This window comes from Ictalurus furcatus, chromosome 16, assembly GCF_023375685.1.
Source record: "Ictalurus furcatus strain D&B chromosome 16, Billie_1.0, whole genome shotgun sequence".
Lineage (NCBI taxonomy): Eukaryota > Metazoa > Chordata > Actinopteri > Siluriformes > Ictaluridae > Ictalurus > Ictalurus furcatus.
Genome location: NC_071270.1, coordinates 13,782,408 through 13,904,303, shown reverse-complemented (window position 1 = coordinate 13,904,303; position 121,896 = coordinate 13,782,408). Strand labels below are relative to the sequence as shown.

At 39.9% G+C, this 121,896-nt stretch overlaps 1 protein-coding gene across 1 annotated transcript; it reads right to left on the bottom strand.

Annotated features, from left to right (window-relative positions):
- Positions 1-367: 367 nt before the first annotated feature.
- On the bottom strand, positions 368-106,125 carry robo3 (roundabout, axon guidance receptor, homolog 3 (Drosophila)). Its single transcript, XM_053646179.1, has 28 exons — positions 105,273-106,125; positions 93,286-93,612; positions 62,992-63,149; positions 62,269-62,389; positions 62,031-62,169; positions 58,831-58,958; positions 58,116-58,127; positions 45,747-45,871; positions 40,949-41,120; positions 32,627-32,832; positions 27,973-28,054; positions 25,959-26,127; positions 21,607-21,773; positions 21,244-21,365; positions 20,486-20,702; positions 20,197-20,321; positions 18,818-18,995; positions 18,357-18,581; positions 18,218-18,257; positions 17,996-18,135; positions 17,081-17,356; positions 16,798-16,942; positions 10,984-11,211; positions 8,653-8,831; positions 8,301-8,414; positions 6,796-6,963; positions 6,431-6,570; positions 368-2,211 (listed from the first exon to the last, which is right to left on the bottom strand). Exons 1-28 carry the CDS (start codon positions 105,334-105,336, stop codon positions 2,200-2,202), a joined length of 4,179 nt encoding a protein of 1,392 aa, XP_053502154.1. The 5' UTR covers positions 105,337-106,125; the 3' UTR covers positions 368-2,199.
- Between the last annotated feature and the right edge of the window lie 15,771 nt (positions 106,126-121,896).

The window sequence follows — 121,896 nt, the reverse complement described above, 5'->3', positions numbered from 1 at the left end:
ATGATTTATTATAGAGCTTGAGTGAGGTTATGTAAATGAAGTGTGGTAATTGTAGATCCTCTGCTGGATGAGTATATTTTATTCAGCCTGGCGCTTGAAAGGCCTTAGGTGGCTCTCTCATTTTCTCCAAAACGCACCACTCACAGTCCTGCAGCTGGCCATCATTACAGCCCAGTGTCTCATCTTTTCAGCATGCTCGCCAGTTTACAGCAGTGTTTATGGCAAAATAAGCCAAATGTCAAAGCGTGTTTTGCTCCCAGAACAATCACCTCTTAGTTTTCATACTGCAATCATACACACTTTGCATACATTAAACGAACAATAAAGTGAAAAGCATCCATCTCTCGGCTGGGTAATTAACATGGAAATTGCCGAACGGTATTTTAACTGCTCTCTGCTCCCCTCCAGCCCTGATAGGCGTGTCGCAACGACACTTAACTAATGAATGAGCTAGTGATTTATGGGTAAGGAAAGCTCTATTGTGTGTGTGTGTGTGTGTGTGAGAGAGAGAGAGATTGTGTGTGTGTGTTTCTAAAGGTCACAATTTGGCCATCACTGTCCAATCTTGCACTGAGGGTTGGTCAGCAACACACCACCATATTAGCACTCTTACTTAAAAGACACTGAGAGTTAAGAAGACTGTCTCATTTAATAGACATACAGTAAGAGCAGGAAATCTATCCAAATGTAGTCCAGTGGAAAAGCTTCCAATAATTTAAAGCTCTGTAACAAGATTTGACTCCATATGAAACTCCTCACACTCGAGCCTCCTGAGTTGGACTGATGCTTCATTTTTTTATTTTGCTTTTGTCTCTCTGTATATCACCTCAGGCTAGCATGTCTCATGTGGAAGCAAAAGAATCTTTTCCTCCTGTATCCACTTCTTTTTCTCTATTTGCTCGTCACCCTCCAGTTACCTTCCTCTCACTTTCCATTTAAGTTTTCTCTTCCCTAGTTCACTCTCCGCTTTCTTGTCTCGGATCTCTTGCTCCGTGTCCTCGGGGCTGTGTGTGAGAATAATTTTTTTTTCTTTCTCCGTGTCCCCTTCTTTCCCTTCTATCTGCATTTTTTTGTACTCCTCACTAGATCATGTCCCTTCATTCACCCATTTTTCTCTCGTCACATTTTAAATTCTTTCCTCTCTTTCTTCTCGCTGCTCTTGCTTGGAGCGCTATGCCGGTGGCATCATGCCTTGTTTCCATGAGCTGATCTGCCAGAGGAATCTCCTCCATGGACGTTTCAGTTTTAAATAAAATACATAGTTTTTTATTCTTTTCTTCTCCCTCTCAAACATCACAGCCGTAATCGTTTGCCACGCGTAAACTTGTTTGTTAGTATTCAAGGAAGTTCTCAGATGAGAACGCTTCCAACATTTCTTCAAATTAAAATCGACTCCGCATATGGTTCACCAAATGTGTTTTTATTTCATTTTTACAAAACAACATGGACTACCAAAAAGTTAGTCAGCTGAACAGATTTTTTTCCCTTTGTTTTTTTTTTTTTTTTTTTTTACTGAATGGAACACATTTTCACACTGTCACTGAAGCAGCCCTTAAAAAAGAAAAGAAAAGAAAAAAAAAGACAGACAGAAAGCCTTCCATAACACACAAAATACAATGTGGAGTTTGGTCAGATGTTATCTGAGTGGGAAATGAAAGCTAACGGTCTCCTTAGCTTAAACACATATTGTGCTCTGTATCGTTTGTTGCTCTCCAAACACAACAAGAGTGCAATATCATGTATCATGTAAAAAAAGTACTGTGTACATTTCTACAAAAAAAAAAAAATAAATAATAATAATAATAAAAAAAAATAAAGAGGTTGGCACATTCAGATGATAACTTTTTTGTAAATTTATATCGGACCTTTTGACATGTTTTCTTTTTACGTCTTTTTCTTATAAATACAATATATTTCTTCTTTCTCTCGATCTGGACCCCGTGTAAAAAGCTTAAAGAGAAGACTATTTACAGTGACAATGGGATTAAAAATGGCCCCATGAAAGTCATAAATAACAATAATAATAATAATAACGTAATGAAACGTCCATGATTTGTATGCGATGAGGCAGGTAATGAATCTGCAGACTCGTCCTCATCTTCCTCTCTGCTCATCTGTTCTTTCAGGCAAGAAAACGAGAGAATACTGATGGCTGTGTTGACCGAAGAATTATTTTCCCCCTTGTTTACTAGCATTCACTTATCTCATCTCCTAAAAAAACAAAATAAAGACAAAAAAAAAATATATTAGATTTAGGCTTACAGTAATTAAAAAAGGCACAAATCGTACTGGCAATAAGCAGTTGAGAACCAAAAAGCGCTTTTGTAGTCAACCATTTCACAAACATTCAGCTTTAAATTTCTTTTGGAAAGCGAAGCCAACACATTCAAGAAGAATCTCAGATGGTTCCTGAATTATTGAATTTAGAGTGTAGACTGAAAAAAGTGATGCTTAGAATTGACTTATTTCAAATGCAGACTGCAGCTGGAATCAGAAACCTCATAAATCATAACTGTCTATTAGGATGGTAATTGTGCGATGTTGTCTGAGATGTGTGCGTTGAACGTGTCATATATCGACAAAACACCAAGAAAAATTCCTAATACGTGTAAATGTCTATGGTAAGTAAAATGATTCTGATTCTGATAAACACTGTCCCATGCTTATCTCAGGATTTACATTCACAATATGTGAGTAATGACTGATAATCTCACTATACGGTTGCCAGAAGAGGATGGATTTTAAATCTGGTTCGTCTGAAGGTTTTTATTTCTCATGTCATATCAGGCCTTGACATTGTCGCCTCTGGCTTGCTCATTATGAATCTGAATCTACATCTGGATTTAGTAAAGCTGCTCTGTGACAATGACTACGTTTGCATGGACAGCAATAATCGAATTATTGACCTTATTCTGAATAAGACAATATTGTGATTAAGGTGTTTACATGAGTCGCTTTTAGAATATTCCTTTCATGTTCCCGTTTTATATGTTATAGAACATAGATCGATTAACGGCACACATCATTACGACGTTCCCTCCAGAATTTCACGTATCAACATACAGTTCGTCTTCATTATGGTACTGTATACAGTTTTGGGTGTTTAATTTTTAATTTCACGAAAGCTTCAAGTGAGGTTAATTATTTATCATGCTATACGTGCAAATAGACGACTGCTTGAAGCTGTGGGCTGCGTCCGAAACTGCGTATTTACCTACTATATAGTAGCTGAAATACATGTGTTTCACCTACTATGTAGCAGGTAAGTATGCAGTTTCGGACGCAGCCGTGCTCTTGTTTGCCATCAATTGGTTGAGCACTGCCGTGTGTGATCGTGTCCTGTCACAAAATGCAGTGAAAAATCCCACACAACATTAATAGTGTGATTAAGGTGTGTACGTGTCTATAATGCACTTCGATAATGCGACTAAAATAGGAATACTCCACACGTCTTAATTCGATTTGTGTTTACTTCAAGTATGACTTTAGTCGGATTAAGGTCATCAATAATCAATGTTTACATGGTAGTTTCTTAATCAAAGTATTGTCTTAATCGGGTTAATATTGGATTATTGTTGTCCACGTAAATGTACTGACGGTCTTTTCCTAAACAAACTATACAAATAAAACCAAATTGACATGTACGCAATTTCAATAATGCATGGACACAATTATTTCCAAACACACTGTATGTTAACAGACAGACACAATTTCGTTGATGTGTTATATTTTATTCATGAGGAAACGTGTACACATTTGAATCGGATCAATTCAAGACATTAATTTTTTTTTGTTCAGTATCGCGACTGGTTATCATATGATCTGAGACTGTCTCTTGAAGCCCCTTTCCCCCGCCACTGAGCACCTTTTCACGCGCCCTGTGCGGCTGGGAAAGATAACGATGAGGAAAAGGGTAACCCGAAACCCCCTCCCCCGGGAACACACAGCCCTCTTTTGTCAGGGCTGCTTTTAAAGCTCCCGGAGGGGGAAACCTGAGAGGGGGGATAGATCTGAGACAGGGGTCTGTGAAGGACACGGGTTTATGCCCTGTTTCCCATGGCAGGACTCCCCCTGCTTAAGAGAAAAAAAAAGGTTTAGATCATAAAAAGAAGGGGTTGGGGTCACGGGGATGGCATTATGGGTGTGTTCTCTTTGGCTATACTGAGTCTTTCTGTGCTGCTGATCAAAGCTCAGGTCAGACACAGAGTCTGCATCACAAATACTATAGAGCTTTGTTTAGAAGTCAAGCCCAGGAACACAAACTGATTTGAGCTGGAGCAAAGTCTGTGCTGTAAATATATTGTCAATATTTTCCTAATAATATACATGTATGTGTTGTAGCCTGGGAAAAGACTTTGCAAGGTGACACTTTCTACTATATACAGCTCTGAAATATGTTTCTCTTTTGCACGTTTCGACTTTACATAAAGTTATAGATTTTTTAAAAAATAATACATAAAAATGTAATGTAATTTTAAAGATTCCAAAAACAGTATTACATTGATTGTCTAAAAGCAACTGCTATATATTGATTAAATATGCAGTTCATTTGAAATGCAGTAAATAAAATATAAAAATAATAAATATGACCATAAAATCTGAATCCCCCTTTTTTTATGCTAAATAGCTAACAGCTGTTTTTGCAGCCGAGTTTGCTACTCTGGCTCCTAATCTACCTAATATGATCTTTGCAAAAAAACAAGGAATGTTCAGAAAGTTAATAAAAGCATTTCAACATGGTTTGGGGAAAATGTACTTCTTAAAGTAGAGGTGTCAAAGTACAGTACGCTATGCAGAGAAGCCCAATTTTGATCAAAACTAGAGTGTTTCTCAAAATCTTTCTGCCAGAATTCAGACACGCCAACATCCAACGGATTTATCTAGGCCGCCTCAAATATACTCAGCAAAAAAACAACCATATACTCCTTTTTCTGGAGACTGTATTTTAAAGATAATTTTGTAAAATCCAAATAAGCTTTACAGATCTTTATTGGAAAGGGTTTAAACGATGTTTTTCATGCTTGTTCAATGAACCATAAACAATTAATACACATACACCTGTGGAACAGTCCTTAAGACACTTTAACAGTTTACAGGCGGTAGGCAATTACGGTCATAGTTACAATAACTTAGGACACTAAAGAGACCTTTCTACTGACTCTGAAAAACACCAGAAGAAAGATGCCTAGGGTTCCTGCTCATCTGCGTGAACATGCCATAGGCCTGCTGCAGGGAGGCATGAGGACTGCAGATGTGACCAGAGCAATAAACTGCAATGTCTGTAATGTAAGACGCCTAAGACAGTGCTACAGGAATGACAGCTGATTGTCCTTGCAGTGGAAAATTACATGTAACCATGTGTCCCCCCCAGACGTGATGGAGAACTTGCAAATGCCTTGGTGGAAGAGTGGGGTAACATCTCAAAGGAAGAACTGACAAATCTGGTGCAGTCCATGAAGATGAGACTCACTGTAGTTAAAGCAGCTGGTGGACACCACATTCTGAGTGTTACTTTTGATATTGACCCCCCCTTTGTTCAGGGATTCATTATTCCATTTCTGTTCATTAAAATTGTCCGTGAAACTTGTTCAGTTTATGTCTCAGTTGTTGAATGTTTTTATATTAATACAAATATTTACACCAGTCCGTCCAGGATTTCATGATTTTGCGATCGCAGAAATCAACACAAAATCAAGCATACTCTGAAATGTTCAGAGAAGCTTGTGATTTTTAAAAATTACTGCCGATTTACCTCAGATTGTTGTCAAGGCCTGTCATGTGACGCCATCGCAATGTGTATTCAGCCAAAGCCCTTTTCGATTCACATGCGTCGAACATTAGTACAGCTAAAAGGTCTCATTTACCATATCCTGCATGGACTGATCTACACTCTTCAAGCAGTGGAAACAGGAATGGACCTGAAATTCAAGCTTTGCAAACTTTGGTTTGGTAATATATATATATATTTTTTATATCTGATTGGATTGAAGAAGTGGTAAATGTTGACTTTTCTACAAAAAAGAATTTTCCCCAAGGGCAAATTATCATGGCAGTTTGACAACCCTTTATTCCATTTGAGAACAAAAAATGGGCTTCTTTTCTGTAACGAGAGCACTTTGAGTGATCCATTCGAGACCCAAACTGGCTAGAAATCGGGAGCCCTTTCCATCTCAAGTCATAGTACGAAAAGAAATAACACGTAATGTTTATATATTGTGCCTAATTACTGACAATTATGGTGTTGGTGTGAGATTGGTTTTAGAAATGAAGGGCTTAAGGGGCAATTAAAGCTGTACTGATTGAGAGCTTTGCCTCCTCAGTGCTATTGAAACAGATTACAGCCCCTACATGGTTATGTTTAAATAATTACCTCAGATCCCAATATCCAAGTTGATCTAAGATGCACATCTTCAGTTCCAAAGCGTCTTACCTCATTCCTTTTCCGGCTGTTTCCATGACCTCTGGATCCTGTCGAGCCTCGCGACGAAGAACTTCCTGCTGTGGAACAGTTGCTGGACATCTGACTGCGGGACAGAATGTTGTGCTTGTTGTAAGGGACCAAGTCTTCATCTGTGGAGTGATTTATTGAGCACATCAGTCAGATGCTACCTTTGAGCTTTGGGAAATCATGGAAAAGGGGTTTAATTATGAACTCTAATGCGTCAAACTATATTTCACTGGGAGCATCTGTGCCTCTGTACTGCATAAGCCCATGTGTGTAATGAATCTATAATGCACAGACAGAGTGTAGATGTGTATTTCATTATGGTGTTAAGTTGCAAGCAGTTATCTCACCATCTTTGCGTCTCTGAGCTGAGTTCTTGCGTGTGTTTTTATCTCTCCTCTCCATGGAGGACAGCGAGGCCCCGTCTCTTTCTAAAGATGCGTGTCCACACTCCAGGTCTCCTGCTGGGAGTTGGACAGCCTCGTCCTCAGGAGGGGGCTCTGGAGGAGGAGGCAGGTCTGCAGAGATAAAATCTCACGGTTAACACAGACATTCTGTTGCAGTTAAAATCACCTGTTTAATTTTTTCCCCTAAAAACTAAAGAATATTACATAAGTACAGAATAAGTACACAATGTTCCTTACCATTTCTCTAATGAACTTACTTCTGGATCATTCATCACTTAATTACACACATACACACACCAGGAATGTGAAGGCATTGTGTGTGTGGCTATTTCTATTGCTTAAACTGCTAATAATTGAGATTATTATATATCAAAAGCAGTTTTAAAAAGATGGCTGATATCTATTGCAAGTGGATGTGCAAATGACTAGAACATTAACACACGTTGACACACTTGCACCCACATTCACATAGAGCTTTGGCTTGTCTATAGGTGGTAGAGGGGCAAAGCCACAAAATGTTAATCTCCACTCTTATTCACAACTCCATACATTTTAGATTCTGTTGAAATAATTAACCAATTACCTCTTTTAAGTTAAAACTGGACAGACTTGACAGATGTAAGTCAAAGTTCCACTGATTTGCTCACCTTTATGGATGTTAGGCAGAGTTATTTCTGACCAAGTGGTCAAAAATGGGAACTGCACCAAGCACTAACAGGCCCATTGAGGCAGGAATCACTCTGCCCCATATTCGCTCTATGAATTTTTTAGTGGAGGAGCAGCAGACAGGACAGTTATTGGGCTAGTTTAAATATATTCGGCAGCCACCGAGACCTTTGTTTTTATAGCAAATATTCAGAACTTAATCTAATAAAGACATTTCCTCAAAGACAAAATCATAACAAAGTGCAGACAGTGTCCTGAACCATTTTTAGCATTATATTGGAAATAGTGGGAGAGGCAAACAAGGATTATAGCGAAATGTATGTATATCAGAAACACATGTGCACAATGGTGACCTTCTTTTCTATGCAAAGGCTGAGAAAAATAAGAAAACTACTACGTGTCTACTACAAGCTCTACTACGCCAATCTCACACATATAAAGCACACCTGCTTTATCAAATACAATTGTACAAAGATACACCTAAAACTGGTCAAAATAAGCTGCTAGAATGTATGCTGGATGACTGTACGTTGTCAACTCTCAATTTCTAATTACAGGGTTACTCTAAAAATTCACTCGATAGTATCCTATAGCAGAACTGAGCTGGGACAGCCTCTTGAATTCATAGTCTTTGAGGCTATGCCATTATTAATGTCATCTACAGTCACGAGCTGCTTCTGTCAGTATACACAAACATATAGAGAGTGACCAATATGCGAACTGCAACTTATACAGACATAATGAAACATACACAGAATTATAAATAGCTGAGCTGCTCTTACCTCCTTGTATGATGTCCCTGCGGTACTGGCTGGTCTTTGATGTTTTCTTCTTTACTCGAGCCTTCTGGCCAGGAGGAGTTTGGACCTGCTCTCCTGCAGAGGTTCTTGCTCGTCCTAATAAGGTTTTAAAAAAAGAAAAGTATTACATCTTATGTGGCTGCCTTAAAGCTCTAGACTCATAGCCTTGAATTTGTACCATTATATTATTTCAGTGCTTACAATTGTAGCACATGGTAGAAGATTAATCTTTTGAAATGGCTTTGCTCTTGAGATTTCTTGTCATAGATACAAAATATATGATTATTTTTTTTGCATGCTTACACACACACACAATAAAAACCCACATACACACCTGGTGCATTGACATTATCTACACTCTGTGCTGCTCCTTGGCTTAAATCCCGTCTGTGTGCTGCGCGGTGTGGTGTGCCGCTCTCAGAGCTCTCCTGATTGGCTGACAGGTTTGGGTTGGACTGCGTGAGGGGAGGGCTCGGTGCCCGAGGGATGGGCACCAGTCCACATGGCAACCGTCTGTCAACATCAAATGAGGCAGAATGTGGACAGATCCATTACACATCAATAAACGACTGAATAAACAGACAGCTGTTAAATCTTTACATTAACTGTTTTCGTGAACTTTCACCAGGGAAGACATGTAACAACAGAGTCAGAATAAAAAAAAAAAACTTATTCTACTATTCTGCATCAGGAAATAATGGGTACAATAAACAGAAACTGGGAGCGGGATCAATTATTCAGAAGGTACATTTCTGTGAGGCAGAAACCGGGGAGTAAGTAGTAAACACCTCCAGAGAGAAGGAAAACAAAATCAAATATCATCGTGTCATAGCAGGGAGGTAAAAGGCAGGAAGCGAATTCCCTGAAGAATGATGCGTGTGATATACAGACACAGTGAGGTGAGGAGAATGTCATCTACTTCACACACACAATTTAACAATACAGAATGATGTGTGTGATGTACGGTTACAGTGAGGCAATGAGAACATCATCTACCTCTCACACACATTATCTTGTCAGGACTATGCCATCTCTTGAAACACATACATGGGAACTACAAGTGTATAATACATACGAAATAATAAATATGAATTAATCTAGAGCACGGTGGCTTAGTCGTTAGCACATTGGCCTCACACTGCCAGGGTTGGGGTTCGGTACTCCGGTTTCCTCCCCCAGTCTAAAGACATGCATGGGAGGCTGATTGGCATGGCCAAAATGTCAGTAGTGTATAAATGGGTGTGTGAATGTGTATGTGATTGTGCCCTGTGATGGATTGGCACAATGTCCGCCTTGTGCCCCATGTTCCCTGGGATAGGCACCAGGTTCGCTGCGAACCATTATGGATAATCGGTATAGAAAATGGATGGATGGATGAATTAGTCTAAAGAAAAATAAATCTTCAGCCTTCATAATCAGTGCTACATGTAATTTCCTGTTCACATGATGGCATGTTTTGACCCTTTTCATTTTCCACTTTTCACATTTTGGTAATTGTTTCCAGTTCTTGTTAACCTTTCACATAACTAGTTCCACCTGTTCCCATTTTAGCTTTATCTACCATATGTAGCTCATTTTTCTGTTGGTCCTCACACAGAATACAATAAATTTAAGACATGTCTAGTTCCTTTTTTTTATTTAATATGTAGCATTTGGGTTTTGAAGCTAGCATGTCTATTTAGTTTTGGACTAAGGTTATTTGCCTTGCCTAACTGTTATGGACTGGCAACAATTCTAAAAAAAAAAAAGAAAAAAGAAAAAAAAAAGGCCATATAAAACTCTGAAAATGCAGTATGTCAAAAAGAGATGTAACCGAATACAAATATGTGGAATGAACAGATAACATGTTCTAAACAGATACAAATACAGAGACGAATAGGTGGTACACTATTCTGTTTTTTTTGTTTGTTTTGTTTTGTTAGTTTACAGGATCAGATCTCATTTTGACTTTCATGCCGGCGTGAGCAAGGTCAGATATGAATGTGCTTTGCTGCGTAATGCATTTACAGCATCTGCCAGGTCAGGTTGCCAGTGGTTTAAATTAGACTGCTAGTTGAGTTATAAACCATCCACATCCATTATAAAATACTTCATGGAGGTACAAACAAAATAATAACTTTGTGAGCAGAATGTTATAGTTATACTGTTATAAAAACAAAAACAAAACAAAACAAAAAAAAAAAACAGTGCCATGCACATCTTTTAGTTGAGACAAATTATGAACTGGAGAGATGTAGCTGAGGTTGGGGAACTTAAGAGTCCTTTAAATAAATAAGTAAATAAATAAATAAGTAAAAATAAAAAAACTTACTCTGGCTCTCACACCTCTACTCTGCGCACTTTGCTTTTCTAGAACTTAATTAAAAATCTTGTTTGGTAGCACTACTTGTATAGTTCCCCACTTGATATATCGCTTTGCTTGTATTTCCTCATTTGTAAGTCACTTTGGATAAAAGCGTCTGCTAAATGAATAAATGTAAATGTCAGAATTAATAGACCATGCTGACAGTGCTGGCATTTCTATCTCAGGGTTTAAAAAAAAAACTAAAACAAAACAAAAAATGTCCAGTTTAGGCCATGCCCACTTAAAAATCCAAATACGGATACAGATAGCCGCATTGTGTCACATCCCTAATAATAAATGTCAATATAATGATAATCTCACCGTCCCAGCTGGTGTTGTTCAGACTGGTGCAGGCGTGGTGGTGTGTCGTTGCAGTGCCGTGCCTCCTCTCTTGGTGAGGGTGTGAGGGTGGCTGTGGACTGGTGGCTGTAGGAGGTGGTCGGAGATGAGGCATCTCCTCTGGGAGGAGGACATGGTCCGTCCTCTGCTACACCATCCATTAGATAGGTTCTCTCTGGCAGTGGTGGACACCAGTCCTCCTCGTCAGTGCTGTGAATTTTACAGAAAATACAAGTTCACTATGACTACTGCAATAAAAACAAGCACATCATTGCTAACTCTTTGTAATCAATCAACCTGAGTAATCAGTTTCAAGTCACCATATCAACTTCCACAGCAATGCAGGCATTCAATACGGTGCCGGTTTCCTTGTCAAAGAAGAATGATAATCACTTAATACTTTTTGAGTGACACTCTACTGTACCCTAAGGCCACTAAATGGATCTTTGTTAATGAAACAGGTATTGGAACTAACTGTTGCTAAACTTTCTTTGTGACAAAGCTTAGAGTTAAGGGCAGGTATAAAGCTATCAAAGTAATGCAATAATCAGACCCATGTTCTCTCAAAAAGACCTCGGGGGCCCATGCAAAGGTCAGCAATGCTATCCTCAAGTTCATCGCAAATTGGAGAACTTCACTGTAGGCTAGTAATGGAAATCGAGTTTGGATGTGTGGCTGTGTGTGTTGACGTGCTGAATGATCCTATTCTGCTTGGAGCGAGGAACACGAGAAGGGCTGCACCTATAGCTGGCAAACATTGTTACCACAGCCCGGCTAGACGTGAGCGGAAAACAGAGAGAGAGAGAGGCTGCTTCAGTGCTATCGCCTCCCCCTCATCTCAGCAGTATAATCTGTAAATCAGCCCTGTTTAATGTCTGTGGTTAATGTACTTTACCTCCTCTGCGAACCCTTCAGTCCAGGTGAAGAGGTAGTGGAGAGCAATAAACGTGGTCCGCCTGTCTCCACTTGTACACACACTCACATGCACACAATGCCTGTGGTCAGGCCACTCAGCAGCTAAAGCTAACTCTTCTCCAGGCTAACGTGAACGTAATGTGATTGTGAGAGAGGAAAGAACAGGCGCATTCAGTCCACAGACCATAGCAACAGCCAGCATGCCACTAACTTTGTTAGTCTCCACTGAGAGCCCTGTCAGGCCCAATAAAAACAACAGCACAGCTAATGGAGCAACTGGTGCTGGAATAAGTATGAAACATGACATTTGAGACTGGCTTTCATCCATCCAGCAATATTATGACTGCAATTTGATTCAGGTCAAATTCAAATGTGATAACTTTTCGACAAGGACAAGCAGACAAGGAAATGGAAGTTAAGAAAACTGTGTTCCATCCGACCCAAAACCTTACACAGCCGACCATAAAACCTAACCCTGATGATGACAATTCACTCCATTTGGACAAGATTTCTTAAAAAAAAAAAGAAGAAAAAAAAGTCAATTCAGGATTAAGTCTAGCTAGACCTTGCAGGAACTTTCAGAAAAGATTATCAATTAGAACGTAAATGGCGTCAAACCAAACTGGTGATATTTCAAACAGCATGGAAGGAGAGCCTACTGAAATATAGGAAATCTCTTGGCGATGCTAGGAAAATCTATTTCTCCACCTTAATAGGAGACAACAAAAACAATTCTAGATTCCTTTTCAACACAGTAGCAAAATTAACTAGGAATAAAACCACTACAGAGAGAAACACTCAATCATTACATAGCAGTGAAGATTTCATGAAATTTTTCATCGATAAGGTTGAAAATATTAGACGTGAAATACAGGCCATTAAATTAAAACCGGACAGTACTGTAACAAACCCATTACATGACAATGTAGCAATATCAGATCAATGTTTAGAGTGTTTTGCTCCGCTTGGAGAGACCGAACTAGCTACATTAATCTCTTCAGCCAATTCATCAACTTGCATACTAGATCCCGTACCTACATGTTTGTTTAAACAGATTTGTCCAGGAGTAATTGAACCACTTCTAAATATAATCAATTCTTCCCTAAGCACTGGCTATGTACCTAAATCACTTAAATTAGCAGTTATTAAACCCTTGATTAAAAAACCTGATCTTGACCCGTCTCAATTGTCCAGCTATAGACCAATATCAAATCTCCCCTTCATCTCTAATATTTTAGAAAAGGTTGTAGCAAAGCAGTTATGCTCGTACTTAGATAGGAATAACATTCATGAAATGTATCAGTCAGGGTTTAGACCTCATCATAGCACAGAGACAGCATTAGTTAAAGTAGTAAATGACCTTCTACTGACCTACGATCAGGGTTGTGTCTCGCTGCTTGTGTTACTCGACCTTAGTGCAGCTTTTGATACTATAGATCACACTATTCTCCTTGATAGATTAGAAAATGTTGTTGGTATTAAGGGAACAGTCCTCTCCTGGCTCAGGTCTTATCTGACCGATCGTTATCAGTTCGTAGATGTAAATGGTGAATTCTCCATGCGTACTGAGGTTACTTTTGGAGTTCCACAGGGTTCTGTTTTAGGCCTACTGCTCTTTACTTTATATATGCTACCCCTAGGTCAAATTATTCGTAAACATGGAATTAGCTTCCACTGTTATGCTGATGATACACAGTTGTATGTTTCAGCGAAGCCAGAGGACAGACAGAAGCTTAGTAAAGTTGAGGATTGTGTAAAGGACATTAGACATTGGATGTTAACTAACTTCCTTCTACTTAATTCTGATAAAACAGAAATACTTTTATTAGGCCCACGTGTAGCTAGAAGTAATCTTTCTGATCACATGGTTACTCTGGATGGTCTTTCTGTTTCATCATGTGCAGCAGTTAAAGACCTTGGAGTGATTATTGACTCCAGCCTATCATTTGATGCTCATGTAGATAATATTACTAGGATAGCCTTCTTTCATCTCAGAAATATTTCTAAAATAAGCAACATATTGTCACTACATGATGCGGAAATACTAGTTCATGCATTCGTCACCTCTAGATTAGATTACTGTAATGCCTTACTGTCTGGATGTTCCAGTAGGAATATAAATAAGCTCCAGTTAGTCCAGAATGCAGCTGCTAGAGTCCTAACTAGAACTAGAAGGTACGACCATATCACACCGATATTATCAATACTGCATTGGCTCCCAGTAAAATCTCGCATTAACTATAAAATACTTTTATTAACCTATAAAGCACTAAATGGTCTCGCGCCACAATATCTAAGCGACCTTTTGGTTTTATATAATCCGCCACGCCTACTTAGATCAAAAGATGCAGGCTATTTGACGGTACCTCGAATAGTGAAGGCTACAGCAGGGGGAAGAGCCTTCGCTTACAGAGCCCCACAGTTATGGAACAGTCTTCCTATTAGTGTTCGGGACTCAGACACAGTCTCAGTGTTTAAGTCTAGGCTTAAAACGTATTTGTTTACTCAAGCCTACCCTGACTAGATTCTGTTCTACTACTTCGCAGTCATAATTATCTTTTTTCTCCCTCTCTCCTTTCGCCGAGCCCCACATGAATTTATGGAGATACTAGAGATCCAGATCCTTTCTGCCTCTGGATGGAGCTCAAATCTTCTCTAATTCCAGACTGCTGGGACTACGGCTGCTCCTAAGGCCATACAGACTTCATATAAATCCATAATGAACTTTTTCACACTATCTGTTGTTACCCAGATGAGGATGGGTTCCCTTCTGAGTCGGGTTCCTCTCAAGGTTTCTTCCTCTTAAAACATCTTAGGGAGTTTTTCCTTGCCACCGTCGCCACTCATTGGCTTGCTCAGTTGGGATAAATTCGCACCTTTAATATCTGTATACCATGTTGATATTTCTGTAAAGCTGCTTTGAGACAATGTCTATTGTAAAAAGCGCTATACAAATAAAATTGAATTGAATTGAATTGAATTATCCGGGGGGAAAAAGTCTGTAAAAAGTAGTCAAAGTCTAGTATGGCCTGTCCACACCAAAATAGATTTTTTTTTTAATTATCTGTCTCACACCTGTCTTACCAAACAGACATGATTTAATTTTAGCCAACATTTCATTCCACACCAACTCATTCAGACACCCACCCATCAAAATGTGACTTTGTCATGATCTGCAGCAGTCTTAGGATCGTGTGGTTTGAATGTCTGTGTGGTGATGAAACACAGAACCGCTGTTTGTTCACTGTCCCACTGACTCATGTGACAAATTTGAACTCTGTCTTTAAATGAACTTTCCTCTGACTGTCCTCAACTCCAACTTTACACTGATGTTGTACATACAGCCAGTGGTTTTCTTGATAAAAATGATGCATGCTGTTGCTATATTCCTGCCATATAGTAATGCTTAAAGGAACAGAACGGAAGATCTCTTACATTATACATATCTTAATTGTAGGTGATTAATACAAGGTGTTCCCAGATTTATAATTAAATACATTTCTAATCAAATAAATACAAGGTTGCAAGGTGGGGGGCATGGTGGCTTAGTGGTTGGCACCCCGTCTAGGGTGTACCTCGCCTTGTGCCCCGAGTCCCCTCGGATAGGCTCCAGGCTACCCCATGACCCTGTGTAGGATAAGTGGTACAGAAAATGGCAGGATGGATGGGTTGCAAGATAAATGTTAAAGACGCTAAATGTACTTTCTTAGTAGGAAATATTTCAGACTAGATGAAGCTTGTTCTATAGTTCTATTATTGCATTTATTTCTCTATCACAACTACCAAGAAGGGAGGATAAAAGCTAACACATGCTTGCTCTGAGACATGTGAAGCCAGCCAACCACATCTTTTTGAACTGCTGCTCATGCTGCATCACAGGGCAGCGTAACACTTGGAGGAAAGTGCTATGTACCGTCTTCCGCATAAATGAGCTCACAGACAGCTGCAGTTGGCTAATGTTGCTCTGATTGAAAGGGGAGAGAGAAAGCATGGACAGTTTCACTCGTGGATGGCTGTGGCTTTGTCAGGATTCAAACCGATCTCCCGACAATAGGGTCAATGCTTTTCTGTTGTGTCATTAGGGAGCCAGGGTTTTTTTTCCACGCCTGCCCATTCCTGGAGTTGTTTTTATTTGTACCGTCCCCATATTTTTTGGGTTAATGAATTTTCTCTGTCAGGCAAGCTTCATATCTGACCCTCTGCACCAGTGACATTTGGTTTTGGCTTCCTGTGAGATCTCAGTCCTGATGCACACCTCCATGTTTAAGTGTCTAACGGCTTAATAGTTGTGACAGAGGGCCGTAATATGATACAGTAATATGATACACAGATTTATTACATTGCACTGGGTTATTTATCCATCCATTTTCCATACCGCTTATCCTACACAGGGCCGCGGGGAGCCTGGAGCTTATCCCAGGGAACAAGGCAGGGGACACCCTGGACGGGGTGCCATCCCATCGCAGGGCACAATCGCACACATATTCACAGACTATTTGGAAATGGCAATCAGCCTACAACACATGTCTTTGAACTGGAGAGAAAACCAGAGAATGTGGAGGAAACCCCTGAAACACGGGAAGAACATGCAAGAACAAGAACAAGTTTGTGATTCCCCAACCCCAGAAGTGTGAAGCAAACCTGCTAACCACTAAGCCACACAACCCCACTGATTTGACCAGGAAATGTAATTTGTATGGCTGTTTGATACATTCTTTGCTGTTTTTTTTTTAAATCAGCAATTCACTGCAATAATAAAACTGCTTAAGAATAGAATAAGCTATGGAAAAGACAACTAGTCGACTACATTTTGAATTACTAATCAACTAGTAATAAAAATTATATCCGTACAACCACTAATCAGTAGTAGAATGCTCTTACCCCATGTCCTCTATATGTACATCCTCGTCATCATCCGCACAGTGTTCTAACTCTGAAGAGGGAGGTGGAGGTGGTAAAGGCTCCATCCAGTTCAGAGACGGAGTCTTCACTGCCTTCCCCATTGACTTCTGCTTTGACTGTTTAGCTGAATGAATCATCACGGCGAGTGAAATTGGTACAAAATATTCACATCAAAACTGCAATCACAATCTGAGTTAAAGGAAAACATATCGTAAAATGGGAAAATAGAAAAAAAATGCATTCATTTTCATATAATCTGTACCATTATCTGCTTTAGAGCGGTCTGGCTGAGCGTACTGCACACTGGATGTTCCGGGTTGGTTCATCCAGTGGCCAACGTCTTGGTCGGGGCTGCAGGGTGTCTGGTTAGTAAAAGGCATGATGGGAGTGCTAGCATAGGGCGTCGTGTGCTGAGAGAACTGGGCAGAGAAGCTGCGTAGGTCTTCAGCAGTAGGGTCGATGGTGCTGTAGATGGGGCCCTCGTTGGAGCCGTTGCTGTACTTCTCATTCTGGTTGAGGTAGTTGGAGATGCCAGCCTCTAAAAGTAGCAAGGAAACAGAGTTGAGATCTTAGTGTTTCGCATGTTCTTTGTGAACTTTGTCTTCCTATTCTGTGAACCTGGTTATAGACACTGACAATTATACAAATAAAACTGTTCCAGAAAATGTGCTCTGATCTTAAGTGCCCTCCCTGTTACAGTGCGATAAATGCCATATAAACTTATTCATGATTTATTTGTGAAGTCAGAATTTCACTTAAAGTTTATCCCATCTCTTATTAACAGTATTACTTGGTATCTGTGTTATGTTTTTACATTTTGATTTCTATTTTGACTTCAGCTTGTACTTGTTGATCGTCTACACACATGATTTAACCCTTGTTTTTGAGGTTGCAGTGACCCCGTATGTGATGCAATGTTTTCCTTTTATCACACTCTCAAGGTTTTAGTTTCTGATTTCTTGGGCCCATAAAAGAAACTAGTTTGAGGCAGTTTTATCATGCACCTGCAGTCTCATGCCTTTACTCCTCTTTTGTTAGACTGACTGACTCTGCTCTTCTACAGGGGATTTTAATCCCACCAGTGATAATAAATGACTGAAGCTATTACTATGGATTACTATGGGAGTAATTCAAATTAAACTTTATGTTTGCTGACTTTATGTCTCAGGTTTCTCACCATTGTAGTATCTCTCTGCTGTGTCATGTTTGGAGGTACAGCAATTGACTGAATCTTTTCCATTATGCACAAGGTTTGTAGTGGGCCAGGAATCCGCAAGCCAGGGGTAGTTCCCTATATTAGAGCCCAACACACCAGGCCTGGAAAACAAAATAGAGTATTATTCCAAAGTCTTCTAAGATCTTCATCACAACAATATTAACTGTACACTGAGGCACCTACCTTCCATTTAGTCCTGAGCTTTCCCCATGAGGAAAGCCAACTACAAGATAAAGAGGACAGCATATAATGTTATAATTCGTGCCTATTTTAATACAGTTATGTGTATATACTCTATGTTTGAGCATGTTACTTTATCTACCTGCTGGTGTATATGCGAATGAAGTGGCGTAGTGGCTTAGTTCCTTTCTCTTCTTGCGTCTGCAGTATATCCACACGCTGAAGCCCATGAGGATTACCCAGCATGCCCCACCAATACCCGCGATGAAGGCAGGCTGCTTTACCACATCTGTGATCTGCTCAGCAAGACTGACATTCTGATCTGAGTCTCCGCTCCCATTTGGGACAGGCAGCTCTGATGGTAACTCTGAGAGTGAGAGAGAAGGAACATAAAAAAAAAAAAAGGGTTCGAACACTAGCTCACGTCTCATAGCAAATGTTTTGCTGGAATTTAAGGCACTGTGCAGTGCAACAAAATCAATCATACTCTTTTTTTCAGAGGACACAATACCGTTGCAATAACATCTCTGTAGATAAAATCACAGAGAAAAATATTATCTGTTATATGAAGGAATTGTATCTTATGCTGTAGTAGCCACTCACTGATAAAGACAGGGACTGGCTGACTGTGTATGCCCACTCCAGCACTGGTCACTGCTGCCACCTCCACCTGGTAGAGGACGCCGGCCAGCAGACCTTTCACCACCGTCGACAGCACATTCCCGTCCACTGTCTGGTTAATGTGGGAGCGTGCTTGAGAGTCATTTCCCAAGCACCAGATCTGAGGGAGACACCAATTTTATTAGTACTGTAATAACAGCAATAATGAAAAAACTCGTCTCTGAAATATTTATACTTAATATTATACTTAAGGACATAATGTACCTTTAAAGGTCTATGTACTGTATATATAACGTCTATATTAACGTAAGACAGTAAAGTTAAATTACATAAGGAACTCAATACACAGTTGAGGTAATAAGTTTACATATGCCTTGCAGAATCTGCAAAATGTAAATTTTTTTTAAAATAAGAGGGATCATAAAAATTACTCTTTGGGTTTTTTTCATTTGGTACTTCCCTTCAGAAGCTACATAAGATATTTACATTTTATCCAAAAGACAAAATAATAACAATTTACATTGATCATCCTGTTCAAAATTTTACACCCCCTTGGCTCTCTATCGTGTTTCCTTCTTGAGAATCAATGAATGTTTGCACCTTTTGTAGTAGTTGTGTACGAGTCCCTCAGTTGTCCTAAGTGTGAACAGATGGATCTCAAAATCATATAGTGACTGTTGGAAATGGGTCAAATATGCTGGAAAAGCAAAGAATGTGCAGGACCTGGAGGATTTTTCTGAAGAACAATTGGCAGTTTAACTGCTCAGGGCAAACAAGGGACTCATGAACAACTATCACAAAACATAAAAACAGTCGTGGATCATCCAGGTAACAACACACAGCATTAAGAATCAACCGTATGTAAACTTTTGAACTGGTTCATTTGTGTAAATTCAGTTATTATTGTGTCTTAAACAAATAGCTTATTCAGGGCACTACTAAATATAACACAGTGTTTTTAAAAAAATAATCTCTCATTATTATTATTATTATTATTATTATTATTATTATTTTTTTTAAAATTACTAACATTTTGCAGATTCTGCAAGATTAAACTTATGACCTCAACTGTAAGCGCTTCACCTTGTTCTTGAGTGCACTTTCATTAATACAATAAGTCTCCAGATTCTCTATAGACTTTTAACTCGTGAAAGCATTTTCCAAATGGTTTATATTCCATTAAACATCATAATCACTGATCATTGAGAGAATTACGCACATCTTGTCCTCATTCATACACGGTATATAGTCAAACTTTAACAATTTAAACTAGACAAAGTAAAACTCAACACTTAACATCCATTTACCACTTTGCTCAGCTATTCAATTCCATTTCTGCCCTGATTGTCCAATACTCTTACCCTGTACTCTTGGATGATACCATTTTGCATCTCAGCAGGGGGAGGCTGCCATGAAACACTGATGCTCGAGCTGTTGCTGAGTGTGACTGTTGACACAGTAACTGACTGAGGAGGAGCGCTGGGGACTAAAAAGAGAAAAAAACAGCACAATTCAAAAGTCACATTTGACACCATAATCATGTAGTTATGTTTTATAAGCCATAGTATTTATATGTTTTTTTTTGTTTGTTTGTTTTTTTACCAAACAGTAAAAGTGTATTACATAAGCAACCCAAAATAAGAGTCTCACCCTCTTCTGGAGTGCGGAGGATCAGTGTGTGGCTGTCGATGCCCTGGAATTCATTGAAGTAGGGCCTGATTTTTACCTCGTACTCTGTGCCTTTGAGCAGGTTATTGAGGACAGTGCTGTGCTCAGCGGCTGCTTTCACATCCTGCTGAAACCAGGAGCCACCATTTGGACGGTAGAGCAACCGATAGCCCTGGATATACTGAGACTGGCGGTCAACCTGGGACAGTTATGTTCTTGGTTAGATAAGCTATAGATATTAATGGTACTGTGCATCTAGATGAGAGAGGCTGAGATGGGGATGCACTTTCACAGAATTAACCGTACAATATTTTAATCAGTTTGCTTTGTTAATACACATCATAAAGAAATGAAATGTATACTAAAAATGTAGTGCTGTTTGTTGCTAATTTCCACCATCTCCACCTTCATGAGAGCTATAAATATGTAAAGTTAAAGGGTAATTGCTTTCTCAAAGACACGTGAAGCTAGCGATGACATAACTTCAAACTCATGCCGTGTTCCACAGCAATTTATTGCACTTGGATGTGAAACCAAACTGCCCAATTCTGTACACAACAGATGCCAGTAATTGGCTTAGGTTAACAGTGTAGGGAGGAAAGCCTGAGAGCAGAGCCAATTATTCTCTGTTTGACTCCTCGCAGTGGACGCCCTGGCACTGTCTGAATTCAAGTGCCTTACTCATACGTTTCACTAATTATACACTGTGGATTCAGAGACAGGATTTGGTCAGTACTTACAGTCCATGTTAGCCGGATGCTTGATGCAGTCAGCAGCACAGGCTGCTGTAGTTCTACAGCCACTTCCCCTAGCTCTCGCTGAACCTGCCTATGGTCCACGCCCTGTCCTGTTGGACTTACATCTAAACATAATAAAGTATAAGAACTGTTACTGTTGCATTTCTGTAGCATCTCGGTCCTGACTGCACATTCCACAGACACCAGTATTACCTCAGATAATATTAAATCAAGTCTCAAATCATATCTATAGGATTACCTTATCTTAAAAAATAATCCATACGCTACAATTTGCTACCAATGTCCTACAGTTTTGTTAATATTGATTCATGATAAGACAAGACTCAGAGAGTGTCAAATACACACCTTGTGTGCGCACAGGCTCTGAGATCGGACTGGGGTCGCTAAGTCCGTAGGCATTAACTGCTCGGATAATGAAGAGGTAGATGGTGTTGGGGAAGAGGCCAGTCACTGTGTGCTTTTCAAATCGCACCAGGTCGGCCACTGTCTGCCATGTATTGCCTGCGGACTGGCTGCAGGGGGAGAAAAAAATTATGTGACATCTTCATAAGTCAAACAGCTTATTAAATTACACAAATCACTGACCTTCACAACTGCAAAAGTAGAGTAACCATTTAATGTGAACACAGTTATCAAACCAACCATATGATGTCTCAAGTATAAAATCAGTGAATCCAAGTACATTTATTCTAGTGCATTCATTTATATAGTGTGTACAACAGTGTGTGTGTGTGTGTGGTTGTTCGCTTTAACACAAAATGGCATTCTTATTGCTTTTCATTTGTGAGCTCAGAGATAATCATTACATGCTCTACTGAATGATGCACCTCATTGTGGATGTATGACAGTTCTCTGTGATGACAGTTATTTTTAGCTGGGTTTACACACCAGGAAGCAAATAGCAGAATGCAACCAGTCTACATGACACGGGTGGAACCATGTAACCTTGTGCGTCCAAAAACCTTTGAACCAAATGATTACACTAAAATAAGTTCCAAAATGTATTTTGCAACAAGACTGCTTTATAGCCTGGGGCACGTACATATATGTCTCGCCGAGAGAGAGTTTTGCCCTGAAAATAGAATCGTATTCGTTAAGAAGTCAAAACCACATTTGAGAAATGCAAACTTTTAGCCTAAGAGGTTCTGGTTCGGCTGCAAATAAATAAACAGCTTCGAAATCTTCTTAAAGGAATACTTATAAAACTCATCTCTAGCCAGTGCATCTGTAGAACATGTAGGGCTGGGCAATAAAGTGGTATCGGCATTTATAGACGGTAATGAGAGAAAAAACGTTCGGTGTACCCCTCGATAAAATGTAAACAGACATGAAGTTTGGTTGCATGAACAATTCTCAAGCGTGTGCCGTCCCTGGATCATGAAAAGCCTATTGTACGCCTTGATAAAGGAGTGTACTATGAGAGACAAGCACACAGCCAATAACAAGTTGTGGATCTGTGGGGTTCGGTTGCGTCATCGCCATGTGACATCAGAACACACAAGCGCATGAGAAAATTAGTTCAGAGCCTGCCGAGGAGACGGAGGAGATTTGGTTTCTTTTCGTCTGACTGACATTGCAAAAAAACCCCCGAAAAACGTCCCGACCAAGTACGGAGAAACAAGCTACGAGAGACTTATAGTGTGCATGTGCAACGCTCCGCACATGTACACTGTGTGTGGCTCTGAACAGCATGTGAGGAAGAAAGGTGACATTTTGTCGCTTTTTGTATTTACTGTTAAAATGTCTGCTCAGGGGAGGACAATGAGTATCCTCAGAGCAGGAGCTCAACTCGTCAGACACGGACTCCAGCACAGTGTTAGTACACAGTGGAAGTACGTGTTAAAGTGGAAGTTTTATACGAGGCTTGGCTAACTATGCTAACAGGCTCAGCACAAACCAGAGCACCAGGAGTCCCATTCAGTGCTATAATGCGATGTTAATCTCCCTCAAAGTTTGCCTTTTACACTGCACACATTTTGTAACATTTTATTTATTACGTTCAAGAGTTTCTTTAACACTTATTTATTTAATCTTCATATTAGATATAAGAGAAGATATTTGATTAAATTCTATTTTGCTTTTGACTGTTCAAGCTAAAATTATTGTTGTTTGCCTTAATAAAGTTGATAAATTAAAAATCCAGTGGTTAAATTCAAACCATTTTTTTTACTAGTCTTTGTTTAAAAAAAGATTCAAATTGATCAATAATTATCGATACCGAATTATACGAAAAATTATATTGTGATAATTTTTTTTAGCTGTACCGCCCAGCCCTAAGAACATGTGTGATTACAAACAAACAAGAATTTTGATGCTTCTGTGAACTGAAAGAACATAAAACCTGCTTCACCAAAACTTACTTGTAATGGAGGTCTAAGTGAAATTGCTGAGGAAGTCAATAAAGGTTTACGTATTTTTGATTTCCTCAGGTAATGTTTTTTTTTTTGCAGATGAAACTTTATACCTTTCCAAAGGTCAGACTTTCTGGTTATGCTTTAACAACATCTGTGCAGTTCAATGTAAACACAGAAATGAGAATCTCAAGATGCAGGATTTCTTGTTATTGCATTGCTCCAATGTTGAAAAGTTGGATTATATTATTTAAGAACAGAAATGATAAAACATTCACTCCATTGTTGGAAGACACTGTAGACATTTGGGAAATGCCAATCAGCCTACAATGCAAGTCTTTGGACTGGGGGAGGAAACCGGAGAACCAGGAGGAAACCCCTAAAGCACTCAAGCTCAGTATACACAAGGGCAGACTGTTAGAGTTGGCAAATTGTTGTGGTATATACAAGGAATACAAACAACCTCAGACTGGTAACAGCACTACCCCGTCTCTGATTATTTTCCTATACTAGCACTTCCTGACCTGTTTTATTCCTTACCTATTGTACGTTACAGATGCAATGGATACAGGTTAGGTTGAAGAACACTAGAGTATTTCTTTAATCCCTGTATAATCACAGTTTATAAAAACGACTTCACTTTAGACTGGGGTCATATTACACCCTATCCACATCTGTCTTACACCCTATCCATATCTGTATTATACACATACATTATACGCTACACACATCTGTACACTGCGGACTTTAATTGTCAGTGGTTAACCAACATCTTCACTCTGCATTTATATTCCTGGTGAGCGTCTTCTTGCTTCAGACACGGGCAACCTGCAACGTTCCAGAGAGGCATGAACACCGGGAGGCTCGTAAATATTCAGCTCGCAGCACTGAGAAAGAGAGGCTATAAATCCAAGGTCACTTTGGCCATTGCCTGGGAACAAATGCACACGCCTCCTTCCTCCTCTGTCCTTTGCCCTACAGTATGAATGCATACAGCTAGACAAAGAAAAAGAATACACTCTGCCCTTTTGTACTCCTTTAGAATTATTTTAAAAAATTACAGAACAGATACAACCATACATTTAATCTTTTCCTTACTGAGGTGTCAGGAGACTATGCTGTCCTTTGCATTCTATAACCCTGTTCCTTTTTCCTCTTTCCTCATCTTCCATCCATTTCTCATCTCCTGCCCTTTCTTCCTCCTATATGTCCCTTAGCACCACAGGCAAGGAAATGTTATTGTAAACACTACATTCAAGAACAGAACACTCAATAAAGAATCAATTTTGGGTCATGTGGCACCACAAACCGCTGCCTGAGGGGCCAGAGAGTGGAGTAAAGTGCATTGTCAGTGCTTATGTGTGTGTGTGAGCGTGCAGTGCTCTGTTATTCAGCGTGCATCGCACCCTCCATGAGCCCTCACTGCAAAGCCCACAGGACCTCAGCTCTGTAATTAGAGCGAGCCCCATTACAGCAGGCTTACAATAGCCTGAAGAGTCATCCGGGTGGACTGGATTTGAATTCATTAGCATGTCATGTTTTTCCCGCTCTCGGTCCCGTCTGAGAGAGCAGCCCACATTCCACAGTTAAATTTACCATGCACAGAATTTTGCATTTACCAAATACAAAAGAGGCACGAATTCTAAACACGGATGGCACTGAAGGTCTTAAGTGCAGGTTAAGGTTCACACTCTGAAGCGTGCATATGAGATGAGAGAGAAAGATACAGGAGGAGGGAAGGGGGTCAATAATAGGGCACCTACAGGGCAATACTTTCTCATGTCTGTCATGCTTGGCTAGCATAGCTGTCACACTGACACTCAATTAATAAAAAATGAAGGATGTCTTATAAGAGCTGCCTCTGGCAGGAGACAATAATATCCGGCAGAAGAAAAAAAAAAGAGAGAGAGAGGAGACAAGGCACTGGGGAGTCAGTGAATGTATGTGTCCAATGGAGTGAACAAAAGTCTCTGAAGGTATATGCGCTGCAGTGACACGAGTGTTTGTTTGTGTGTGCGTGTGTGTATTTGTCAGTATAGAAAAGTCATCCAATAAGAAAGTTTTCTTTCCATCACTATAAAAACTGCACTATTTCAGACTAAATAAGAAATCCATGAAAATCAGTGTTTCCACATACAGCCCATTCAGTCTTCTTGCTATTGGTTCCAGTAAAAAATAACACACCTTTTTAATTGTATTCATTTTTCATACCCAATTAGCTAAAAGTATTTCTTGTTAGTGGGAACAGACTTTGAGGCCATGCAGTACAGTACATGTGGGGGTGTGTGTGTGTGTACTTGCATTCATATGTATAAAAGCGTCTGTCTGCATTACAGTTTCTCTTACCTGAAGGCCTCGATGATGTAAGAGGTCACGGCAGAGCCACCCTCGTGGGCGTTAGGCTGCCAGGTCAACGTCACACTGTTCCGCGTCACATCGGTCACGACAGGTTTGTGAGGTGGCCCGGGCAACTGGTAAGGCTCAGAGACAGGAGCCATAGCCACATCAACACTCTCTGCAACACACAGGTACACAGGCAAAAAAATGTCTCAGTACTTGTTCGGCATGTACACTGCTTAACCACTTGTTTACACTTTACGTCACGATTACCTTTTTTTTCACTTGGCTGAATTTCTCCATTGCAAATAAAATGACAGCTTAGCAAGAGAAGATATCTTGAATAAAGGAAAAGTCAATATTTCTTATTAGGAGATTATGAATATACAACAAATATAAGCCCATTAAGCCTATTTATAGAAATATTTGTCAAGTTCAAGCTTAAATCTGCCAATATAATAATATATTTGCCAATATAATATGAAATTTGAAGCTTAAAATGAGTAAATATGTCTAGAAATAGGATTAATACTAATAGGGCTGTTTAAAAACAATCTTATATAGAATATTAGTTGAACTTCCCTATATTCAAGACTTAAAATTTGTATTTATATTGCATTTATAGTACATAGTACGATTCCTATTATAAAATTACAATAAACCAAATAGATGATTATTAAACCATTTTCTAGGTTTGTACTAATTTCAAACTTGAAATGATCCTGTTTAATTGGCAGATTTTTCTCAGTCTCATAATAAGAAATATTAGGTTAATTTGCCCATATTCAAGATATTTTCACTGGCTAAGATATAATTTCTCACAGTAAGATATAATGTTTCAGGTCACTGTAATCAAAGAGTAAGAAGGTGAAATAAACTTTTTCGTATATAATATCACAAAAGATGGCTTAGGTAATAGGCCGTCACTGCTAAGTAGTTAAAAACATGATTTATATGCCTGTTTTTCAATTTGCCTCATAATTGGCTGAATTTGTAAACAAAGACTAGTACTAGTCTAGGAAAGTTTTCCAAAAGTCAACCCTGAGTTTAAGGGTGTTTTCACGCTGGCTAGTTTGGAGTGTTTGTTTCGGAACCTAGTGCGTTTTCTCCCTTGGTTCGGTTCGTTTAGACATATATGAACACAGCAATTGCGCTCAGATCCGGGTCTTGGCCCGATTGCAAACGAACTCTCGAGTGGTTCGCTTGTGCTGAGAAAGCAATCTGACCCAACGGACCAACCTGTATAGTAATGCTTAACAGGAACTGCGTTAAGTAAAAAACGTGTTTGTTTTGCTAATGTCTCGCTACATGAATCGCGGTTAAACTTGGACCAAAGACGAGGTAAAACGCCTCACTGAAATTTGGTCTGATGAACATATTTCTGAACAACTTTCAAAAACACACAAAAACACAGAGGTTTAGAAGGTGGTTAGTGAGCATCTCAAGGAGATGGGCTTTAATCGCTAAATGGAACATATAAATTAGACCAATTATAATAAATACAGCTAAAAAAGAAAGCCAAAATAAGCTCTGTCTGTCCATCTTGATGGATGACTCCTATGAGCAGAACCCCGGAAGGTAAACAGGTGCACTCTAACCAATGAGATAAACTAATTTTGGTGCGCTTTGAAAAGTTGCCTTTTGAAAACGAACCGAACCAAGGAGAAAATGTGACATTGTAACAATGTAAGTCCCCATTTCGGAAAAACGCACAGATCTACAGGTCTGAAAATGCCCTAAGACAAGGTTTAATAGCTTTGGGATAACTTGTCACTTATTAAGCACCAGAACTCTCTCTTGCTCTTCTCACTGCATTCTTTTCCAATTAGATCAGTCAGTCACTACTAATGAAGGTAATTCTATTTCCTGCTGCGCAAATTGACAATGACATTGTTTGTGTGAGGCTATTCCATGGTTAATGATAACAAATACAGCACAACCTCAAACAAACAAAAAAAGAGAGAAATGCACATGCACAACTAAAATGTACTAATGAAGCAAGTGTGTGGGTCTGAGTGTTTACCTTTCACAGTAAGTACTCCACTCCAACTGGTCTCGCCACTGGAGCTGGAGGCGACACAGGTGTAGACCCCCGAGTCCGTTTCCTAGCAACAGCAGTATCAGGGTCAACATTTGCATGGGCGCAAAATATGATTGCGCACGCACTGTGATTGATCTGTACACTCGAAATGCAGCCCTCCTGCCCAGTATTTATTATTAACAACTATGAAAGTTACTGTTCTAGTTAGAAACGTAGGAAGCATGTTGTGTACTAAAAGCATCATTAAAATATCACTCATATACTCCTTGGACAAAACATTAGTTGCATCCACTGATAGCATATATATTCTATGTATGTTATGAAAATGTTTGCACTGTCATATAAGTGTGAAAATAAAATAAAATAAATGTAAACTTTTTAAAAATATACTGTAATATGTGGAGAAAAATCTTACATATTATTTTAATCATTCAAATTCAAATCCCTATGAGAAGCATTAAAACATAAGTAAAACATTAAATAAATACAATAGTAATGTCATTAATAACATAATTGGTAAAATGGGTTTATATCATATATATATATATATATATATATATATATATATATATATATCAAAAAGCATATAATAGTATATAATATAACATGATAATATAAATTGTGTAAGGTTTATAATAATAATAATAATAATAATAATAATAATAATAATAATAATAATAGTGGAATATAATTTCTATTATGATCTTTCTGATAATTATCTGCTATACTGAATGACATGCTATTTCAAATATTTTCTGCATTATTCTTTAATACAAACACAAATATAGAGGAAACATGCCAGTGTCTACTGTCAAGGCGTAAGGGTTTTGAAAACCCTTTTATCGTCAGCGAATATAGCAAGTGTTTGAATGTTACTCTTTATGGTTCTTTCCCAACTATAAAAAAAAATCATAACCACACACGAATGGTACAATATCATCACCAGTATTGAGTGTTAACAGACAGGGTAGTAGACTAACATCAGGAATGTACATCAAAAATATTTCAGATCATCAAACAGCATTCACATTATTCTGATAGCAGTGTTAAACTGTAGTATGAGGTACAGTGTGTGTGTATGTGTATGTTCAGAAAGAAGGGAAAGAGTGAAGAATTCAGAGAGACAGGAGGTGGGAGGGAGCGATGAGGGGATGTGCACAGAAGGTGAGACCCATTAAATTTTAACTCCCTGGCTGAGGGGCAGAATCATGGCTGAAATTGCTTACAACAGTGGAAGATGTATCACTTTTTTTTCTCTCAGTGGCAAAGATCTAATAGTGCTGACAGCACAGAGACATCGCTCATAGCTCTAATACACATACACATACACAGAGACGTACACACCACCATGCATGACAACACACACTCACCCCCTCCCCCCACACACACACCTGAACCATACTGATAGCCAGTCAACTGTAGAGTTCAAGGTTTCCAGCTTCACACACTATTAAGTGCTAAATCCATGCTATACTCTGCAGTCTATACTTGCAATTAAAACAGTAAATGTGCTTTATTGATTAGTTTGTTTCCAAATCATGTTCAATGACAAATTCTAACTTTGCGTTTTTATAAATCGAACCGAATGCTCATAGGTCGCTATAGACTACTAAGTACTGCATATCTGGTCACATAACATTGTGCACACAAACACATGGTGTTTCATAATTGGAAAAATTGTTTCTATGCAAAACACAATCTCTGGTTATGCTTTTAACAAATACATATTGCGGAAGAATTACAGCCACATGCCCAAGAGATTTATCAAGATAATCTGCTTTATCTGATAACTGTGAAAGTACATGTGAAAGGCACGTGTACGTTTTTTTTTATCTTCAAAGATATCAAGATCATCTTTTGAGTGCAGGCCTAAATAAGCACCAACAGAATTTTATATTGCTGACTGTTGTGTTCAACATGCCAATAAAGCCCCTTATGTTTATGTTGCAGAACTCCTCAGGTATGTACACATAAAAGTACAGATTGATGACAAATTAAAGGAAAAACCATGGCTTTTTTTTGTATGTGTGCTGTGGGAAGCATTTATTTTTGCTGGTTTGTGTTCTGGGTCCACCTGTCCCATTAGATGGAAGGGTCCCTGCAAATCAATACAAAGTGACTGATCACCTTTACGCTGTGATGAAATATTTCTAATCTGAAGAGAGCAGTCTTTTCCAGGATGATGGCGCACCCATACATAAGGCACGGCAGCTCACTGAATGATTTGATGAGGATAAAAATGATATAAATCTATGCTATGGCTTTTCCAGGCACCAGATCTCAACTTAATTGAACAGTGAATGTGAGTGACGTGTTAAGACTCTCTCAGTGCTTGTAATACCCATCATCAAAACACCACAAAAGGCAATATCTTTCGTAAGAATGGTGTTCAGACTTGTAGAACCCATGCCAAAGTGCACTGAAGATGTGCTGGTGCTGCACGTTGGCCCAACACCTCACAAAAACACTTTGTGGCGTGTTCTCCTTTAATTTGTCACCTGCCTATATTTCTGTGTCTTTTGGCATTGTGTAAGGATGTAATGGTGTCTTATTTTCTTTAGCGCTGTTAGTGTCTGTTCAGAGAAGTGTGAGAAAGTTGTGACAGCATGTGTGAGAAAGAGTAAGATAGAGAAAGAAATTGCAAACTGGAGCCATACTGGCACTCAACTTCTATCACTTTGTTCTAACACTTTTTCATATAAGATCATTTTTTCCAATGGTTTTGACCAGAACTCCACTGTGATGCACTCGCAGTAGGTGCCTGCTGATTTTTCAGGGCTGGCAGCCGTGCACGTTAAACATGCGATTAAAAATGCATGAGTGGAAAGGCAGCAGGGAGCTAAATATTTTCACTGCTTCTCAGATCTCTCTTTTTCTCTTTTCCCCTATACACTCTCTCATTCTCCCATCTCTCTTCTCTTTTTAGTTTGATGATATAAACTCTGACTTCTCCACTCACTCTCTCTCTGCTTTCAGAACAGTAGACTACAGATGGCCTCTGGTGATTCTGCCAGTAAAATCTTCACATCTTTCTGTCTCGTTGTTTTTAAGAGCCCTTTAAAATGGCATAATTTCTCTGAGAGATGGATGCTATTCAACAACAGTTAATTCTAGTATCGTAAATGCAGGAGATATGAAATGATATAAGAAAAAACTGAATAAAACATAATGATCCACACTGTGGAAATTAGTAGTTTCTACTGAGTAGATGATAGCCTGGGCAGCTTTTAGTCTGTTACTCACTGGTTGCCACAGATTACAGAAAAGGATTGCTGAGAGTACAGTAGCCCATAAAGATTACATGACCTCACCCTGTGACTCCCTATACGACTGAATGAGAATTTAATTAAAGGCCGAGCAGTCGTTAATCTGTCCAGGCCACAATCAATTAACCCAACATTTACACTCATTGCAATGGCAATCCCTTAGGTAGACACACACACACACACACACACACACACACACACACAGATTTAGCACCAAAGGTTTGTTCACTAAAATACTGTTCAAATTTTTAAATTTACTAATTCAAATCTAAATGATTCTTATTTGAAACTTTAAGATCCCTATGTAGTGAGCATATACAGTAAATATGGTATTTGTCACCATGTGTTTCGGTGTCACATAGATAATTATTTGCAAAGATCTAGCTAAATATAAGTAAAATACAGCCAAATAAAAAGTAAAATCTAGCTAAGTACCAGTAAAATTCTAGTTAAATATCAGTAAAACCTAATTACACATCAACAATCTAGCTAGATATCAGAAGAACAGGCTAAACATAAGTAAAATCTAGATAAATACCGGTAGAATCTAGTTAAATATCAGTGAAATCTAAATAAACATCAGTCAAATATAGCTAGATATCAGAACAACAGGCTAAATGTCAGTAAAAATATAGCCAAATAAAAAGTAAAATCTAGCTAAATACCAGTAAAATCTACTTCAACATCATTAAAATCTAGATAAATAACTTTAAAATCTAGCTACATATCAGTAAAATCTAAATAAACACCAGTAAAATCTAGCTAGATATCAGAAGACCAAGCTAACTGTCAGTATAATGTAGGTAAATATCAGTATAATCTAGCTGTTTGTAGAAAGCTATTTATAAGCTCATTAATATTCTACAGAAATCCATATTCTAATTTAGTTAAATATTACATCTTCAAGTAATTAAAGGCTAATTAAAATTTGAAACCCACTTTAAGTCAACAATAAGTCATCTTATTGTTGTCCATCTCTCCAGCTTGACAGGCTGGGTCAGCTACAAACTGACTCTACACTAGCTCTTTTTATGAAGAGCAGCTCGCCTGACCCCATCATAAATCGGAGTGTTAAGCACACCTGTTGTGTTGATGTTCCGTCTCTGTACTTTTTGTTGCTTTCCGAGACAAACATGGACATGTTTTATAGACGGAACTGCACAACAGATTTGCAGGTGAGCTGAACTACAGACGTGAATTTTAAACTCGGTGCAACAGCATATGGTGACTGTCAGATAAGACAGTTAACTATGAAACCTAACATGCTGAATATGTTCTTTCTGAAATTCCATATGCTAAAGTCTCTAGGGTACTAAGATTTAAAAAAAAAAACCCACAAAAAAACATGCATATTCACTCCTGTAACGTACCTGTAGGGTTGTGATTTGTAAGCTGTCATTCTCCATTAAGCTGATCCGCTCATCATTTCCCAGGATTCTCTGCCCATCACGTTCCCACTGAATGCTGGGTAATGGGTTGCCCATTACATGACACTGCAGTTGGGCAGTGGCTCCAGGAGCAAGCGTCTGATTGGCTGGGCCTTGACGGATGATGGGTGGGACCCGATCGGATGGAGCTAAATTCAAACGAATGACAAGGTTAATAAGATATGAGACAAGAATGATAAACAATGAATATACAATGATGTTGACCACTGACTATCGCTACATTCATTACTCATGCCTGCAAATTACAGGGACAATTTGAATACAATTACAATACAATACAGGGACAATAAGGATGCCAGTGTGTACAATAACACAATTAAACCCAGTTTGTAGACTGTAAAAAACGAAAAGTTGACTTAACATTTTTTTGCGTTTACACAATTTTATGTTTAGTTAACTTTTATTCTTTTTTTCTTTTTTTTTTTTTTTTTTTTACAGTGTAAGACAACTAACTGGCATGTGGAATTAAGTTTAAAACCACCAGACGTCTGTTTTTCAAGCTACTGTATACTCTGGGTATCTGCAGAGTTATGCAGAAGTTAGTGGAGCAAGAAGAAGCAAAGTGCTATCGCTGATGCACTTGCTCTTCTCTTCAGTCACAACCTGCGAGTTGAAATAATGTAGCCCTAAGCAGGACAGGAAAACCTTTTACTGCGCTTAAGCCCATTAAATCATTACTATAGATTTCAGACTGGGACAGTGTGATGGAGCTGGAAGAAACTGTGATCGTTAGCAGCAATCATCAACTTCCCTGTGCTATTAAATGGCAAAAAGCCAGATGTATGAGGGAGCTCCATCTGCATAGTGCTGTGTTATAATGCGTGTATCGGCTTTTACGATGAATTATGAGTTCTGAAGCGGTTCTGCAGTGCATTACTCCACAACCTGCGGCATTCTGCACTCCACGTCAGCATGTCTTCACTACGGTGCATCATGTACTGTATGTGTGTTATTCCTAAGGTTTACTGGATAAATTATTCACACCAAAACGGTCCCTATGTTGACCAGGGCTTTGATAAATAATTGACTTGTCAGTTACCTCAGCATTTTGCATTCTCTTTTTGTCGACAGATGGGAAATAGTTTTCAAAGACATGTTTAGAACACACTTTCACTTACTGTAGAAGAAATGAAGAGGTCATGAATGTGCAATGCAACATAAATACCATGTAAAAGATTCTGAGCTCTTAAATGTAACTCAGCTGGTGCTGTTTCTCAACCCTCTTTGGTCCAAACTTGAGGTTTCTCACCAAGTTTTAGTGTAGCTACAACACCAAAATATTTTTTTCCTTAGTTCAGGTGAAGTCCCTGTTCCCTCTCAAAGGGAACTCCACATTCTGTTTAGCATAACACTATGAAGCTTGTGTAAAATCATGCCTATATATAGGCCTGCCATGATCAGGTGACGTGACAATTAAGCGCGTCGCGTGATTATATATATATATATATATATATATATGTATATATATATATATATATATATATGGCACCTATGAACTGCGCTGTCAGCCTTATTATCTTTAGCGAGACTGCATGTCGGTTGTTTGTGTAAAGAAACAAAAGATCCTTCATTTTCTCTATATATTTTCTCAAAATCTCTGGACTTTTCTATCCCTTTAAAAAAAAGAATGAGCGAGAGAGAAAAGTATGAGTGAAAGAATTCAGGAAGTGTGTTACACCTTGTGCCCGTTTCATCACGGGGAGGATTGCACACTTTCTGTGTGAAGTGTCTAGGGATGGAGCATGCCACGGCAGCCCCCGAGAGGTGTGACTGTGCGCATTGTAACATCGCGGATCTGGGCCGGCCGCTGCCGAGGCAGCTAGTCGTCTCAGGACCGGGGGATCGCATATGGATCTGGAAGAGGAGCTGGAGACGAGCGCTGCTCTATCTCTTGTTCTGTCTTCCAGGCCCGGTTCTCCGCTGGATTTTGGAGCTCACGTCGCGACTCCTCCTTCCGCTATGGAAAGCCAAAATAAATAAATAAATAAATAATTCCCCTTTGACTCCGAGGAGCCAGAAGGATGTGTGAAAAACTGAGAGCAGCATATAAAGAACTGCTTGAAGTGATTACTAAGGCTGGATGAGTTTTTTTTTCTCCCCAGTGAAAGTGAATCCCTCACACTGCAGAAAACTCCCTTTTTTCCAGAAGTGCATGACAAAATATCAGGCTTCTGTGGGAAAACCATGCATAAGCCATATTTATAACCCCACGATGTCGGATTATTCGGGCATTGTGGGGAATGAACGGCATGGCTATTTAGCTATGCTGAAGGTGGAGGAGGCGCTTGCGAACTACCTCTCTCCATCGACAGCAGGTAATTTAGGGGGGCTGGCTTTGCCATCCAAGCCATGTAAGGCCATCGTGGCATTGGTGGGCAAGTAGTGGGTCTTACTTGTGGGTCACTGCAGACTGCTTATGCAGTAGTGGGTCTTGCTTGTGGGTCACCGCAGACAATGACAGTGTTGCAGGCCTACCAAGCAGACCTGCTGAGTGAGATCGACATACGGTGGCATTCAGCCAGTTCCTTTCCTGTTGTGTCAAGTTCAAGGGCCAGCGCTAGTGCGAGGAAGACACAGTAGGCGAGTATGGCAGCCTGCCAACCCCTGCAGACAGCCAGGGGAACCGGGCGACCACAGTCACGGCCTGCTACTAGGCCTGATCTGAGAATGGTCATACAGGCCAAGCAGACAAAGAGGAGCGGTCCTGAGGGGCTCTTGAGGGACGTATCAGGGGACATGAGGTTGTTAGGGCAGTGAGTTCCCAGTGCTACTGTAGGGCCTCCCCTAACCAAGGCTGTCCCAAGTTTTCAGTATTCTCTGGTCAGTGAGCTGTCACAGGGCAACGAAAATCTGATGCTTTCCCTCCAATAGAATGTGGAATAGTTAACGTCACTAAAAGACCGTCTAGCAGCATGGAAACTACTGCCAAATGTGTCTCCATGGGTTTTGTCTACCATAGAAAATGGTTACCGGGTCCAGTTTAGAGCTCGACCCCCCCGGTTCAGAGGTGTGCTCACCACAGTAGTCAGCACAGACCAGAGCCCGATGTTAGCACAGGAAGTAAGATCCCTCCTGGACAAAGGGGCCGTAGAACGTGTACCCCGTTCCCTAAGGGAGGGAGGTTTTTACAGCCATTATTTCCTGGTCCGCAAAAAATAGAGAAGTATGCAGCCAATTTCAGATCTGCGTCATCTGAACTGTACTCTTCGGACATACAGGTTCAAGATTCTGACGCCCAAACTTATCGTTCCACAGATTCAGTTTAAGGACTGGTTTGTGACGATAGATCTAAAAGGTGCATATTTCCACATAGAAATATTGCCCAGTCACAGGGAGTTCCTGGGGTTTGCATTGGAGGTGACACATACCAAGATCGGGTTCTTCCCTTCAGGCTAGCTTTATCCCCTCGCACCTTCACAAAGTGCACGGATGTCATTCTACTGTGACTCCAGGGTGTCCGTGTACTAAACTACCTGGATGACTGGTTAATTCTAGCACGATCCAGGGAACTGGTGGTGCAAAATCAAGATGTTGTTCTCGCCCACATGAAGAGCTTGTGGCTCAGGTTGAACTTCAGAAAAGTATGCTTTCTCCAGTGCAGTGGACAACTTTTCTAGGGGTTATAAGGATTCTACTTACGATGAGGGCGTTTCTATCCACAACATGCATTGGGTCAATCCTATCAACATTGAGCAAGATAAAGTTGGATCTTGGCATCCCCTTCAGTCTCTGTGGGAGACTATTGGAACTTATGGCAGCAGCAGCCAACGTCATACTGTTGGGTCGATTGCACAGGAGACCGTTTCAGTGGTGGCGGAGAAGTTGGGGGTTTCGTCCGAGGACGAAACCTCTGAGAGTAATCAGTGTCACATGGCGATGCCTACGTGCTCTGAGAATTTGAAGTGTCCCCGGTTTCTAGCCTTGGATCACACTCTAGTGGTATCTCCTTAGCACAAGACGGTAATGACAGACACCTCCCTCATGGGTTGGAGCGCGGTCTTAGACAGCTGTCCAGCTCACGGTCTCTGGAACGGCCCTCATCTGGAGCGGCATATAAATTGCCTAGAAATGTGGGCCATATTTCTAGCACTGAAATTCCTTCTTCCTCAATTGAGAGGTCACCATGTGTTTACAGACAACACAGTGGTGGTCTCATATATTGACCACCAGGGAGGATTATGTCCATGCCCCCTGTTCAGGCAGGTGCAACTAATTCTTCCCTGGGCAGAGGGAAAGTTTTGTCTGTGAGTGCAATGTACATTCTGGGCAACTGGAATGTGGGGGCAGACATCCTGTTGAGGCAGGGGCTGAGGCCCAGGGATTGGTGGCTCCATCCACAAGTGGTGGAGTCCATATGGCGGAGGTTTGGCCAAGCGGGAGTGGATGTGTTCGCCTCCGAGGAGACAACACACTGCCCGCTGTGGTTCGCCCTCACTCAATTAGGGCTGGATGCCATGGTGCACATGTGGCCGAGGTCACATCTGTATGCTTTTCCCCCGATCGCTCTGCTCCCACAAGTTCTAGCGAGAGTTTGCCAAGACAGTCTACGTCTACTGATAGTAGCACCTTATTGGTCAGCTCGAATATGGTTCTCAGAGATAATATCCCTGCTAGATGGCACGCCTTGGGAGATTCCCATTCGCAGGAATCTACTGTCTCAAGCCGAAGGGCTGATTTATCACCCTCGACCGGAACTATGGAAACTGTGGGTCTGGCCCCTGAGAGGCACCAGCTCATAAATTCTGGTCTTACAAATGAGGTTGCAGAGACCATGTTGAACACTAGAGCACCATCCACGAGGAAATTGTATGTGCTCAAGTGGCGGCTTTTTGCCTTGTGGTGTGAGGAACGCCAGCTAGACCCAGTGAACTGCGCAATAGCTACAGTCCTGGAGTTCTTACAAGGACGTTTCTCAGCAGGGTTGGGCTGATGTTGGGTGATATTGACACACACACACACACACACACACACACACACACACACACACGAAGGTGAGACACACACACACACACCAAGATGAGACATACACACACATGTGGGGTGATGTTGCCCCACAGAAAGTATCTGTGGGGCAACATCCTCTAACTTCAAGGTTTATGTGTCAGGCGGCTGAGACCCATCTGCAGTCCACGCATACCTTCCTGGGACCTTTCTGTGGTCCTGGAAGGTCTGTCAGTGGCCCCATTTGAGCCCTTAGAGTCAGCCTCTGAGAAACTAAAGGTAGCTCTTCTGCTGGTCCTGACATCAAGTGAGTAGGAGATCTACAAGCTCTCTCTGTTGCCCCTTCCTGCCTTGACTTTACCCCTGGATAAGCAAAGGCCTTCCTGTATCCTATGCCGGATTATATTCCTAAAGTGCCTACATCTGCTGCCCAGCCTGTGGTGTTGCAGGCTTTCTGCCCTCATCCATTCCTCGCACCGGAACAAGAGAGAATGCACCTGCTGTGTCCATTAAGGGCTCTCTGTACTTACGTCCACCGCTCCAGCCAGTGGCGTAAGTCGGAGCAGCTGCTGGTCTGCTTTGGCGGCGACAGTAGAGGTGATGCTGTGTCAAAACAGCGCATCTCTAATTGGACAGTGGAAGCGATCTCTATGGCTTATGACGCACATGGCCTCGCTACGCCTCTGGGCATAATGGCTCATTCCAAGAGGGCGGGGAGTCACCTCCTGAAGGCTTTGTCCAATGGGGTATCCTTACAGGATGTGTATGCTGCTGCAGGGTGGTCTACGCCACACACATTCATTCGATATTACAGCCTGGATATTCATTCCGCACTGGACTCCAGTGTTTTGCAGTGACCCTCGGGCTTGGGTCTTTTTGAACAGGCCGTACCCTCGGTATGACGGAGTGGGTACTCTCATTCCCATAGAGTTATGCTAAACGTAATGTGGAGTTCCCTTTGAAAGGGAAAGTCTGGGTTACGCATGTAACCCTGTTCCCTGAGAAGGGAACGAGGCATTGCGTAACTTTGTCATACCAGGGTGGGCCTGTGAATTGCGTCTTTGCTTCAGATAATAGAGGCTGACGGTGCGGTTCACAGGTGCCATATATATATCACACGACGCGCTTAATTGCCATGTCACCTGATCATGGCAGGCCTATAAATAGGCATGATTTTACACAAGCTTCAGATGCCGGTCGCGCACGAGGGCGCTCCCCATAGTGTTATGCTAAACGCAATGTTTATCTCTCGTTCCCTTCTCAGTGAACAGGGTTACATGCGTAACCCAGACATTCCATCATCTTCTTACAACCTGGTTTTGTGGATGTCTCTTCAACATAAGATACTTCACCCAAATATAACTAAATATAATATGAGTTAATTATTTCATCCATAACAATAAACAAACAAGCAACTCAGTCATGGCTACTAAATGTGAATCAGACAGTTGATACATCATTGCGAATGGTGGTGTAACTAGAAGATTCAATAAAATGCCAGCAAAATGAATTAAATACCACATTATAGCCATCATAGACAGGAATTAGCTCACTGTACTTTGAATACTCATAAATGCTCACCCATAAGTGCTCACAAGAAGATATAAGCCAATTTGATTTAAGTAACATTGAATTCGGTTTGTAAAATTGAATTACATCATTACAAAAATGCATACAGGTTTTAAAAGAAATGAGGCAAGTTGATTTAACTGTATATCATCAAGTCCCCATGAAATCAAATTTTAACTTTTGTGGCTTTAATATGAATATGGTAGCCTTAAGGTTATCTATAAGCTAGTGCCAAAACTCACATTTAGATGCATTTAGATATGTGCATTCAAATTTACAGTCTCTCCCTACCACCAATATGGATCAAGAATTTTGATTATGCACTTCATCTTCTCATCAGGTTTTCTGTCCAATCAAATCCTCTCTAAAATCTGAAGCTGTTGGGGAAATAAGTATTGGACGCGTCAACATTTTTTTCAGTAAATATATTTCCAATGAGGCTATTTACATGAAATTCACCAGACATCAGTATTAACTCAAGAAATCCGGAAATATTACAAACAAAGGCTTCTCCACTATTAAATAAATTTCAGTTAGCGTGTTCAATACTTTTTTCCTGTGCCATTCCACTTTATTATACATAACTTTATTTATGGACTGTAATGTTTAATGTTGTGAATTCTTTACATTTCCAGATTTCTTGAGTTAATACTGATGTCTGGTGAAAATTTCATGTGAATAACCTCATTGGAAATATATTTACTGAAAAAAACGTTGATACATCCAAAACTTATTTCCCCCACTGTAAAAATCACCTTGCCGACATTGCCGCTATTGAGTACGGCTTAGCTAAATGCTATTGGGTATTTAAGAAGGGGGAGGAGCCACTTGATATGTCCCACCCTGACTTTCTGTTTCAGTGGAAATTATGTAAACACGTTGAAAAAAACGCTGGACGTTTCAAGGCACTTCACAGGGGCTTTATTAATATATTAATTTAAACCAACCCCATTTTACAATGATATCACCTGGGTTACCACCTGTGCCAGTGATCGTAAAAATAATATAAAATTAATCAGTTATTAATATAATTAGTCAGTTCACAGTAATAGATGGACAGAGTGCATTAAGTCTGGGAAAAAATATTATATTTCAAAACAGCTTACTTTTTATTTAGAACTTCTATATAATAATCTCTAGATCTATATTAGAGTTTAGTTAATGTTGCGCATATGGCACAGGATGGTGTGATTAGTATTACCTGTGACAGTTACATATATGCCCTCAGTTATGTCAGTCTTGTTATTCTGGTATACAGTGGTGTGTTTGTGATGGTGTTGCAGCATTCGGCGAGGTACATGCACCTACATTAACACACACACTTCCACACATGATGCATAAACAGTTTATTGGTCACTGGGGAGCAGGAGGGAGCGGGCAAATGTTGTCGGCCTATTTGCATAGTTTGACGACGGCTTGTCCTTTTTGATTACGTCTCCCCTGCCTCCTGCTGCTCACTCCTTTGAGGATGTGGAATTTTTTTATTTGGGACGGCTTTGAAGAGGTTTTAATTTATTTTACGGGTGAAAATGAGCCACGCCGGGTAAAGCTTGCTGTGAAAAGGTCATGCACAAATAATACAATTACATTTATGGACCCGGAAGCTTAATGTCGTTAGACTGATATTAAAATACCAACCGTCTGTTAGCAGCTCTGTGTAGGGGTAAAGGATGATGTATGTGATGGTTACATACATAAAAAGAGCAACCCAAGTACACTGGTGTTGTTACCCACCGTCTTCCACTTCCAGCAGGGCTTTGGTGAGGACACTCCCTGCCACACTGATGGCCTGGCAAATATAATACCCAGAATCCTCGCTGTGTACATTGCTAATGGTGAGCTCACCACTCAGTGACACAGAGAAGCGGCCTGACAGCGCTGGCGGCTGGCTGGGGAACATCAGCATCTGAGAAAACAAGGTGAGATTAATTTTATTAATTTAAGTAATCAATGCTGCGCTGTACAACAAAAACACACATGCTACAATCTTTAACCTTTATTAATGCGAATCCAATATAATAACATAAAACAAAATTTCAATCAGGCTTACAGTGATCCATTCTACTTAATGGACAAAATTATTTCTGCTGTATATATTATATTGCAATATTGTTTTAAAAGCAGCAGGTTATATTTATAGGCTACAGGAATGAAATATTGGTATCCAACATGCACCTACGTACATATTAAGTTTTATATTGGCAAAGAAAAATATATATATATTGGCAAGAAAATAGATACAAGTCAAGAAAACAAGAAAACAGGACAGTTAATGGTGAATTTGCATTTGTAAAGACATTATAATAATGAATACTATAGTTGTTGTTTGGACATAAAATCCGGATGACCATTAAGATTTATGTGCACATTAAAGAACAATAGTAGAGCTATCTCATCTGGTGGTTAAGGGTTTATGTGTGTAGGGTGTCAGAGAGACCATGAGACAGGGGTCACACACAAAAGGTTGAGGATAAGAAGCCTTCTACATGCAGAAGGCAGCAACATTGACAGCTGCTTCCATTGTCTGAGCCGGCTAGGGGGAGGAGTGTGTGTGTGTGTGTCTGTGTGTGTGTGCGTTACTGTTTCATTCTTGGAGATTACTCACTGACACCCTCATCCAACCTATGACCACTGACTCTCTAAAGCTCCTTGATTTAGTTTCTATATCCATTGTGCTTTATGTGAGATATCTCTCTCTCTCTCTTGCATGCTCTCTGTCTCACTTAGAAACAAATATGGACAGTAAGATCAGAAACATGCTCATATTTCCTTTGCTTTCTGTCCCAAGCCTGTGACATCTATAGCATTTACATTTATGGCATTTGGCAGACGCCCTTATCCAGAGCGACTTAGAGAAGCGCTTTGAAGTCTCTATCAATAAATATATTCTGATACTGGTTCAGTAGGTCATGAACTAAGAATACCATCAGTCTAAAAAGTAACAATGCTCTTGAATTTCCTCCATTTGTACACAACCATTCTGACTGTGGATTGTTGGGGTGCAAACTCTTTGGAGATGGTTTTGTAACCGTTTCCAGCTTGATGACCATCAACAACTTTTTTTCTGAGATCCTCGGAAATCTCCTTTCTTTATGCCATGATCCACTTCCACAAACATGTGTTGTGAAGATCAGACTTTGACAGATAAATAAAACAGGGTGCTCACTCAAACCTGATTGTCATCCCATTGATTGAAATCACCTGATTCTAATTTCACCTTCAAATTAACTGCTAATCCTAGAGGTTCACATACTTTTGTCACTCACAGATACATAATTTTGGATCATTTTCTTTAAATAAAACAGGGTGCTCACTCACACCTGATTGTCATCCCATTGATTGAAATCACCTGATTCTAATTTCACCTTCAAATTAACTGCTAATCCTAGAGGTTCTCATACTTTTGCCACTCACAGATACATAATATTGGATCATTTTCCTCAATAAATAAAAGACCAAGTTTGATATTTTTGTCTCATTTGCGCAATTGGGTTCTGTTTGTCTACGTTTAGGCCTTGTGTGAAAATCTGATGATGTTTTTAGGTCATATTTAATCTGTCCGAAAACTTTCAAGCACAACTGCAGGTCTTCAGACGTCGTTTGAAGACTGCCAGTGACTCAGCTGTTAGGGCATCTAGGGGAAGTTCATTCCAACACCTAGATGCCAAAACAGAGAAGAGTCTTGATTTATGCCTTCCTTGTACCCTGAGAGACGGTGGGACCAGTTGAGTGGTGCTAGAAGATCAGAGGGAGGGTGGTGCAGTGTGGGATGTGATAAGCTTCAAATACATACAAGAAAACACATTTGACATCTTCGCCAACAGATAGAACACTCACTTTCTCCCAGAAGTCTTTGCTCTGCACACCCGGGTTTGCAAATATTATAATTATATAACATTTATGTTGTAAGTATATTCCGTACATAATATAAATGTAAATGTTATAGGTGTGGCAGACTAAAATAACTTTCGAGAAAATCCTCACATTCCGTCTTTGCCTGTTGCCTGTGTATGTTTTTCCCTTTCTCACTCTCTGAATTTCTCTCTTTATGAGCTCTGCTGTAGTAGTTAGGACTCGTGACTTTTTTCCCCAGTTTATGATTATGGATTTGTCTTGTATAACCATGTCTGCCCGTGTCCTGACTTCAGCTTGCATTATGACTTGTACGCCACGGCCAGCAGAGGGCACTGGCTCGGCTCCTGACGAGTCACGTGACATTGTTTTTGTTCGCTCGCTTCCGGATTGAGCATTTTGTATTAAGTGACTTTAATTTGCCCCAGGTGTCCACGCTGCGCAGTCCAGAGGTGAAGGCTGGCCCTGAGTTAATCATGTTCTTTATTTAAATGCCTGGGTGACTGAGCACTTCGCTCAGTATTATATCATGTCTTTAGTGGATCGTGGTTAGTATCGTTTGTTTTCCATGCCGCGAATGTTCTCGTTTCCCGGTGAAGACCGCGTTTACTTTAATCATTGAGTTTTGTGTCTAATAAAGACGGTGACCTGCACCTGCATCCGCCTCCAGTCTATGTTCCGTAACAGAATACTGAGCCCAAAATGCGGAAGCAGCAGGTACCCATGAGCGCCGCCGAAGAGGCCAGGATTTGGGCGCTTTACCGTTCGTCCCTGGAGATGAGCAAACAGCTCGCAGAGGAAATTGCTCAGTGCAAAGCAGAGCTGCGCACCGCGTCGTCCCTCGCGCCATTTACCCCGTCCCCGCCGCCGAAGAGTGACGACGTGCAACGCAGCCTGCAACGTGACCTGAGCATCTGGGGCTTCCCACGGCAGGGGAATTGTACAGCACCACGCAGCCAGCAAAGTGACCTGAGCATCTGGGGCTTCTCACTGCAGGGGAATTGCACCACGCTGTGCAGTCCAGAGGTGAAGGCTGGCCCAGAAATTTTTTTTTGGGGGGGGGCAACGAGGACAGCAGAGCTCCAGCCTGAGGCCTACGGGGAGGTCTCAGCTGTGGAGCTCCCACCTGAGGTCAAGATGGCGACCTCAGAGCGACAGCTTGAGGCGGCTGAGGAGGCCGTCCCGCTGCCCTGCCCAGCCGAGGAGGCCGTCCCGCTGCCCTGCACAGCCGAGGAAGCTGTCCTGCTGTCCAGCCCAGCCAAGGAGGCCGTCATGCTGCCCTGCACAGCCGAGGAAGCTGTCCTGCTGTCCAGCCCAGCCAAGGAGGTCGTCATGCTGCCCTGCACGGCCGAGGAAGCTGTCCTGCTGTCCAGCCCAACAGAGGAGGCCGTCCCGCTGCCATGCACGGCCGAGGAAGCTGTCCTGCTGCCCTCCAGTCCCGCTGGGGACGCCGCCCAGCCCTCCAGTCCCGCTGGGGACACCGCCCAGCCCTCCAGTCCCGCTGGGGATGCCACCCAGCCCTCCAGAGCCGGCGCCCTGCATTCCAGAGCCGGCGCCCTGCATTCCAGAGCCGCCGGGGGCGGCGCCTAGCACTTCTGTTCCAGTGCCGCCGGGGGCAGTGCTCCGACTTTCAGCCCCGGTGGGGGTATTGCTCCGCCCCTCTGCTGCCCGACAGAGGCTGCCTCGCTTTCCATGGCAGCGAGAGACAGCTCGCACAGGGGCCCGGGACCCCCGTTGGAGGGGGGTTCTTGGTGCTCTGGGAGGAGCACCCTTTGGAGGGGGGTTCTGTTATGCCACGGCCAGCAGAGGGCACTGGCTCGGCTCCTGACGAGTCACGTGACATTGTTTTTGTTCGCTCGCTTCCGGATTGAGCATTTTGTATTAAGTGACTTTAATTTGCCCCAGGTGTCCATGCCCTGAGTTAATCATGTTCTTTATTTAAATGCCTGGGTGACTGAGCACTTCGCTCAGTATTATATCATGTCTTTAGTGGATCGGGGTTAGTATCGTTTGTTTTCCATGCCGCGAATGTTCTCGTTTCCCGGTGAAGACCGCGTTTACTTTAATCATTGAGTTTTGTGTCTAATAAAGATGGTGACCTGCACCTGCATCCGCCTCCAGTCTACGTTCCGTAACAATGACCATGATTTGTGAAAAGTCCAAATTAATACATCCAGCCTACACACATGCTGTACGTCCTTTTGCATATATGCACGCAAGCCTAATTTTTAACCTGGTAGTTATGTTCATCATAGTGATAAATACTGTCTAACAGTGAAAGAACATTTTAGGATCCACAGATATTTAGGAATTTAGAGGTGACTCAAATTAATTCATAACGCTATGAAGTGCTATAGATAGATAGATAATTTATTTGTCCTCAAAGAGGAAACTGGTTTCCACTGTGGGTGCGTAGAAAACAAACACAGCAACGCCGTACATATTAACCATCAAAACAATCATGGACATAGAGGGGATAAGGGGAGAAAAAAAACCAAAAAAACATCAGGATCATACAACGGATGCCATAGTATAAGATGGCATCACAATGGCTATATGGAGAAAAAACATTGGTAAAATATTGAAAAATATATTTAACAAATTTAAAAATGAACATTCTTTTAACTTGAGAAAGTATCTTGCAAATTAGAAAGCTTGATTTGTATCTGCCTGCTCTTACCTGGCTCCCTTCTTTCTGCCAGAACACTGCAGGTGGTGGGTTTCCCTTAGTGCCACACAGGAACGTCACAGTACGTCCCAGTGCCGAGATCTGATCCCGGGGACGAACCACAATCTGAGGAGGAACTGGAGACCAGAGAACAGCACACAGAGGTTTTTAAAAGTTGCATTTATATATAACAAGTCCGGTTCTTGTCACATTTTCAAGTGTATGTCATGCAGTAAAGCCATCATGGGTGATAATGAGCACATATGCTTGGTTTCAGGGCCACCAAAACATGATGAAGTGTGTTTCAATGTGTTTGAGGTGTTATTTAGATTGTGTGATCCACAGACAGCAACAGTGACACCTAACCCAGAAAGTGGGTTAAACTTTCTGCAGTAGCTACAAGTGAAGCCAATTATATGCTGGTTTAATGTGTTTCTTCACAAAATATGCATATTTAAACTCTATATTGACAAGTGTATTGATAAGATAAACTTATCGTATCAGTACATTGTTGGATCCCTACTGGTGTGGAGATATTTGATGCTGGAATATTGGCTGATTAAATCTGAATATGGGTTAAAGAGCCCTGTTTTTGTAGGGTTTTATTCTCCTAATGCTCTCATGCAGGTGCTTCAGAACACGTGGCACAAAACACAGTGGACTCCATTTCTGAAGAATACTTCTCTACTGGAGTTGCGTGGGCTTACACAGGGCTGCTAGCTCTCTCTCTCTCTATCTGTCTCTCTCTCTCTGTGTGGGAGTGCCATAACAAGCCCTACACATTTAAGAGCCTGTGGGATTCAGGCCTGTGGAGCTAAATAAGCAGCTCAGATCGGAAGAGTGTTGTGAGAGATCATCTTTCCAAGAGAAGATTTTTGTTTTGTCTGTTAACGGGGACTTGGACTCCTAAAACGTTGATGAAGTCCCCACAGATTTGGCCACAGAACAACTAGGCATGTCTTCGATTCCTGTGTTTCTGTATTTTTACAAAGAAGCCTCCCTCTGTTTCTAGCTAAATTTATTGCAGAGGAAACAATTTTTTAGCAAATAAGAATGACATTTTTATCTGATCAAACAAGGTGAGTAATCTGGGAGTAATAATCTATTAAAAAGAAGGAGAATTGTCATGTACCTATTTGAATATTTGCTTTCACAAACCTGTGAAAAAACTTTAAATAATGCCTAAAAAAATTATAGAATAATGGATGAGTACCCCATGTGATATAGTATAGTATGGGATGAGTTGGAATGGGATGAGTATCTATCCACTAATACTGTGTGAGGCATGTACACCATTGTTTAGCTCCTACTGTTTATTAAGAATATTTGGAGTTTTGCTGATACTGTTTTGTGTTAAACACAGTAAGTGAACACTCAGCTAACATACTAAATAACGTTAGCTATATATACTGCATTCAACTAAATTCTGCAACTCGTAATTTCTGACCTCAAACTACAAAAAAAAACAAGCAAAAAAAATTTTTCATGAATAAATAAAGATGAAGAACACTCCCCCTCAACTGAGAATTCCTATTCGGGAATACCTAAATGAGTTATGCTGTATATAATAGTATTTGCATTAGATCAATCAACATACAGACATTTTCGCTTGTTAAACCTATAAAAGCTCACAGTTTTAAGGAGGTAAATACACTCACAGAACACTTCATAGGGAACCCTTGTACACCTACTCATTCATGCAATTATCTAATCAGCCAATCATGTGGAAGCAGTGCAATGCCTAAAAATCATACAGATTCAGGCCAGCAGCTTTGGGTAATGTTCACATCAACCATCAGAATGGGGGGGGGGGAAATGTGATCTCAGTGATTGTTGGTGCCAGATGGGCTGGTTTGAGTAATTCTATAACTGCTGATCACTTCAGATTTTCAGGCACAACTCTTTAAAGTTTGCTCTAAAGTTTACTCCAGTGAGACCACTTCTTTCAGCCAAGAACAGAAAGCTGAGGTAGCAGTGGGCACAAGCTCACCCAAACTGGACAGTTGAAGACTGGATAAATGTAGCCGGTTCTGATGAATCTCGATTTCTGCTGAGGCACACAGATGGCAGGGTCAGAATTTGGCACCAACCACATGAATCCATAGACCCAACCTGCCTTGTGTCAACAGTACAGGCTGGAAGAGGTGGTGTAATGGTGTAGGGAATGTTTTCTTGGCACACTTTGGGCCCGTCAATACCAATCAATTATTGCTTGAATGCCACAGCTTATTTGAGTATTGATGCTGATCATGTGCATCCCTTCATAGGCACAATTTACCCATCTTCTAATGGCAGCTTCCAGCATGATAATGTACCATGACACAAAGCAAAAGTCGTCTCAAACTGGTTTCATGAACATGACAATCAGTGGCCTTCCCAGTCACCGGATCTGAATCCAATAGAACACATTTGGGATGTGGTAGAATGGGAGACTCACAGCATTAAAGTGCAACTGAAAAATCTGTAGGAATTGCATGCAAAATATAAGTGCTGTTCCTTATATGCACATAAATTTTGTGTGGATTTCAGGTGAAAATCAATCAATAAAGTGTTCCAGATTCAGGGTATGTAAAAAGTTAATTCAGAATCTACAATACTCAACATAACCGCTGCAGCATGCGTCAATCTCTTTCTTTCTCTCTTGCTCTGGTTTCTACTTGTCCTCAGTTTGAGCATGATCAATGCCTCTTACTGGTGGATGTTAATCTGTGGCTTTATCGTGCCTGCAGGCTTCTGTAAAGACGCTTTCCCTGTTGAACTATACCCTGCGTGGGCACGGACCCCCACACTAGCCCGTTTCCTGTGCGATCTCCTCCTCGAAGTGCTTTTTGCCAAGGATTGGAGGAGGGGAATATTGATAAAATCCAGATCTATCACTCTTTAGCGCACGCTTGTGGAGGGGTGATGCCGCCATTTGTAACCTTCAATGGCTAATTGATTTCTTTTCTGCAAGTCATCTCTCTCTTTTACACACGGCCAGAGCAAAGCACTGTCCCTGACGCCTCATGTTCAGCCACACTGAGGCAAGGTGTCCCCTTTAGCTCATGCCACAAATTCATTTTAAGGCAATCCATCACGCTAGTATGCATTAAAACATCAACACCTTCTCTGTAAATGCAAGTAACAAACACTTTCTCGTTGTGTTAACTCCATCCCTCATGTCCTCTATGTCTTTCTGTCTCTCTCTCAGTCAGCAGCTGCCTTATTGGCCGCACAGTAAATAAACAATCAGCGAAAGAGCAGGGTGCTGCCAAAGCACAGCTTGCAAGCGTGAAGCTTTCTGGAATGGAATGAAGTCCAACAGCGAGGTTGGATGTGGAGGTCAAGAGGGCTAGCAGAGAGGTCAGAACCACAACATATCCTTCCTCTCTAGAAGTTTGAACCTAACTCCAAAGGAGCTTAAAGCAAACATGGTATGTACTCATTTCAATTTCTTGAGATCTCAATAACCATCTCCAGAGCAGTGCATATTGATCCTGTCATATGCTCTCTGCTAGGCTGATGCAACTACACAAACATTTATGAAATGCTATTATGCATTTATGAAATGCTGTCTTATTGCTAAGAGATTAGGTCAGTTATATAACAGGAAACATTGTTCATTTTCATATACAAGCACCCTCTTTAAAAAGAATTGTGTATCTAAGAGCATCCTCTTCAAAAACATGTATTTATTTAAGAGCACTCTCTTATCTAAAGGGGTTACACTCTTTAGATGGGCCAAAGATAAAAATAAAATAATAATAAATAAAAAACAAAACTTATAATAAAAATAATTATCAGGTACTGAACAAGAGGGGGTTTTATGAATGCTGCCATAAATTACATAGAGAAAATTTAAAAATTTCAAATATGCATAATGCAGCTCTTAACAACCAAACAAACCTGCTTTAATTTATGTGAATTAATGTCTGTTGAGTAACAAAGGGGAAAATCTGCTGTGTTCAGTAAGCTACTGTACATACAAGTTTTTTTTTACTCATAAAAAATGATTCACACTCAAGTTTTCAATATGATATTGTAAAACGTGACTGATTATAACTTGTTGCTATTGTTTCAATTATTACAGTTAGAAGGAGTTAGAAAGCATTTACAATAATAAATTAATTGATCCTACTCTAAAATATCCACACAGTTTACGGCATATAGTATATTTTATACATATATATATATTTTTTACTACTATTTGGACAGTGCGTTAAACTTGTGAGAGCAGCACAATACAGTCAAGAGCTTCAGTTAATGTTCATGTTAAACAATGTGATCTCAGTGACTTTGACTGTGGCATGGTTGTTGATGCCAGACTGGCTAAATGAAGTATTTCAGAAACCACTGATCTTCTAGGATTTTCACATACTTTAGAGTTTATACAGAATGGTGAAAAAAAAAGTTATGTGAGTGGAAACGCCTTGCTGATGAGAGAGATCAGAAGAATGGGCAGACTTGTTCGAGCTGACAGGAAGGCTAAAGTAACTCAAATAACCACTCTTTACAACCATGGTGAGCAGAAAAGCATCTCAGAAGGCACAAGATATCGCACTTTGAGGTATATGGGCTACAACTGCTGAAGACCACACTTGGTTCCAAGAACAACAATCTAAGTCTAAAGTGGGAACAGGCTCACCCTAACTGGTCAGGTGAATATAATCACCTTAATCAGTGCATTTTAAGTTAGGAATTCTTTGGAAGATTCACAGTGACAGATTCATACCTGTATACAATGCTGTGAAAAAGTATTTGTCCCAACCTGATTTCTTCTGTCTTTGTGTATATCTCATAATAAATAGCTTTAGATCTTCAAACAAAATACAACATAAAACAAATGCAACCTGAGTAAACACACAATACAGTTTTTATTTTTTTATTGAACCAAAAAAGTGATCCAACACCTATAATCATGTCTGGTTGTGCCACCTTTAGCAGCAATAACTGCAACTAAATGCTTCCTGGAGATCAGTCTTTCGTAGCGCTGTGGTGGAATTTTAGCCCACTTTTCTCTGCAGAACTGCTTTAGTTCAGCCACACTGGAGAGTTTTTGAGCATGAACTGCCATTTAAGGTCCTGTCACAGCATCTCAATTGGTTCAAAAAAGTCAAGACTTTGACTAGGCCACTCCAAAACTTAAATTTTGCTTTTTTTGAACCATTCAGAGGTGGATTTACTCTCATGCTTTGGATCATTGTCTTGCTGCAGAATCCAATTGTGCTTGAGATTCAACTTACAGACTGAAGACCGGAAATTCTCCTTTAGGATTTTCTGGTAGAGAGCAGAATTCATGGTTCCCTCAATTACTGCAAGTTGCCCAGGCTCTAACACAGCAAAGCATCCCCACACCATCACACTTCCACCACCATGCTCGACTGTAGGTATGATGTTCTTTTTGTGGAATTCTGTGTTTGGTTTATGCTCGATGTAATGGGATCCCTGTCTTCCAAACAGTTCCAATTTCGACACATCAGTCCACAGAACATTTTCCCAAAAGGTTTGAGGATCATCAAGGTGTGTTTTGGCAAAATTTAGATGAGCCTTAATGTTCTTCTGGGATTGCAGTGGTTTTCACCTTGCCACTGTTCCATGGATGCCATTTTTGCCCAGTGTCTTTCTGATAGTGGAGTTATGAACAGTGACCTTTACTGATGCAAGAGAGTCCTGTAGGTCCTTTGCTGTTGTCCTTGGCTCTTTTGTGACTTGCTGGATGAGTAGTTGCTGTGCTCTTGGAGGCATCTTGGAAGGTCAGCCACTTCTGGGAAGGTTCAGTACTGTGCCGAGTTTTTCCATTTGGAGATAATGGCTCTCACTGTGTGTTTTGCAATTCCAGAGCCTTTGAAATAGCTTTGTGACCTTTCCCAAACTGATGTATTTCAATCACCTCATCATTTTTGGAATGTCTTTCAACTTTGGCATAGTGTGTTTCTGGGTAAGGCCTTTTAACCAACTTCATGCTGTTGAAAAAGTTATATTTAAGTGTTGTTTTGATTGAACAGGGTTTGCAGTAATCAGGCCTGGTTGTGTCTAGTCCAGCTGAACCCCATTATGCAGTTTCATAGATTTGGGGAATTAGTAATCACAGGAGCAGTGGTGGCTTGGCTGTTAAGGCTCTGGGTTACTGTTCAGAAAGGTCGGAGGTTCAAGCCCCAGCACTGCCAAGCTACCACTGTTGGGCCCTTGAGCAAGGCCCTTAACCCTCTCTGCTCCAGGGGTGCCGTATCATGGCTGACCCTCTGCTCTGACCTCAACTTCCTGACATGCTGGGGTATGCAAAGAAAAGAATTTCATTGTGCATATCTATATGTGATTAATAAAGACTCATTATCATTAAATACAATTTCACACAGGCCCAGTTGGTATTGGATAACTTTTTTGCTTCAGTAAATAACATTGTCATTATAAACTGTATTTTGTGTTTACTCGGGTTGCCTTTGTTTTAATTTCTGAAACAATTTAGTATGAGATATACACAAAAACAGAAGAAATCCGAATCCAAATACTTTTTCACATATTCCATATCCAGTATTCTCGTATTAATCTGAATTTGGCAGTAATCTAATTAGTATTGAGTCATGTAAATGCTGCAATCCAGATTAAGACAGTAAGACACTGTACATGGTTGTTGTAAGTATGCCTGTGTTGCCATTCCTAAATACCTTACCTAGCCTACAGCTATGCTTCTGTTACCACCCACAATTCCTTGCAGACTTAGCATGCTCATATATCTCCTTTCTGTGGATTTTCTGAATAAGTGTTTACATGCAATCATTTCCCGATTAAACGAACACATTTCAGGGGTGAGAAACAGAATTTGGGGAATCAGAATACTGTCTTAATCTGGATTGTAGCATTTACATGACTCAATACTAATTAGATTACTGCCAAATTCAGATTAATACTGGAATATTGACGTGCATATAAACATAATCAGTGAAATTCTGAAAGTTGCTGAAGCAGATTAGTTTATGAGAATGTCTGCAGTATCAACCCTACACACAAACACACGACTGCAACTAGGACATGTGGCTCATTACTTTCATTTTCAGAATCAAACACACCCTTTTCCCTTTTCTTGTTTGAAACAATCCAAAACACACATGCTCTGTCTACACTTTCACGTACACTCCCCCAGGGATGATGAGGAGCACTCTTACCACACAAATAAACAAGCATGAAAAATGCCTGATCATCCAGCCATGATGCAACACACTTCTGCCTACACTCCCTGATACACACTCACACACACACACACACACACACACACACTCACAGACCTCAAAATCACCAGATCACAAGCTGTATGTAACACACCACTTCCAGTGTGCTGAGTTGGAACCCCCAGTGGGATGACACTGACAGGCACTTGTCATGCTCCGACAGTTGCGTAGACAGACATGGTGGGAAGCCACACTTCAGTAAGCTCAAATGCAATTAAAACTCCTACATGCAATTAACATGGCCTATAGACTGTAACCACCATCAAAAGGTTTTCAATTCAAGATTCAAGCTATCTGTGGTAAAAATGTGTATAACACATACAGTGCTTTTTTTCTCCAATCAGCCGGGTTAGCATGGCTCTAACTATACCACTTTCACAAGGAAAAAAGGCAATAGATATAAATGATACAGCATTGTAAAAAATGTCACCAGTTTTGCCCTGGCTAGGCCACAGTGACAGGCTTTTAAAATAGACCTTTATTGCGGATTCACTGCTTCCATAATGAGCTTAGGGGGTTGCAGCCCAGCGCAGCAGGCTTTAGTCGGGAATAAACCGCTGTTACACGGGCTTATTTCATCTCTATTGTTCCCCAGCTTACACATGCTAATGAAGAGGCCAGTTAAGGAAATGAGCGGGCTGGATTATTTCATGGCCTGCCACTGAGTGCATGATGAAACAGATCCTTCGTCTTTAGAGCAGGTCAGAAACCCCTCCGTTTCCTCTTTTTCACTCATTCTTTTTCCTCCATTCCTCTTAACCCCTACATCTAAATCATTCTCTTTAGACAATATGTCCTCACCTATGAGAATTTTAAAAGCAATTTACATTTACACAACTTAGCAAAGTCCTGACAAACTCTGAAATCCAAAGCAACAATGTAAGAAGCCCTAAAACAAGGTCTATCTCACAACAGCGTCATGGTCCAACAGCAAGCGAACATCAAACTAATTAAACAGGACGAGAAGTAGGGAATCTGCTATATAGTTTGAATATAAAAAAGTCTTTACAAGTCTTTACAAGAAAATAGCAAGTTTACTTAATAGGTAATGATCCAACTACCATTTCTATTCAAATTGAGGATTATCATCTAAAAAAATATCAGGAGGTAATATTAAAAATTTTTCCTATCTAGTCACATTCTGACAATTCTGAACGTTTCACTGCTTCATTCAATGTCTTCTACATACAAATACCAGGAAATAAAAGCTGAAAAACTAAACTCTTTTCTCATATTAATCTTTTGATCTCAAACCCAAATGTCTACAGCCAAAACAAATTAATTGCTGATGATATGAGAATTTATTATTAGAATTAGATGATATTGTAAAATGTGATTGATTATGACTACTTACCATGAAAATTATTACAGTTTTAAATAGTTAGAAAGCATTTACAATAATAAGTGAAATATCCATACCATTTACAGCAATAATCCAATCAGTCAATCATGTGGGAATATTAAAATCTTTCCCATCAAGAATCTCATTCTGTCAATTCTAAAAGTTTCACTGTCTCATTTCATGACTTCACGTGTTCTGCAAACACAGCTTTGCAGTCACTTAAATTTCAAATCACCATTTTTTCAGTATAAAAAATATATATATATATTATGCAGCAACACATCAAAACAAGACTAGCAGAATTCAACCTACAGCTGAAGGAAAACAATGTATATGTTATGGACAGATAAGCAAACTGATGTGAAGAAGGACATTTACAAAAAAAAAAAAACATCCCTGAACTGACAGGAAGGCCTGATACACCACGTATTTCCTATTTATAATTCCTCCTCACATCTTTACCCTGCTATAAGTGTTTAAGAAAAACATATATCAGCATTACTTACTTTCATTAGATATTAAACTGACCTGAATAACTAAAAATGTTCCCAGGAGCTGAGCTCAACACGCTCTTCTTATTCCTGAAAGTAAATGGTCCATAATGGGTTATGCAAAATTTACTACTCCACACAGATATTTATTTTTGTCCTTCCAAAAAAATAAAAATTTCCAAAGATAGGCCTTGACAAAAATATCATCCTTCTTTGCCACTCACCTAATCGACAGAGAAGTGGTCATTTTTGCACCTTCATATTTGCTCTGTAGAAAAGCCACAGTCTTAAAGGCCAGGCTCTAAAAGCATGCTACGTGTTGACTTTATGCTATTTACGAAGAATGCTAAGGAGAAATGGATCAAGCCAGACCTCAGTGGCTTGTGCTGTGGCCAGTAACATTGTTCTGGGTTTGAAGAAAAAATGCACTTCAGAGGTTTGAACTGTGCAGCTTTGTAATATTACACTTAACTCAGCTGTCACTGTAGAACTCAGCAGTAACCACTGAAGTTCATTTTCATGTTACAACCTTTACATTCCTACACTTTACATTCCTCACACTACAGAGTGTGTTGTGCTGCATCTTCAGAAAAAACAATCAGCATGTCCTCACTCATATTCCAATATACGTGCAGCAATATATGTATAAAAAAAGTAGTGCATAAGCCCTTATGTCTGCAACTAACAATTCAAGACGTTCCACTGTTTTATTCAGTGGGAACACAGTTTTGCGATTGTCATCTCTTCATCTCTTCGCTTCATGTGCTGCTCGCTTTTCGCTCCTTCTCTTCTCACTTAACGCTCTGCGCTCCTCCATACAGGAATGCTGAGGGTTGGCGCTACTTTGTGGCACACAGCAGAACATTATAAATCACTTCAGTGAAGTTTGGCCTCTGAACACAGTTTATGCAGAAAGAACTTTGGAGTAGGGCTACAACATTTCCTCAGAATACAGTACATATAGGCTAGTATTTCCATTTAACTACATCAGGTTTAGTATTCCAAATAAGCTTGTACTTTTCTCATAGTGTGAATACCTACTACTCAAGATCCATAAAAAGAAAATCTTCAAACTAGAGTTGTGCCATATTGTATCGTTCATGATACAATATCGTCCACGATACAGTTCCTCCCCGTGATAACAATTTCCTATCCCGCGATATTGATGAGATATCTTGTAGTTGTTGACTTGTTTATGTGATGCAATGTGAGCATCTCGCATGCAGAACGAGAACAAACATGGTGCACGGTTGCGTTCCAACCCTAGTATGCAGTAGGGCTGCAACTAACAATTATTTTCATAATAGATTAGTTGTCCGGTTATTTTTTCGATTGATCGATTAATCGGGGGGGGGGGGGGGGGGGTAGTCGGGGTTTGGCAAACTTTCAGTACAATTTTTCGTTTATTTAAAGTAAAATTCACAAATTGAGTGTTACAAATATAAACTTCAGCCTAAAATTTTACACAACTATTTGTCCAATTATATAAGACTGAAAAGAACTCAATACACACAGACACACACCAGAATATATATTATTAATTTAGGACTGTAGTTTAATTCAGTGCTTTTTGGGCACCCATAAAAAATAATGTATAAATACTTATATATAAAATAAACTAAGTATATAAACAGCAAACTGAAGAAAGTTATCGGTGACTCTAGGTATCTGCTGAAGCTAGCGGTGTTACATTACGCGCATATGACTTCATGCGCCGTTGACTAGGAAGCAGCTTATACTTCTGGTTAGTAAAAAAATTGCTAGTGTTCCATTTGAGATGATATTACCTTTGTAAAATTTATACACTAGACGGTAGAGTACATAGTGCATAGTGTAAGTGTATAGTACTTCATTTGGGACACAACTTTAGTATTTACCCTCCGAAGCGTGTTTTCGGAACAGAAGTAACATAATAAGTAAATGCACCCCGTGCCGCACGCAGACCAAATAATCGATAATGAGATTTGACAACGATTTTCATAATCGATTATTATCGATTTGTTGTTGCAACTCTAGTATGCAGTTTAAGAATAAAGTCAGAATCAGCGTTTACATTTCAAACTTGAACTTGATTTGACTCATTATTATGTTTATATGCTGTTTAAGACTCAAGTTTGCACTATTTAAAATTATATGCACTTTTACAGAAGAAATAATATTTTTTACATCATTTCCATTTGTTTTTCCTGGGGTTAGATTGTGAATCCTGCGAGTACTGGTGTTTACATTTTCATTGGAATTCTATTTTGTAGCCTACTTAATTGGTATAGTTTAGCATTTGATGATGGTCAGGATTAAGTTGAACATTTTTGGATCAATGTTTGTGTTTGCATGGCTCTCAAGACTGTATGCTGATGTGACTTGTGGCCAAAAAATAGTGTTGAATGTTACTATTTTCATATCGTCATTTACCAAAAACAAATACCATGAAATATTGTGATATAGTTTTAAGTCTATATCGCCCATCCCTACTTCAAACAGAATTGATTGGTGCCCTTTGAGGCTACTTATTCACTACATGTTCTCCCTACATAGAGAATAACACTGCAATGGCATTACAGTACCTGCAACTACAGGGTGTCTCAAAAGTCTTTACACATAGGGGAAATGAACACATTTTAACAAAATGCCTTCCAAAATCTTTCATACTTAGTTTATATTATATATATTTATATTATTTTTTCCAGATAGTGTTTAAGAATGCCTTTGACAAGCGGTAAGAATGCCTTTGCACATCACACACGACACTGCTGCCAAACTTATTAACAAATGGAGACTTTGGGACACACTGTATATACTTTAATCACTTGCATATTATATTAATTTTAAGATAAATTGCCAATTATTTTATTTAATTAGGAAACAATTAACATTAAAAATGAGAAAGTGCTATAAATATAAACATGTAAATATTTAATTTGACATACTTCCACTTGATGACTAGTAGAGCTTAAACATTTAAATGTGAATAGATTTACCTTAATAAATGTAAATAGTAAATATTCTGATATTGGTTTGGACAGCCCTAATCAGCAGTATCTAGATTACACCCTGTTCTGTGAACTGAAGGTACTAAAGATCTGGATGGTAAATAGACAGTCGTGTGTGTTAGAACATAGAACCTAAAGTCACTGTGTTGAGTATGTGAGGGGATAAAGTGACATTTCTAGATGCATATCTTGCACTGGACGCGTCTGCTCCCCAAAGGTCATAGCCCTGTCACATGCAATCACAATGGCTTCCTTTTCCCACATGCACAAACACGCACGCACGCACACACACACACACACACACACACACACACACACACACATGCAGTATGATGAGATGGAATGGTACTTACGAGATGGGCCCACTAAAATTGAGAATGGAGAGAAAAAAAAGAAAAAAAAATGAGATGGATGAGATGAACTGGTGTGTGTGTGTGTGTGTGTGTGTGTGTGTGTGTGAGAGAGAGAGAGAGAGAGAGAGAGAGAGAGAGAGAGAGAGAGAGAGGTGACCCTGACTTTACTTTAAGAGGCTCAAAAATCTACACTATCTCAATTACTGCATGAATTTCAACTTTTTTACAGCACAACTTGTACAAAACTCATTACAAAGACATGGAGGGAAAGCTAAAAAAGAGTCTGAACCATGTGCCATTAGTATAACTACAATTAGAATGCTAGAACCACTGGCAGATGAAATCAGCCAAAAGTTTTGGTGTTGCAACACCTTAACATCTATGTGTGCAGATTTCTTAATGAAACAACATACCCGAATCTACAGCCATGTTTCATGGCGTGAGATGCGCCTCCAGCTGAACAGAACTACTTTAATTGTGTCTGGCAGCCCTAAATAAATGAGCGCTGCTTTAGCAGGTTGCCCTTTTTAATGAGTGCTGTGCGAAGGGAGCAAGTACACTTGTGCTGCAGCTGACTGGATTGAAACTGAAATAAAGCAAAGTGTTGATGAAATGGTCATATCACTTCTAGACCTAGCGTGTGTTAGCATGGGTGGGAGTATATACTGTGTATATACTGAGCATCATGCATGAGTGTGCAAAAGTCTTAGCTTACCATGAACCTGCAGCGTTCCTGATGCCTCTGCTTTGCCAACGCTGTTTTCAGACACGCAAGTGTACGTTCCTTCATCCTCCGCTCTAACCTGCATCAGCCGCAGACTGTTTTCACTCCGGATCTCGAATCTGAAAAAACAAAGATAGAAATATTTACATATTGAGTGAAATGATCGATTCAATCATTAAGGCCATATTCCAGACATAGAGTAAAGGCTAGGTTTGTGTATGTCTCATTATAAGTTTATCCACCACATCTCTGCTTCCTAAATTATACGATTCTAGTAAAAAGACAACTTTAACTGTGGACATGGTACATATAAATACTGCATAATGAATTATTATTATTATTATTATTATTATACCAAAAAACTGTTGAATTTCTGAATCTGATTGGTCAGATGGTGTTTATTTTCTATAACAGCAGCTCTGACAATAGTGTTGACTGTATTTCAAATTACAGGTTTAGCTTAATGCTTTCGTTCTAATATGTTATCATTTCTATAGTAACACCTCATTCAGAAGGACATGCGTAGGCGATGTGCCTCACAATATAAGTCTAATAATAAACAGAATAGAAAAACATCTTCTATAACAAAGAAAAACATTACTGATGTAATGTTGGAACTTTATTGAATTGTTAAGGAGAAGTTTGTTTAGCTTTTATGGAAGGAGTCTACAGAGTCAGTGCTTTGTAACAGTCCAAAAATTTTCTAACTGTTTACTATACCTGCTACATCATATTCATGATAATGGGAACTAACTGGTCTTGTAGACATTCCACAACATTAAATGTACAGTACCCTCTACTAATATTGGCGCTCTTAGTAAATATGAGCAAAGAAGGCTGCGAAAAATTGTCTTTATAGTTGAACGTTTTGATCTTTTGTTCAAAAAATTCACAAAAATTCTCTGCTCTTATGGATATCAAACAATGCAAATAAAACACAGGTTTATCCCCCCAAAAAAAACTTTGTTAAATATAGGTGTGCAACAATTATTGTCACCCCTATGAATTCATATGAGAAAAATATATTTTAAGTATAGTCAATATATACAATAAAATATATTGATATTTTACATTTTTGTAGTATACCTGGGTGACTAAAAACAGGAAATTGTTCAACCATGACTTCCTGTTTTACAGGGGTATAAATATGAGGTAACACATAGGCCAAATTCTCTTAGGCTGTGTCCGAAATCGCGCACTACCGTCTTACACAGTAGGTGAAAAGCAGTACGCCAGAGGGGTAGTATGTCTGAATTCTCAGTAGGCGAGAAACAGTAGGTGAGAAATACCCGGATGGCGTACTGCTTTCGGCGAGATTTTGCAGTATGCAACCAATGGACACTACGCGATTCAAAAATCCCATAATGCAATGGGACTGGTGCAGACAAGCTGTTGTTTAACAATACCCGAATAAATTGTTAACTTCTTGAAGATTGTTTAACAGGAAAACTGTTGTCACAGCGTCTGAAACCTTATTTGTGATCTCCATCATGCCTTAGCCGGCCAAGCTAACAGTAACGAATTTACTTCAGCCTGATAACACTAAATGAAATTGTTAAATTAATAATTCAGTTAACTTTCTTGTTGTGCATTTTGACATTAGTGCAGTTGCTTTAATCTGGTGGAAGACTCGTAGTGTTGGCGGTTCGATTCCTGGCCCACATGACTTCACATGCCAAAGTGTCCTTGGGCAAGACACTGAACCCCAAGTTGCTCCCGATGGCAAGCTAGCACCTCGCATGGCAGCTCTGCTAAAATGTGTGTGTGAATGGATGAATGGGAACCAATGTAAAGCGCCTTGTAGACCCGCTAAGGTTAAAATAAGCACTATATAAGTGCAGACCATTTACCAAGACTCAAGTGTCATCAGTTTGCCAGACACTACTGGAACTTCAAATGGGACTGGGTTCTATGGTCATATGAAACCAAAATAGAGCTTTTTGGCAATAAACACCAGAGGTGGTTTTGGCGCACACAGAGAGGTAGCCATATGGAAAAGTACCTCATGCCCACGGTTAAATATGTTGGTGGCTCTTTAATGTTTTGCGCCTGTTTTTCTGCCAGAGGACCTGGACATTTTGTTTAGATACATGGCATCATGGACTATCAAATGTCAACAGATATTAAATGAAAACCTGACTGCCTCTGCCAGAAAGCTTAAAATGGGCCATGATTGGATCTTCCAGCAGGACAATGATCCAAAACCTACATCAAAATCAACACAAAAATGGTTTACTGACCACAAAATCAAGGTCCTGCCATGGTCATCCCAGTCCCCTGACTTGAAACTCATAGAAAACCTGTGGGATGAACTGAAGAGGAGAGTCCACCAGCGTGGACCTCAAAATTTGAAGGATCTGGAGAGATTCTGTATGGAGGAATGGTCTCAGATCCCTTACCATGTATTCTCCAACCTCATCAGTTATTATAGGAGAAGACTCAGAGCTGTTATCTTGGCAAAGGTAGTTAGCACAAAGTATTGACTAAAAAGGTGCCAATAATTATTTCCAATAATTATTGCACACCTATATTTATATATATTTATAAACCTGTGTTTTGTTTGCATTTGTTTGATATCCATGAGAGCAGAGTATTTCTGTGAATTTTTTGAACAAAAGATCAAAAGGTTAAACAATAAAGCCAATTTTTCACAGCCTTCTTTTCTCATATTTACCAAGGGTGGCAATATTACTGGAGGGCACTATAATTATAACTGATTTAAAAATGCAATGGATTGTTCTTTAATAAATAAAAAAAATTGCTGTTGTATAGGTGCAAGAAAACATCTCCAGATGTGCTGTTATAGAACAGCTGGGTGTTAACTTCACATCCAGCCACAACACCCCACTTCATTGTTGATTATTTTGCCATAACAGCACACCTGGTCATGTTTTCTTCCTTTCTTATTCATTATCCAAGTGTACTTATGTGATTTATTCAAGTACAAGATGAGTTTAAAATAATATACAGCATTACAGTCACTTTTCTCCTTGACTCAGGAAAGTCAGATGTTTATAAAAGAGGGCAGGGTTCAGACATCTTGTAAAATCCTCCACACTTGTTATTTATTATTGATATGCCGATGAAATGAAAATTAAATGTTTGTTGGTTCCTTGAAACAACATCAGTACCAGCTAAAGCAGCAGTAGATTTTTGGTGGGAAAAGTGGTATATGTGTGAGTGTATCTAACCTGCCCCGGGGCAGCTCTCCCTCCTCCCTCCTCCAGCGGATAGTGGGGGCTGGATCTCCCTGAACCTCACACTGAAAGTCCACAGTATCTTCGGCCAGGACCACCTGATTGATCGGCCTCCGTACAAACATGGGCCTCTCTGGATGACAAATATGATATTGAAAATCAGTTTCGTTATTACCTTTAGCTCTGATAATAGCAAATGCAGTGGATGGAGAGAGATAAACTGTAAACTTACCAAACACTACTAGCTCAGCTGGATCGCTGTCCTTTTCTCCTACCATGTTGGTTCCTACGCACACGTACATCCCTGCATCGCTCTTTCGCGTGTTCGAGATCATCAGCTTACCTCCTCGGATCTGTGTAAAATGCAACACAAAGCACTGATTAGTCCTGCTGATCTACGATCGGTTGATTTTGTTTGCACATTTCACTACTCAGCTCCGCAAACTACACTGAGGTTGCAAATATCAGGAGTTTTGTTACCACTCATTTTTACAGTCTCATAGCATTCTTTGATATCAGTATTATAATGGCCAATATTGCAAAATGATCAACAAATGGCAATATTGAGAAGCCCTCTATTAATTTCCTGTGCAAATAACTGCACGTACAAAATGTCCTAATGTATGTTCGTACAAGCACTGTGTACTGCTGTCAACAGGACAAGTTTATTATGCCTGTATAAAGACTAACACAGCTCTTTATGCAATGCCTAAATATGAGCGAGCTACCGTTAATGCATTTGAAATGCACTGCCAAAGCCCATTTAGATTAAGAGGCTTGCACGGGTGTTTATGGGCTAGGCAAATCTATGTGGGTCTCTACAACAGAGAACAGAAATAGGCAGAAGAGCAGTAAGGCACTCACATTCGATACGGTCATAGGACGAGAGGCTAAAAGGACTGTGGGGGAGGGAGAGAAGGAAAGGGCGAGTAGGATGCTAGAGAAGCAGACTTACGGTGATCCTCTCGTCTTTGTCATTGACTTTTACATTGTTCCTTTTCCAGGAGATGGTGGGCTCAGGGTGACCGCGTGGGGGAATGCACTCCATTACAGCTGGCTCTCCTGCTGCTACCACCACATCGCTAGGGGTCTGCCGGAAATCATCCCGCAAAACTGCACGACAGAGAGAGGCACAGAGATAAAATGAGTCAGAGGGTCAAGTTCAAGTTCACCTTGTGGTCAATTAGGGCGGATGTGTAAATCAAAATAACAAAAGGAAATCAAATTTAGAAAATGAAATCATTCATTTATAGGTTTTACAACACCCTAGGTATATACATAAATGTAAATAATTATTATAATAGCTAGTGTTATAGGAGTAAAAAAAATAGTTGGTATGATGAGCAAGTGCAAACTCGACTACCAACTCTGAACGACTTTCTGATTGTCCTAATACACGTTCGAGTTATTATTTAGTGAATGTGAATTTGGACCAGTTCTCTGAAACATTTATGTCTAATGTAAAACGAGTGATTGATATGGTGAAATTTTCTATAAAAAAAGTCTCATTTCATAGGGGAAACTAACGTTTTAGCAAAATGTCTTCCAAAAGTTTTCATACTATGTTTATATTTTACTTTTTTGTACCAATGTTTGTGTTTGCACGGCTCTCAAGACTGTATGCTGATGTGACTTGCGGCCAAAAAATTGTGTTGAATGTTACTATTTTCATATCATCATTTACCAAAAAACAAATACCATGAAATATTGTGATATAGTTTTAAGTCTATATCGCCCATCCCTACTTCAAACAGAATTGATTTGAGCCCTTTGATGCTTCTTATTCACTACATGTTCCCACTACATAGGGAATAACAACTGCAATGGCATTACAATACCTGTTTAACTACAGGGTATCTCAAAAGTCTCAATTCATAGGGGAAATTAACAAGTTTTAGCAAAATATCTTCCAAAAGTTTTCATACTTAGTATATATTATATATAACCTTTAAGACAACCTTTAAGAATGGCTTTGACGAAAGCAGAACGTATTGAAATCATTCTCATGGCTGGATCGGGAAGCTGTAGAAAGGTTGCGTTGGACTTTAACAGGAAACATGGCGAGCACATCGTGCACGACAGACACTGCTGCCAAACTCATTAACAAGTTCAAAAAGACTGGAAGTGTTGCAGACCAGCTGAGAAGTGGACATCCATGAACATCCACTGAAGAAGGCACAACCAACGTAGTGCTGGTGTACATAGTCCCCTATGTATGGAGACTTTTGGACACCGTGTAGTGTCAATGCTTTGCAACAGTCAGCTTTCTGCCACAGGTCTTTGCATTTTCCAGTAAATGACAAGGTGCATGTTATAATGTACAGTAAGTGATAACTTGTTTCACAGACAGTGCACAAAATTAAATGTATTTATAAACTAATAAAAAGTCTGTAATTCTGTAATCCATTGTATTAAATGTAATCACTGGGAAATTGCTGTGCTACACTACTGAATATGGCCAAAAGTTTGTGGACACTTGACCATCACACATATGTGCTTTTTGAACACCCCATTCCAGATTTAGTCCTCATTTGCTATTATAATAACCTCCACTCTTCTGAGAAGGATAGATTTTGGAGCGTCACTGTGGGGATTTGTGCTCATTCAGCCACAAGAGCATTAGAGAGATCAGGCACTTATGATGGTCGAGGAAGCTGCGTTCCAGTTCATCCAAAAGGTGTTCAGTGGGGTTGAGCTCGGTTCAGTTGTCCACAGACTTTCAGCCATATAATATTTCAGTGATTTCATATAACAGCACGTCCAATCGCATCATTATTTATTCATTCATTCCGCTTTATTGAGCTGTTCTACACAATATTTATCATTACTCTGTCCTTCAAATTCTGATGACATTCATTTTGTGTGAATGACTGTGTAGCCGGTCCGTTTCTTTGGGTTTTTTTCTCTCTCTCTCTCTCTCTTTCTCTCTCCTTTTTCTCTTTCTTTAGTCCTGGACCCATGATTTACTCATACATGAATGAAATAGTTCTTCTTTGCATTGACAAACAAATAGGAACTATTTACTTTATTTTATGTGAAAAAACATCCATGAACGCTGGTATAAGCAGAAAAGCACAGAAAACCCTAATCTTTTTGCAGATAGACCCACCATAACAAGGCAACAACATTAATATGGCTAACTGAAACCCCTTCGATCGGCCTAAGCGCATCTTCAGGGCTGATGCCATCACCTCGGCTCTCAATCAACATTTCTATTCGATTGCTATTTATCAGATTCTTCAGCAGCGCCTCTTCCATCCCTTTAATCAGAGCCATGCTATCTCTTCATTCCTGTCCTCTCTTCAATCGCTTTTTTGGCCTGCATATTTCCCATCAGCCCATGCCCCTGAGCTAGCAAGGATTGCGAGAGGATAGGCTTTATGAGGAGGAGAGGGTTTTCGATATTGCACTGGACACGATCCAAAATAACACATCACCGACTCCGCTCCAAACCCCAATATCCACTCAGGGACTATATATATATATATATATATATATATATATATATATATATATATATATATATATATATATATATATATATGCGCTGAACCAGTCCCGTCTGATCTACGTGCATCAGTATGCACATAGAGAAGTAAGAATGAAGCTTTTATAGCTTTGCCCATATATGCACGTATGTTTTTCCATTTCAGCTTTTCACGTTGCATTCCTTTACGTACCTGAATGGTATGTTTGCAAAAGTGATTCAATGCTTTACTAGATTAGGATCAAGGTTAAACCGAATACACTTTTACGTTTTGTAGGCATCTGTAGCATCTGTGTAATTATTCCAGGCAATTATTTTATCACGCTTCCTTGCACTGAGAAAAGATCATTCATTTGAAACTCACTTCTAATCCAAACCTAAATGCAGCTCTTAATTCCATTAATAAAGTGAGGTGTAAATTCTTGACCATTACACACCAACAATAATTGCCTCAGGATGAGACAGACATGAGAAAATGTCTAATTAAAGCTGGTCTTTTTCAGAATGGAGCAATTCAGGTTCAGTAAAAAAAAAAAAAAAGGTAACTCCAACTACTCACATTACATTTTCCTTATGCTTTTGTATAAGTATAACCCCAAATTTTCCCTTAATATAGAAGCCCTATCCTAGAGATTTCATTTGTGAACATTTCAAAAATGTATCTCACATAAATGTGTATTAATAAATAACTACTCTTAGGTTTAGGGGTGGCAATATAACAAAAATATCATATCATATATATATTTCTACAATTTTTAAGATATACAATGTGCGTCACAATATACATAAGGAAATATGTCAATCACTTGAGCAAGGCCCTTAAGCCCTCAACAACTCAGTTGTATAAATGAGATAAATGTAAGCCTCTCTGGATAAGGGCGTCTACCAAATGCCATAAATGTAAACGTAATGTAAATGTACAAGACAGGGGCATGGAGACAAGACTCAAAATCAAAACAAAATGTTACCACACGAAACCAAAACATGAAAACAACACTTCTTGCGCTTCGAGCCATGCCATGTGGTGAGAGAAGACAATTCGTGACGTTGTGATACTCATGATATCTCATTAAAGTGTATTGTGACAATTTATCAAAATAAAAATACTATATCATCATATTGCCCAGCCCTAATTAGGTCTTCACTGTAAGTGAGTTTTGAGTAAGCAGGTTTTCCATTCTTCTCTCAATTCAGGAAGATATTTTGAAATTAGTCTCTCTGGTGATGGCACCTATACTACTGATGTGGTGTATAGAAATTAGGATGAAAATCACTGCTATACATTATGTCCTGTTCATGTTTAACGAGCAACAGTCACAACACAGACACTCAATATGCGACACACATCTGTTGCTGCTCAGGATGATTAAAATTATTTAAATAACTGCATTAGGGTCAGTCAGGTTGAGTTCATCTCCCAAAGTACCAGCACTCAGCGTGGGAGTGAAAAGCAGGCTGGATCACTGGTGCTTCTTTCTGATGAGTGGACCTGCCTTAAACAGAGGATGAACAGCCAACTCTCTTTCTATAATAGACACACACACACACACACACACACAACTAATCTAAATTGAAAAGCTGGTCTTATTCACATCTCTCTCTGGTAGTCTGGATGCTTTAGAAACCTCCATGAATACATGCTTTGAGGTAAAACAGCTTTAATTTTTTTGCAGCATCAATAGATAGCTTGGATTTGGATCTATATTTCTGTGCTCTGTATTAATGCAGATGGTGAACTATGGTGATATAATATCTGAGCAGTATAGACTTCTGATTTGAAAATGTCCATTTGCAGAAGATTCAATGTATTGAACTGCATTGATTTCAAGTGTATAAAGTAAAATAATAAATAATAATATGAGTCTCAGTAATGTCCTACCATTGCCTTTGTTCGGGCTACATTAATCTACATTAATCTGGATAAATTTGAAAACACATCGGGTTTTTTTGTGTGGAAAACTGAGCTTTTCGAAAATGCTCTCCCAAGTAAATAAATAAGAAAATGCGGTTTTCGCATTGTAGCGTGGACTGAGAAAAACGGAGATATTCAAAAACAATGACGTATTTTTAGTTGTGATGCAGTCATGTGACCCATTCAACTCAAAATAAACAAGATGGTGGACAACGTTCTCCTGCAGTTATTTTGCCTGCTATCCTGTTTGATAGCTTTGTTAAAGATTAATGTCACTTTGTATTGCATTTTTAAATAAATGCCTGAAAGAAATGACTCAGGTCAAAGCTTCTTATGTTTTTTACGGATGTGCAGTATAGGGATGTAAGCGTTTTCAGACAATTCGGTGTGGATGAGCAATATTTGGAAAATGTTTGAAAACGTCGGCGTAGACTGAGAGCATTTTTTTAATATGCAGTTTTCAGATCTATCCATATCAATGTGGATGCAACCTCAGGTTCTGTCGTTCTCTTCCACCTCCCAGAAACATGCCAGTAGGTGTATTGGGTACTGTAAATTGCCCCTAGGTTTCAGTGTGTGTGTGCATGATGCCCTGCCCTCCCATCCAGGGTGCATTCCTGCCTCCATTACGTCCCTTACAAAGATAAACCATTTACTGCAAATGAATGAATGATTGAAAAAAAATAATACAATAATTTGAATACATGATAAGGTTTTTGCCAAATGGCAGGAAAATTTAAATGCATAAAGCTGTGTTAATAAGAAAATAACGCTGCCATGTTTTCACAAGGCTGCCTACTTATCTCAAGACTTGCATGTCCTTTATATCAAAAAAGAAAAGTTAATGGCAATTTAGTGGCCACCTCTCCAAGACCTTCTAATTATACAGTTTTTTATGTAATTGTGCTACATGCACAATACCACCAGTCTGAAGGTTTCTAAACAGGTTTTATGTAATTACCTAAATTACAGAGAGCTGCAATCTCATGCAAATAGGTCTCAAAAGACTCTCACAGCATATATATTATTTCGGCGATAGGGAGAAGCACAGGTTTTAAAACGAAGGCCATATGTCTCGACACATTCTCATTCTACTGAAAATCCATCATGGACAGGATAATTAGTCATATAGTGGCAGCCATTAATAGGTTGTAAAGATTCTATGTCTGACTTCTACTATTCGGTGCTTAATTGAAATAAATGGGCACCTACGCAAAGTGTGTGTGTGTGAGTTCTCGCTTCTGGGGAGAACGTATTGCCATTAGGCCTGAATTATAAAGCTAATGTCGCTACAATGTCACCCCGGGAACGCGAGCTAGAGATAAATGAAACGTCTTTTCTTGCCGGTGTGTGTCTCTGAGTGACTGCATTCTAATGAAGAGAATGGATAACAGAAAGTATGGATTTTAATGCTAACCCTTGGGGCGTCCCTTCTCTTCATGTCTGATGGATAAGTGTTAGGCTCTGCTACATTTCCTCCATCACTTTAAATGTCAGAAAAGCATAGCGTCACTGCTGGCATGAATATACATAAGTGGGCCAGAGCACAAAGGCCTCATGGGTGATAGATGACAGTCTTGGCTTGAGAAATGTGACTCTAATTCCAATGTCATCTGATAACAAATATTCTCTACCATAAAGACACACACTCGTAGGCTGGAAGAATGCATTAACCCTGAAAATCAGTTCAATACAATGTACTGTAACTTTTCAAGACAACTTCAACACGTTATACCGTCACTTCTCCGCTGTCTAATAAAGCTGCTGAACCTTTCCGCACTACAGTTTTAACATGTAATCTTAAAGGAAAAACATTTTCGATGTGTTTCTGTATATTCTTGTTTTTCTAAATAAAAGTACAAATTAATGTCAGAAGTATATATAAATATCAAACTAAAATGAAGGTATTTTTAAATCATTCACAGGAGTATACACAAGAATTGTGGTGTTTTTGAAACTCCAGTTAGTACAGAAAAATGTTGATATCCTAAGAGCTGCTGAATTTGTGTAAAATTACATATTGTATAATGAGACTTACTAACGTGAACCTAAACTGATCGGCTTCAACTGCACCCTAAGTGAATTTAAAAAATTGTCAACTTGAAAGAAAACCATGCAAAAGTAATTCATTAATGAAAACAAATTATACTATGCATTCCATTATGGCACAAAAATAGTGCCCTGCAAAATTAGGAAGAGTTAGTGTGTCTATGGTAGCTGATACGCTGCAGTGGCTGAGCTGCAATACTGGAAAATTTAGCGCATGCAGTGTTCAGGAGGCTCTCTTTCACCATTTAGCTGTATTTTTTCCCCTTTCAGCTATGGAGTATTGTGGACTAAATATGGAGTTTAATTTAATGCAAAAATGAATTCACAGATGTTTTATCAGCATAGGCACATGAGGAAAGAGAAATTCAGTGTTACCAAAACTTTCGGAAATCTGGCAGGAATGTTTTGTTTCGCCTACGAAAATATTTACACTTAACTTCATAAAAAGACTCGTGTGATTTCATGAGTGTGCTGGATATTCTACAACATGCTTTCAGCCATCATTATACAGTAGAATGATAAAGCTCCATAATCAGTGCACTATATAGGAAATGGTAGGATTTTAAACATACGATTGGGCATGTTGTCCCCTACTTCAGTTTCACCTTAATTCCCAATGAAACATAACACAGAAGCAGGATTTGCCAGTGAGAAGACAAGCTGCATCAGTTAATGATTAAAACTGTAAACTTAGCCACTTCATAGATTTTCTGCTCGAGTACTGTTACAGGGGGAACCAAAGCAGTGGCATTTTTCGGAACTGGGTTTGGGCCGGGTCAGTCCCATCTGCCATGACCCACCCACACACACACACACTCCCCGGAGGTTTATTAGACTCTGCCAATTACCCATAAAGCCCTGGGGGAGGAGGATTAAGCTTGTGACCCTCACCCTTGGAGTGCCAGCCTCGAGGGAACTGCCCTCTCCCTTTCTGTCTGTCTGTCCGTCTGTTTTTCTTTCTGTCCACAATAGAGGCAGTGTAATCCTACCCGTGAGCAGTGCGGTCCACTTCAATTACCCCTCCTCTAGCCGGCGTGGCTGCATTCTGATGGGCATCGCTAATAAATCCCTCGACTCACAACCTTTCCCCTCTCGCAAAATCAATTCCTCATCCCCAAAACGTCACTCATTGTGAGTTGGAGCTTTGGCGGTGCGAGAAATGTCTAAAGCCTCATCAGCGAGGCCCATCGCATTAACCCAGTCGGTCTGCCTGTATCGTAATGAGTCTATTTGTCTGAGTGAGTCAGGGGCAGGAGAAATGATTTCTAAAAATCAATACAAAGAAGTGCAGACAGGCACGTTTGAAGACTTCTTTAGAAACGTGCCGCTACGGCTGGTTTGCATTTCTAGAGGTCTCCCTTAAGGCATGCTCTCTCAGCCAAAGATCAGACATGAGGTGTGTGCTCCCTGCCCTCTGTCTAAAACCATAATGAGCTTACTATAGTAGCTTTAAGATAACATTCAACAGTGTGAGATGTTATCATGTGAGCTAAAACGTGGATTAAACACTCTACAAGTATATTTATACTGGCCGATCAAGTAGACCACCAGCTTTTGTCTCATGAATAAATATTTCCATGATGCAGGGTGATGATAGACGGTTCTGTCGCTCGGATGAGAGGTTTATGTTTCAGCTCCTGTTGCTGGCATTTGAGCCGGTCGTCTGTCAATCTGTCCTTTCCATCTTAAGCTTGTATGACTTAACCCGTCATACACATACATACATACATATACAAACACATGCATACAAGCTAGAGACAGCTTCATCAGGGCAGAAAGTACAATTTGTATCTAAATTAATGCTTTTTAAATTCTAGTCATGAAACTATACAGCATGTCATGGTCCATCAGGAGTATAAGCTTTACTTTAATTGGTCTGCATGATATTAAATATCTTCAGCTCTCCTTTGTGGTGAGAAATTAATTTGGAGTGTGCATAGAGCTGAGTCATCAGCGCTAATTGTCTGACATGGTCACTGATGATGGCTTCCCTTTTGTGTTAAATCATAAAAACGAATTACAGTGCCCGTTTTACTGATCTTTCAGCCGAACGATTTTCCCATTAACTGTGCTGAACTGTATTTTTGCCTTTTCATTTCACTTCCACTAAGGCTGTGGTAGTAACAACCCCCTGGCAATTATGAGCAGTCAAAATGCCACCTTTGTTCAGTGATGGATGTGAACAGGTGGTAGATGTTCGAAAGGAAAGAATCTAATGGTGCACTGATCAATACAGCCATAATCGCATGAGGATGTGGACATATGGAGAGCTGAAGGCCTTGCTGCTGGTCACTCAACCCTCTCCTCTGCTTACAAAAACGAGATGCGTTTGTCCTGTGGCATCTGGACACCTGCTTAAAGCAACCCAAAGCCCCCCACCATCACCCCCCTTTACCTCACCCTCTTTTACCCAGGGGTCATATTTACCATATTTATCAAAGCATTAATTTAGGGTAATTTCTCATTTGTTTTCTTATCAAACTTTTCACAGATATGATCCCTGACCATCTTCCTAACACCCAAACCTCAGCCCAAACTGGGTGTAACCCAAAAAAACAAATGGGTTCAATAATGAACAAACACTTTTAACCACACATGCTGAAAAAAAAAACCGAATGTCAAGTAAGAGAGCTGCTATTATGACAGGTATTTTAGATAAAAGATAAAAAAGACAGCGATCTGGAGTGTTTCCTTTCAAGCTGTCACTGTTTTTACCCTCCTTTCTAACTCTTAACGTCTAGAAAAGTTGCTCTCTTGTGATGCTGACATAATTACTGCAGCTCTGTGGGAGCTATGTCTTATATAAGGCTGTCTCTGCCCCACATCAGAGGGACATCTCAATATCCTCCCTCTCCAAACAGCCAGGCGAGACTAGACATCACATCTCCCCGCCATCATTTATGTGAGAAAACACACCGCGAAGAGGCTCTTAGCCGCTGGAACGCCAGGCTACATGACAATCAATGGAAGAGTTAGTTGGCAAAGAAGCAAAGGTTGAACAAAAAAAAACTTAGTAAAAGAAGAAAATTGTTTGACTTTTAAGTGATTCTAAGAAATACCGTGTGATTTTCAATTTCCAGTTCTTTATAGTTTTCAGTAAGCCGGCCTAAATAACTTCTTCGTGATCAACAGTAATGTGTGTTAATCACACACATGAATAAAAATGAACCTTCAGACCAAAGTGGCCTTGTTCTAGGAAAAATAATCAATGATGTGGTGGTGTAATACAGCCCAGTGCAAAGTTGAGGACTTGTATCACCATGAAGTTGATTGTTTTCCTAAAACAGCAAGTCCTGAATGTGTATTCACACCAATTTACATATTTTATTTATTAAGGAAGGACACATTGTACCTTTCATCCATTTCCACTTATGTTTAAACAACAAACATTAATTTCTAGTATGACTTACATTAGAATCAGTATAAACATCGATTCCATCCCTCTTTTTTTCTCTTTCTTCAAATTAATAAGACAAAAAAAGACTAACAGATTGTCATATTACTGAGGAATCCAGAGAACGCAAAAATCCTCTATCCTGATAATTTTCTTGTGGTGGTAAATCTACTGACTGGAGACACTGGAGAGACTGGAGACTCCTTCCACGTTAAACAATTTGTTTGGACAGGTAGTATGTTACAAGTACAATGCGATTATAAGGGGTGATACTGGGAAGTATTCACACTTCTGTACACTTGTTTCAGTAGTAGTGGAATTCTAGTTGTTTTGAGGCCCTAAGGAGGTTCACTAATCTTCCCTCTCTCCTTCTGGGATAAATTAGCCTTTCTCCTCGTTCTGTGTTGGGACTCTGTTAGAGCCAGTGATGACAGGAGCAAAACCTGGTGTTGAACACAGCTGTCATAAAGCATGGAGCCCTTGGGCCAGGCGGTGCTGCTGACTGGAGGGGATGTATGTGAGTGTGTGTGTGTGTGTGTGTGTGTGTGTGTCTGTGTGTGTGTGTGTGCGTGTGTGTGTGAGATGGGGAAGGGTGCATGAAGGAGGCTGCTTGATACTAAAAGGCACGTGCAGCCTGGACATCTGCCCACCTCAACATACACCACCCCCACCAGCTACCCATCTAAACGAACCCCACGCACACACGCGGTGTGCTCCGCTTGACATTTCATCATTTCAATCCCCGATAGGATCAAAAAGACCTCTCAGGGTGTGATGAGGCTGGTGCAAGACGCCCACGCTCCTTATTGCCTTGGGGATGGGGGGAACCCAGAGCCATTGCAGACGCATGTGCAATTTTTTTTTTCAGTTTGTTTGTCATGGCATTATGTGAGTGTTTGTCTTCGTCGAGGCACTCATTTGGAAGCTGTCTATGTCGTTTATCTTTCACCTGAGTCCTGTTAGGGGACCACAGCTGGGAATAGCGCTTATTTTCACTCGCTCTCCCTGTCTCCCTCTCACTTTCTCTCCACCGTTTTCTTCTGCTTCTTCATGTGCCCCCCCCCTCTACAGCTGATTGATGAGAAACACCTGTCTACATTGTTGTGGTGAATGAGCATGAAAAATAATTTCCACTGTAAAGGAAAAGTGTTGTACCTGACCTAATGAAGCTTGGCAGCAGGCAACAACACTGTTATGTGAAAAGTGACACCATATCAGCTTTAGAATTTGCTTCATGTTTGTTGTTTTATACACACACACTTTTTAGCCAAATGCATTCCGAACTTTTACAAATTTAGTTTAGAGTATTTTTTTTCAGATAGCCTTTAAGAATGCCTTTGTGTACCAATGTGTGTTATTACATGGTTTGTGGTTTTGGCTACAGATGTTGATTTTATGACCAGACGGCTATAAAACGTCTGAGGTCGCAGACCGTGTGCTCAGAAATAACGAGTAATATTTCACCAGTTTACAAGCACAAAACATCCCTGGTAGCATGAGGATGCACCAAACTGATATAGATGCAGTTAATGGAAAGATGGAAAGACAGACGAGACGGGCTGTCAAGGTGCGTCGTTTCAAAGCTCTTAAGAGCATCTAAACACACTGGTGCTCCCCGCTATGTAGCCCCTGTCAGGGCGACAAATTGATGTAATAAATGCAGGTGCTTTATGGCAAGGTCGCATGTGCTGCACTGGAGGTGGCTCTCATTAAGTAGGAGGGGAGGGGAGTGGGGGAGAAATCCACAGATCTGGATGAGGGGAAAGGGAGGATGGGATTTGAGGGTCCAACTCGCAGTAGGGTAGTACAGCAGGCAAAGAGCCAAAGGGGTGACTGTGACCTGTAACCCCAACACTGAAAATCACTGAGCCACTGCCTAAGGCATAGCGCACTCTCATTTAAACAAGAGAGTGTAGTGGGAGAGAAAGAGAGAGAGAGAGAGAGAGCGAGAGAGAGAGAGAGAGAACGAGAGACCCTACCGAGATACTACAACCCTGACCAGGATAAAGCAATTACTAACAATGAATGAATGAATATTTTGTAGTTTTTATTTAATAGTCAAAGAAAAAATCAGTATAGAATTTGGAACAAAAACGGATTCGTGTTCAAAATACTTGTATGCTGTCATTATGTAAACTGATGTTTATGCGATTTTTCGGTTTGTGAACCGTTCGTAAATAGCATAGTGTTGATCTGGGAATACAATGTAGCTGTAGTGAAGTGTTGACTGATTCATTTCTAGTCAGAATTTTGCACAAAGCATGACTGTTGTCTCTGGATGTTAAATAAGTGTGCCATGGAAGGTATTATTTCAGATACCTTGAAAACATGTAAGCATCTACCACGGTATCATGAATAATACCTTGGTAGATGCTTAGATGCTAGCAGACTACGATGGTGCTGTGTCCTATTCTAAAGTCTTATTAATATACAGTACAGGTGAAAAATTATAACAGCAGGTTAACATCTGTGGTATAATAATACTTTAGAAACCAAAGAGACTAACAAAGAGTATAACTGACTGACCCTTTGTGTGCGTTTTTTGAAGCACACCTAGCATTAGCGTTAACTATCATGCACCAAGAACACTAAGGTCTGAGGTGGGGTTTTTTTTTGTTTTTTTTTTAATGCATGAAAATACAGTTTGATATATTTCCTGAATGTGCACTTTTACTAGTACATGTCAGCAAGTATTGCTTTGCTCAGCCTGTATCCTAACCAGAAAGGAGTTATATTTAAGTGACTTCAGTGGGAAGTGAAAAACACACACACACACACACACACCTCAAGCCTCAGTCCTGGGCCTCTCAGCTCTCTGTGGAGTGCAGGGGAGAGAGGTTAATCCTCACAACTTCTCATAAATGCAAGTACAGTATGTCACACACTAGCGCTGGGTGATAACATCATCTCAATATGTAGCTAACTTTACTCCAGAGTGATAATAAGCTTCAGGAATTCAAATTCAATAAACTTTATATTTTCCTGTCTAACTTACTCCAAAATGGGCAAATGTATTAATGCACAGTCTAGCTCACTAGCTGGTCATTTGTTATTATGTTACATGATCTATCACCGTTTAGCTCGGTTAGGTTTCCAGCCAACCAAAACATGGGGCAGCACATTAAAGCTTTCACTTGCTCTGTGGACTTGCTAATAAATGTCATTTGTTCGCTCCTGAAGAGAGTGTAATACTGCATTAAAGTGCTGTCATAAATGTATTTGTGTATTATACATTTACGGCATTTGGCAGATGCCCTTATACAGCGCGAGATACATTTATCTCATTTATACAACTGAGCAATTGAGGGTTAAGGGTCCAACAGTGGTAGCATGGCAGTGCTGGGGCTTGAACTCCTGACCTTCTGATCAGTAACCCAGAGCCTTTAACCACTGAGCCACCACTGCCCCAATTATATATGAGGAGGGATCCAAAAATTTGTGGAATTGTTAAAAAAATAGTGTTATAAAACCTACAGCATTACAACAATGGTTGACAATATTGGTTGACAATGTGCATTGTGCACAGGTGCATGGTTGTGGTGCAAGATCCAGTTCTGGGTGCCCCACTTCTCCCGACATTTATTCCTGATGCTTTCCTGCGGATGCCTAGGCACATCAATGTAAAATCGCTTACATCTGAATACTTGGAATCTTTGGGTTCCCCCTTGCACAGATACACAATACATTGCAGTTCAATGCATAAAATCATGCAGATACAGGGCAAGAGTTTCAGTTAATGTTCAGTGAGATTTCATTGACTTTGACCAGCACATGGTTGTAGATGGGGCTAGGGCTGCTGATTTCCTGGGATTTTCACACACAGCAGTCTCTAGAGTTTATGGTGCAAAAAAAACCAAAACAGTGAGCAGTGGTTCTGCAAATGGAAGCGTCTGGTTGATGAGAGAGATCAGACTGAGGAGAATGGGCAGACTGGTTTGAGCTGACATGAAGGATACAGTAACTCAATCGTGGTGAGCAAAAAAGTATCTCAGTATGAATACATGCCGAACCTTGAGGCTGATGGGCTACAAGAGCAGAAGACCACATCGGGTTTCATTTCTGTCAACGAAGAACAAGAATCTGAAGCAGGGTAAAGCGGGTACAGATTGGGAAAAGACTTTGTAATAAACACACACACACACACACACACACCCCAAATGTGTTCCATCCAACACACATCTTGGTTAGAAAATCTGAAACATTCTAAAACAACAACAACAACAACAGAGAATTAGAGCATCTCACTCATTCCAAACTTCTGCATAGCTAAATTCAGCTCCCAGAATTCCTCAGGCATCCTGTGTCAGCTCAGCTCTGGTTGGTGGCGACACCACCAACTGTTTCCCTTGTGATGGAATTTGAATACTGACCCCAAAGGTAAAATGTCTGTCACACACAACAAACCTTTATCTCACAGGCTGCAGCAGATCGTTAGAAATTCAAGCAGTCTGACAATAGCAGTCTAACTTCAGCTTAACTTGAGGGCCAAAAAGTTTTCGGCTTCTGCATAAATAATCTGAGTAAAAATATTCCATCTAATCGACAGTGACAAGCTTCACATTTTCTCGTCTTTGAAGAGGAGGTAGACGCCTCGATTAGAAAGTCGGTGAGTAAATTTTCCTTGCTCTATTTCCCTAGCTGTATTCTAAAAGAGGCACAAAGATCTTGAATTCCCAGTACTACTTCAAAAGGCTGTTTCAGGGAGACGAGGCCTGCTCTACAGGAGGTCAACTGTCTAGAGCAAATAAAGATACACACACACACACACACACACACTCTACTGTACACTTTAGTTGTTTTTAGCCATGTAAGAACTGTGATTAACGGAACAATACTAGACAGAAGGCTGACCTACTAACGGCTGAGTAAAGAACAAATGTGGCAATGATGAAGAGATGTGAAATGCATAAGAGGAGGAGGGAAGAAAGGCAGTTGGTTTTATGGCCAGGAAAGGGGAGCCCCTAAACCCCCCAAAACATGGTTCTTTTTGTATGCAGATACAGACAACAATAAGTCCATTAGAGAGGTGGTCTAATCCAACGTGTGTGGAACACGTGGTGGGTGTAACGGAGACACAGTCTGTGAGCGAAGGAGGATTATTTTAATCTAGTGATGGGGATGAGGGTAAATATTGATGATGAGTGAACAGGATGGGGTGCAGGCAACTGTGTACTGCCCAAATCCCCCCCTTCACCCTCAGATGTCCCACTTTAACCCTGTTTACTGCCACGTGGCCATCTGCGTGGACCAAAACAACCGGAATTAACTGCTCTTTTACTGACAGTGAATATTGATATGTCCATCTGCACACTGGCAGTGAGGTGGCCTAGGGATGTGTAATGAGTAGATATAATGTATATATAAATATGAAATTACATAAGCATATTTAAGATTCATTCAACATACACTGAAAATTAATGGCAATAGAAACAGAAATTCAATGTTGTGTAGAAAGTTTACTTAAAGTTAAATGATTGCTTTATGAGTGGGAGATCACATCTCCTTCACTGGAACTAATAATGCTGCATGCAGCCATGTTGATTTAACATCACTTGTGGTAGTTGAAGGAAGACCATCCCGAGTTCCTGAGGACAAATTCCAAGTTGAGAGGGTGTTTTCTTTATTTTTTCCTGGTCGGAGATTTGGAATTACGAGTTATGACCTATTGCCAAATGCAGCATAAGCACAGAGACCACAGTTGGTCACTTGGTCTATCAGATACAAAGACCATGCCTCCTTAACTGGGACTAACAAGCACAGAGACCATGCCTCCTTCATTTGGCCTAACAGATACTGAAACCACACCTCCTTCACTGGGACTAACAAGCATAGAGACCATGTCTCCTTCACTGGGACTAACAGATACTGTGACCACACCTCCTTCACTGGGACTAACAGATACTGTGACCACACCTCCTTCACTGGGACTAACAGATACTGAGACCACGCCTCCTTCACTGGAACTAACATATACTGAGACCACGCCTCCTTCACTGGGACTAACAGATATTGAGACCACGCCTCCTTCACTAGGCCTAACAGATACTGCGACCATGCCTCCTTCCCTGGGACTAACAGATACTGTGACCACGCCTCCTTCACTGAGACTAACAGATACTGAGACCACGCCTTCTTTGCTGGGACTAACAAGCATTAAGGCCATGCCTCTTTCAATCTTTTACTGACAGACATAGACAAGTATGGAATATGACACTGAAAAATTAAGAAAGAAGTGCAGTGTCAAAAAAGACTTCTTTTTATAAAGTTTGCAAATAACATAGTAATAAAAAACAATACAGATATTTTATGACATTTTATTACTACAGAGATCTGTACCTGTTCCTTTAGCGTCCTATCTTTTGCCTGAAGTTTAGGGTCATTGCAGCCCTATGGCAAATGTTCCAAAATATGACTGTATCATTATAATGAAATAACTAATGTCTAGTCATAAACTGTGTTTGTACATTGTCATTGTGTCCAATAAAGTGCCACTGAGTGTTTAAATATGGCTATGAGCAATTGAGAATTAGAAAACGTGTCAGTTCCTGATGCATGGCTGAGTGGTCTATAAAAGCGGTTTGGTTTTATAAACACAATCATAACGCAATGCTTTAAGAAGCGAGCAATAAATGTCAAAGGGAGTAGGGACTGGGACTAAGTCTTAGATGCATGCTCTTGATGTACGACCCCTTTTTACTCGTTCTCTTCTAATCTTTCCAGGGGACAAACACAAACTGTTCTTTGCTGTCTCCTTCAACACATGCCACTCAGACATCATGAGAAAAGACAGGGGTCAGACCTAGTAAGAGTGACGGACCCTGGAATGATGTGAAGAATAATGTATAACATCACAAGATTGGCTCTCTGAATCTGTCCTGATGTTATAGCAATTTTGCTGCTAAACTATCTGATCCTTCAAGTTTTTATGTATCTACTTCAAACAGCTTAATGACATCAGATGCCTGACACAGACACCACTAATGTACTCAGACAGAAAAGGGAGGCTCTTCAGGAAATGATAGTTGATTATCCTGCCTCATTCACTTCAGGACATATTATGGACTATAGCTGTCTAATGGGACAGTATTGTCATCCCTGGTTCTAGTATGCTTCAGTGATTTGTCTGTTGGGGATGCCATTAAAAATGGTCCTGCCTCAATTCTGCCATTAAAGCAACAGTCAGGAAAGCTCCAAATATTGCCGTGGCTGCATAGAATGTTCATAAAGAAAAATCTTAGGGACCCTTCCAAGCCTGTAGCCTGTAGAAAATGAGTGAAAACCCTTGTAGAAAAGTCACATGAGAATAACTTCATGTTAGGTTTCACACATTTATTAGCCTACGTGTGGCCTTTTCAAATTTAATACATGTTTTTTTATGTTGTTTTGCCTGATTCATTAATTTTTTTACCTGATTTTTACACATGATTTACTTATTTTCACGTGATTTGTTTTTCACATAATTCATGTATTCTCGTTTTATTTTTTATACATATGATTAATAGATTTTCACATAATTTATATACTATTCATTTCTTTTACACATGATTCACTTATTTTCACATTTGGTTTTTCTTCAGAATTAATTTCTTTTCACGTGTTTTTCTTCACAATTCATTAATTTTCATGTGTTTTTCTTCACAGTTCATTTATTTCTTACTTTTAATTCTTTCAAATGATTTGTTTATTTGCAAATAATTTTTAAACACAACAAATTTTTTTCATGATTCAAGTGTTCTCATGTTTTTTCACAATTAATTTATTTTCACGTGCTTTTCCCATAACTAATTTTTCATGTGTTTTCCCCATAACTCATTTATTTTCACGTGTTTTCCCCATAATTGGTTTATTTTCATGTTTATTTTCACAACTGATTTTGTACCTGTGAACTACACTGTCAGCCTTATTATCTTCAGAGAGACTGCATGTCGGTTATCTGTGTAACGCCCGCAAAAAGGGGGGGGCTGCCTCCTCGAAGGCTTTGTCCAAAGGAGTACCCTTACAGGATGTGTGTGCTGCGGTGGTGTGGTCTACGCTGCACACATTCATTCGATATTACACCCTGGGCTCAAGTGTCTTGCAGTGACCATCGGGCTCGGATCATTTTATACAGGCCATACCCTCAGTATGACGGAGTTGGTATTCTCGTTCCTACAGCGTGGAGCTCACGCAATGTTGCGTTCCCTTTGAGGGAATGTCTGGGTAACCCTTTTCCCTGAGAAGGGAATTCATTTATTAATTTATTTTCACTCTTTTTTACATGATACATTTATTTTCATTTTTTTTCACAATTCATTATTTTCACATTTTTCACGATTAATTTATTTTCACATTTTTTTCACGATTCATTATTTTCATGTTTTTTCACAATTAATACATTTTTAAAAACTTTTTTTTCACGATTAATTTATTTTCACGTTTTTTCCACATCATTCATAAATTTTCATTCATAAACGATTTTTAATTTTTTTTTTTGTTACATATGATCACATTTTATTCACATGATGTTATGGGTGTACCTCACATGCAATTTTATGCTAAAATGTGCCTTCATATACAGTATCTCACAAAAGTGAGTACACCCCTCACATTTTTGTAAATATTTTATTATATCTTTTAATGTGACAACACTGAAGAAATGACACTTTGCTACAATGTAAAGTAGTGAGTGTACAGCTTGTATAACAGTGTAAATTTGCTGTCCCCTCAAAATAACTCAACACACAGCCATTAATGTCTAAACCGCTGACAACAAAAGTGAGTACACCCCTAAGTGAAAATGTCCAAATTGGGCCCAAAGTGTCAATATTTTGTGTGGCTACCATTATTTTCCAGCACTGCCTTAACCCTCTTGGGCATGGAGTTCACCAGAGCTTCACAGGTTGCCACTGGAGTCCTCTTCCACTCCTCCATGATGACATCACGGAGCTGGTGGATGTTAGAGACCTTCTGCTCCTCCACCTTCCGTTTGAGGATGCCCCACAGATGCTCAATATGGTTTAGGTCTGAAGACATGCTTGGCCAGTCCATCACCTTCACCCTCACCTTCTTTAGCAAGGCAGTGGTCGTCTTGGATGTGTGTTTGGGGTTGTTATCATGCTGGAATACTGCCCTGCGGCCCAGTCTCCGAAGGGAGGGGATCATGCTCTGCTTCAGTATGTCACAGTACATACTGGCATTCATGGTTCCCTCAATGAACTGTAGCTCCCCAGTGCCGGCAGCACTCATGCAGCCCCAGACCATGACACTCCCACCACCATGCTTGACTGTAGGCAAGACAAACTTGTCTTTGTACTCCTCACCTGGTTGCCGCCACACACGCTTGACACCATCTGAACCACATAAGTTTATCTTGGTCTCATCAGACCACAGGACATGGTTCAGTAATCCATGTCCTTAGTCTGCTTGTCTTCAGCAAACTGTTTGCGGACTTTCTTGTGCATCATCTTTAGAAGAGGCTTCCTTCTGGGACGACATCCATGCAGACCAGGTTGATGCAGTGTGCGGCGTATGGTCTGAGCATTGACAGGCTGACCCCCCACCCCTTCAAACTCTGCAGCAATGCTGGCAGCACTCATACGTCTATTTCCCAAAGACAACCTCTGGATATGACGCTGAGCACGTGCACCCAACTTCTTTGGTCGACCATGGCGAGGCCTGTTCTGAGTGGAACCTGTCCTGTTAAACCGCTGTATGGTCTTGGCCACCGTGCTGCAGCTCAGTGTCAGTGTCTTGGCGATCTTCTTATAGCCTATGCCATCTTTATATTGAGCAACAATTCTTTTTTTCAGATGCTCAGAGAGTTCTTTGCCATGAGGTGCCATGTTGAACATCCAGTGACCAGTATGAGGGAGTGTGAGAGCGATGACACCAAATTTAACACACCTGCTCCCCATTCACACATGAGACCTTGTAACACTAACAAGTCACATGACCCCGGGGAGGGAAAATGGCTAATTGGGCCCAATTTCAACTTTTTCACTTAGGGGTGTACTCATTTTTGTTGCCAGCAGTTTAGACATTAATGGCTGTGTGTTGAGTTATTTTGAGGGGACAGCAAATTTACACTGTTACACAAGCTGTACACTCACTACTAGGGATGTCACGAGAACCGATACTTCGGTACCAAGTCGGTACCAACATTCTTAAAACGTGACGGTACTTGTTTTTCTGCATTTCCGTTGGTACCAACTGTAACGAAAGTAACGAGGTTGCGACTACTAGATTTTTGGTATCGTGACATCCCTACTCACTACTTTACATTGTAGCAAAGTGTCATTTCTTCAGTGTTGCCACATGAAAAGATATAATCAAATATTTACAAAAATGTGAGGGGTGTACTCACTTTTTGAGATACTGTATATCTCACGTGATCACATATCACACATAGTCATATGTGAAAACCATATGATCATATGTGTGAATTGGATGTAATTTGTAACTGATATAACTGCTGCTGGGTTATACAGGTTTGTGAGTGTACCTACTAAACTCAGAACTAGAACTTGGCTCTTTGCCTGCTCTCTCCTTCCTCACATTACTGTTGGCATTGCCAGTGAGAGAAAAGCAATCAATCATCCAATTCCAGGGTTACTGTCTGTGCAGCCTCTTGAAGCATGCACAAAATGAGCTAAACTATATAAGAGGCCTGATAGCTAAGTACCATAACAAAACAAATGCCAGTAAACTGATAGTGACTTCTCTGCTGTTTCTCGGCGATTCCAGCTAAGAATTCTGCAGCGTATCTCTGCGACTATCATGAAGGTTTTGAAAGATGAATGAGGTTTATTTAGTATAGACTAATATTTGAGCTCAAACCTTTACCACTCGGGAGAAAAATGAAATGCAATCATCCTTAAAGGCCTCTTCTTCAAACTGACTGCCTGTTTGGAGAATAGATTAAACGAATAATTCCAGCCTGGTCTGTACAATATTCAGAATCAATGAAACAGTACTTCTGCACTAATAAAGGCCTAATAAAAAATCACTACTACTTCGAATCTGCCAGGGCACAAAGTACACTTTTTAGCAGTGATAAACCACGCACGGCATGAGACCACTTTAAGAACGCAACTCTTCCATGGCCATTGCTTCTCTAACATGACAAAATGTTTGCTTTAATTATTGCAATTTTCTCGTTTGATGATTTCTTGTCTCTTTTCTAAAGCTGAGCAGCGAGAGAAGAGAGAAACCAATTAGTAAGAGGGAGCTGAATCAAGTTTGCAAGCTGAAAGCATGTGTTGCAAACTAAACAGCTGCTGCATTTCCTTATTGGACTTAAATATTTTGAATAAACACACAAATCTATAGCTGTGAGCCTCTGAAATAAGAACGACTTCTGTCTTTATGTGTAGCTAGTCAGCAGCTGAATCTTCTCCAAACCTGCAGATAATTATTAGAGGTTTAATGCTTTGTCAATGTGTGTCTGTGTGTGTGTACATACTTAAGCTATAACAAAAGGACATGAGCCATCGTGGTGCTGAATCAGAGAGAAGTTATATTGTTCTCCATGTCCACTATGCTCTGCCCATAACCTTGACCCCACAGATGCACTCGTATTGAACAGGGGGGCTGTTAGTGCACCGCCTCACACCACCTGTTAAAATCTCAGCTTAGCTGCCTCCCTCGCTCTGAACCCTGCTCCTTTTGCCTCCCCCTTTCTCTCTCTACTTAGCAGTCAGCAGTGCTGGGAGGGCACTCTAGTCCCTGCTTTAATTAAGTACGAGGCTATACAAGGGATGAGACTTCCTCTGTCTGTACGACCCCACCCTGTCAGCAGTCTCCCTGACCCCTATGGCCCACCAGGCTAAGTGATCTCATTACTTCTGCTTGGACACACACAGAGGGTCAGAGAGTGTGCAAAACTGCCACGGTCCACACCACACCAAAAATAAGACAATGTCGAAAGACCAGAGTCCATGTGATCATGATATAACGATGCAGCACGATTTCGATTTTCACATTAACCTTACAAAGTATGCACATACAAAGTATTTTGATGTGTCATAGCCCAGCAACACTTTCGCTGACCTAAAATGAACTTCCAGTCTCAAAGTAATGAACATTGCTGAGATCTTATTCATTTAGTTTTTATTACTATATAAAATCTGGGTGTGACAAACCATTAGGACTAACACACTTTGCACTGATTAAATTAAAATGCTTTGCAATATTCCCTCTGCCAGTAAGACTTTATCAGTGATTTACTCTGAAGCATTTTTAACACCAGACTTTTTTCAAAACAATCCTGTTTGGTATACTCTCTGGGTTTAATAGCGTCGAGGGCAGCCAGCCCAGGAGGAGAGTTCATGCCCTGGTGCACAGAAAACCCTGTTCATGGTCTGTTTAAAGCCCCAGTGGCTGCCAATGACAGTGTTCACACCCAGGCATAAAATGTGTGGCGTCAAAGCGTTAATTTTTTTTAACGTCATGAGGTTCCGTTTTTTTTTGTTTTTTTTTTTTACGTGCCGCATCAAAAACTGTCCGACTAATGAGATTCAAGCTTTTGTTCACAAGCCTATAGCCACTGAAGTCACATAAAACTACGACTTGATGGTGCTCAAGTACAACACTGTCTTACCGACGAAGAAGAAGCCGAAAAAGAAGACGAAGAAGAAGATGCCAGCACCCACCATTTTAGTGAGAGTGCATAAGTGACATAACCAAAATAAAATGCTCCTTGCTAATAAATCCTTCTGCCTACACACATAAACAAGGTGTCCTTTGAAAGTACCAGATTCAAAATTACATATTAATACTATACAAGTGTATTTACTATGTCATGGCTATTTTTTGACGACACTGAAATGCAAGCATATATTCTAAATGATCCATTTAATTCTTTCAGTGTTGCTTTCTACACTAAATCGCATTGTTTGTTTCTTTGTCTCTTCCCTGCAAATATGCAAATGCTAATCCGCTGATTGATAGTCCATTGTAGTTATTTTACACCTGGCATATTTTATGCATATACGTATTCTTGACCTCTTTTTTAAATAGCTAAGTGCTCCATTATTGCGCCATTGTATTATCATATTGACAACAAAAAAAGACCATTCATATTCAACACTTCATCAATTTGTAGGAACATTAACATTTTTGGGCACAATAGTTGCCTTATAACCACCCCCCTCCAAAAAAATAAGTATTCCCATAAGTATGTGAATGTTATTGCTGTGACTTTAATATAAATAAAATCATTACTTATTTAAAAAGAGTATATTGTTTAAAATTAGAACTTTAAGGATTTTGCTTTAAATAAGTATTTGTTGCAGTGACCAAATACGTTACATTTCACAAAAGTGCTTACATGCTTTAACAGTTAGCAAAAAGTGTGTGAACGGCTTAAAGACGTGAATACTGGCTCTCTTCTTCTTCTCACTGATGAGCGGGTGTCAGAAACGGAAAGTTGTGCAGCGCAACCTTGTGTACTGGGGTATTTCTGCTTTTCAATAAGCGGCAGCTACTGTCAGGGAGTGAATCTGCACTTTCAATCAGCGTTTCATTTGCCCGCATTTAATGCCTGGATGTGAGCACAAAAATACAGAGCTGCGAAAACATCCTGGTGTGAACGGGGCTTAAGTCACCATTTTTATGGCTTCAGCCTGGCCTATCTGACCTGAAAGCAGACAATGTTATCTGTGTTGTCGCCACTGCCTAATCCCTAAGAGACCAGACCCAAACACCAGACTCCACAGACCCTGGCTCAAACACTGTGTTCTACACCTAGATAAATGACCCTTAAAGCAGCGGTCATCAACTGGTAGACCAAGTGGTCCAGATATGGACGCAACAAAGTATTTCAGTGGATCAAACTGAGTATCTAAAAAATTCTGCAGCAAGACTGACTGACATGAAAAAACCGGTGGCCATCCAGTAACACTAGTTTTGAAAACATGAACCATCGTGGCTTCTGTAGCAGATCTTCTGTTGTGGGTTGTTGCAGCCAATCACATGCAGAGTTAGAGACATTAGCTTAAAAGGGGGAGCGTTTTCACAGACTTTCATAGGTTTTTCATTTTATTTACCCTCTCTTGTCTCATTAGCAAACCAGTGACATACCTTGTTTAAAAGTAAAGTTGACAGTGAAAATAGAATGAACCATGTAGTTTGTAGTTATTCTCTCTGTTGAGTCCATAATGCTTCAAATTCTCTTATTTACAGCCATGAACTAATCACCTGATGTCACCATTTTATTATGTTAGTCGCTGATCTGGACCTTTGTAATCAAGGAAGTTTATGTAGCCCTGCCTTAAATTCTCAATCAGCTGTGAAAACCTAACAGAGTGTTCTTGAACCCTAATTGACCTTTCACTGAATTTTACAGGCTGAGGTCAGGTGTCCATAATGGCTACTCAACACAGCACGTACCACGCTTGACATGTACGTGTCAGGTCATATATGGCAGCTATCTGCACTCACACTAGGACAGGGTTATTTGTGCTAAAAACAGTAAAATTACTTACAGTTAAATATTTATTAAAAATGGCTGGATTGTATTGACTTTGATTGATGGCAATATAGATCTTACCTAATTTATGAAAAAAACACAATGCATAAACTGATGTTTCTGGTGACTGTTTATGGTAACGTCTAGTCAGGTTGTGGTCATTACCAGTGAAATTCCACAATGTGAGAAATCCCCCACTCTCAACCAATCAAAACAAAGATTCTCAAGTTCTCCTTTCACATGTTAATTCCCAGCATTTCTTGGTACAGCTGCCACTTTGCCCTCACCTGTTCCCATGGACATCAGCCCTGACCTCAACATAACCTCTGTTTAGAAGGCCACATGACTGTAGCCTTTTTTCCACTGCATGGTACGTCTCGAGTTGACTCAACTCGGCTCGCTTTATTTTTCTGAGCTTGCTTTTCCACTGTAGTTTAGTGCCGCCTCAACATGGGTGCCATCTTCCAATCACCTTCACGCAGGAATAATGTATTATCTGCAGCCCTGTACAAATACACGGTCAGGCCATATTCCAAATGCCTTTCCTGTTCACTGAACATGGACACTATTAAGGATGTAAAATAACTGTGTTCTAGAACCTACATAGTGCTCGATATGACTAAGTTAGATTCAGCCACGACAGGAGTGAGTTCGAGAAATGCCTGATTGGAAATCGGTAACAAGCGAGACAGAAACCTTTGTTGTAATTTTATCTGTAATGAGATAAATGATACATAATTACCATATGCAAAGTATGTATTAAATGACACACATTTATTCAGACAAAATACAGAACCACTCGTTACAGTGAATTCCCTACTCCCTCGGTGAGCGGTTCACATTTAGTATCGGCTCGACTCGATTGAGGTGGTACTGAAAAAAGTACCAGGTACCAGGTACTAACCACAGTGGAAAGCCCCCAAAGAGTCGAGTCAAATCGAGCCGTACCATGCAGTGGAAAAGTGCCGTGTGACTCACCCAAATGCCCTCAGCAAAAATGGGTATCAGAGCATGGAGTCAGGGTCATGAAGAATGGAGGTGACACATGGCATATTATTATTGGTTTATATGGTTGTCAACTATTTACTGCATTTCACAGGAAAATTATGGAAAAGCAAAATGTCATAAAAAATCTCAGTGTGCTGTGCTGCTCTTGTGTCTCTTTGTTTTGACTTCATGGCTGCTTTTGTTTATGTTACAGTTTATGTTTATGTTACAGGCGCCACACTCCCTATAGCCTACACCAGTGTAGACATTAAGTGGCGCGCGTCTTTTTTAATCTTGCATGGCCCAACCAGACATTGCCCTCCATTTTCGGCAATGTAAAAAAAAAAATGAAAAGAAAAGAAAAAAAATGTTTTTGTTCCCTTGCTTGGGCCTCAGTGTGCAGGGGACCCTGGGCCTGTGCCCATAATGCCCATTGGATAATCCGGCCCAGGTTACAGTAAGCCATGTCTTTTTTGTTTCAATCCTATTCCTGTCTACGCCCCTGTCATGATTGGTCGATTACACTAATGTGTTCACCTGTGCTGTGTCTCTGCTTGATTTGTTTGGTTTTGACCAGTGATAGTGGTTTTGTTTTCTGCTTTATGTTTAATGTTGATTCTTGGCTTCCCCTACATAAAACACATGTTGCAATTAGGCACTTGCATTCTGCAATAACCGCACTTTGCACAAGAATGTTGTGGTTAACATAAATGTAACCAATAAACCATGTACAAGATGCAGTTTTCATTTTTCAGCTTTCAGATTTCAGGTCCTTTGAGAGGACATTAACACTGAAAATAGCAACAGAATCCATAACAAATCAACTGGTACTGCAAATATCTAGTGATATGATTCCAAAATGATTCTCCATCAGGTACAAACCATAAGCACATCAATCACATCAACAGCACAAGCCAAATCAACTATTTAAAAATGATAATAAACAGAAATGCACTAGCAAGAACAGTCACTTTCATCCATCATTTACTGCAAAGCAGCTACTGTTTGCCACTCCATATCATCTAAACTGCAGCTTGATCATCTAAGCTTATAACACAGAAGACATGAAACTACCCTCACTGCCATAAATATCATCTTACAAAAAATGGCGTGTAAAGGCTTAGCAGAGTAACTAAGTCTCTTCCTGTGTGCATTCAGGCACTCCCACACACACACTGAGCTGCTGCCTGTCGCTGCTCTCCAGAACGCCTCTCATCAGTGCCCCCATAATGTACAACATGCTGCCTGCTGCTGCCAGATGGAGCCGTTTGGCATTTGAGGTCCTCACTCCACTCCTCTCTCCACCTCTCTCTCTCTCTCGCTCTCAGTCTCTCCCACTCCTCTTTAGTCCTATTCTTGGTGTACCTCACTCTTACTGGCTCCCTCCTCCTTTTCCACCACATCCCTTGTCTATGTCTTCCCCCATGGGCTCCACCTCATGTGCCCTACACCAGCAGTGTGGCAGGCCCGAGCAGCAGCTGAAGAGCCCTATGCCCCTCAGCTCCTGCCCACCACCTGCCTTCTGGCTCAATGCCATGCTGGAGCAAGGCTCACTGATGCCATGCCAGCGCTGGCAGTGGGTACCCCCACGGTTCAACCCCCCTGCCCCTTCCACTGTCTCTCTCCAGAATGCTGCCGTCAATCCAGAGTGTGCCCATGGGCCTTACTAAATCACTCCACCATTAACCTGAGACGGCTTAACAATGAACATGAAGCACCTGCCATATGGGGCATTTCGTTTTATCGTCACAACTGCCTCAACCTATAGACGGTCTCAACTAAACTGGCATTGTGCTTCAGTTAAAAAAACAAGATCATGTCCAGAATGGGCTACACATGCTGTATGTTTGATATCAATTTAGCACATTGTGTCACATCTCTTCATTACTTTATGCAGACAGAACTTTGACTCTGTGTCTCTTTCCAGCTTTCTCTCCTACTAAAGTATCAGAAGGAAATACAGAGTCAGAACTCACTAGAGAATAAGCAGGCATTCTTGTGTCTCAACCGAGAGAGATGAATAAAGTCCCGTGAGGATCACTGACACTAGCATCAAAAGGTTGGTGTGATCCTAAAAGTCTAAACTAGACAAGCATCCTAAATCTAGAAAAATAGATAGATTTAGTTCAAAATCTGACTGGCTGCGCCATGTTCGAACCATTGTCAATATAAGTCCTCAATATATGAACACCTTATCACAATAATTTAATTCTGTATTAATGTGCCAGATCTTAAACCAATAGAACTATTACACCCAAGCCATTATTCTGTCCAAATAATCTTTGTCCATTATATTATTTAGGAATCAAAGCTTACTGTTAACAGACTACATTGTGTGGTTGTATATTTTTTATTAGTTATCAACCACTGCCCATATTCATATTGTTTTTGTCACCATTTTATAAAAGCAATAAGCTACTCAAGGGTGTGTGTTACAGTAATTATATGACAGGTAAGGGGGTTTTAGACACTCTTTAATATCACTCCCACTCCCCCTCCCAAATAAAAATACTTTCATCCTCTTTTTAGGTAAACTTAAGGGGCTGACTTGATACTTTGCTGCCTATGACATCTCATAAGTCAGTGGCTTAGACAGCATTGCTTTGATATATAGGAAGGTTAGAGACAGGCTTTGAAGACAGTTTATGTCACAACATTGTCAATATGCATTAACAGGCTAATCCTAAAATGAATATTCTGTGACTAGGCAGTGCAAAATACAAATAAGTCAAAACAATTTCACATTCCAATTCATATTTATACACAAACTGCTCTGTGTCAGGGTTTTCCAACACCATTATGGGATATGCAAGACAGCAATGGACACATATGCAGCCAGATTCTATGCAACCATTCGATTTGGACATGGTGGTTTCATAAATCAGACACTTACAGATGATTATTTCTGAAAGTAATTTTGTAAGGACACTGCTGATTACGAAAGCCCCTTTCTGTGATTTCTATCAGATTCAGCCATCTGATTACAAGCACTCATAATGCAACTCAGCAAACATCACCATGAACTCAAAATGAACCCACAAATGAGCCTGGGAAGCGATATGTGGCAACGTGCTTTCATTGGACTCTGCAATGGATTCATATTTTCCATAATATCATTAGGCAGGCCTCAGATTTATTGTTGCTTTGCATAAAAAGGTGAAGAGTTCACTTATAAATAAAAGGACAGTTTGTGTATTCACTAAACCCTATAAAAGCCTAGAAGATGAGTAAGCAGCTATTCAATATTTTTCTTTAATCACTTATATCACAAAATCCATGAAGTTCATATAAATCTGCAGAGAGACAAATAGATTTCTTGGATTCAAAGTAAAGCTCTTCAATCTGCCAAGTACATATAGCAAAAAAAAACCCCAAAGACTATAACTTTCTGAATTCTTAAATATCCAGAAACACTATTTTAGTTTGTCAGACCACCCATCTCTCTCTCTCTCCCGGGAGTAGGAGTAAGCAAGACATATTACCCCTCATCTACCACACTCAGCAGATGGTAAAGCGTTTAAACAATCTGTCTTGAGGGCAACCAACGCCAGATCAGGGCTACAGCATGTCTCTAAAGACAGTAAGTAAACAAAGACAGAGTTGTCCAAACAGAAGTCTGTCAGTCTCTTTAAGTAAAACTAAGTCCAACTCAAGAGTCTGTTTTCTGTGAATTTCAGGCAAAACACATTGCCTTTTTTTTAATAAAGGGAAAAGACACAGCGTTATAAACACATGATCTGGTTACCCGATAATCTAATGACGGTAATCAAATCGTGCCAGCTATATTTGATTATACAACACTAGATATGAGAAGTCCTTCTGTTAGAGCCTGGAGATGTTCCATGAGAACTACTACGTGGCTTGAACAAACATCTGTTACCTGGAAACAACCTGCATCACAAATCTCCCATTCTTTTTACTCTTTTCTCTCATTCTACTGCCATCTACCTATTCTGATTCTACAAATCAGATGTATAGGCTTGTGTGATATTGACTTTTCCCTGCTTGCAATTTACCATTTAAAAAAAAATCGTGATTAATGGTGATGAATCATCCAAATTTGTGAACGGTTAGATTTTACACTTCATTGTATGCCTGCCTGTTTTTAGTTCAAAATTTCTGAACATTTTTTTCTTTATCAGCCAAAAACCAAAGGTGCCATTTTTGACCATTTTAGGCAGAAATATTTGTGTGGCATCTGTAATAAATACTATATAGTTAACTGATATTTAAATACTGTATACTTGTCTAATGTCAGCTATACATTAATACAGCTAAGTCTAACATATACCGATATACTTTAATACACATTAATGAACTAAAAGACAGAAAGCAAGGCAGTCTGTGTCCAGATGAGAGCATGTGAGATGGGGGAAGAAGGCAGGGCTTCCAGACAGTGTTAGTTAATATCTGACAGTTCAAAACACCGACACAATTTATTAAAGATCAGTGAATATAGTGGCAGTGTAATATTGTGCATAGATGATTAAATCATTATATTGCACCAGCCTACATCCTCTAAGACCAGCAGTTTCTCTCACACTAGGATGTGATAAATACGGAGCCCCCCCCAGTGTCATGTAAGAAAATAAATACAGCCATGTGTAATCTGTACCCTCGGTTTTGCAATCCGTACCCTCGGTTTTGCAATCCGTACCCTCAAAACACACGGCTGTTTTTTTTTCTTACCTGACACTAGGGGGGCTCTGTAGATAAACCTAAAGGTAAATGATTAACTAAAAAAAAAGTTGGATAATGTCAGTGAGGCAGAGAAGGATAAAAAGAAGGAGAAAACCAGAAGGAAAAAGAGGGAAAGTGACAGAACGAAAGTGTTCAGATGAAGCCCCTGGGATGAGTGCCAAAATATCTTCAAACTTTTACTTACTGCAACTACACAGTTCATCGACCTGAATAACAGGAAAACTTGTGACAGAAAAGGAAGAAAAACAGAAAGAACCAACCGTGCCAACTTACTTGCAACTTCCAAAGATGCGTTGCGACTGACGGCTTCTCCCAGGTAGTTCCTGGCTACACACACATAGACACCTTCATCTGGCTTGCTCCGGCGTCCGTGCACAATCCTGAGGAAGAAGAGCGAACCTGTAGGGAGCAGCATGCGGTGTGAGCGAGGGTCCTCGCGGTCTGTCTCCACCCTCTCTCCATCTTTATACCACTCTACCATGGGTGTCGGCCTTCCCTCAGCCTTACAGTTCAGCGTTGCTGGCTCTCCCTTTGATACAATCAGGTCTGAAGGATGCTCCACGATTCGTGGCGGTGCGTCCTCCAACCTCGCCCGAGATCCTGTGATAAGAACGATCATTAGAACAGATTTATCATGCTGCTTGATCAAGAATGATCAAATCTGATTCATTAAAGTGGGAGGGTTAAATAATTAGTGGAGGGCAGTCAGGAAAAACAGACATAATTAAAATTAATACAACATATCAAGAAAAACAAATCCATCAGAAACTCAGCTCATAAGTCTGTACTCGGAATACCGGCTCTCTGCAGGTCATTTATGCAAGCTGTGATTGGCATGTATAAAAAAAAAAAAACTATTTCTGGCAGGACTTGGCTGAGTAAAATGAAGACACATTATATACGCATGGCTCTGATGTATAGTGTTTAAATTGGATGGCACAAAATGACACGCTCCACATTCAACAGTTACCACGGAAAAGCGTTGCCGTGGGAGGAAAAGGGGAATAGGATCACGGGAGTAATTCTGTCTTCTGTTACAAGTCACATTTGTATTCATTCTGATTGCTGGTGTATTTTTATATGAGCTTGTGAGGGGGGGGGGGTCTTTGGAAGGAACGGGGACTTGTTTTTGATAATTTAATCAGATTTTCAAATGGATTTTAAATTGATTTTTTTTTTTTTTTTTTGGTAATTTGAATAAATGTGCTGGTTGCAGTTTCAGCTGCAATTGAAAACAGACCAGGTGAATTTTAACTGTTGGGAAAGATGTTGCAATAAATTCAGAAGCCACTGTACTTAGTGACTGTCAAAGTAATTGCTCAATTCTTTCTGATGATGATAATTATACCAAGGTTAATAATATGGTTTAAGCTTTGTTTGGGCAGCAGCCCAGAGTTCTGGTGGAAAGGAAGAAAGCGATGACAAGCTGCCTGCCCAGCTCCTGACATACACAGGTGTAAGATATTTCTGATAAGGCCGTTTTAGTTCCACTGGGCAAATACCTTTCCCTTCCACTAAATCCTCCAGGGCTCGATAGGATTATGAACAAAGGGCAAATGCTTTTTAGGAGATAGAGAAGATAAAGCAGAATTTGCTGGTGTCCCACTCAAACCAATTACCTGGAGTTGAAAGATAGCCTTTTTTGGACCTCTTTAGTTTATCACTCAGGGCACTTGAAGACAAATTCAAACCACTTCAACATATTTCTATCTTCCATTTCTTGCGAGTAAAGTTTTGAGTAAAACAGCCCTTGAGCTAGTAACGAATGTAAGCTAAAACAAAACCATTTCCTGTCTGTTTTTTTTTTTTAGAGTGACCTTAGAGAGTGAGTACATTAGACAGCAGAAGCCCAACCTCCGAGTTGTGTACAGACTAGCTCACCACTGAATCCCCAAGCCTCTTACCCTTTCTGCCTCTGAAAACAAAAAGCCTTCTGGCCTGCTGGGTGAAGTGAGAGAAGACCACCAGGGCTTGGCTAATAGCTTTTAGCAGACACATATAGAGCATCGAACAGACTGTGGTTGGCAGGGGGTGGAGGAGAGGCTCAGCAGGCACGGAGTCGGAGAGCAGCTTTATAAATATTACAGGCCAAACGCGTGGACCTGCCACAGAGGAGCTGTAACATAGGGGACTTTAAAGGGAAAGTACTTGTGAGTGAGTGTAAAATAAGCTAAACAGGATAGAAGCTGGAGTGTAGAGGCTAGCTGATACTGCAGTAAAAGGGAAATCGTCCACTTCTAGAAAGCAGATCCATTATTTGACCCATGATAGAGCATTAGGTGTGCAGATATCACATAGTTGTAAATACATGGAAAAATGATTACCAAATTTGTAAATAGAGAATAGTGTTTTGAGGATATGGAGACTTTTACAACCCACGGTTTAGCACATTGTCAGAGTGATGCAGACTTTCTGGCTTTCTGGAGTGCTTTTATATGCCATAGAGGACATCTCTTAGAGAATCTCTGAGCTATCCACACAGAAAAATGGCCATACACACACTAAATTCATCCTCACGGGGCTTTAGACTTGATAAATAAGTATAAAAGCAAGTTTCCACTGTCCTAGATACCATGTACAGTAAGAAGTCTTAAGCTACACTAGCTCTTATACCAGGGACTGGCAAATCAGTAGCCTCGTCTCCTAGGACAGGAAGGTTTTGTGTCTATTAGTTTTTATTTATAGCTGCCTGTGGATAAGTGGGTTCAACAATCAAAAAAGAAAAAACCTCTTATTGACCTTCACAAAAACAAGTTTTTATTCGGTATATATCCATGTTACAGCACTTCACAGTGCTGAGATACTGCAACTATAATGCATGCTACTTGTTCCAAATTCACATGCATCTTTTCACAATCAGGAACACGCAGATAGCTGAGCAAAATAAAGTGCGGCGTAAAGCTGTCACAACTCTCCTGCTTACTACAAACAAATTTCACCTCAAGGCTGAGCATGTGCAAATATTATCTCATAGCCAAAACACTGTCCAAAGACCAGCTGACTTTTTGACAAGACCACAAACGTGATGCACTACATTAAACGTAGTTCAAAGAGAATTAATGAATTTGCTCACCTTCCTTAGTCTGTATTAATGCACTTAACTAAAGTTAATATTTACCACATTTTCAGCCTAGTCAGTTTCTGGGCAACCAAAACATGGGACTGGGCAGCATACTGGTGCATTTACTTGCCTTGTGGGCTACCTATAAATTCATGATTTGTCCATCCCTGTACACAAAATTCATAGAATATTCAGTTCAGTAAGACTGCTGCCTTGGATTTCATTCAGATTACGTTCTACAGCACCGCTAAATCCTGGCACTCAATCTCAGCTGTTAGTAACTTTTCCTTCGGGTGAATTTGCAATCATGAAGAGATATTGGTATGATAAATTTGGCCAATGCGAGTGATTGAGCATGATCAGCACCATGCTATCTAACTTACACAGCACTTACGCTTGAGTGAATGGTTGACCTTGTTGTCTTGAGCAAGGACAGGATGTGAATGCCAGCTCTGAGAGTGAAGCCGGGGTCCTGCCAACTCCCCTGATCTCTCCGAATGGGCTTTTAGCACTAAGCAGATTTATCTCCTCTACCGGGGGTGGGTGAGTGGGTGGGAGCTGTGACGGAATAAGATCTCCACAGAACAAGACCGCCACAAATCACCATGACTTACGCTCCAGCAAGAAGTGTCCAAAAGTAACAAGGACGACAAAAGACATAAGAACACTCTACACTTGAGGCTTGACTTTTTATGTGTTTATACAATAGAAATTTTGTACGCAATACAAACTGAGGAATTGACAACAATGAATGTAGAAGCCCAATGATATGCAAATATGCCAAATATTCTGTGTGGAGATGCCCTTCCCATGGTAACCATTCAAGAATAGGTCAGAGGTCAATTCAATAATTGTCCTCTCTTTTGAAGCATGTGTGAAGGCCTTGAGGTAAACACATACAGAAGAGACTTAAGACTAATGACCTTAGTGAGAATTAAGATATAAAGTATCAGAGCATCTAGCTGAATTAGTATTTCTGTTATCATGTGATAAAACTTCAAACAAATGTAGCTTCTTAGACTGTAAATGCCTAAAAAAGATGTATTAACTGCACCTTTAAAATGAATTCTGTAAGCAGTGATCCATGACAGGAATGAAAGTGTGATCACAGCAGGAGAACCAGCACTTCTGCACTGAAAAAAAATATCCTACTGTATGTGGATCTGACAAGCCAGGCTTTTAAAAGGAACAGAGAAACATAATACGAAGGCATCAGAGAAGGCTAACTTTCTTTTTTTCAGCTTCATCTGCAATTCCTTTCAGTAAGCAGCCATCCCCCTGAACCTAACTCTGTTGTTTTACAGTCTCGATCCTTCTGTTTTTCCTCCTGGTTTCTGGGAATTGATTTGCAAATGTTCATTCATTGCCCTGCGTTCAATTAGGAGGTGGGGGTGTCTCCTTGAACAACCTTTCTTCGACAAACTTTTCTTTGCACTCTGGCACAACAAAGGGACACTTGCATGAGAATACAAACCTGAGGCCATAAAGCTATGCCCGTTGACTAAGGGGGGAGGAGGAAGGATGAAATGGACCAGTCACATGCCTCGAAGGAAATTACACAGCAGAGGCTTGCTTTCCTAAGGGACAAACAGTTCTTCTGCCTAAGCCTGGAGAACCGAGGCTGGATTAAACAAACTGGCAGTCAGGAAATCCTGTGACAACTTTTTAAAGAAAAAAAAAAAAAAAAAAGGCTTTACACCTTTGGGAGTTCTCAAGTAGCTTATGAGTAGTCTTCTGAAGAATTCAGGATGTGTATTTGTGGCAAGGTTTAGGATCTCTCATTCCAATAGGAAGAGACAGTGAGGTGTCATGTATCTTCATGAAAATAAAAAATTCTGTGCTACGATGGGTTCAGGGTCTGTCTGTTATATAAGCTTTGATGTAGTTCAAAGATAGGCAATAACCCTTGTAGGTTAAACTAAAGAGGAAAGAAAACTGCCTTTTGAAATTATTTAAATATTAGAGTTAATGAATAATTACTCAAAGCGTGCCTTGGGATTATAGTCAATCCAATATAGGGAACATTATTGATGAGTGTCTGTATTCATTTTAAGCAAAATGTCAGAAAATATTTCAAGGCTGAAGATGAGAATCTAAATATTGAATGGATCCCATAGATGGGTTTCTAATCACATCAATCTTTCAACAAAATTTCATCATCATGCTGCTCAAAGCTTTGGCAACTCAGCTATATATATATATATATATATATATATATATATATATATATATATATATATATATATATATATATATATACATAAAGCTTCAGCCAGTGGGTATAAGTAGCGCTCAGTAGAAGTTATTGATTTTTGCGTGTGTGTGTGTGGAGCTTTAATAGAAGATACTAAAGGAAGGTAGTGTAACCTTGCATTCTCACTCTCTGTGGGATATCTCAAGAAAAAAAATTAAAAAACAACCAAGACTGTACCCAGAGCTGCAGCTGAGACATGGTCCAGACTGCCTCTGGTCTTTTCAAAACACCGATATGCCCCTTAACCTTTTGTATTTTGCCTACCCCCCCCCCCCCCAACACAAAAGTGTGGTTCTGTGGATAGTTTCTAGAGTTTGTGCTGATTCTCTACTCTTTCTCTACAAGGTCATCACACAACAACACTGCAGTCTTTTCCTTCTGACCATGTTTAATTCTAGCATTCACAGCCAATGTAAAATACATCTGGAATATATGTGGATGGTATCACATATCTCAGGAGGGGGGCTTGACTTTTCCTGTGGAGATGCAGGAAGAGAAGAAGTGGGGTATGAATGCTAAATTGTGCATGAGTAAAGACAGCGGAGCCTCAAAGCAGCTGCTCGAACAAGGGCCTCCTGAAACAGATCTCTCCAGTGATTTGGCTATGGAGAACAAGACTTTGACTAGAGAAGTCAGTATACCACAGCTGGCACAGATAGCATCAGTTTCCTGGTCCTCCCAGTGGTGGCCTGCAAACCTCCTCATTGTAGCAGATTAGTCTCTAAGGAATCCCACCTCTACACTTCCTGCCTGCCTCAAGTGCCCATATAGATGCACCATGTTTGTTTTGGAGGAGGGGGTGTTACGTCTGTGTGACTAATTCCAGTCCAGAATGTTTCGTGCAGTAGTAAGGATAGCAGTCTGAAAGTTTTGGCAAAGGTGATTTCATGAAGTTGTTTTTTTTTTGTTTTTTTTTTTGCTAAGCACAGCAGTTGGTTTGAAGGCAGCGGGTTGACACCTGGAAGGCTCTGTCAGAACGCTGTTTCCGCTCTTCATCTCTCCAAACTGGGGGCTTTCTGTTTCAGGTATTATTCAACAAGGAAAACAGAAAAAAAAAAATACAAGGAATGTATTGATCATACGCCTCAAAACTCAAGCACCGATTCCTCGCTGGAAATAACCAACCTTGCTCATTGCAAAACAAATTGCTATAAATAAGTATAGCAGAAGTCATAGTGTGGAAATTACAAACACGAAGCAAGTGTAGGATCTGCACAGATTGACAAATTTTAAGATAGATGCGTAATCATTAGTATTTGCATATTCAATTTGCACTGCAGTGCATGTATCATCATTAACATTCTCCTTCAACAACCACCCCCCTCCCTCTGAAATTGCTCCAGAAGATAACAGATCACAGCCAGGATATTTTTTGTTTCCTTGATGGTGGATGATTACCACAGGAAATGGTCAAAACGATGGGCTAGGAAAACCCCTAAACTACCCAAAACATAGGGTACAATGCATAGATTAGGTTAAGGCACCCAGGGAAAATGTTTAAATGTTTTATAGTGGATTAATCTGCGAGAATATAGCCTACTTTGCTATAGAAACTTTAAAATTAGAAGTTACACTTAAAACCAATTAAGTCAAATGGTGCTTTCACACCTCTGGTATTTCACATTTGCGAGATTCCTTTGGACCGATCCTTAGTTTAGCTTAATATCAGGTTTGAAAATTGTTACAAATGTTAAACAAGATATAACAGCAATATACTGAAAATATATTGAAAGGAAATTAAAAAATGACTTGGTTTTATAGCTCTAAAGGTTCATATAGGTTAGATACTTTCTAAATGGATCAGCTAAGCTTTCTATAACTATCTATCTGGGTTGAGTGCAAGAAAAGTAATATCACTGACATTTTTGGTTAAACTTAGTTGACCTAATAATGCTTGCCTGTCAGGAAATTTGTTAATGCAAAGCAGCCCAATCATCATCCCTGTAGGAAACTATTTCTCATAGAAGAGAGCTGATAAAATCAGTCTGTGCTGCCTGTTCACTGAAATAAAAAAGGTTCACCTTGCTAGCATTTGAAACCTTTCAGCAGAAATAAAGACAGTCTGAGGCACATTCAGTCTATCCTTCACATTGCTTTCGGCGATCAATACAATCAACTCACAAGCTGCAATTTCCATTGGCACACCCATTAAACAACAATTGTGCCAGTAATAACCTGTGCCAAATAGCCTCAAAGTCATTCTAAACTCATAGTGAAAGCAAGTGTTTGGATTTTTTTTTGTTCAAAAGCTCTTCCAGCCTGTTCAAGTTTGATGGCGGTGGCAGGGAGCTGGTGACAAATCACAGCAAACGAAGCAGGGATCGTGTGAGCGAAGTAAACAGAGCTGAGGGAGTGTGTGTGCTTGCTGTGTGCACGTGTATGTGTGCGCGTATGTTTGTGAGTACAGACAGAGACTGTGTCATTAGTTTCAGGGCTCCTGATGAGAGAGCACACATGGCCTTGAGGCCTCCTGTTTACAGTGTCCTTCAGAAGCACAACACACTCACACACTCAATCAAACACACACATGCACACAGACACATACAGTCTCTCTCTCTAGGTTGAGTTTATTCAGTTCACCAAGCAAACAGCGAGAAAGAAAACAAAGTCACTGAATCTCAGATGATACACTGCGGCCTCAAAGGATGGCACACAAACTCATTGTATGCAAACACACAAAACATACTCCTGCTGTTTGAGAAGTGGAGACAGCTCAGTTTGAGAGTGTTGACTCTGATACCGAAAGGCGTTGGAGCCAGATGGGAGAAATCAGCACACATCTGAACTGAGCTCTATAATCTCTGTTTCTCAACTATCAAAGTACAGTTTACACGTGCTTGTAAATTGTATAGTCTTGTATAGGCTTGTAATCATTTCTTTAAAGTGATATCCCAACCAAAAACCACAACAGGCTCAATAATGCTAGACTAAAATATAGATAACGGTGATGTCCCTGACTGGATTAAACTTCCAGGAGTTACTGATACTTTTTCATGCATGTTGACAAATCCTGGAAGGGCAGACACCGAGATGATATCATTCAAATAAAGAGCGTCTTGCCAAGACATCATTTAACATTTCTGGAAGGGGTCTAGAGTGTCGGTGCTGTAACAGTCTGAGGTAAAGTTGGTGCTTTAAGTCTTCAGGATGTAAGACATTATGCTTTCTGGTTTCCCAGTAATACTCTGCATTTTTTTCTGTCTTATTAGCTTAAATTCAATTGAATTTTTTCAATTCAATTTTATATGTATGGTGCTTATAACAATGGACATTGTCTCAAAGCATCCTTACAGGAACATATAAACACAGGATACAGATTTTTAGTGTGTGAAGTTATCCCTATTGAGCAAGCCGGTGGCGACGGTGGTGAGGAAAAACTCCCTAAGATGATATGAGGAAGAAACCTTGAGAGGAACCAGACTCAGAAGAGAACCTGTCCTCATCTGGATAACAACGAATTGTGTAAAAGTAAAAGAAAATTCATTATGGTGAGAGAGAGAAAAAATGCTGTTATAACATAAGTGATAACATGTTGTGATAACTTGTTCTGCGAACATTCCACATCATTATATGTAAGAATAAACTTCTGGGTAGTACCACACCACCCCATCACTGTGTTATTTTCCAAAAACAATACGCCCTGTTGTGTTTTACTCCTTACATAATGTGGCAGAGTTTTTTTTATATGATAGAGGCATCAGCAAAACTAATTATCATGATGCATGCTGTGAAACTGTCTTCATGTATCTAGATACAGTGGGGGAAATAAGTATTGGATGCCCCAGCATTTTTTTCAGTAAATAAATTTTGTATAATTACTTAAGGATTTCAGCTGGTTCCTTGCCTTACCTTACCTTGGAGAACTGCTTTTTCTTAGCGTGTCCAATACTTTTTTCCTGTGTCATTCCACTTTATTATGCATAACTTTATTTATGGATTTTAATGTTGTAAATTCTTTATATTTCTGGATTTCTTGAGCTTATACTGATGTCTAGTGAAAATTTCATGTGAACAGCCTCATAGGAAATATATTTACCAAAATAAAATTGTCACATCCAATACTTATTTCCCCCACTGTATGTTGTTCCCAGCATCACACACCATAAAAATACTGTTTCCATTTGTCAGATTATATCAGAAACAGGTAAATATGACTTTATTTTACTATTAAAGTCAGAGTTTGTCCTTGTGGCACAACAAGACTCCACTTAAATTAAAATTAAAGATCTAAATTCCAGAAACCTCTCACACAGGTTTTTAAACAGAACTTTACCGAATCTTACCAAGTATTGGCCTTGCTGCCAATAAAGACACAATACCACTGTGTTTTTTTCTGTAAGCCACCCACAGCCTCTAAATGTCAACACCTTAATAAGGAGAGATTTACACTAAGATGCAAAAAACGTCCAGCTCTACTCTAACCATTAACTTCACGGTTGTGTTGATTGGTCGAGGATTTGTCCCTTAGAATCTATCTTTGAGGTCACCACAAAAACAACTGGAACTAAACTGCAGTAGCCATTATGCTGTCCTAAACTGCCAGCCAGGGCCACAGGAGCGACAGATTGATGCTGACACTTTGTGTTGTGGCCCTATTCAACCCTTCAGTGCCACATCACCCTGAGTGAGATTTTTTACAAGGATCAACGCAGACATTTTCTCACAAACCTAATATGATTTTGCTCTGCGTAGGCCATAAGTTATATAATGTAAAGCCTTTTTTCAAAGGAGGTGCTCATACACTGCTTATTTATGATGACTCCAATACTGAATCAATAAGACACAGATGTCTGAATGCATTTGTCCATTCATTTAATAACCGTGCAGCCTGCTTGAAGTGGTGCTGACATGGGAGAATGCTTTATCAGTGGACATGTTGAAAAGAGTAGGATGGTCTGAAGCTTCTATTGTGTCCTACTGAGGATCAGATAGCTGGTACAAGGGTGCAGAGGCTGCAAACAGAGACACCAGCGCACACTTGGCTGGAGATGTGTATGTGTACATACGGACAAGAGATGGAGAATGCCTGTACGGAAATGTGAGTGAGACAACCCTTTGGGTCAAACATCGAACAAATACTCATTCCTCCCGACTCATCTGGACATCGTTAAATATTAACAAACATGGCGATATTAAATCCCAGCAGCACTTGGTGCACTTCAAGTTTTCACTCAAAGTAAAGACAAAATACGATGTGTATTTTGTATGGCTATTCTCACGTACACCGTTAAGGTTCGTCTGCCCCTTACTGTATCATTATTCACAGTCAAAGAGCTTCTCCATGCCTCACTCCCATTACGAGCAAGTTTGAGGACAATCAAGAGAGAAGTGACAGCTGTTTCAGGGGCTATTTCAAACCCTTCAAAAGAAACTGCACTCCTCCAGTTACACACGCTCACACACATCCACCAAACTGCCCTTGAGCAGAGCAGACAACTATGACAAAGTTGAGCCCTTTAGGTGTAACTCTATAGCCTTTCTTTTTCTCTGCACCTTTATCAGGTGAGAAAGGGTGAGTAGATAGCCAGCAGCCACTCCACGCATACCACCGGTATATTAAAACAGCTTTCACAGCCCGTCAATGGACTGAAGGGTTTCTCTGCCAAACTCAGCCAACCTATACCAGGTTTATCAACCGAATGATTCAAATAGACACGGAAGTTTAGCCTTGACTGATACTGTGTGTGCAAACCATACATTTTCTATACCACTTATTCTACGCAGGATCATGGGGAAGCCTGGAGCCTATCCCAGGGTTCTCAGGCACAAGGTGGGGGACACCCTGGATGGGGTACCAACCCATCTCAACCTACAACGCATGTCTTTGGACTTGGGGAGGAAACCAGAGTACCTGGAGAAAACCCCTGAAGCACAGGGAGCACATGCAAACTCCGTGCGCACAGGAAGGAGGCAGGATTCAAACCCCCAACCCTGAAGGTGCAATGCAAACGTGCTAACCACTAAGGCACCATGCCCCTGTGTGCAACCCATGCTTTAGGAAAGTCAACAGAGAGTAAAATGTCTGAGACCATAGGACCATAGAATTTATTTCACACCTGTTACGTATTGGTTTAGAATATCATTTCCCTGCTTGGTCCCTGTGTAGCCTCCTGATTCACTGTACAATTGTGCTGGCTGGTAGACCAGGGACAAATCTCACAGACAGTGAGATCATAAAAACAAGCTATTGCCAAACAGCAAAGTCAGTTAAACTGGGGAAATAATAAACGCAAAGAGCCAACATGATTAAGGAGAAAGCATATAATAAATTTATTAGTGGAAATAGCTAGATTATGTAATGATTTTCTTTAGAGGTTTTTCTGTGTGTTCTTTTTACCATCTATGATTTAAAAAAAATCATCTGTTCAGATTATACATCTATTTTAAATATTCATATAAGCTTATGACATCATACAATGTAATCAAAAGTTGTCAACGGTTTAAAAAACATCACTCAGTGAAAGCAGAGAGATGTACAGCCGGGTGTCACTGTAGCATCGCGCTTTACTTGGATTCGATTAAAACAATTATTTAAACACTCCTTTAAAAAAAAAAAAGTTAACAGGCTGGTGAAAACATTTTGTTTGGCAGCTGGATAACGACCTTAACCAAGGCACATAGTTTACTGCAGTGTCTTATTATTAATTAAAACCTTGTAATATCGTATAAAGAGCTAGCCTATAAAGCGTTTACATCCTCTATACATTACATATTCTCTGTTAGATCAGTGTGCACAGAGCACAGCAAAGCCACATGAGCAAACGGAGTGCATGTACAACTGTAGGAACACCATTTGTTTTGGGTGTCGTTTAAAAGCTATATTAATGCACCTCAAGCCGTAAACATTTGTAACTTTTTATACGCGTTTACCCATGAACTCGTACGATGTTGCCTTCTGGACACTAAACACTTTGTTTGTTTGTTTGTTTTTAAATTGGAACTTACCATGTACACAGCAGATGAGCGTGCATATAAGCGATAAAGCATGTAAAGTCCGGGGAAACTCCATCACCCCCTGCAGCACTACCGCGACTCCGCGGGTTAGAGGGACAGAACCGGAGCGTTAGCGCGCGCTCAGCATCCACACGATCCAAAGCAGTGTTTTGGTCACTTCCAAACAGTCACACCGAACAAGATAAGCAACTCCATCCAATGCACATATAGCAGTTTGTTTGTTTGTTTGTTTGTTTGTTTCACGGCTCAAACCGCAGTCTCAGGCTGACTCTCCCGGACATCCTTTAACCATCTGTCCATTTAACTCCATTCAAGCACACATCTCTCTCTCTTTCTCTGTCTCTCTAGTCCTGTATATTTCAGCAGCGCGAGGAAGTACACATTTATAAACACAAAAACACCCACGTTATTTAAGTTGGGTTTTTTTTAACGACTCTTGGTGAGTTGTTAATTCACGTGGGTAGTTTGCATCTCTCGCGCTCCGTGCTCGCGCAGTCTCTCTCAGCGTGAATGAACTCTGCTCCACACAGCGCACGCTTACGGCTGCAGCCTCGCGCCCCCTTCAGTGCTTGTGTCGCTGGAGAGCGTCTTAAAGAGACAGTACCACCATAAAACGGGCGGCTGTGGTAGAGTCACTAATCGTAGGGTTGGCGGTTCGATTCCCGGCCCACATGACTCCACATGCCGAAGTGTCTTTGGGCAAGACACTGAACCCCAAGTTGCTCCCAGTGGCAAGCTTGCGCCTTGCATGGCAGCTCTGCTACTATTGGTGTAGGGGTGTGTATGTGTGTGAATGGGTGAATGAGAACCAGTGTAAAGCTCTTTGTAGAACCGCTAAGGTTAAAAAAGCGATATATAAGTGCAGACAATTTAAAACCTAAACACCGGATTCGACACGGACCCCACTAATTCCGTTCATTATTACCATTATTAATGATCTTAGTGATTATTGCCATTATTAATGATCTTAGTGATTATTATTATTATTATTATTATTATTATTATTATTATTGTTGTTGTTGTTGTTGTTGTTGTTGTTGTTGTTATTATTATTAAAGTTATTAACCCAACTTGTAATCAAAGTTTTAATTTGGTTGATTGAGCAGAAGTGCGTTCTAAAACACTACTCAGACTACACCGCTTTCTTGACTAACAAACCTTCATGAATTCATGTTGCCAATGTTGGCAATTTGCTTCAAAGGAAAGTAGCTAATGTGCAAAAAAAGTTGTTAGAAGTCGCCAGATAACGTCTTCGACTAATCTGCATTCATTTCATTGATCGTCATAATCATTTGCATAGCATTCAAATGTGTTATATGAGAAATATGAGAATTAAAAAAAAAAGGCTTCATAGAATTTGTAATGGTTATAATAGGAATTGTTTTGGTTTTAATGGAAACTGTAATAGTCCCTGAGGGTTTCTACTGGTAAGTTGTTGACATCTATTGGTGGCATTTTATGTCTAGTGGATAGCATTAAGGACCAATAACGCTAATGGTAATGGTTTTAATGCTTAGCTGATGATTTGTAATGGTATTTGTAGTAGAAATCATTAGAATTTCTCTGATGGTTTCTATTGTTTTCAGAAGGGCAGTGTAAGCAGAATAAAATAATCTTAAAATTTGTTTCTTATAGAAAGAAGTCTTAGATTACAGTGCCACAAACTATCTACGTACATCTTTACAAACCAATAATTTAAAATTTTACAATTCTCTCAAGATCTCTGATGGAAAAAAAAGCAGTGGAAGTGAATAGTCAGTAAATAGACATGAAGGAAATGGTTACACATGGAATAACTCACTTTTAGTATTTGTAAATATAGCCAAGAAGTTCAAAACAAAGAAGAAAGAGTGGGTGGGTGGGACAAACAATAGTGATCAGTGATTGGTCATTGGGAATAGTGGCGATTAGTGTTTGGTCTTTGGGAAACAATGGTGACCAGAGATTGGTGGTTGGAAACATAGTCAATTGAACATGCTCTTTCAACTCATATAACCAGCAGCTGTGAGCTTGAGAACTGTATTGAGTGCATGACAGTCACTAACATGGGCTCAAAAATTATTTAGATTAGAAAGACTCCTTTTTTTTTTTTGAAAAAGGGGTCTAAATCATATAGTGATAATGTTGCCAATTTATATATGACCTTGTATGTATAACACCATAATATGTTTCCCTAATAAGTAACTTTTCATTTTTAGTATTCACCTTGTAGGACACTACCAAAGATGGACTAGCCACAGATCTGATTTGTTCTCTGGTTCGAAATTAATGGATATATAATGAGATTCCAATATTATTCATAGCTTCATACTTGTTCTAGCATTCAAAATACCTACAGTAATAATTTACATAAGCATGATCGAAATAGAATTCATTATGTGTCTACAAATTCCATAGGAGTAACTGACCTCTCAGTGGTGTGTTTTGGGGTCAGAGTTGGAAACCATGTGTGATGCATTTGCTTTAACTGGGATTATTAAAACTTGGCCAGAGGGTGCACTATTCCAACTACAAGACTGCTTTGCAAGGACTGAATGGGATTTATTCACGCATCGCGACTTGGCAGAATATATACACAATCTGTTCTGTTTTACATTGCCAGCTGTATTGACACCGTCACTGAGGAAAAGTGCATCCGGGTCTTTCCAAACCAAAAACCCTGGATAACGTCAGAAGTCTATACTCTTCTCAGAGCTCGTGATATGGCCTTCAAATCAGGTGACAGGGCTCTTTACAGCACAGTGAGAGCAAACCTATAAAGAGGCATCAAAGATGCTAAGCTGGTCTACAAGAGGAAGATAGAGGGCCACTTTATTGGCAACAACACAAGGCAGGTGTGGCAGGGAGTGCAGCATATTACAAATTTCAAGGGCAGTGCCACCACTGGCTGTAACACCAGTGCATCACTGGTAGATGAGCTAAACTGTTTCTTTTTGCACGTTTTGAAACAAAGTCTTCACTCCAACATACATCTCCTCCTGATACAGGCACCCAGACATTGACTGTAGACATGAGGTGAGGCAGGTGTTCAAGTCGGTGAATCTGAGATAGGCTGCAGGCCCTGATGGAGTGCTTGGAAAGGTACTCAGGGCTTGTGCCTATGAACTTGCTACTGTCTTTACAAACATTTTCAATCTGTCCCTGTCACAAGCCATTGTCCAACCCTGCCTTAAAATCAGCCATCATCATCCCAGTCCCGAAGAAGCCTGCTGTAGACAGTTTAAATGACTACAGAGCCATTGCTCTTACTTCTATTGCCACAAAGTGTCTAGAGAGATTATTATTGAGGCATATTAAAGCCAGCCTCCCTCCCACTTTTGACCCCAATCAGTTTGCTTAAAGGGCTAACAGGTCTACAGAGGATGCCATTGCGATACCCCTCCACGGGGCTCTGGAGCACCTGGAACACAGAGGGACATATGTCCGGATGCTCTTCATTGATTACAGTTCTGTTTTCAATACCATCATACCGGACATACTCATCAGGAAACTCCTCCACCTGGGCCTCTCCGCTCACCTCTGTACCTGGATTATGGATTTTCTCACTAATCGCCCTCAGTCTGTCAGGCTCGGTCACCATCTCTCCTCCGCCCTCACTCTCAGCACCAGTTCCCCACAGGGATGTGTGCTAAGTCCACTACTCTACTGCCTCTATACATATGACTGTATTCCCACATACTCCTCCAATCACCTCATAAAATTTGCAGATGATACAGTGATTGGACTCATTTCTGGAGGCGATGAGTCTGCCTATCATGAAGAGGTCCGAAAACTGACAGGAAGTGCAGATCTTACCCCCCTTTCATCTTTATATATGGAGACTGTGTTCGCAGTTTTAAATTACTTTGAATCCACATATCTGACAGTCTCTCCTGGTCTGCAAACATGATAGCTGCTGTTAAAAAGGCACACCAGTGCCTGCACTTCATGCGACTCCTAAAGGAAAACCATCTGTGTCCAAAGATACTGGTGGTCTTCTACCGCTCTGCTATAGAGAGTGTTTTAATGTACTGTCTCACAGTGTGGTATGGGGGCTGCTGAGTAGCTGACAAAAAAAGCTCTACAGAGCGTCATCAACACAGTGCAGAACATCATTGGCTGCCCTCTCCCCTCACTACAAGACATTGCGCAAACCCGCTATCTATCCAGAGCAAAAAATATGGTTAAGGACTCTTCCCACCCCGGTCACTACCTGTTTGCCCTTCTGCCCTCAGGAAGGCGATACAGGGCAATTAAAACGATCACTGCCAGATTCTTGAATAGTTTCTATCCAAAAGCCATCCAGTCCCTAAACTAAGGACTATTTGCACTATTTATATACAACACTTACTGTGGACTGTGCAATAACTGTTTGAAACCCTTAAAACTTGCACTTTCTTATTTTATCTGCTGCATTTAGGTTTATGTATGGAATGTGATTGTGTGGTTTATGCAGTATGTGTGCATGTATTGTGGCACCGCTGAGCAGTTTCTGAAATTTTGTTGCATTTCGATGCAATGACAATAAAGGTTTCTATTTCTATTTCTGTTTCATTAGCTGGATCTTACTGGAAAAGGTATGTTTAGAATTGCAATGCATTTGACAGTCACCCCTCAACAAGTCATGCTTGGAAAGATGGAATAAAAAGCAAAAATGACAACATTACCCTTTACTCCACATTTTGTCTCAGCATGTTAAAATAGCTTTTTTTTATGTTCACAAAATGACATCTTGACCCATCCTACCCCAATGTACATGTCAGCATTACATAACAAAAACACAGAATACAGCCACATCTATTACCAGATTGAGTTATTACCTTCCCATTAGGTTGCTTCAAATAGAAATATTAGGATGCTTTGTGTTCAGTGAAATAAGAAACAGAATTTGCTACAGAATTATTCATTTTGAGATTTGTGAAACTGACTGTTAGATTGGAAATCGCAAATCTTGGCAGTACATACAGTATAGTACATTAAGTCCTCAGGTAAAACCAAGCAAGCTCAAAATGGCTTAAATAACACAGATAATAGTGATCCAGATGATATATTTCAAAACATCTGAATTAAAACCATTTTAATCAGTTTCAAATCACAGTCAACAAGTTATGTTCCATAATATAGTGAAAGATGTAAATGAACAAAACATGGAAAGTTAACAGGTTCAGTTCATATACTCAGCAAAAAAAGAAATATCATCTCACATTCAAGTGCTTTTATTTCCAGCAAATTTCTTAACATGTGTAAATATTTGTATGAACATAAAAATATTCAACAACTGAGACATAATCTGAACAAGTTTCACAGACATTTGACAAACAGAAATGTAATAATGAGTCCCTGAACAAGGGGGTCAATATTAAAAGCTAACAGCCAGTATCTGGTGGCCACCAGCTGCTTTAAGTACTACAGTGCATCTCACCCTCATGGACTGCACCAGATTTGTCAGTTCTTGCTATGAGATGTTACTCCTCACTTCCACCAAGGCATTTGCAAGTTCTCGATCACGTCTGAGGGGACACATGGTTACACGTAATTTTCCCCAGCAAGGACAATCAGATGTCATTCCTGTAGCACTGTCTTGGGTGTCTTACATTACAGACATTGCAGTTTATTGCTCTGGTCACATCTGCACTCGTTATGCCTCCCTGCAACAGGCCTATGGCATGTTCACGCAGGTGAGCAGACACCCTAGGCATCTTTCTTCTGGTATTTTTCAGTAGAAAGGTCTCTTTAGTGTCCTCAGTAATTGTAACTGTGACCTTAATTGCCTACCGCCTGTAAACTGTTAGTGTCTTAAGGAGTGTTCCACAGGTGCATGTGAAGTAATTGTTTATGTTTCATTGAACAAGCATGAAAAACATCGTTTAAACCCTTTCCAATAAAGAGCTGCAAAGCTTATTTGGATTTTACAAAATTATCTTTAAAATACAGTCTCTTGAAAGTGGATCATTTCTTTTTTTGCTGAGTATATGTTAGATGAAAAGGTTGGAATCATATTTTGACATACACTCATAGAACACTTAATTAGGAACACCTGTACACCTACTCATTCATGCAGTTATCTAGTCAGCCAATCATATGGCAGCAGTGCACTGCATAAAGTCATACAGATACAGGCCAGCAGCTTCAGGTAATGTTCACATCATGCATCAAAATGGGGGGAAAAATGTGATCTTTGATTTTGACCTTGGCATGTTTGTTGGTGCCAGAAGGCCAGTTTGAGTATTTTTATAACTGCTGATCTCATGGGATTTTCCCCACAACAGTCTCTAGAGTTTAGTGCTCAGAATAGTGCAATAAAGAAAAACATCCACTAAGGGGCAATTCTTCAGATGGAAAAGGCTTGATGATGAAAGAGGTCAATGGCTGGACTGGCTCAAGCTAACAGAAACTCTACAGTAACTCAGATGACCACTCTGTACAATTGTGATGAGCAGAAAAGTATCTCATAATGCAAAACACATCGAACCTTGAGGCGGATAGGTTACAACAGCAGAAGACCACACTGGGTTTCACTTCTGTCAGCCAAGAACAGAAAGCTGAGGCAGCAGTGGGCACAGGCTCACCAACACTGGACAGCTGAAGACTGGAAAAACGTAGCCTGGTCTGATGAAGCTCAGTTTCTGCTGAGGCACACAGATGGTAGGGTCAGAATTTGGCACCAACAGCGTGAATCCAAGGACCCAACCTGCATTGGGCGGAGGTGGTGTAATGGTGTGGGGAATGTTTTCTTGGCACACTTTGGGCCCAATAATACCAATCTATCGTCGCTTGAATGCCACAGCCTATTGGAGTATAGATGCTGACTATGTGCATTCCTTCATGGCCACAATTTTCACAGCTTCATCCTGTATGATAATGCACCACATCACAAAGCAAAAGTCATCTCAAACTGGTTTCATGAACATGCCAATGAGTTCAGTGTTCTTCAGTGGCCTTCCCAGTCACCGGATCTGAATAGCACCTTTGGGATGTGGTAGAACGGGAGATTCGCAGCATGAAAGTGCACCTGAAAAATCTGCAGAAATTGAATGATGCAATCATGTCAACATGGACCAGAATCTCAAAGGAATATTTCCAATATCTTGTAGAATCCATGCCATGAAGAATTGACACTATTTTGACAGCAAAGGACCCCCCTACCCAGTATTAGTATAGTGTTCCTAATAAAGTGTTATGTGAGTGTATATAGGATGGATAGCCTAAACAACCCACATAAACCTAAATGAAAAACAGGTTCAGCTTAGCAAAAGTTTATGTGTAGAGGAAGTTTGTGTGGAGGGAAGAAAAAGCTGCTTGATTCTTTCATTTATTTGAATACAGCAAATAATTCACCTAATTTACCTTTTAAGAAGTTATAATAATTACAAACTTCCCACATTGTCAGACTGCTACACTTTCTAAATTATAACAATTTTAAATTATTTGTACTTCTACCCTCCTATCCTATGAAAAAATGGAGAAAATAAACTTGCAAGACTTCACTGTATGGTCCAAAAATTAGTATATATTAATACTTAACGAAAGCTTTCATAATGATTAATTAACACAGGCATTAATCCTTAGTGGATCAGGAAATAATGAAGCGTACAGTAACAGCCAACCGAGACATATATAAATAGCCATTAATAATGGTAAAAATTAAATACTGACCTCTTCTTGGCTCATGGTTTAATAGCATGACTTGCAGTAAATAAAAATCATTTGCATTATACATATGTAGTGTTTGTTTGTACACGTAAATTATCCCAGGCTTATAATGTAGGTTCAAGCAATTTGAGACATGTCCAATCTTAAACGTAACTCTAATGCCTGAGATATTATAAAATACAAATGTAATATCTCTATATTGGAAAGATATTTACATGTGGTATGAAACATAAGTTATTAAAACAGTGTTATAAAATCACCTCTACACAACTCTAAGTTAGGCCATAACAAATCATTTTTATTATTATAATAAGCCATAGTCTTTACCAGGTGCTTGAATGGAGAAACCTGTTGCCGCTATCATCACCACCACACCAATTTCTATTACATCCCTCCAGTAATGATGCATGATTTCGTTCATGTTGTCTCACAGCAACTTCTTAGTGGTCTCAATTCACCAGAAATAACCTTACAGTAGAGTAGTTGTTAAGGCTTAACTTGCTGTGTGTATTGGAGAGCACAGTTATCTGATTTATTATTATCCAAATGCTGTGCTGAATTAAATAATATTCTTTCCTGAATTACCAAGTGCCAACCAAAAGCTACACTAGAATACACTTCAGTATTTCCTGATGTAATAACGATTAGTGCATGAATTAATTCATAATTATGAAATCATTAGATAAGTGCTTATGTATGTTTATTTGTGGACCTTATGTCAAAGTGTGGTTCTTACACAGCGTAAGACAAGAATACAATGTTGATTATTTTGATGACCCTTGAGGCTTTAAGCAAATCAGCAATCATGGCCAAGACATTGATTTCAGTCCAAGCTGCTGTGTGCTTCTCTGATGTGGTTGAAAGGGAAAAGTAATAGCAGTGACTCGTGATAGTCAGACACACACACACACACACATACACACACACACACACACCTATGTGTCTGCTGCAAGTAATAAGACTTGGCGTTAGCAGCCTGTATGCAATTCTCACAAACAGCAGCAATAAATCCCCAAACAGGTATACAGAGTATTATTTATTCATAAAATCACACTGCCCCATTTAGTGCCATTTCCCACAATCCAGCTGAAGCCAGGAGTCATAGAATTTTCTTTGTCAGGTTTTATTGTCTGCTAATGGAATAATTACCATTAGCTATTTATTATGTCTCCCAAAAAAGCTAGACCAACCTCCATTAATGTATGTGTAATATTTATCTTCATTGTTTCCACAAAACACAATTTATTTCATTATATTCACATTAGAAGGCAATCAGGCTCTCTTAAGGTCCCATGTACAACCAGTAGTCTCTGCTGCCAGCCTCCTTTGTATTGTCCTCATGTTTCATGCATGTGCCTGTTTAACTTAATTGCAAAAGTTGATGAATTGAGCTTTCGTGTATAATTGAATAAAACATGATGTCGTTTCCCCCTAAATACATTTCATCTCTCTTATGACAGATGCAGCTTACTCTGGAACCCATTCAAAATTTGCTGGACTAGTCAAAGACAAGTGTGCAGTCAATGAATTTAGCCGCGTAATCGTGTTATAATGTAGAGTTGTGGCGGTGTCACATCAGCACGTGCAAATGATGCCATTAGGCCTCAGGCACACTTGGCCAGAAGGGCAGATGGAGATGATTTCTTTTGCCTTTGCATGGCTGGAATATTAAAGACAAATGAACCTCTACATCTACATCTAGATAACATTTTAAACATTACATTTACCATTATAAATGTATATACTGATCAGATAATGTAATGTAGGTACTCCAATTTGTTAGTATATTCAGTGATGTAAAAAGTTTTTGCTGTGTTATTATGAGCTAAAATTAGGGAAATATTCAACAATGCATTTTTGGATTTTCAAGACTAGCAAAACAACACAACCAACTGAATATCACAGATTTTTAGAATTGTGAAGATGATTATGAAAAGCAGTTTTCAAATTAAAGTGAATTCAGTGTACAATAATCCTTTTTATTCAATTATCTACAGTATTTATAGATACGTTTAATTTTGTGGAATGTCCATGAAACAAGTTAGTGCCAGATAACAGTTGGGGATGCAAATGCAGGTACTTCTTACGCTCTCGCCGGCAGATGGTGCTGCGGCTGCGATGTTCACGGACGGCTGGAGATAGCGCGTGCACTAGATTATGTAAGGAGGACTGTTTCCTATGGACACGTGCCTTTGTTTTGGTTTTGGTTCTCTTCCTGTTCAGGTATTGGTTGATATTCGAGGGTGTGTCATTATTGGTCCCAGCTGTCTGTATTCAAGCGTGATTATGTTTGTTATTTAAAGCCCTCGTGTTGCTGTGCACTTCGCGCAGTATTAACTGAATGTATAGGTGAATACGTTTAGTATATACTTATACGTATAAGTATGCTAAGTGGTCGTGGTTTCATGTCCTGTTCTTGTTTCATGTCTCAAATCTCGTTTCATGCTTAAACCTCGATTATCTCTTCCAGTCTAGACCGTGTTTCATGTTTATTGACTTCCGTTTGAAAATAAAGACCTTGATCTGTGCTTGCTTCCGTTCATAGTCTCATTTCGTAACAGTACTCAATAATTTTATACAAAAAAGAAGTAGAGATGCACCAATACTAAATTTCTCAGCCGATACGATAACCAATTATTCAGAGTGATATCGGTCAATACCAATACCGATAGTTTTGCCTTTTATGCCTTCTTTTAAATTAATAATAATAATTAATTCCACAATTCTGAAAGAAATGCAAATAAAAACTTTATTCTCTCCCTTTCAACAAGTTGTTTCACAGTAACTGGTCTCATAAAAAGAAAACACATTACTCTAATTAACATTAACACATTAACTAAATTCTGAAGATTAAAGTAAGATTTCTTAACTTATTGAATGTTATTCATTCATATTAACTTTGACTGAATTCTAAAAAACCTCCTGTTAGACTCACATTCACTCACCACAAACAAAGCATTTCTACTTCATCACTGACATCAAACTGGTAATATATATAATATCAACTTTTATATATTAACATTAACTGTATATGAAATATATTACTCTACACATACAGTATCTCACAACAGTGACTCACTGTTGTAAATATTTGATTATATCTTTTCATGTGACAACAGTGAAGAAATGACACTTTGCTACAATGTAAAGTAGTGAGTGTACAGCTTGTATAACAATGTAAATTTGCTGTTCCCTCAAAATAACTCAACATACAGCCATTAATGTCTAAACTGTGGGCAACAAAAGTGAGTACACCCCTAAGGGAAAATGTCCAAATTGGGACATTAAGAAGATTGCCAAGACCCTGACACTGAGCTGCAGCACGGTGGCCAAGATCATACAGCGGTTTAACAGGACAGGTTCCACTCAGAACAGGCCTCGCCATGGTCGACCAAAGAAGTTGAGTGCACATGCTCAGCGTCATATCCAGAGGTTGTCTTTGGGAAATAGATGCATGAGTGCTGCCAGCATTGCTGCAGAGGTTGAAGGGGTGGGGGGTCAGTGCTCAGACCATACGCCGCACACTGCATCAAAATTGGTCTGCGTGGCTGCCGTCCCAGAAGGAAGCCTCTTCTAAAGATGATGCACAAGAAGCCCGCTAACAGTTTGCTGAATACAAGCAGACTAAGGACATGGATTACTGGAACCATGTCCTGTGGTCTGATGAGACCAAGATAAACTTATTTGGTTCAGATGGTGTCAAGCGTGTGTGGCGGCAACCAGGTGAGGAGTACAAAGACAAGTGTGTCTTGCCTACAGTCAAGCATGGTGGTGGGAGTGTCATGGTCTGGGGCTGCATGAGTGCTGCCGGCACTGGGGAGCTACAGTTCATTGAGGGAACTATGAATGCCAGTATGTACTGTGACATACTGAAGCAGAGCATGATCAGTATGCAGTATTCCAGCATGATAATGACCCCAAACACACCTCCAAGACGACCACTGCCTTGCTAAAGAAGCTGAGGGTGAAGGTGATGGACTGGCCAATCATGTCTCCAGACCTAAACCTTATTGAGCATCTGTGGGGCACCCTCAAACGGAAGGTGGAGGAGCAGAAGGTCTCTAACATCCACCAGCTCCGTGATGTCATCATGGAGGAGTGGAAGAGGACTCCAGTGGCAACCTGTGAAGCTCTGGTGAACTCCATGCCCAAGAGGGTTAAGGCAATGCTGGAAAATAATGGTGGCCACACAAAATATTGACACTTTGGGCTCAATTTGGACATTTTCACTTAGGGGTGTACTTTTGTTATTTTGAGGGGACAGCAAATTTACACTGTTACACAAGCTGTACACTCACTACTTTACATTGTAGCAAAGTGTCATTTCTTCAGTGTTGTCACATGAAAAGATATAATCAAATATTTACAAAAATGTGAGGGGTGTACTCACTTTTGTGAGATACTGTAACTAAATTAAATTGTGTGTAAAAACCTTCTTCAGTTAAATTTAGTAAGGAATTCATTTTTTTTGAATGCACTAATTCTAACATGTAATTGGGTTTAAAAAAAAAAAAAAAACCCACATTGATATGATGATGTTCTCTGTGAGGAGATATTTAACATTTCTGGAAGGAGTCTATAATGCCATTGACTATTTGTAATAGTCAGACTTTTTGGGCCACAGGATTTCTGCTGGATGGAGTAACATGACAAGCTGTTTCTATAAACCTTGCAGTCAGAACTATAGTCTGTTATAGAAAAATAATCAACACCTTCCGACCAATTATTTACCTATTGTAATGAATTAATATTCTTACTGATCCAATACAGATAATGTCATTCCAATCACACAAAATATTAACATATTGCACTTCTAATGGCAATTTGTGATAGTAAATCTCAATTTTTCAATGCAACTATAGAATTTGTTATACACTCTTAAATACACAGGGAATAAAATCGACTACAAAATATCTGCAGAATATCTGTGTGAATGGATTAATAGTGACAGTGTGGACAGAACGATGCTGCAGCTTTATCTAATTGATTGATTGAATGTAGGTGTACAAGAGAAACATTATTTATCATCCTGTCCACTTCCAGCAGAACAACCTGACAGACTGACTTGCTTGCCACTATTATCACTTACAATATTATTTATTTACCATCTGTTGAAATGTGTCTTTGTAATATCTATCTATCTATCTATCTATCTATCTATCTGTCTGTCTGTCTGTCTGTCTGTCTGTCACACTGAACTCTATCTTAAAATACTGAAGAACAAACGGAAAATGTGGTTATACTACCATGTAAGAAAATAGCCAGATAACATGGTATAACACAATCATGGAAACTTGTCAAAAGTGTCATTTCCACTGCCACAGAAAGACATCAGGATGTTAGAATGTGCTGCACTGTGATGAATAGCAATTCAGCTGATTTTATTGTAAAATCAGAAAATCCATCTAGAAAATCAAAGGCTTGCAAATAACAGCAAATCAGAAAAAATGCCAGTGTGTTGTTTTCAAATATAAATGTAAATCAATGTCTTTAATATAATAAGTGATCTTTATGCTCAGTATGATTGTGTTGCAGTCATACTGTAAATACTGAAAAATCAGGTATCGCTATTATTCAAACCCTTTTGGGGACACAAAGGATTATGTTATAGATTAATTGATTATGAGGTGATGGTGGAAAATATCAGTATATCTCTTCATTGATTTGCCTCTGAATGTGATTGGTGGGTGTCATAATATCAAGAGACAGAGGCTCATGTTTAGATCCTCAATTTCCTGATGTTTTCCATTGTACTGATACTGCTATGCCCCCTCTCCCTCTCTCTCTCTCTCTCTCTCCCTCTCTCTCGCACACAGTCTTTGTCGCTCTATGGAGCGAGAAGGTCTCACTGTTCACCTGCTTCATTCTGAAAGGGTTTGAAATTGGTGTGTAATAGAGGGCCATGTCCCATGTGTCCCAGCCTGCAGACCTGGATGGAAATCCAGCATTAACCGTTTACATGTTAGATCTCACATTTCAAACAGACAACTGACCCCAAAGTCTAACTATCTAATGAAGTGTTTTTCACATTTGGTGTAGTGTCAGATCTTCCTTACACAGAAACACGTGCTAATTGGATAGCTATGGGGTGCTTTTGCTAAGGTGAAGCAGAAGAACCAGCAGAGCTGCTGCCTATTAGTGATTATCCCAACCAACTCTGGCATGCTAGCTTCCCCCCAATGCCAAAAGTCTGAGCGCTTTGTCTTGGAGAATTTTTTTCTAGAAGTTGTAATTTAGCCCTGAAATGGTGTGACGAGCTCACTAACAGCACACCCTGTTTCTGACTCTTTTCTTCAATTGGAAATTGGAGCCCCCATCATTTTGTTTCCCTCGAGAGGAAATGACTCTTCCAATTCCCACAGTCTGCTACAGGATTCACGAGAGAGATGACAGCAATTACAGCCTTTACTGGCCAGTGGCGCCCAGGAAATCTGCTCCGGCACACATGCTTGAGCTTCAAGCTTCAGTCTGGTCCTGGGAAGCCTGACACTGACTATCACACTAAACTAGCCAATTTTCTTTTTCAATCTCTGCAGCATTCCTTATAAGGTATTCATATTTGCCTATAAATTAGCTATTTATTTGCTGATATAAAGGTTTTCACCAAAAAGTGGAATATATCCAGGTTCTCCTGAAAGCCCTGTTGTTAGTTCTGAACAAAGCAGCAAAACAAATGCACCTATCAGACAATGCAGCTCTAAGCGTACTATATAACTGCCCTTGAATATGCAAAATGAAAGTCATTAAACAGCACTGCATGCTGAATAAGATGCAAATTGGCACAACACATCACAGCTTCTGGGTTCATTGGCTCTGGGAAGTGAGTGAGGCAAGGGAAGGAATCAATGTTATCAGGTCTTCAGCTCAGTGCACTAAAGCAGACAGGATTAATTTCTGATCTAAGGGTGGAAATTAAAAACCAGGCTGCTCCATGATTAAATGTCAATGAGATTCAAACTTAAAAATCAACATTTAGACACTGCACTTCTGTAAACCTAAATTAAAAAAGAAGTTAATCATCTTCAATTATAATGAATTCAATGGAGGAAATTTTATTGTAAGGGTCTTTAATAACACAGACACATCTGCCCACGTACGTTCCGAAAGAAACACACAAACACTGGAGCAGAAGCTACGTATAAGGTATCCGTTTTGAAGACTTTTCAAGAAATCTCAGCACATTCTTCCTTCATGCCATCCTCTGTAAGTGATAGGTGATTCTCTTGCACCTTTTCCCCTACCCGGCAGCATGGTAGACAAGGAATGCCGAGGCTGGCTGAAAACGACACTAGTGGTTCATCTCACATATCTATCACACTGTCAGAGAGGGCACTGGAATGCTGTAGGGGAAAAAAATGAAGATAGAAAACTCAAAGAAGAGTTAGAAAGACTCCAGAGGGAGAAAGGAATTTTCCTGAAGCATGTTTATAACATGGATATCTTTACTACAGGGCCTCAAGCAGTGGAACACCAAACAGTAGCCGATAGAATAAACTGGCTCTGACAGACTAGATAAACAACGGTGCGCAGAGAGAGAGAGAGAGAGAGAGAGAAAGAGAGAGAGAGAGAGAGAGAGAGAGAGAGAGAGAAAGCGATGCTAAATTTAAATGGTGTAAGAGTGTTCTGCATTAATACAGCACTAAGGGAATGAACACTGCTGTAATGCCAATTGAGTGTCCATTATGCCCGCACATTGTGTACTGATGCATGAGGTTTGTGCAATGAGTATTGGAGCTAAACAACTAGAACCAGCCCTCTGAGATTGATCAACAGCATTGGGAGTATTGATCAACAGCATTGGGAGATTGACAGACTTCCATTCAATCAGTATATTCCTACTAATCATCTCACAGAAATGTATGCCAGCTATTTATATACTTATGTTCTGTGAGCAGGATCAAGAAAATTTTCACTGGAATGGCATAGGTGGGATTAGAAGCCATGGGATTAGAAGCCATGCACCAAACACTGCATTTGCCCAGACATTTTCACTCTACAGTGTGACTTCTTGTTAGCAGAATCATAGGAATTCTGCTGTTGCCCCATCTTCGAGAACCTGGCTATAGTGACTATCTAACCTTATACCTTCTTGTAACTAGGCATACAGGAAGTGATGAATTCTGGACAAGAATTTGGGCCTGATGGAAAAAAATTTTTAGGTCTAGGCTACACTTTCTTGAAATCACACTGGAACAGAAAGGGTAGGAATCGGCTAAGCACTTTTTAAAATAAATAATAAAACATAAAATTATGTTAATGATTTTGCTCATGTTTTTGATTATGTTCAATGAAAAATTTGTTCTTTTTCATTTTCCCTCCTTGTAGCATTTGTAATCCCTGATCTTAGATAACCTCAATGTGCAAATACTATACTTTGATGTATTACATTAAATACAAACAAATGCCATTGTTTTGGTTTATTTTTTAAAATAATATTATATAGCATCAGAGTTTGCTATTTTCAATACTTTTCACCAGGATCACACTGGAGTGCAAAGTAATTTAAAAATTTCATATCAGTCTGGAACAATAAAGTGGTTATAGACAGAAACAACAGAAAAATCGTAAAATAATAAATTACTAAATAAATTGACAGTTTATTAGAGAAATCACAGGGAATATACAGTATTTATGCAATAAAGCACAAGCAAGAGTGCTTTTGTACTGAAAGTAAGCAGGGCTGCGATTCGGCTCTAGGTAATCACAGCCGTGCTGATATTCATTACAACAGCACGATTCTGAGGATGATTTTGTTTTTATACCACAGGTCTATAAACAAAAAGTTTATACTGAGTAGCTCTTATACTGACAACCTGCTCTTGCCAACTCACACTGCACAAGATAACCCAGAAAACCCAGGCTGGTCAAATAGCTATCAAACGATCACATGCAAGCCTACTGTATATATCCCCTCAAAAACAAATTAATCAAACAACAGGCTACAATAACCAGCTTAAGCAGGTAGCTGACTTTTTTTGAAAGC

Excerpts from the sequence above, each read along its gene's own strand:
- robo3 (XM_053646179.1), bottom strand. The coding sequence starts at position 105,336 with ATGGAGTTTCCCCGGACTTTACATGCTTTATCGCTTATATGCACGCTC. Across the intron at positions 63,150-93,285 it reads CGCATCTTTGGAAGTTGCAA|TTTTGCGGGATGATTTCCGG; the intron begins GTAAGTTGGCAC and ends TCTGTCGTGCAG. Across the intron at positions 20,322-20,485 it reads CCTCCGCACTCCAGAAGAGG|TCCCCAGCGCTCCTCCTCAG; the intron begins GTGAGACTCTTA and ends TTCTCTTTTTAG.